This window comes from Delphinapterus leucas, chromosome 17, assembly GCF_059928025.1.
Source record: "Delphinapterus leucas isolate spDelLeu-1000000601 "Yukka" chromosome 17, BTC_Dleu_Yukka2, whole genome shotgun sequence".
In the NCBI taxonomy this organism is placed as follows: domain Eukaryota; kingdom Metazoa; phylum Chordata; class Mammalia; order Artiodactyla; family Monodontidae; genus Delphinapterus; species Delphinapterus leucas.
In genome coordinates this window covers 80,135,339-80,279,517 of record NC_143145.1, presented here as the reverse complement: position 1 = coordinate 80,279,517, position 144,179 = coordinate 80,135,339, and the positions used below count along the sequence as shown (strand labels likewise).

At 40.4% G+C, this 144,179-nt stretch overlaps 1 protein-coding gene and 1 non-coding gene across 4 annotated transcripts; both read left to right on the top strand.

Annotated features, from left to right (window-relative positions):
* Nucleotides 1-142: 142 nt before the first annotated feature.
* Nucleotides 143-249, top strand: LOC115803727 (U6 spliceosomal RNA). Its single transcript, XR_004024508.1, has one exon. It is a non-coding gene; the product is annotated as a U6 spliceosomal RNA (small nuclear RNA).
* A 99,084-nt stretch (nt 250-99,333) lies between these two features.
* On the top strand, nt 99,334-139,819 carry UBXN2B (UBX domain protein 2B). 3 transcript variants are annotated; one of them, XM_022556792.2, is made up of 8 exons: nt 99,334-99,464; nt 105,000-105,103; nt 110,387-110,537; nt 113,627-113,710; nt 115,314-115,423; nt 118,559-118,696; nt 120,901-121,094; nt 124,521-124,658. In XM_022556792.2, exons 1-8 carry the CDS (start codon nt 99,375-99,377, stop codon nt 124,535-124,537), a joined length of 888 nt encoding a protein of 295 aa, XP_022412500.1. In that variant the 5' UTR covers nt 99,334-99,374; the 3' UTR covers nt 124,538-124,658. The 3 variants fall into 3 exon arrangements, with proteins under 3 accessions (XP_022412500.1, XP_022412501.1, XP_022412499.1); XM_022556793.2 differs by having other exon boundaries at nt 120,954-121,094; nt 124,521-124,635; XM_022556791.2 differs by lacking the exon at nt 120,901-121,094 and adding an exon at nt 125,652-139,819 and having other exon boundaries at nt 99,335-99,464; nt 124,521-124,682.
* The last annotated feature ends 4,360 nt before the right edge of the window (nt 139,820-144,179 follow it).

Below are 144,179 nucleotides of genomic sequence, written 5' to 3'. Positions count from 1 at the left end.
CTGGCCTCTTCTCTCCCTCCAACTATGCATTACGTATCTGCATTATACATCAACCAAAGCTCCTCCATCGGCAGAAATAACCTGCTCAACTGCAACATTCTCCCAGCATCAACAAGACAACTCCTTAAAACATAACATTCCTGTGCTAGCTTCGGCAGCACATATACTAAAATTGGAATGACACAGAGGAGATTGGCATGGCTCCTGTGCAAGGATGACACACAAATTCACGAAGAGTTCCATATTTTTAGCAGCACTATTCACAATAGCCAAGATATGGAAACAACCTAAGTGTCAATCAACAGATGAATGGATAAAGAAGACGGGGTACATATATACAATGGAATATTAGCCACAAAAAATAACGAAATAATGCCATTTGCAGCCACATGGATGCAACTAAAGATTATCATACTAAATGAAGTCAGAAAGAAAAAGACAAATACCATAAGATATCACTTATATGTGGAATCTAAAATATGACGGGGACTTCCCTGGTGGCACAGTGGTTAAGAATCTGCCTGCTGGGCTACCCTGGTGGCGCAGGTTGAGAGTCTGCCTGACGATGCAGGGGATGCGGGCTCGTGCCCCGGGCCGGGAAGATCCCACATGCCGTGGAGTGGCTGGGCCCGTGAGCCATGGCCGCTGAGCCTGCGCGTCCGGAGCCTGTGCTCCACAACGGGAGAGGCCACAACAGTGAGAGGCCCGCGTACCACAAAAAAAAAAAAAAAAGAATCTGCCTGCCAATGCAGGGGACACGGATTCGAGCCCTGATCTGGGACGATCCCACATGTCACGGAGCAACTAAGCCCGTGCGCCACAACTACCGAGCCTGCGCTCTAAAGCCCGCGAGCCACAACTACTGAGGTCACGTGCCACAACTACTGAAGCCCACGCGCCTAGAGCCCGTGATCCCAACAAGAGAAGCCACTGCAATGAGAAGCCCGCACACCGCAACGAGAGTAGCGGCCAAAAATAAATAAGTAAATAAATAAATTTTCAAAAATAAATAAATAAAATATGGCACAAATGAACCTACCTACAAAACAGAAACAGACTCACAGATATAGAGAACAGACTTGTGGTTGCCAAGGGGGAGGGAGATGGGGGAGGGAAGGACTGGGAGTGTGTGGTTAGCAGATGTAAACTATTATACATAGAATGGATCAACAACAAGGTCCTACTGTATAGTACAGGGAACTATATTCAATGTCCTGTGAAAAACCATAATGGAAAAGAATATACAAAAAACAATGTCTATATGTGTATAACTGAGTCCCTCTGCTGCACAGCAGAGATTGGCACGATATTGTAAATCAACTATACTTCAATTGCAAAAAAATAAAAGAAAATAAAGAAAAGCAAATTTGAGAAAAACATTAGTGATATTTAAGTCAAGGGAAAAGAATGACTTTCCTTCTTGATCTTGTAAGGGGCCACAAGGATGCTTCGATCTGGATTGCGTAAACTGTCAATAATACGTCATTTACTGTACAGCCCTCCGTCTCAAACAACTGTGCCTTGACTTCTAATGGGCAGAACTGTTCTTACAGCTTTCTCAGATGCTTTTCCCGGGTTATAATCCTCATATTTGGCTCAAATAAAATTTTCCTTTTCTTTCTTAGATTGACTGATTAATTTTTCGTCGACAATGGTGTGGAAAGAGACAGACCGATCTATTGTCACAGGTTAACTTAGAATAGCTGGGGGATAACACTGGCATTTTCTTTACACATTCCAAGGTTGTTTTACTTTCAAAAGTTATGCTTTCTGATTTTTTAAACACTACTAAGATGGAGAAGCCCTTCAGCATGGTGGCTAAGAGCACGGTGTCTGAGGCCCCACTGCCTGGACCCTCCAGTTATCGCCTGTGGAACTTTGGACAAGGCAGTCCCCCACATTTGATCCCAAATTCCTCAATGAAGGGATAATAAAGCAGAGCTCCTGGAGCTGTGCTGGGCTCTACATCATGGGATGCACAAGTAAAGCAGTAAGAGAAGAGTTTGGCACTTAGTCAAATGTCTGTGAGTGGTGATTCATAGAATGGGAAACTCTCAAGGGCCCATCTGCAATGTTTCCCTCAGTGATAAGCGCTGTGGTAAAGGAAAACTGGGCCTCCCGCTGTAGGTGACCAGGTAACTCATTGTTTAGCTTTTTGTCAAGCCAGTTTGGTTGCCCTGCTTTTTCTACCAAGGGAAGACAATGGATGTGTGAAGTGAGAAGACATCAGCCCACCAGGCAGTGACAGGTAAACCTCTGGAGGCAGCTTCGCATCTGAGTCTTACTTCTGGTCTGAGTACCGCTGAGAAGCAGGAACCTGAAACACTTGAGTTTATCAAAAACCAAATCTTAAGCACTACAGGTGTCTCTGTTTTCATCTCTGACTCTGACTCTCTCAATCTCACACACATGCACACGCACACACGCACTCACTCGGGTCTCTACGTTTGTGGGTCATGTTCTGCATGTGTCTTTCCCCTCGTCGAGTTCTCTATAGACGAAGCCTGAGTATGGGCACCATTACCTCCCACTCAGGCCCCTCTGACCAGGGCTATGCCTTCCTGATGGAGAAAGAGTTGCCTTTGGTAACCTTGAAAACACTAAGTCCCGACTCCTGGAATAAAGCTGATCTTGGGGCTCCTCGACGCCGTTGGTTCCCAGAATAGCCCCAGTGACGAGTGAAACAGACTGGAGCTTCCGGTTTCTCCTCTAACAGGATACAACAGGTCCAGGACGTGCCTGCCCAGGTGGCAAGTGGCACTGTCCCCTTACTCATGGAGGGCAATGGAATTCCATCAGGTCGAATCTTGCTGCTGCTCCATCGGCCTCCCTAAGGCGGGCCAGCCCCGGCCTGGACACAGGCCTCCCCTCTCTGGCCGTTTCCCCCATACCCTCCCTCCCTCCCTCCCTCCAAGTCTCCATCCTCACTCTCACCGTTCTCAAAGGGAATCACACTCATTCTTCACTGAAGACACACCTTTATTATTTGTTTTTCGCTCTGAGAGACAAGCCTGCATTGGGTACACTTTGTGCCCTTTAGGAGCTGAAGATCTACCTCTTACCAGCTTGCTTTCTTTGTAACAGGTCATAATGTCCCAGAACATTAAATCATTTACATTCAATCCAGGTCTATTTATTCTAATATCTAATAACCAAAGGTACATTGGAAAAGAAAGAGTTGCTTGTAAACCCTCAAAATTTGCAAATGTGCAAAAGCAGACAATCCAGTTTGCATTCTTTTGTGTCCGTGGCTTGGAATGAACCCTTTAGTCCCACAAACCCAACAAATGCGGAAGAAAATGTGTATCGAGTTGGGGAAAAAATAGTGTCTTCTGATAGAACACAGTGACGTCAAATGATTTGAGTGTTACTCTAGTTGCCAGGGCCTCATGTGGGTATTTTAGAAAACAGGCCCCAGAAAAGATGCTCGGAGAGCAAAGCTGTTTAGCAGCATTAAAGATGAAGTAGTTCCCTCTGTTCTAGAGACTCCGCAGCTGCCCCGTCATCTGCCTGGTATCCCCACGCTGCTTCAGTCCCTCTCTGACCACGTGCACTTAGCACGGTCACCAAAGGAAGTGTCCACTAACAGTGTCATCTGCACCTTTGTTTTAGTGTTATTTTCTTCCTTCTACCTTCAGGAGACCCAGACAAGACTCTGTTTCTCTCATAATATTCATTCAGATGCCTCTGTACTGTTTCGCTCTGACTTTGGCCTTTGTAAAACTGAAACGGAAGCTTGTTTCTGTCGACAAAGAGACTTTCACTAACTTTATATCTGGCGGAGAGGATCAGCCTGATTTCAGAGGATGCAGTGATATGATGTGGAAAGCCCCCAGCAGAGGAAAACCATCCTTGAACCCTGAGACAGGAATGCAAGTTTCTGATCAAGAGGTTGTAAAGATCACCTGGGTCCCTGGTGAGGCCACTTTTCACTTTACTAAGAACCAACTGGCCTGTGTCCGCAACAGAAACAAAGGGAAAAATCGAGGCCACAATCTGGATGACTCTATTAGCATTTTAAGGAACTCTGACAATTAAATAAAGGAAATAAGAAAAAAGCTCCTGGTCCACCGCCCAGAGACATTCTGAAGACACGTGAAATACTGAAAGTGAAGGCTTTATATCAAGTGGGAGGCACAAAGATCTTTCTTAAAGTGAAAGCCCAATTTGTAATCTTATTATAATCATCATGTTGTACACGTGATAATCGTACCTTAGTTCTGTTGACCTTTTCAATGACAGTTCTTTTTTTGTGTGTGTGGTACGCAGGCCTCTCACTGTGTGGCCTCTCCCGTTGCGGAGCACAGGCTCCAGACGCGCAGGCTCAGCGGCCATGGCTCACGGGCCCAGCCGCTCCGCGGCACGTGGGATCTTCCCGGACCGGGGCACGAACCCGCGTCCCCTGCATCGGCAGGCGGACTCTCAACCACTGCGCCACCAGGGAAGCCCTCAATGACAGTTCTTAATTTATCTGTTCACTGTGCATTTATTTTGCTCGTGCTTTCATGCTACTTGTAATATTCCATACACCGTGTTCATATACTAATTTACTGAACAGATATTGGATTGGTGCTATTAGACCCCAGGCATCCCACTAGTGAAACCCAATTCCCTGCCCTCAGAAAGCTTACATCCTACTGCAGTGCTAGACAATGAATAAGGAAAATGCAAGCGAACTGGATACGGGTGAGTGCCAAGGAGAAACGGAGAGCAAGGCAAGTGCCTCGGCCGCGTTGGGAGGGCAGCTGGGGTTTTAGACAGAACAGTTAGGAATGTGACATTTGAGTGGAGACCTCAAAGAAGGAACAAGCCCTGAAGCTCGCAGGGGAGGAAGCTTCCAGAAGGAGGAACAGCTAATACAGGAGGAGCACGCATGGACCAACAGGGAAGAGGGTGGGGATGCGGTGGGCAGGCGCAGAGAGAGATGGGCAGAGTGACAGGAGAAGTCGGGGACAGTACCTGGGGCCTGGAGCCCTCTGAGCGGGGGCACAACCTGACTTAGCATACAGTAGCCACAGGCAGAACAAGAGTCCACTAGGTAACGACCAGGCCCTGAGAAACATCAATAGGAAAAGCATTACCTATGGTAATACGTGTGGGTATTTTTCTATGTGTTTCATTATTTACTTCTGATTGTCAGGTAAGTCAGTATTGCTGTTCCAATTTGGAGACTAGGCATCAATAAATAGTCTTTGGGATTTCAGGACCGGTAAATTTTTTCTTTGTAATGTTTAGAGATTTTGTTTGTTTCCTAAAACCAAGTAAGTAGGAAAAGGACATAAGTGCAACTCAGAGGTCAGTTTTTCAAGTGGAATGAGTTTGGCTTTATGAAAACTCTTTTCTTTCAAGGTCTTGAGGAAACTACCTTAGACCAGGGCTGCTTGCAAACCAGTGATTAGGAAATACAGGGCTATGACAGATTTAACTGTGAGAGCCAAAATATGGACTGACAAGCAGACCCGTGGGGTGCATTTCACTTCTCCAGCTGTAAAAAGGGGGTAGAACCTCCCGTGTCCCCCTCGCAGAAACACTGGGAAGACGCACGTGGTAATGGCTGGAAGGCCTTAAATGACTGGAAGAGAGAAAGGTCCTATTTCAATCGTGAGGCTAGTCACTCATATTTAATGCCACCACATTTACCTTTTATATAGAGAGACACAGTCATCTTTGAAAAGTTCTTTATGAATAATCCTAGCATATCATTGGTCACTTTTCTGTACCCCTCTCCCTTTTCCATTGCTTTTAAAACTTGTTAACATATTTAACCTTTTCGTAATGAGTTCCCCTAACCTGACCGTACTCTAAAGCCTCCGATGCAGAGTTTAGCACTGGAAAATACGGAGTTGAGGTGCACTCCAGGAACTTCCCATTTTTAATGTGCTTTTGGAAGCTTCAGAGGGCTGATGGGGACTGAATTATATTTAAAGCGATGTGAGGGGAAAATCCCTTTTCCTCACAGAGCTGAGCTGTCTAAAGAATTTCTAATGCTAAGCACTTCGGCATCAACATTCTTAGCAATACGTACATACAATTAATTTTATTACAGCTTTTTCCTTTTCTCATTTTTGCTGTAGGAAAACGCAAATTCCGCCATAAGCACTTTTCTTTCAGCTCATTTTGAACATGATGAGCCAGATTCTCTCACACGGTGTCAGCGGGCCGGACCAGGCTGAACAAAGAGACGAAAAGTTGAAAGATGGGATATTGTTTATCTGAGATATGAAATGGGCTGAAGCATTAAGTGACACTACATCACACAAGGGAAAACGGTGTCATAAAAAATAGGGGCTTTTGTGAAAAAGTAGAAACTTCATCTCACAAAGAAAATCTCCTTATGAAGGTGAAGATTAGAGGTCTTTACTCAAAGCTGCACACAGGGTCTTTAACAAGTTTGCTTTAACAAGTTCGCTGTCTAAAATTTCCATCCAAATTTAAGAGGAAAATGTACAGGCAGTGATAAAGGTCAAGGTGCTCTGAAGGCGAACTGACAGAGGGCCGTTGAAAATTGCCTTCTCTGAACTCCTGGCAGAGTCTGCAATGGGCCAGCTATAGCAAAAGAGGACTTTTCTTGAGAAAGAATCATAGAGACTGATAGAGACTCCTTTGGTAATCTGTGAACACGACAATAAAATCTAGTAAAATGTCAGTTTTCTAAATTCAAATTCCAGTGAACCAGAGACCAAAGGCACGAGATGGAAAAGAGGCAAAGAAAAAGGGGGAAATGCGTAAGAACAACTTTTCAATTTATACGGTAGGCTGTTTCCCTAAAGAAAAGAGGAGAATGTGATTGTGAGCTGGCCTGTGTCCCCACCAAACAATACTGAAAATAGCGGCTTATAATTGACTGTGTAGCATCTTTTTCTCTTTTTAATTTTATTCAGTAGGTGCAACCTTGAACTAAAGATTAGGTTTAACCAAATAAATAGGAAGCCACTTTGGTTTCAGCTCTGACATGAAATGAGCTTAGAAGTTTGTCACTCCTGCTCTTAATATAAAGACAAACAGAAGAGGAATGACTTTGCTTGGACTCATCCAAGAACTGAGATTTCAGAGCAAGCCCCACCCTGAAATCTGGAGAAACAGAGAATCCAGAGAGTCAGGCTTGCCTGGAGCAGAAGCTTCAGGGGTCACGAGCTGGTGAGGGACAGATAAATGGCAACTCTGACAAGTTACTGGAGGTAGAGTATGGGTGAGTGCGAGACGGAACCACTTTGCGGGCTTAACTCCGGAATCTCACCAGGATTTCCTGGTGCAGACCCAGCAACAATGCAGAGGGAGGAGAGGAGTCACCACTGTGAAATGTCAAAAGGCTCCTTGAGGGCTTCCCTGGTGGCGCAGTTGTTGAGAGTCCACCTGCCAATGCAGGGGATGTGGGTTCGTGCCCCGGTCTGGGAAGATCCCACATGCCGCGGAGCGGCTGGGCCCGTGAGCCATGGCCGCTGAGCCTGCACGTCCGGAGCCTGTGCTCCGCAATGGGAGAGGCCACAATAGTGAGAGGTCCACGTACCACAAGAAAAAAAAAAAAAAAAAAGGTTCCTTGATAACAAAGCCTCCTCTCCAGGGAAAGGACATCACCAGGGCCTTGTCTTATTGGAAGCTGAAAGGGAATCTCCCAACCCCGGCCCCCTTCTGGTCTTCCTGTCTCACCTGAGGGGAAATCTTTTTCTTTTTGTAATTTTAGAAACACTTGTGAAGGTATCAGCCCACAGACACAAGCTCACTGAAAACCTAAAATTTAATCATACGATTATAGAGCTTTGCCCCTCCTCCATGTTACCACCACACTATAGAGCTCCTGTGTGATACAGCGCATTACTGGAAGGTGCACACGTCTGAGGAAGAGGACTGAGGGAAGCCCAAAGACAACAGGGAGACAAAGACAAGAACCATAGAGTAATTTAAAGCCCCTGGACCCCTACAGCTACAACAAACATTAAACATAGCCCGAATCCTGGCTAGATTAACATAAAAACTCACGTTAAAGTGCTATTTACCTCAGCTCCTATGACCTGATACAGCACATCTAGTTTTCAACAACAAAAAATTACAAGACATGCTAAAGTTCCAGAAGGAACACAGTCTGAAGGCAAAAAGCAAACATAAAAACCAGACTCAGATATGACATCAGGTTTGGAATTATCATATAAGGAATTTAAAATAACCATGATCAAGATGATGAGGGCTCTAATGAAAGAAGTAGGCAACGAGACAAGATAGTTATGTAAGAAGAAAAAAATGGAACTTTAAGAATCAAAAGGAAATACTACAGGTCAAAGCACTGTAATTAATGAAAATTGCCTTAGATGGGCTCATTGGTGACTGGACACCAGCAAAGAAAGAATCAGTGAGCCTAAAGATAGGTCAATAGAAATTTCCTGAACCGAAATGAAAATAGAAACAAAGAATGACAAAAACAGGACATCTAATTACTGTAGGACAGTTTTTAAAAAGTACAACTTACATGCAATGGAAATATCAGAACTAGTAGAAAGAGGAAATGGAGCAAAGGAAATATTTTAACTAATAAATGGCCAAGAATTTTACAAAATTAATGATAGACAACAAATCAAAACTTCAGCAAGCTCAGAGAACACCCAGAAAGATAAACACCAAAAAGCTACGCCTAAGCATATCATAGTCACACTGCAGAAAACCAAAGACAAAGAAAAAAACCTGAAAGAAGCTAGGGTAAATGGAACACTTTACCTATAGAGAAACAAGGATGCGGATGACAGCGGTCTTCTCATCAGAATCAATAATCACTTTAAATACGAATGGTCTAAATACACCAATTAAAAGACAGAGGATGTCAGAGTGGATTAAAAAGCAAGACCCCAGGGGACACTCATGTGGGAACTATATATCTACATAACTATACATTTTTAAGTAACTCTTAAGTACCTATATATAATATCTTGTAAGCAATTTTTATCCTCTTTATTTTAAACAGCGCAGAAATCTTATTACTAGTGTGTCTCCATTTAAACTGTCTCTGACATCCTTTTGGGGCCATCTTAAGATTAGGTACAGATCTAAATTTCATCTTTTATATTTATTAGCTGTCATCTTTTGAAAGAGAAATTAGATCAATTTATTCTACCCTGTTATCTTTCATAACAACATAGCCCAAGAATTTCACTGAGCTCAAAAAAAAAAAAAAAAGTAATGTGAAAGTAAAATTCTTATTGAAGTGGGTAAACATAGATACTAATACATGTATTTATGCACTTGTAATTCTCCACTTTCCTTAGAGGGATTTTGAAAATCTCTTTTATGTTTGCTCTTCTATTACTTCATCATTTTGTGTCTTTTTTTTTTTGCCTGCCTGTCACTCTGACCAAGATAATTTCAAATTTAATCATTCTCATGATAATGTATTTCAAAATGACTTCCATGCAAAAAGTAAAAGCAACTGCACTGATGTGCAAATGTTAAATCCCTTAGGTTCCGAGACTTGGACTATGTCTCAAGAAATAGCCTTTGCTAATCTGCGAAGTGTTTGCATAAAAGGGTCACTGTGTCATTCTATAATGCTTCTCCTCTCTTCTCAAATTGCTATCCACCAACCTGAAATTGTCTGGCTGTGATCAAGCAGACAAGAGCCAACTTCATGTTTTTTAAGCAAAAGTACTTTAATGACCTCAAAACATAGTACATGAAACAGTCCCTCGGTGCTCAGAGTTCCTCGCTAAGCATTTCTTTTATTTTCTCTAGTTCCAGGAAGTTACTCTGTCTCTCTAGGGCTCCAGTTCCTTGGCTGTATAAAGCAGTCTATGATTCAAGGGACCATGAACAGAATTTAATATCCTGTATTGATCAGAGTCCTTCAAAACTGCAAGTCCATTTCATTTTTCCATATTTCTTAATTGAAAGACAATTCAGAGAAAAAAAATGTTGGAAAGGGCTTGGCTTGCTGCTGGGTGAGCTGCACCTTTGCTTTCATGGCATTGCAAGAGAATCCCAAGGACCTGCCAATTTGCTATAGAAAAATAAATCCCATTCCTATTCAATTTGTACAAAAATCAAAGCCATTAATTTTCTTAATTTTTTTTTTTATTTTCATGGGAAGAAGTTATCCAGATTTTCTTTCACTGAAGTTAATATTGCAAGGTTTTCCTTTCTTCTTCCCCAGTGTTTTCCATGGACCCACCCCCCTCTGCACTGGTATCTTTGGGAGTTAAGCACAAAGCAACAGAGACATACTGGACATATTGATCACTAAGTGAAATGGTTTCTCCAGCAACCATAACTCAATGAAAGCCCAGAGAACTGCCTTTCTTTTGCACATGAATTCTTTTCTAATTACTTCAGACATCACAGATGGCAGAAACAGATACAAAAGTACCTGCCCAAATACTGCTGCAAAAATAAAGCTGATTCAGCGAGAGATACTCTGCCGTGTTCTGTGGTTAGCTAATATATTCCTAATTTTAGTATACAATTTCTCAATAATTATGAAATGAATTCATTCCTTTGTGCATTACAGTATGTGAATGTATTAGTTTTATTACTGCCATAATAAATCATCAAAACCTAGTGGCTTAAAATAATAAACATTTATTATCTTTTTTTGTGTGTGTGGTATGAGGGCCTCTCACTGCTGTGGCCTCTCCTGCTGCGGAGCACAGGCTCAGCAGCCACGGCCCATGGGCCCAGCCGCTCCGCAGCGCGCAGGATCCTCCCGGACTGGGGCACAAACCCGCGTCCCCCGCATTGGCAAGCGGACTCTCAACCACTGGGCCACCAGGGAAGCCCCATTTATTATCTTATAGTTCTGCAGGTTAGAAGTCTGACACATGTCTTACTGGACTAAAATAAGGTGTCAGCAGGACTGCATACTGTCCTGGAAGCTCTAAGGGAAAATCCATTGTCTTTCCTTTGTCGGTTTCTAGAAGACACCTGCATTCCTTGGCTCAGTACCCCCTCATCCCTTTTTAAAGCAACATCACATCTCCCCAGTCCTTCCTCCACCATCACTTCACAGCCAGTAGGGATTCTTGCTTTTAAAGACTCTTCTGATTATATTGGAGCTGCCTGGATAATCCATAATAATCTCCCCATCTCAAGGCCATACTCTTAACCACATCTGCAAAGTCCCTTTGGCCATGTAAGGTAACATATTCATTCACCTGCTTCAGCGATTAGGCCACGTAGGTCTTTAAAGGGCCACTATACTGCCTGCTGCAATGAGGCTATTGTCTGGCACATTGAGAAAAAAAGAAGATGCTTCTCAAAATATTGATATGCAATAGAGCATGCACTTTGAACTGCTTCTTTTACATATTGGTGATTATTTCACATTGATTTAAAGCAGAGGTCAGCAAACCTTTTCGGTAAGGAGCAAACCCTATATATATTTGGCTTTGCCAACCATTCAGTCTCTGTTACAGCTACTCGATTCTGCTATCGTAGTGTGAAAGCAACCACTGACAATACATAAACGAATGAGCTTGGCTGCATTCCAATAAAAATCCCTAAACAAAAACAGGCAGTGGGCCAGATTTGGCCTGTGGGCTACAGTTTGCTGATTTGTAAACTAGAGCTATGAGATCTCTAATCCTATAAGTAAAATCTGACACACATTTTCAAAACTGAGATCTTTTTTTCTGGATATAGAATATAATAAAACTAAAACTCTTCACCTGGCCTCTTTAGCAATATAACAAAGAATATAAACATTCTTCATTATCATAAAACCTTGGTTGAGTACCAGTGATAGGAAATAAGACCACAAAAAGCTAGAAGACCAAGAGTCAACCCTCAGTGGGCTTATAATTGGATGGGTGACACATATTCATTAAAAGGTAATAGCATCATTTTTGATCTATATGTTCAGTTGAATACATTATCTAACCTCCAAAAATACCATCTTTAAAAGTTATATAATGGGAGTTCCACTTCTGGTGAGTTCCACTTCTGGTGATGGCAAAGTATTTTTTATTGGAACTAACCCTCCTGCAGACAACAATGATAAACTCTGGACAAAGTATTTTAAGAAATAAACTATATGTAGGCAGTGGGGACTGACCAAAAGCACACAGGACCTGGAGGGGAGTCTGTCCTTGAAAGAAAATAATTTTTCTGGATAAAAATTTGTGCTCGTATGACTTTTTGCTGAAGGGCACACCCCCATCTGTGTGTCAAGAGGCAGAAGAACTAAAACAGAAACCTGGTCTCACTGGCTTAAGAAGTCAAGGTATGGAGTTGGGAGATGCTAGAGAGCATAGGGAATAAGTAAGAAATTCCAGAAATTAGGGAGCCTCAGAACTGCATATGATCTCTGTCCAAACCTTGGCTGAACCCTGAAGTTTGTAAGCAATGGAGCCACACCAAGGTTCCCTGGGAAAAGCAACAGCTGGAAGTTGGAAGAGCTGAGCATTTTCAGCTGCTATCAGTTCCAGGGGAGATAGAGATTAGGGTTTGAGTCCAATAATACTGATAAAGTTAAGTTACTGCTAGAACAAAAACCTACAGTTATAAGAGAAGGACCAAACTATCCAGAATCTCTATCTTTACAAATGAATGTTTCATTGAAAATGTGCAGTGCACTATAAACACGGAAAGAAATAGGAAAATGTGAACAATTGCTAAAAGAAAGGTAGCATATAGTAACAGACTTCAAGATAACAGAGATGTTGTCATTAGTAGGCAACGGTTTTAGAGTTGGTATAATAAATGTATCAATGACTTAAAGGAGTACATGATCATTATAAATGAACACAAGGAGAAAATCTTCAGAGTAATGGAAACTATAAAAAGGGAACCAGGGCTTCCTGGTGGCGCAGTGGTTGAGAGTCCGCCTGCTGATGCAGGGGACACGGGTTCGTGCCCCGGTCCGGGAAGATCCCACATGCCGCGGAGCGGCTGGGCCCGTGAGCCACGGCCGCTGAGCCTGCGCGTCCGGAGCCTGTGCTCCGCAACGGGAGAGGCCACAACAGTGAGAGGCCTGTGTACCACAAAAAAAAAAGAGAACCAAATGGAAACTTCAGGAGAGAAAAAGTTAAGACATATAGAATTAAAAATATTTATTGTATACACTTATCAGCTTATCAGAGATAGCCAAAGAAAATGTTAGTGAACTTGAAGATAAATCAAAAGTGAAAAAAGGAGAAAAAGAGTGTGAAAGGAGTGTGAACGAGCCTAGCTGCACAACAGCAAATGATTAGCATATGTAGGATTGGAGTACCAGGGGAGAGGACAGAGAAAGTGGGGCAAAACAAATTAGAAGAAATAATGACCAACAGATCTTCAATTGTACTGAAAACAGCAAGGCATAGATCTCAAGAAGCTCTGAAAACCCCAAGCATTTTTAAAAAAGAGAAAGAAAGAAGGAAGGAAAGAGAATAAGGGAGGAAGTAAATATGAAACACATCGGTTAAACTGCTGAACACTGAAGAGTAAATAGAAAATCTAGAAAGCGGTCAGAGAAAAATGTCCTGTTATATATAAGTAAGTAATAACATAACTAATGGTTGGCTTCTCATCAGAAACAATAATGGCCAGGATACTGTTGAAGCAGAGCAAGACCCTGTGGTCCTTCCCCGTCATGTCCTCCGCCTGCCTTTTGTCTGTGGAAAAACTTTAGCCAAAGAATAAGTTTAATCAGAGAAGTGAGAAAATTCAGAAACAAAGGAAAACAGTCCAACAAGACTAAATAATCATAGTTTAGGCAGTAAGCAAAGTCAAGGACCTTTGGTTCCTTCTCAAGGGCTATAGATAATATTCTGAGCCGTATCCTGTGAGCTGTCTTATAGGTACTGAAACCCTCACCAGGTGTAAAAAGTTAACTACATGATGAGCAGACTGTAGCCATGACATAAGCTGCCACAGTTCTAAGAACTGGCCTTAAGGAAATGGGAGCAAACCGGCCCTAGAACTGAAGACTAACCGTACCTAAAATAAATCAAGATGATGCTGGTCAGACGACCGAGGATCAATTTCAAGATGATGGTCAGAGTTGACTGTGCTGTTTCTGCATGGAGCCCCCTCCCTCCGTCTATAAAATCTCTTGCCCACGGATTGTCAGTGGAGGGAGTCGGCCTTTGGACAGAAATCTGCCTTCTCCCCCACCCCCATTGCCGGCATCCAAAACAAAGCAAACTTTCCTTTCCACCAACCTGGCTTCTTTATTGGCTTTTGAATGGTGAGCAGCCGGACCCTACTTCCAGTTACACTGTGTCAGGCAAAAATACAAAAAGTGACGTTGGAAGAAAATCATTTTTAGATAAAAGGAAGCTAAGAGAAATTTCCACCCGCAAACCTGCACTACAAGAAATCCTAACTGAAATTCTTTTCTTGGAAGGTAAATGACACCAGATGAAAACTAGGGTCTACAGGAAGAGATAGAGTGTCTGACACGGGTACATGTATAAAACTCTCGCTCCTTTCGTGCATGTATGTGTGTATCTCTCCAGGTATTTTTTGCTTTTCTAAACATATTCGAAAGTCATGTGAATGTTTAAAGCAAAAATAAAAGTACTAATACTGTACTGTGGAATTTATAACATACTTGAGGTAAGACACACAACAACAATAGCACTTAGGATGGGGCAATAAATTGTGCTAAACTGCTGCATGGTTCTTACATTTTACATGAAGGGCTACACTATTAGCACTAAGTACATTGTGATAAATTAAGTATCTGTACTGTAATCCCTAGGGCAAACACACACACACACACACACACACACACACACACACACACACACACACACACACACTGCAAAGGAGCATAGCTACAAAGTCAATAGAGGACTTATACTGAAACACTAAAAAGTATTCGGTAAATCCAAGAAGGCAGAAAAGGTAAAATAAGTGAACATAAAGCTGATGGGACAAAGAGAAATGAATAACAAAATTTATGGACCTAAATCAAAGCATATCAATAATCATTAAATATAAATGAATTAAGCACTCCTAATAAGAAGCAGAAAGTATCAGCCTGAATTTAAAAAGCCATCTATGAGGGCTTCCCTGGTGGAGCAGTGGTTGAGAGTCCGCCTGCCAATGCAGGGGATGCGGGTTCAAGCCCCAGTCCGGGAGGATCCCACATGCCGCAGAGCGGCTGGGCCCGTGAGCCATGGCCGCTGAGCCTGTGCTCCGCAACGGGAGAGGCCACAACAGTGAGAGGCCCGCGTACAGCAAAAAAAAAAAAAACAAAAAACAAAGCTGTCTATGAGAGCGACACCTGAAATATAAAGGCCTGAGTAGGCTGGAAGTAAAAGGATGGAAAGTGATATACCATGCAGAGTGACCTGAGTGGCTGTATTAATAGCTGGAGAAAAGTGACGTCATCACAAGGATTATTACCACAGATTAAGAGAGACAGCTCATCGTGATAAAAGCTGAATTCACCAGAAAGACATAATGATTATCAAGTCTATGCAATAGTTGAAGTGCTTAAAAATATACAAAGCAACCTTGACAGAATTCAATGGAACAACTAACAAATCCACACCCACAGATTAGATGAGTCAATACTGTTAAAATACCACTTCTCTCAAAATTGATCTACAGAGTCAATGCAGTTAAAGTCCCAGCAGGATATGTTTTGTAAATAATCACAAGTTAACTCCAAAATTTATATGGAAATGCTCAGGACCTAAAATGGCCAAATAATCTTAAAAAAAAAAAAACATTCGGAAGACTTTCACAACCAGATTTCAAGAGTTACTACAAAAGCTATGTTAATCAGGGTAGTATGGCAGTGACATACGATTGATAAATAGCCTAATAGAATAGACCCATTCTTAGATGATCAATTGATTTTTTTAGCCAAGGGACCAAATTAATATAGTGGGAAAAGGAAAGACTTTTTCAACAAATTATGATGGAAAAACTGGCTGAAAGTAATTTAATTTGGGTCATAGAGCCAAAAGTAAACCTAAAACTCCAAAGGAACATCTAGAAGAAAACACAGAGAAATATCTCCAAACACTTGGGGTAGGAGAAAATTCCTTAGGATTCAGAAAGCGTTCTCCATGTAAGGAAATATTGGTAAAATGTATTTCATCAAAATTAAAAATTCTGCTCATCAAAAGACAGTATCAGAATATGACTAGACAGAAAAAAACATTACATTATGCATTATAATATTTATAATATATCCAGAATATTTAAAGAATTCTTACCACTCTACAATGAAAAGACAAACAACTCCAAAAAAATAAGGAGGGAAAATAAACTTGAAACAGCAACAAACGTACGGACACCCAGGGGGGAAAGCAGGCTGGGGGGTTATGAATTGGGAGATTGGGTTGACATATATACATTAATATGTATAAAATAGGTAACTAACAAGAACCTGCCGTATAGCACAGGGAACCCCACTTCACTGTACAGTAGAAACTAACACAACATTGTAAAACAACTCTACCCCAATAAAAAAACAAATAATTAATTAATTAATTAATTTTAAAGAAAGACATTTTAAAATGGGATGTATTTAAAAAAAGGCCAATAAGCACATGAAAAAAGTGTTCCACACTGTTAGCCAAAGGAGAAATGCAAATTATTACCACTAACACCCACTATGATGGCTAAAATTTTAAAAACAAAAACAAAACCCTTGAGTTCAACTCCAAATGTAGGTAAGATGTGGAGTGACTGGAAAGCAAATACCTTGCTGGTGGCATAGTCCAGACAGACCTCCTCCTACTGTGCTTCTCTTTATTGCGCGTCACAGGTACCGTATTTTTTTACCAATTGAATGTTTGTGGCAGCCCTGCATCAAGCGTTTGCTCACTTCGTGTCTCTGTGTCACATTTTGGTAATGCGCACAATATTTCAAATTTTTTCATTGTTAACATATTTGTTATGGTGACCTGTGATCTTTGAGGTTACTATCGTAATTGTTTTGGGGCATCACAAACCGCACCCGTATTAGACAGCAAGCTTAATTGATAAATGTGGTGTGTGTTCTGACTCCCCTACAGACCAGCTGTTCCCTGTCTCTCTCCCTCTCCCCAGGCCTCCCTGTTCCCTGCGACACAACAGTATTGAAATTAGGCCAATCAATAAACCTACAGTGGCCTCTAGGCATTTAAGTGAAAGGAAGAGTCACACATCTCTCACTTTAAAGTCAAAGCTAGAAATGATTAAACAGTGTGGAAGGCTGGAAAGTCAAGACAGGCCAAAAGCTAGGCCTCTTGTGCAGTTAGCCAAGTTGTGGATGCAAAGTTCCTGAAGGAAATTAAAAGTGCTCCTCCAGGAAACACAAATGATAAGAAAGCAAAACAGCCTTATTCCTGATATGGAGAAAGTCTCAGGGGTCTGGACAGAAGATCAAACCAGCCACAACGTTTCCTTAAGCCAAAGCCTAATCCAGAGCAAGGCCCTAACTCTCTTCAATACTATGAAGGCCGAGAGAGGTAAGGAAGCTGCAGAAGAAAAGTCTGGAGCCAGCAGAGGTTGGTCCATGAGGTTGAAGGGAAGAAGCCATCTTCATAACATCAAAGTGCAAAGTGAAGCAGCAAGTGCTGATGTAGAAGCTGCAGCAAGTTACCCAGACCTAGCTCAGATACTCATGAAGGTGGCTGCACCAAACGACAGATTTTCAATGTAGAAGAGACAGCCCTATATTGGAAGAAGGTGCCATCTAGGCCTTTCATAGCTAGAGAGGAGAAGTCAATGCCTGGCTTCAAAGCTTCGAAGGACAGCCTCTCTTGTTAGAGGCCAGTGCAGCTGGTGACTTTAAGCAGAAGCCAAGTCTCATTTACTATCCTGAAAATCCTAGGGTCCTTAAGAATTATGCTAAATCTATTCTGTCTGAGCTCTATAAATGGAACAACAAAGCCTGGATGACAGCATATCTGTTTATAATATGGTTTACTAAATATTTTAAGCCCACTGTTGAGAACTACCACTCAGAAAAAAAGATTCCTTTCAAAAATATTACTGCTCATGGACAGTGCACCTGGTCACCCAAGAGCTCTGCTGGAGATGGACACTGAGATTAAAGTGGCTTTCATGCTGCTAACACAACATCTATTCTGCTGTCCATGGATCAAGGAGTCATTTTGACTTTCACATCTTATGATTTAAGAAACACATTTTGTAAGGCTGTAGCTGCCATACAGAGTGATTCCTCTGGTGGATCTGGGCAAAGTCAATTGAAAACATTCTGGAAGGGATTCACCATTCTAGATGCCACTAAGACATTCATGATTTGTGGGAAGAGATCAAAATATCGATATCAACAGAAGTTTGGAAGAAGTTGATTCCAACCCTCATGGATGACTTTGAGGGGTTCAAGACTTCAGCGGAGGAAGGACTGCAGAGGTGGTGGAAATAGCAAGAGAACTAGAATTAGAAGTGGAGCCTGAATTACTATAATCTCAGAATAAAAGTTTAACAAATGAGGAGTTCATTTAATGAATGATGAGCAAAGAAAGTGGTTTCTTGAAATGGAATCTACTCCTGGTGAAGATGCTGTGAAGATTGCTGAAATACAACCAGGGATTTAGAACATTACATACACTTAGTTGATAAAGCAGCACAGGGTTTGAGGGGGTTGGGTCCAATTTTGAAAGAAGGTCTACTGTGGGTAAAATGCTATCAAACAGCATGGCAGGCTACAGAGAAATCATTCGTGAAAAGAAGAGTCAATCAATGCAGCAAACTTCACTGTTGTCTTATTTTAAGAAACTGCCATGGCCACCCCAACTTCAGCACCCACCATCCTGATCCGTCAGCAGCCACCAACATCGAGGCAAGACCCTCCACCAGCAAAAAGATTAGGACTTGCTGAAGGCTCAGATGATGGTTAGCATTTTTTAGCAACCAAGTATTTTTAAATTAAGGTATGTACATTTTTTAGACATAATGCTATTGCACACTCAGTAGACTACAGTATCGTATAAACCTAACTTTTATATGTGCTAGGAAACCAAAAAAGTCATGTGACTCGCTTTACTTTGATATTCGCTTTATTGTAGTTGTCTGGGATGAAACCCACAACATCTCTGAAAAATTCCTGTGACCCCTTTTAGAGAAAGGTTTGGCAGCCTACTATGAAGTTCAACGTTTACCTACCCTATCAACTAGAAATTTCACTCCCAGATGTGGCTCAGTTTACAGAATGTTCTAGAACAGACAAAACTCATTTGTGTCTAAAAAATATCAGAAAAACTGTTGCCTCTGCGGGGGTGCAGGGGGAGGAATTCACCTGGAGGCGACATGACAGAACTTTCTAGGGTGATGGAAATGTTCCATTTCTGGATAAAGTATTAGGCAGGTGTATGTATTAATTAAATGCATCAAATTGTGCACTTAAGACTTGTGTATATCATTATCTATAAACTTTATGTTAAAGAAAACTCTGTAAGCAAACATTAAACTCTAGTTAGTAAGTTTGCTTTCCACACTAGTATTGTTAGCAATTTGGAAACCACTTTGTGTTTATTATAGGAATGAGCAAACGAGCGGCTACATATGATGGTGGGAGTCAAGTTCCCCCTGCTGAAGAAGAGAGTTACAAGTGCAGGAAGGTAAGGACTAGAATTTATCCTCTGGTGTTTTATTGTTCTCATGGAATTGGATGTATCAGTATTAACTTGTACTCCTAACTTCTTGTACGGGACTTCCCTGGTGGTCCAGTGGGTAGGACTCTGCCCCCCCGATGCAGGGGGCCCAGGTTCAATCCCTGGATGGGGAACTAGATCCAACATGCCACAACTAGGAGTTTGAATGCCGCAGCTAACAGTCCACATGCTGCAACTAAGGGTCCCACATGCCGCAACGAGGATACCGCATGCCACAGCTAAGACCCAGCATGGCCAAAATAAATAAAAATATAGAAAAAGAACTTTGCCTCTTTCTTTTTCCTCTTGCTTCATCTCTGTCTCTGCCTTCTCCTCCTCCTCCTTTTTCTTTCCTCTCTCTCTCTCTCTCTCTCTCTCCCTCTCTCTCTCTCTCTCTGAATATGTAGACACACACACACCCCCACACACGCATATTTCCTAGCTCTATTTGCTCAGGAAATCTATAAACAATTGTAATATGAAGGCAATGAGCACATCTGACACCTAGATCTTGGTTTCTAAGTACCCTTGCCCACTTCAAGAAGCCAGCCTTCTTCAAGAAAAAATCTGATTCCAGGATTGGCAATGAAAAAACAAGCTGAAATTGGAAGATCTTTTGTCAGAAAATAAGTGTGATGGTCAGTTTTATGTATCGACTTGGCTAGACTCTAGCCCCAGTTACTCATCAAATGATAGTCTAAGTGTCATGGAAAGGGCATTTTGTAGACGTGATTAACTTTAAGTAAAGGAGATTATCCAGGATAACTTGCATGGACATGATCCAATCAGTTAAAAGGATTTAAGAGCCAAACTGAGGTTTCCCTGAAAAGAAAGAAATTTTCCTATGGACTACTGTTTTAGCTCCTGTACAAGAGTTTCTATTTTTCCAGAGTGTCTTACAGATTTCAGATTTGCCTAGGCAGCCCTACAGCAGTGTTAAGTCAATTCTTAGCAATACATTATCTATCTATCTATCTATCATCTACCTGTCTTCTACTGAGTCTGTTTCTCTGGTGGAACCCTAATTGATACGGTAACAGAGTACAAAATGATGGCAACATATCAAAAAGACATAGCAGCTGGCTTGAAGAGGCTTCTACTTACCCAGATGGGAATTCAGGGCATCAAAACAAATAATGGGTTAAAACTCACTGAAGAAAGTAAAAGTCTGTGTGTCTATACTAACATAATAAATAAATAAATAGGTAAATAAATAAATACAAGAAAGTGTGAAGTTAAGAATGATTGTCCTTAAATTCTATATATATGTGTTAGCATACGGTATTTGTCTTTCTCTTTCTGACTTACTTCACTCTGTATGGCAGACTCTAGGTCTATCCACCTCATTACAAATAGCTCAATTTCGTTTCTTTTTATGGCTGAGTAATATTCCATTGTATATATGTGCCACATCTTCTTTATCCATTCATCCGATGATGGACACTTAGGTTGTTTCCATCTCCGGGCTATTGTAAATAGAGCTGCAACGAACATTTTGGTACATGACTCTTTTTGAATTATGGTTTTCTCAGGGTATATGCCCATGCAGTAGAATGCCAACTAACAAATGTAAAAGAAATAGTGTAGGTAGAAAATCCTCGATGGATGCTAAAACTGCTGACTACAACATCAACGGATATAAAAGTTGGTGAGGAGCAGGATATTTACAGTCTAGTCTCCAAGTATCTCCCCAGGGCTTATTAATTATAGAGAAATATAGTAACTTCACAGTGGACCGCATCATCTAAATTAAAGGATCAAAGTCAACACCATCAATACTGGGACAAACCAAGTGCCTCTTGATATAACGCACTCAGAGGGACATAGCATCACTTCTGTGGTATACCTGACAATACACATAACTAGAATCTAATCAAGGAGAAATAGCCAAACGCCAAATGAAGGAGATTCTGTAAAGTAATGCCTGTTTTCCTTTAAAATGGCAATGTCCAAAAAGATTTTTAAAAGGCTGATGGATTGTTTGGGGATAAAAGAGTAAATTAGCATGACAACAAAGTATTTGTAATCCTGGATTACATCCTACAAGAGAAAATAAAATTAGCTCTAAAGGACATTATTGGGATAACTGACAGTTTTGTCTGTGGATCAGATAATAGTAGTGTATCAACGTTAAATTTCCCAATTTTTTAAAATTGGACTGTGGTTCTATAGGATAATATCCTTGCTCTTGGGAAATATAATCAATACTTTGAAATATTTAGAAGCAAAAAGACTCAATGTCTTCACATTAGCAAAGGCTCAGAAAAATATGCAGATGTAAATAAATACACAGTGAGAGAATGATAAATCAAATGGGACAAAATGTAAACAATTAGTGAGTTTGGGTAACGGGACGAGGGAGTTCCTAACACTATTCTTGCAACCTGTCTGAAAGTTTGAAATTATCATAAAATCTAAAAGTTACAAAAAGAAAACAAAACATATGTAAAGGAAAGCTGTAGTTCCAAGACTGCATTTGTAGTAATAAACACATGGGTATAAAGAAAATAAAAAGGCTTTAGGTATTATTTCCACTGAAAAGCAATCAACAAATTAGACTAAAGATAAACAGCTAAGACAAAGCTGCTTTTTACATTCTGCCTTGTCATTCCAGGTTAACTAGAACGTGAAACTGGAATTTTGTTTCCTGATCTTGTAAAAATTCGTTACTTATCTTTTTTCCATGTTTCTGCTTTGCTTTCCAGCCTCTCATGTCTGTAATTCTCCAAATCACAGGTTCCAACTGGATCATTCTCCACAAATGATTTCAGAGTTAAAGAATTATCTCTTTGTATAAACCCCAACAGAAAGAAATCAAATATTTATCCTAGCTAAATAGCAGAATATTCCTCATGGGAAAATGCTTTCTCAACTGGGTCCCCTGTTTTCCTGGGTGTCTTTAGATATTGTAGCCTAAATAATACTAGAAGGAATTCTCATCTCAGATTAGTAAATAAATGATAGCAGGATTATTTTATTTGCAAGGAGCCACTAAAACTGGACTTGAAAAAGCGGGGGTGGGGGGGGGAAGACATGATTATATTGCAATGTTGCTGAATTGGAGAGAAAGGGGATGGACTTAAATTTATAATGTGGGTTGAACTTTCCCCATTTGTAGAGACCTTTATTGTGGAAATAAATGGGTTGTATGTGGTTTTTGTTTCCTTCTCCCCCCAACCTTGGGTTCTCCAATCTCCAATATTTTTTTTTTCCAAAGCTGCAATTACTGAGATTACAAATAATGTGAAGCATCACAGCTGGTCCTGGCATGTCTCCAACACATAATCACCTGTCATGTGTACTAATTCCTGCTATGATTAAGCCCCTTTATTCGCAGGAGGGTCTGACAGCTCTATTGTTTAAAATGTCACCGATTAATAGAACAGGCATGAGCTTGTCTGTACTCTGACTAGTTTCCTTGCATATTTTCTATGTCAGCTTCAGCTAAGCTGTTGTTCTGTTTATTTGATAAGTGATCACTTTTCCTGGAGCCTCGTACTGTCAATAAAAGACTAAAGATATGTGAGACCACAGCTTAGTTCGATATAAATGTGGATTCAAACAAAGTCTTCTAGAAAACATTAGAAAGCGAGACTCATGGGCTCCAGACTGAAGGAGTAGACACAGAATGGTCTTGGTTTCTTTTAAGATAAAATGCCAGGGCTTAAATATAACAATAATAACATTTTCCTTTGTTTTGAGAAAATAAGCTTATGGCCAAATCTGTGGAAAATTTTCCATTTAAAATAGATGTTCAATATATTTCTCAATATATACGTTCAATGTGTTTTCAACATATTACTGACAATGAAGAGAATGTTTTCAAAATCTTTTTATTCCTTCTCTAAAACCCAACTCTAAGTAGTAATTAGATGTGGCAAATCTTATGAAACTGATAACAGAGATACAAAGCTCTCTTCAACTAAAAGAAAAATCCAAATACATTCTATAGGTGACCGTGAAAAATGGAAAATTACAAGTGCTTATTCGGTTGTTTGAACTGAAAATTGTGTGAGATCCTGAAAAGCTCCATTGAGAAAAATTGGCACAGTCCTAAAGTGGCCTAAATAGTGATGCCAGGAAGAATAAGGAGGCTTTGTGTTAACGCTTAAGTTCCATCTCCCGACTATATCTTATTCAAATTCATGCATGCTTTGCTAATATCTTTCACCTGCTACCATTTGCATTTGTGGTTGCAACTAGATTCCTCCAGTCCTTAATCAAATATTAGCCTCATCCTGTTTCTGCAGCCCAGCAATCACGTCTGCACTAGTTTCCATTGTCTGATGTTTGCCTAAAATTGGATCAAAGACCACAGCAAGTAACTCTGATTGCGCAGAGACCCATCTGAGAAGAATGCCTTTCCCAGATCCATCTGATCCACCAGCTGCAAAGATAGGTGATAGATAGGTAGGTAGGTAGGTAGGTAGATAGATAGATAGAGGATAGATAGACAGCAGATAGATAAATGATAGATATATAGATAGATTGATAGATAGATAGATAGAAGATAGATAATAGATAGATAGATGACAGATAGATAATAGAATCAGAACTCCCAGCTCCAACATTTCTAGCCTCCAACCCATCTGCAGAGCCTTTCTGATCCTTGCCTCAAGACCTTCACTTTGTTGTGTTTTATCACCAAGTCTTAACCTTTCCCTTACATGTAGTGAAGACTTTATCCCTAATGGCTCAAAGAACTTGAAAGGCAGTCAAAAGTTATCAACTCAGTCAACAGCGAGTAAAAAAATGCACATTAAAAAAATACTGATTTGGTGTCCTTGAGTCAACATCCTACTGACCTAGAGGAAGAAAAAGTTTGAGTACAGAGCCTCTGGCAATCTTCCAAGATACTCTGAAAAGAACTAACATTCTAGGGACAAGATTTTAAGAGTGGAGGATTCTAAACCCAGTTTCAGAATCCCACCCTTCCATCAGCACACTATAAGGCTGTTTGACATGCTGCATTTTCACCCCAAAAAGTGCATAGATGAATGGATACGTAGAGAGCTAGGCTTTGCCCTGGACAAATTTTTCCCTTCCTCTCCTCCTCCTGAATGAAATCCCAGCATGTGCCAAAGGACAACTCCTGTGAAGACAGATACGTTTCATCACTTGTAGAAATTAGGCAAATATGTAGACAGCAGAACAAATTGGTACTTAGACTCTGCCATGTTTCTAAAAATAACAACAGTAACAATTACCCCGGAAACTGCTTGTTAAAATGTCTAAAACTCTTTCAAAAATAATAGTTGGGAATGCTAGTGAGTCATCAATTCTTTTTTTAAAGCCACCTGTTAACTGCCATAAAACCTTCTCTGTTGACATAACTTGTTGCCGTTATTCAGTCTGTTACAGGTATAACATAATTTTTACATAAGTTTTGGGGAAAAGCATATTAATTTTATTTTGTAAACTGCATAATATTTTAAATGGGCTTGCAGAGCTATCGGGAAAAAAAGCCCATGCTGAGTCCATTTGAAAGGAGGAGCAAGAAAGGAATATTCCACATAAAAATTTCCCATTTTATTTTCTCAGTATTTTACTCTTTAGAATTTCTTAAAGCTAGTTACACCTGTATAAAATAGCGTGACCTTGTAAGGATGCATGTATGTATTGCATATAGTCACTTATTAGAATCTCGTAATTAAGCACACTCATTTAGATATATTCCAAGTCACATAGATATATTCCCCACACATAGAAACTAAATATACTGTGTATACAGATCGGGAAAATGTGATACAGATTGAAGCAGTATAAAAATCTTTAAGAGCACGGGCTCTGGAGTTAGCTATATTTAATTCCTACCTCTTTCAGGAGTCTTGGGAAAATTGCTTATACATTCTAGGACTCAGTTTCCCCAACTGCAAAATGGGAGATAGTAACAGTCCTATCCTGAAAGATTTAAGGCATATAATAAAAGCACTTTGCACCAGGCAAATTGATCAAGATTGGAAAGGCCCCATATCAGTCAGTTCTTGCTGCAACAATGCCATGTAACAACTTTAAAATCTGAGAGATTTACAAAAAACAAAGGTTTATTTGTCACTCAGGTTACACTTCCGGAGCTGGCTGACTGCCGCTCTGTGAGCCTGAGGCTATGTTGCAGGCAACAGGTGGATGATGGGTCAGCTCTACACGTCTGCTTACGCTGGGAGCCAGGTTTGAGAAGTGGCCCCTATTTGACGCCTGACGTTCACACGGTGGAGGGCAAAGACTCAAGAGTATTGGCGAGGGCTTCCCTGGTGGCGCAGTGGTTGGGGGTCTGCCTGCCGATCCAGGGGACGCGGGTTCGTGCTCCGCTCCGGTTAGATCCCACGTGCCGCGGTGCGGCTGGGCCCGTGAGCCATGGCCGCTGAGCCTGCGCGTCCGGAGCCTGTGCTCCACAAAGGGAGAGGCCGCAACAGTGAGAGGCCCGCGTACCGCAAAAAAAAAAAAAAAAAGAGTAGTGGTGAAATACGACCCCTGTCACTTCTCACATTATATCTGGCCCATGTGGTTCACATGGCCGAGCACAAAGTCAGTGGGGCAGGGATAGATATCCCCACCAGGAGCTAGACAAGTCACATGGCAAAGGATATATACAGTTAATTATGCTATTCAAGGGGAGCCGTGAAGATTTGTGACTACAATACAATTTACTATGTATACCCAGTGACAGAAACAGCTTAATGCAGTTTAGCAAAAAAGAGGAATTTGCTAAAAGAGACTATATGGGGGCATGCCATATAATCAAAGAAAGGGATGAACAACTCAGTTACGGACGGGGTAGACACACATCTGGTCTTCAAGAAGAGTGGGAAACAGAGTCTTGATGACAGCTAGACCTCTGTATCTCTCTGACACCAATGGGCGTTGGCTTCACTTTTTTCCCCCAAAGAACATTAAATTCCAACACATGGCAGAAAACATGGCTGTCCCTGGCTCACAAGTCCCACATTCCTTCCCTAACTGGGAGAGACCCCGTCGCTTTACCACTTATGATTACAGAAGTCCTGGAGAAGAATATGGAGTGAATCAGATTTTGTTTTGGCCCAACCTGAATCAGATGTCCCATCCATTTAGCCCAAGCTGGGGTCCTTTTCCACAGAAACGCATGATGGAGGAGGATGGTTTGGTGAAAAAACAAGTGTTTGCCATACCAGGACATAGTACATGGACGTATTCAAGAGTTAAAAATTATTTGTAGAACAGGTATTATTTTGCTTTATACATTTAAATTTATATTTTATGCAGAGCAATTTTCAGTGAGACAAGTTTAAACTCCCATATACAATCCTGAATGGCGTTTGGAGCCCAGTGTACCTAGTTGAGAAGCAGCCTGTTTCGGCTGTAAAACGGGTGTGAACGCAGTACCACGTCATATGGCTTTTGTGAGGGTGAAATGAGTTAATAGATACAAAGTGCTACATCCACAGCAAATGTTCAGTCAGCATTAACTGGCCTAGACTGCTAGATAGTGAAATCTGTGTGCATAGAACTATATATAAAAAATACATACATACTAATTATATGTATGTAAACATACAGACACACACAGATACACGGACATATATACATACACACATACATACCTATATACAAATATTACATACAGGGAAAGAATTGTTCTCGTGCAAAGGAGAAGGCCATTATGAGATTATTTTGTGCTTGTATTACTGCAGTATTTCCTGGGCCACATTTCGTCTTAATGGCCTAGCAGCAAAGAGGACTTGGAAGGTGCATACAGATGGTTTTTCTGCTGTGGGTCCAGATGGCTTCTCTGCAGTCTTAAGCATGGCCAGCTTCTGGGTTCACCTTAAGGCGTGTACAGCAACATATTTCTCTTGGTGGTACAACGACCTGAGAGTATGATTCTGCAAAACCACTCTCTGATTTCACCAGGTGCATGGCAGGGGGTGGGGTGGGCACCACAAGAAGGGCACTGGAGTACAGTCATAGTTGTTATCTGTGTTACAGCTGCATATGTTATAACCCTACAAGACAAAATTACGATTTCTTTACACAGTTCAATTGTTTGCAAAGAAATTGGAAGGAAAGGGGGCAAAAAATAGTTTTTTGCATCACCTAGATATTCATCATTTCCAATGCTCTTCCTTTTTTCCTCTGAGGATCCAAGTTTTCGTCACTTTCCTTCAGCTTGAAGAACATCCTTTAGCATTTATTGTAATGCAGGTCTTCTGGTGACAAATTATTTTAATTTTCTTTTATCTGAAAATGTATTTTTTGCTCTCATTTTTGAAAAATACCATGTGTGAGGAATACAGAATAAGGTGACACCTGAAGCCTTCACTTTAAGGACTTTCTAAACTTCTTAATGAGGTAGAGTGCTTAATTAAAATGATATTGTGCTTTGCATATGTTTTTTTTCCTATATGATAAGTGTTTTCTCCTCTCTCCTCCCCTCCTTTGAGTGGAAATGTTATCCTCATACTTTTTTTTTTTTTTGCCGTACGCAGGCCTCTCACTGCTGTGGCCTCTCCCGTTGCGGAGCACGGGCTCAGGACGCGCAGGCTCAGCGGCCACGGCTCACGGGCCCAGCGCTCCGCAGCATGTGGGATCTTCCCAGACCTGGGCACGAACCCGTGTCCCCTGCATCGGCAGGCAGACTCTCAACCACTGTGCCACCAGGGAAGCCCTATCCTCATACTTTGATAGACAATATCAGATATCTCTACTGTGAAGTCTTCCTTTATTATCTGAAGAAGAGCTCGCTGTTCTGCTCACGGTGCTAGCCAGCGTAGTGCTATTTTCCTAGTCTTCATACTTATATAATATATATTAAATCTCAAGAAGAAAAAGAACAAACCACAAGTTCAGGTGGTAAGGATGTCCTAAGTGACAGCAAGTCTTATCTGAACATTTCTTTTTACTTTCGATTCCATTTACCCTCCACTTAGAATTTCAACATGCAACTACATTTTTGTTTATTGATCCAATTATGTGACCTCCTTAACTAATGAATTTTTCATGTGATTTCCCATTGCTGTCACCATGAGGTCTTTGCAGATCTATCTTTCCTATATTTACATATATGGTCTTATCTCTTCCCTTCTCTTAGAGAGTTGGTACTGAATTTGCATTTGGTCCTTCACCCATGACAATCTGAATAAACAGAATCTCCAACAGAATTGGAAACTCTTCGAGACAGCTCCAGAGCACTTTCCCATCATCCTTGAAACAACGTCTGGCTCTGATCCCAGGTGCAAGGCTATGCAGAGGTTTGAGTGAATATACCGTTGTTCTGGGAAGTTGCCTTCATTCTTAAATGACACTTTCAAAGGATATAGAATTCTGGGTTGACAGTGGTTTTTCTTTCAGCATTTTCAAAAGGTTATTGCATTCTTCTCTGTCCTTCATGGTTTCTGATGAGAAGGTGGCTATTAATCATCATTGTTCCTCTATATACAATGTGTCAGTGTTCAAGATTTACTCTTTATCCTTGGCTTTTAACAATTTACCATGATGTAACTTAGCCTTGGATTTGCTGTGTTCACTGTGGTTTTGTTTGTATGGCATCTTGTATCTAAACATTTCTAACTTTCATCAAATTTGGAAAATATTCAGCTATTATTTCTTCAAATATTTTTTTCTGCTCTGTTCTCTCTTTCTCCTCTCCTTCTGATATTCCTATTATATGTTTGATTATTTTATCCAATCTAACAAGACATCATCCATTTTCCAAAATCTCTCTTCTGTTTTTCACCTTGGACAATTTCTATTGCTTTATCTTTGAGTCCACTCACTCTTTCCTGTCATGTCTATTTGACTATTAAGTTTTTCCAGTGAATATTTTTATCATAATTCTAATTTTCAGTTCTATGACTTCCATTTGTTCTCATTTTGTTGTTTTTATTTCTCTGATGAGATTTCCCATTTCTCTCCTGAGGTTCTCGTTCCGTGAAAACATGTTCTGTTTTACTTCATTGGCTATTGCTATAATAGCTGCTTTAATATCCTTATCTGTTAGTTCCAACATCTGGTTCATCTCCTAGTCAGATACAATTCATTTTCTTTTCTCTTGAGAATGTGTTCCATTTTCTTGGATCTTTGTATCCAAGAAAGATACAAAGTTGTAACTATACAAAGTTGGATAATTTTGACTATAACTTAGACATTATGAATGTTAACAGATCCTGGATACTGTTATTTCCTCTGATAGTGCTGTTTTCTTTGTTTTAGCAGATAATTTTCTTGGCTGGTCTTGAAGTGCAAATTGTTTCCTGGGCGGAAGTTCAGTCTCAGCTTGGATCTCTTGTCTTTAGCTGAGGTGCTTTGAGTCTGTTCCCACGCACACATATTTCTGGGGTCCATCAGAGATGTTGTGGACAGAGATTGGGGATCCGTTCTCTGCCTCTTTTCCTTCCAGGACTACCCCTACTCTCTCCAGCATTCAGTTTCCTGGCTTCACTATAGTTTCTCAGGCCAGAAAAACTGAGTTTTCTATACGTGCCCCTGCCACCACTATGCGAGCCAGGCAGACTACACTTAAGCCCCAGACCAAAAGCCATGGAGATGGAAACTTACTTCTATAGATCCGCGTCTCTTCTCCTGCAAGCACACATGCACTAGCCGGCAGGGTCTGTCTGCTTCTGTTCACTATCTAGAACCTCAGGCTGTTATTTCCAGCTTTCACGGTTGTTTTCTGCCAAGACAGGGAATCCTGCAGGGAGGGTCTTAGTCTGTCAGACCCATAAGGGGAAGTTTCTGCCTAAGTTTATTTTTAAAATAATTTTGCATCCAGATGAAAAGCTTCAATTCTAAGTATTTTTTTAAAAGGAAGGAGTTAAGGAAGCTATCTTGTTCACTTGCTGAAAGAAATCACTAAAGATGCCCAGTCAATCAATAAATGTCTGGGAGGTGAAGCTTCTCTAATCCTCAAGGTGGAAGCAGAGTGGAACAATTTTCAAACAGTAAACATTTAGGGAGCGCTTACATTTACTCTTCAGAATGGCATGATGATTTAGGTACTATGTCCACACCTGTTGTACAGCTGAGGAAACAGAGGCACAGGAAGTTAAGTCAGTTGACAAGCTCACGGAATGAAGGAGCCTTGACATAAAAGGAATCCAGGAACAGCCCAGGCCTCCTCTGGGCTGAACTCGGAGAGGCTGTCAAGGCCCCAGCGTAGGCCGTGCCCAACAAGCAAAGCCAAAGGAAGGTGAGCTTGTAGAGACACCTGGGGGTGGGTAGAGGGTGTCACCCACTCTTGCAGGGAGAACAGAAACCTACCCCCTCCCCAAGAGAGGAGGAACAGATGCCGCTGGCAGAGGCCTGGGGTGAGTGGGAAGGCTGCGGAGTGCAGGACCCTCACCGCCTGAGGTGCTGTGGGCACATGGTCGGCAGGGGCGGCAGAGCAGGGCTCCTCAGTGGACACCGGTGCAGGACGCCCAGAAAAAGCAGCGCTCTGTGCAGAGACCCTCCTGCTGCCGCCGTAAACCCCTCCTCCACTCAGATGCCATCAGGGAGAGAAGACTCTGGGGGAAGAACCTTGAGAGAAGGCTCTGAAGGGTGTTTCAGCTTCAGATTGAACAAGGGGCTAATTTCTTTAATATGTCAAGAGAATGACCAACGGTGTAATAGAAAATGGGCAAATACAGCGTCGGTTCACTAAAAAAGTAAACACGAATCCTCTTAAAACAAAAGCATGAGAATGTGTTCAGTTGCACTTTTAATAAGAGAAATGCAGCTTAGCACTACCAGACCTACCCCATTCTCACTCTGCAGGTGGACAAAAGTCACAGGCTGGAGTCCCCTGGGAAATGCTCGCCCTTCTGCGGGGAGCCCGGCCCTGGAGGGTCTGGAAGGAGTTGGTGGCAGGAACCTTCTAAACTAGGGGCTCTTGAGGCAGGGATTTTACTGTGTTTATTTTTTACTCTCCTAGGATGGTGCATAGCACATGGGAAATGCTCAATAACTTTTATTGTAAAACGGAACCAAAATTTCCATATTCATTATACACTCTATTTACTGGCGTGAAAGCCAAGCGGGGAGGAAAGTAGGAAGGGGCTACTGCAATAAAATAATTCTTATTTTACCCTGAAATGACTGCTATTAACATGCAATGCATGTGTATTGTATTCTTCTCTGACATTGTAGGGACTAACATACACCAAAAAATACAGTGATACATGAAGAACAGAAATTAATGTTTCCAAATAAACATTTCTAGGAAAGAGGACTTCTCTTTCAGAAAGACTTTGTTTATTGCTGATGCATTCCAGAGAAACAAATTTGTAATCTGGTCAGGATGTGCTTATGAATTAATACATTCATTTTTCTCTCACCAAAAAAATAAATAAATAAAAATTAAAATGCCTATCATCGAGTATGCAATTCAGAGAATGGAAATTGGCCGAGGAACTAATTACAGCTCACAAAGAAAAAAAAGATCTGCTATTTTGATGAAAATGTGTTTTCCTAGCATTTTTGTTATTTCCGTTGATAATTGCAGAAAATAGTTTTAGTGGGGACAATTGTTATTGTTCTCTATGTATTTCTATCCTAAGTTATGAATAAGGCAGTGTTCCTGGCAAGTATTTTGGGATCCATCTGGAGAGAGGGAATGATGAAAACTCCAGAAGACAAGCTTTTCTTGCTTCAACATCCTATTTGAAGTGTTTGTTAAATAAAAAGTATATACAGGGCTTCCCTGGTGGCGCAGCGGTTGAGAGTCCGCCTGCCGATGCAGGGGACGCGGGTTCGTGCCCCGGTTCCGGGTGATCCCACATACCGCAGAGCGGCTGGGCCCGTGAGCCATGGAGACTCAGAAGCTTAGACTTTCAGTGTTGAATGGACAAAAGTCCATAGAGTACTTAGATATCTATTCGAGCACAAAAAAAAGCCAGAAAATTGTGCACTCTGGGTTTGTTGGATCCAGGTTAGAATCAAGCAGCTGTTTCTTTCCGGAGGACATTGGGGACATTCTTTGGCAGACTGCATTTTGAAATTTTTTAAACTTCCTATCCCAGGGTATCGTGTAGTCCCGGAACCACTGTTTCCCCAGCTGTTAGGATGAGGGGTCTGCTGGGGCCCAAGGAATGTGAAAACAGGAGAATTAATACATAAAAGAGAGATCTGCTTTAGAACAGCCTGAAAGTGCCAGTATTTTATAGATTTATAACCATGAATTCGCAAATAAATTTCACAATTTAGTCTACAATGAGTTTAAAATCCTGCTTCCTACTGACATGCATTTCAAATTTAAAACACATTGTTCCACTCAACTAATGTAATAGATGATGCCTGGGACCTCAGGGGAGCCCTAAAACCCTTGACCAATCATTGAGTTGCCACAATACTGTATATTTTAAATGAAACAAAAATAGGACGAAACAAAAATTAAATTTGTATTTGAGATAGATTATCTTAAAGGCTGGTTCTTGAGATAGAAACAAATTAATCAGAAGTAGTAAAACAGATCAGTACGAAAATGATGGAGATCTATTCAGTCAATTACAGGGACTTTAATTTTATATGGTTTTCCTGTCCCCTGACACAGATGGATCATCACCGATAGCCTTATATTTATCAGCTATAGTTAAGGTTGTGCGAAAAAAGACATCTTCCTCAGGTAAGGGCACGAATTGGAAAAGAGGGGTAGGATTAAAAAGTATGTATATAAATATGTAAGAGAGGTAAAGCGTTCCATGAAATAACTTGAGTTGATGACAGAACCCCAAATGGAAGCACGAATGGGACGATCCCTCCAGAGAAGACAGAAGCCCACTGTCTGCCCACTGGTGAAGATTCACAAAGAGTATCTGTGGAGCTTCCTGAGCCTGGGACCGGGGCTCACCATCCAGCCTGGCATGTAGCAGGAGTTCACAAATATCTGTGCCTAAACAAGTGAACAAATGAATGGACAGATGAGTCCTGACCCCTGGGAAAGTCTGCGTCTTCACACGCTTGCAGGCCTCCCTGCCCACAGAACGGCAGAGGTGCAGCAGGGGAAGCCAGTTGTGGCAACACAGGAAGACCCTCCTGCCCAGGGCCCCCTGACCCCTCTCCACTGGTCCTTGGGAATACGGCTCAGGCATGGGTTGTACACCCTCCCTCCATCCTGCTTCTCTACCCCACCAGGCTCTGAGCACACGTTCAAGGTCTATCCTTGCGCTTGAAGGTGAGCTACAGAGGCACCCAAGGGTCAAGGCAGTTTTTCCAAGAGGACTAGGCAAGAACTCATCTCTGAGCCATTTGCGGCTTCGAGAGAATGATTGAGTGCATCATGATTAATATCGTAAAATATTTTCTTATAATGTAATTTTCCCTTTTAATTTTTACAGTCTTGAAAACAGGTATAAGCTATCATTTCATTTGGTAAGAAGCACTTTACTGGAACCATTTTTCTGAGGAGCAACTTGAGACCGGGCATGGCTAGCTGACCCACTTGTGGTCAGTAACTGATGGAGCCAGGACTGGGAGACAAAGAATCTGATGATGAGGTCATCACTCTCGCTACCAGTTGAGAATTAGCACGGCCACATCTATGTCGGTACAGGTTTTCATTACAGGCAGAGCATCAGGCTGAGCCTGCATCTCAGCTCCTACAGCCCTTGTTCTCTCACAGCTGGGCCTCCTTAAACTCCACTTAGAAACTTGACCTTGCCCTGGATCATCACATTGCCATCAGCCCAGGGCTGGCCGTTGCCTTGGTCTCCGATCCCCGTGAGCCCCAGGCGGAGTCCTCCTGGCCATGCTGTGGGCAGCTCCCTCTCAGCGACTGACGCAGAGGCTCCTGTTTCCCCACGTCCCTAGCCTGGGACACAGGACCTGCCTCTACTCTGACCTTCCACATTCAGCCCCATGGATCGCTGCCTACTAGGTCTCTGCACCTGTATTAATGGCACTTATTCAGCATGGATTGAGCACTTAGAGAGGCAGGCATGTGTCGGTTATGAGCATTCGGCAACAAGCAAATCAGAGCCCTGCCATCGTGAGGCTCACAGCCTGTCCTGTGCCACCAGCACTGGACAGGGATGACAAATTTGACGACTGCCCTAAAATGAGGGCCACAGGGCACGAAGGGCTGATCCAGACCAGGGAGCAGAGGTCAGCCAAGGCCAACTGACAAACTTTTGGGTGACACTGCCATTTGCACATCAGACTGGAATTTGCAACACTTGAAGCTACATCGTGTGCTGTTCTGGCCTGTCCTCTCCCGCTCTCTGCAGTAATAAATCACAGGCCACTCTCATGTCAGGACATGACAAAAATAATCTCTCTTATAAACACATTCCCTATCTGTAGTGTATTATTCATTTAAATTGAATATTTTTTTCCTCTAATATACACCTTTCTAAGCACACATGCCCTTTATCAAAGACAGTCTACTAGATACGGGCTCACTGGCAAAGGATCACACTAGCAGCAGATGGGCACACAAGGCTTACCGGAGCATAAAAGCAAGCATAAGAGGATATATTCAGGAATATATTGCTGATTGACTGTTAATTCAATTTTTAAAGTAGGCTTTCAAGAGGCATTTAAGTAACCCTGAGTCCATCCTCCAACCACTGGGTGAGGTGAGTTTACATTTCCAGGGCGCCCAGCTCCCTTCGTAACTTGGAAACATCTGGAGATCTATGCTGGTCATGTAAAGGCACAATGAGGGGAACACCCCTGCAAATCCCAGCATGCTCCTGCCGGGGAAAGAGGGAGTCTCTGTGGGTTAGGCTCAGGCCGGGGTAGGAAGGGAGCAGAGGCAGAAAAGAGAATCCAGAATGACAGTATAAAATGGAGCTTTGGCTTTCAGCCAAAGACAAGAGTGAGCCTGATTATATTGCATATTTTAGAATTCTCTTTCTATTCCATTGAAAATGAGACGGCAAAAGCTTCTCTTTGTCATAAGAAATCAATTTCTTAGCTGCCATCTCTTCTCAGCACAAACGTTCTCCTGTTAGAGCCTTTAAAATGCCATTTGTTAGAGCGATTACAGAATGAATTCCGGTCCATGTTTAATTCTTTAAAACTCATCTTTCACTTTTAAAGGGTGTAAAAAAGCATATGGGTGAGCATATTAATCACAGCTACTATTTCCAGGGCCTGAGTGAAAAGAAGCATTTATGTTAATGGTGTATGTGGCTGAGCATGTAAGTCTGGAAATATCCCCAATTACCAAAATTATCTCTTCTCCTGCAACAAGAATATGACCGAACCAATAAACTACCATAATAGCACACCCCATCCAGGTTACCTTGCTGAGGTTAAATTGTTGCTCTCTGAACACTGCCAGTCAGAACACTCAGGCCGTGATGGAATCGGCCAAAATGTTTAGCCACCTTCTCTGGCTCTGGCTCTGAATTAATTTAGAAAGTCCCACATGCATCCAGTGGGGCTCCCTGGAGAATCAAACCTTGTGAAATTATTCCTTATTCACTTACAGCAAAATCTCTTGCAATCAGCTCCTTAGTGGAAAATGGGTACCAGTTATTCATAGGACACCATACATCACACACACGGGCCACCGAGGCACTGGATGCCGAATATTGCACACATGGAAATATAACAAATCATGTCAGAATGGGGCCGGGAAAGCTACTGCACATCCCTCAGTAGCCTGGGTCCTTGAAGAATATTTTAGAGCCAAAGGAGGGGAAGTCTTGGGAATAATAAACTAGTCAGCATCATGTATCAAAGTCACATTAAACAGGATCAGACCAACTGTCTCCAATTTCTTGTCTATTTTTCCTTCCATGAGGTAGGACAAACTCTTTCCATCATGTGCTCAGATCTGCATACTATTTCCAGAGATGAAGAAAGTCCCATTGTTAACTCTGAATTACAACCACGAAAGCAAATGATTTTATAGTTAATTTTAAGAACACTGTGAACAACTTACATGTTTTTTCTACCAATAAAAAAAGGTAAACTAATACGTAATCATCTAGGGATGCCAGATCAGGACCATGGGAGCCTAAGAGTGGACAGAACCTAGATATCGGTTTCTGCTAGGTGTTAGTCTGAGGAACAAGAATTAGAAACGGCTTCTGAGATGAGCAGAGTGGGGTGTAACATGTGAAACTGAGGTCTCACCACGTTACTGCATATTTCTTCAACTTATCAGAACAAGATGGTAGTAAGCAGAGACCGAAATACAGCATTCCAGTTTGCTAAACGGAGCTCTTGCTGGCACTGTGTTTATTGGTCAGATGTAAAGAAAGAAGATGAATGAAAAGTTTTAGAAATACAACCAATCAGGGCTGTCACCACCCAACACCTCTGTGTCCCTAAATGATGGTAATTAGAAGAACAATAATTCAACAACAATAAGAACTTCTTCACCAGGAAACAAAACCAAGCTGTTCCTTAGCTCTGGTACCTCGACAGGTATCTGAGCACAGCAGCTGGGTCACCTGTAGGACCCCCTCCTACAGTCAGGGGTCTGAGGGGGACGGTTTCATGTTAGATCAGCCTGGGTCCAATTAGGAGAGAGAAACCACACTGTGAGTTAAACGGGGGACGTTTAATATAAAGGAGAATCAAACACTAATCAAAGTGTTACTAGGAGATACAAAGACACTCTGTATTTTGCCCTTGGGGAGAGATGGTTCAGAGAGAAACCAAGGAAGGACAGACTGGAAGGCCCCCTCCCCAAGGCTGGGGCCTCAGACGTCTCTGCAGAGGGAATAGCTCAGCTCCTCAGATAACAGGCAGTTTGCTGTTCGCTGTTGCGGGGAGCAGAGGGCAGCCATCTGGAGCAGGCAGGGTGCCTGCGATCAGCGACCAGTGCCATGGGGGTGCACACGGCGTGTGGCTCAGAAGGAACTTTCCAGGCATAGGCAAGACCCACGGGGCCAGCAGGAGGAGTCGGGGCGCCAGTGTGGGCAGGAGACCTGAGGACGCTGGTGTCCGCTGGAGAGAGCGGTGGGAGGGTGATCACCGGGCAGGCGGAGGGTCTGGGCACGAGACCGGGGCAGAGCTCACTCGGCTCCTATAGCCCTCACCCCAGGGAGTGCTTCCCCACCTTCCTCTGGGCCCCCCTGCGGAGCGCACTGTGAAGGAGAGATGCTTGCAGGAAGCACCCTGGAGCAGTGTCCTGGTAACTGGAACATATGGTCACCTCCAGATCCTGGGGGCATCTAGGTGTGCTGTCCCGTTGTAGAGAGCAGACAGCTGAGCTGGACAAGTTCAATGACTGCTACAGGTCACACACACAGCAACTGTGCCTGTGTGATTCCAGAACTGTCATCTTAACCACCACACTGTTATTATGATCCATCACAAAAGATACCAGAATCCTCTGTAAAGGCCCTGATTATGATAGGAGACTCTTTCCTAAAAGTACTGGGATTTGGTAGTACACCATCAAAATAAGTTGTATTTTTTTGCAGCCTTGAGGAGACATCCTTGCCTTCTATTCTGTAGTCGTTTGACTCTGCCGAGTACAGACACACGTTTAACCAGATGTGAAGAAAATGAACCCACCTCACATGAAAGGTGGAAGATGACAAAGCGATGGGGACCCGTGTCCATGAGGACCCATTCCCAGCCCTGCGCTCTTTCAGACTCGGGGAGAAATAGAAAAATAGCGATGATTCCATATGTGAAGATTTTCTCAACTGAGAGACTCAACAGATTTCTCCCTTTCCCCCAGGGTCTGAATGTGAGGAAATGAGCTTGCTTTAAAACCAGACAGATTTCTGCTGAATATAAGGAAGAACTTCTTACTCATTATGATGATGAAACACTAGGATGAATTTTGCTGTGAAGTGTTGAAGTTAAATCTCTTTCCCAGAGATATTAAAGAAGAAAATCAAAACTATCTATCGTGAATGAGTTAGACATCCCTCTAGATGAAAATAGCATTTTCTCAGGCTCCTTCCACGTCCCAAGTCTCCTATATGCCTTAGTCATCTTTACCTCTTCCTTGCCACAGAGGTAGATACCTTCCAAGGACAATGGGGCAGCAAGGGGCATTATTAACAAGAGTTCACATTTTTTGAGTGCCTACTGTCTCTCGTCTTTGCGACACTGCAAGGTAAGCATCATTATTTCCAGTTTACAGATTCTGAGGCTCAGAGAAGTCAAGAAGCTTATCAAAGCTCACACAGCAAATAAATGTCACTCAGCATTCTAACCCAGGACTGTCTATGAACAAGTCTGTGTGACCCCATGGATAAACCATGCCTTTTCACTCTTCCAGCAGGCTAGCTAGTAGTAACTGTTGGAGGCTTACCCCTCCACTCCTGAAAACTCTCCAGGACATCCCCCAAACCTGCCAAGTCTAATTTGTACAAACAACGTAACATGGCATGCCTGGAAAATCAGCAAAGAAGTAGGCCACGAATGAAAAGAGAAAGATAACTGATAAAGACAGATAAAAAAATGGAAGTGAAAGATCAATGAACACACACTATATCATATCATATCTCCACTACCCAGGACCTCATAAAATTGCACAGAATTGACTGGGTTCACAAGTAATCTGAAGGGAGAAATAAACGGTACAGCCCTAGCGAAGCCTGAGAAAACCGCCCCCATTATTCTTGCACTGGGAATGTGTGAAAACTGAACAACTGTGCTACAGCATTGTTTTATTCCCTGCGCTTGCAGAAACGGAGCCCTCCGAAAGACACAGTCCCGTTTGCTTCTCCAAGGCATTGGATCACCGTGTTCTGATGACTAAAGATTCTTCCTTACTCTCTTGTCTTTAACCATTTGCATTTGAGGTCACAGAAGGAGGGAGCAAGTCCCTTTAACACGGATGTCTCACGGAGATAACTCCACCTGTTGTGAGCGTTAATTGTGTGGTTGGTACCTTTCCCAAGAAACACGGCTCCCCAAGACCTCCCCAGACACACCAGCTGACCAGCTCGGGATCCCTGTTGCTCTCCCTGTCCAGGTGGCCTCAAGGTGGAAGTTACTTGTGAGAACTCTGCATGAAATGTATTCCCCCCAAACACTCTTTATTTGCCTTGGAAGATGTTTACAGAACATTCCTAAATGCTCAAACAGCAAAACATCATCTCTGTTCTGTACCTCTTTCAACATTAAAACGAAAGATTATGTGCTGAGGATTTTGATGCAGAGATGAACAAAAGACTTGTACTCTGCCTTCACGGAATTCACAAAGTAGGACAGAAGATCAAAATGACAATAACCACAGAATGATGTGAGGCTCGGATGACAGAGTCTAGGGGCTGCATGGAAGCAGAGGAAAGACACCTAGCCTAGATACTGGAGCACACTCTCCAGGGACGAAGTTTGAGCAGAGCCTTTTTTCTCAGTCAGCTCAGGCTGCCACAAAAAATTACCGTAGACCACATGGCTTACACAACAGACATTTATTTTTTCACAGTTCTTGAGGCTGAAAGTCAGAGATCAGGGTGCCAATAAAGCTGGTCTCTGGCGAGAGCTCTCTTCCTGTTTTCAGATGGCTGCCTTCTGACTTCGTCCCTGTCACGAGGCAGGGAGAGAGGTGGTGTCTCCTCTCATAAGGACACTAATCCTATGGGATCAGGGCCCCACTCTTATGACCTCATTACTTCCTAAAGGCCGATTAAATATGCCAGTGAGCACAGGTTGAAAGTCTCCGGCAGCAACAGCCTGTTGGGGATGTACACCAGTCCAACACGGCTGACACGGGGGATGATATGGTGAGAGACGGCACAAGGGAATGTTCTCTAAGCAGTGTGTACTTTATCGTGTGGGCAGTCAGGTTTTTGCAGGACTCAATTAAAAAGTTGAACAGATTGGCATTTTAGGAGAAAAACAGTTGGTCCACTTTTGAAGAATAAATAGTAGGACAAAGGGACTCGGAATTCTGGACCCAAGCCATGGATACTGAAATAATCCCAGGAAAGATAATAAGGGGTTTTGCCAAGATAGTAGCAACAGATGTGAGGGTAAAGCACACATTTGAGAGTTACTTAGGAGGCAGAATGGTGGGAATGGTTGGCTGGGGGGGAAAGTGGGGAAGGGAAAACGTAGACGAGAATCCTGGAATGGATGGAGTTCTCTGGAATGGATGCCTGAGTGGTATTTATGCCTTTATGTTATCACTATAGTCGAGGTAGAACCACATCTCAATACTTTGTTTTTCTGTTGTCGCTGTTGTTCCATTCGTGGACGATCCCTCAGCCCTCCCCGTAAATTTCACTTAACACACCTGTGGGTCTAGCGTGCGGATCAAGGAGTAAAGAGGATAAAAATCACAATCAGTATAAAATTTGGGGCTCAATACTTAATAGTGGTGGGAAATATGATGAAATGAATGACAGGGTCACAAGCTGAAGCCCAGCGTGTGCAGACATTTTGTACCTTACCCTAAACAATTGGAAATTATAGGAGTTTATACTTACTTAATTAACTCAATATACCCCAAGTATTGTATTATCATCTCACACAGAATTAAAACAAAAATTATTAATAAAATATTTTACGTTTTGTATACTTTGTCATTGAAATCCAATTCATATTTTTTACTTACAGCCCGATTCAATCTGGACGAGTTACATTTCAAGCACTCAGTAGACATGTGTCACTAGTGGGTTCCATACTGGACACAGCACAAGACTAAGAAGAGTGCTTGATGCAAAAGCATTAAACATTAGCATTAAACTACCAGTTACCGAGCAAAAGGTCAAAGTGATCTTCTATTAGAAAAACATGAAACGCTGAGTGTTGTTTTAAAGAACATATGATTATTTTAAATTCTAGCTTCCCAAATCTGTATAAGTCAAAGATTAATGTATCTGTTTTGTAAGTAAAATTTCAGACACATCGCTTAACAAGCCATCTGGCAACATGTGAGTGCCCTGGTACTTGATTAGATTATTTACCTTGATGAAGAAGTAAACGAGACATCCTCTGTGTCCAGAGGCTAGCCAGAGGACTTTGGGGGATAAGCAGAAGTCTTCTCTCAATACATGCATAACCCTGTTAATGAAAAGAGCAAAGGAGATTGTAAAGCTCCATGGATATCTGATGCCATGAGGCAGTAAGTGCAAATTAGCTCGTTTTAGCAATATTTATTCGTCACAAGTATAGTAATCTGGCTAAAAACAAATTTGGTAGTAATCCTGGGATTATTACCAACACCACTATAAGTCTTTTTCAACTGAAATCATTTTAGGTAAAACAGAGTTTTGAGTTGTGTTGACTCCATGATGAAACAATTAAATAAGTGTTCAAATTTTTCTATTGGTATAAAGAAAGCAAAGTGAGTTGCAATCTTCCAGTCTTTTTTCTGGCCATTTGCCACTACTCTGGAGTTCCTTATCTGTATCATAACCTACACCTATAACCTGTATAAAGAGAAGGCAGCTTCTCATTGCACACAAAGCAGAAAAACTTTGCTGGATGCTCATCCCAGGAGGATGTGTTCTCGCCACGGCCTTTCAATGACATTCCTGAGTGCAGGTCAATACAACCATCGTCCATTTTTACCTAATACCCACATCATGACCCAAGCCAACCATGAACCAAGCTTGGGCTTCTTCCTTCTCCATCAGCTGCTCATAAGGGATCCCTCACTGGGCAACAAATATAAGCTGAGGGAGAGGTGACGGTGTAGCCATCATTGATAACATGGCATCTGCGTTACTTGTTCAGCTTCTGGGAACATAGCCCATTGCCATTCAAGGTCAAGTACTCTGTCTCAGACAGAGTCCAGTAGCATGCCTGGAGCTGTTTATCAAAACGTCTATAATTCTCCTGTAATGTCTTTCTCTAGAAATCAAGGCATCATGTGATAATTTTTGCATTGAGGATTGTCATAAATGCCACACAACATCTTTTGCTACCTCTGACAATTTTACTATAATAGGCGAAGTCGACTAGGTCATATGGCCCACGTGTCAAGGCTGTGTGTCCTACAGTCTGGACCTGCTGCTGAGCCCTTTGCTGAATGGCCCCACTCATTGCTGGCCGGCCCTGCGTCCCCTCATGTATGAGTTGGAACAGATTTCCCAGGTGTGCTGTATACTGTCTCCAGAACCTGATGAGGCCTGCCAGGCACTGTGCTTCCTTCCTAGAGGTGGAAGGTGCAAGGGGCACTGCTGTCCCACTCATAACCAAATGTCCGTATTATGTATGAGTGACCTCTGGGCTCTGTATTCTGTTCCACTGATCTATCAATCTATCTCTGATCCAACTTCACACAGTTCTAACTACTGTGGCTTTGTGGCAGCTCCTTTTTTAAAACTAAAAACAAAACAAAAGCAGTTCACCCGTTTCTCCCACCCCCTCCAACATATAATTTGTCTTTCTCTGTCTAACCGACTTCACTTAGCATAGTACCCTCAACGTCCATTTGTGTTGTCACAAACGGCAAGATCTCATTTTTTAAATGGCTAAATAATGTTCCATTGTATACATATACCACAATTTCTTTATCCATTCATCCAAAGATGGACATTTAGGTCGCTTCCATACCTAGGCTATTGTAAATTATGCTGCAATGAACATGGAGTTTCAGGTATCTTTTTGAAGTAGTGTTTTCATTTTTTCCAGATAAATACCCAGAAACAGAGTTGCTGGATCATATGGCAGTTTTATTTTTAATTTTTGGAGGCACCTTCATACTGTTTTCCACCATGACTGCACCAATTTACATTCCCATCAACAGTGCACAAGGGTTCCCTTTTCTCCACACCCTCACCAGCATTTGTTATCTGTCTTTTTGATGATGGCCATTCTGACAGGTGTGAGGTGAGATCTCACTGTGGTTTTAAATTGCATTTGCCTGATTATTAATGATGTAGAGCATTTTTTCATGTACCTGTTGGTCATCTATATGTCTTCTTTGGAAAGATGTTTATTCAGATCTTCTGCCCATTCTGTAAATAAAGTATTTGGGTTTTTCTATTGAGTTGTATGAATTCTTTATATATTTTGTATATTAGTCGCTTACTAGATATATGATTTGAAAATATTTTCTCCCACGAAATGCCTTTTCATGTTGTTGATGGTTTCTTTTGCTGTGCAGAGTTTTTTAGTTTGATATGGTCCCACATGTTTATCTTTGCTTTAGTTGTGTTTGCTTTTGGAGTCAAAAAACTCATCACTGAGACCTATGTTAAGGATATTATCATCTATACTTTCTTCTAGGAGTTTTATGGTTTCAGATCTTACATATAAATCTTTAATCCATTTTGGGTTAAATTTTGTGTATGATGTAAGACAGTGGTCCAGTTTCATTCTTTTTCATGTAGCTGTCCAGTTCTCCCAGCACAATTTATTGAAGAGACTGTTCTTTCCCCATTGTATATTATTGGCTCCTTTGTCGTAAATTAATTGACCATATATGTGTGAATTTATTTCTGGGCTCTTTACTCCGTTCCATTGATCTATGTGTCTGTTTTTTTGCCAATACCATACTAATTTAATTGCTGTAACTTTGTAATATAGTTTGACATCGGGGAACATGATGTCTCCATCTTTTTTCTTCTTAAATTTATAGTATAGTATAGTATAGTTTTGCTATACAGGATCTTTTATGGTTCCATACAAATTTTAAGATTTAAGAAGAATGACATGTTAGGGTAGGATGGGGACTGTCCTACCAGATATAAAGGATTATTAAACAGCTGTAATAACTAAGAGAGCATAATATTGGTAGTAGAATAAAGAACACACAGGGGAGCAGAACAGCAAGTTTCCCCAAGCTGACACCCAATAATAAAATTTAAATGTATTTAAATTGAAAAAAGATGGAATCCACAACAAAGATCTGATGATTTTGAGTACCTATTTGCCAGATAACAGTTTTAACATTAATAAAACAGAGAAAAGGCATGGAAAACAGACAAAAACCCATTAGTATTGGGAAACATTATTCAAGAGAAGAACTGAACAAATGGAAAGGCCTACTGTGATCTTGGAAGGGAGAACTCAACTAAAGACATAAATTGTCTCTAAGGTAATGCAAACATTTAATGTGACATCAACAAATTACTAAAAGATTTCTTTTCATTATGTAAACTCATTCAAAAGTCCACATGAAGACATAAAGGAGAAAAAACTTCCATAGCCAGGAAAATTAGAAAAAGAAAAGTACTGAGGGGAAACTAGCCTTACTTTTAGGGGCTACATACATTGCACATGAATAGTTAGATTAAGGTAACAGAATAGCAAGTCCAGTAATACAACAAAATTCATGTGGCTATTTAATATATGATCGAGGTTGTATTTCACATAGATGGTGAAAAGATAACTTAATCAATAAAGGATAATAGAACAATTAGATTGGCCCCTGAAAACTTTTATTTGAATCTATAACTCACACTTTATACCCCCAAAAAATCCAGGTTAAAAAAACTTTGTTAAAAAAATTTACATATATTAAAATATTAGAAAAAATATTATGAAAGAAGGTTTTTGTTTGCTTGTTTATGTACCTCTTTTGTTTTTGGTAACTTTAGAGTTGGGAAAGCCTGTTTAGATGACACAAAAGCTGGATGCTACAAAATCCAAAATTAAGTCAACTCCATAAAAATAAAAAGATGTCTTCAAAGGAAAACCATTGCAAAGTCAAAAGATAACAAACTGAGGAAAACATATTTACTGTAAGAATTCAATTTTATATCAAGAAGAAAAGCCTAAAATTCCAAAGGAAAAATGAAATCATAGTAACATTTTTCTCTTAACAGACTGGTAATAATCAAAATGTTTGCTCACATAGCATGTTGGCAATGGTATGGGAACATTCTCATCCTCTGCCAGTGGGAGTGGAAATTGGTACAACTTCTGTACATAGAAACTTGGTAATAGTCACTGAATTTTAAAATGTCAATGACCTTTGACCCAGAAATTTTATCTCTGGAAATTTGTTCCTCAGATACATAGGACATGTATAAACTTGTTCAATGATGAATGATTTGTGATAGTAAGAAGTTGAAAATAATTTAAATATCCAATAATGGGACTTATTGAAATAACATTTGCTAGCTATAAAATAGACTAACTGCTTAAAAGAATGAAATCACTCTATATATTTTGTAACGAAACAAGCCCCAAGATATACTGTTAAGTGAAAAAAACAAGTGCAGACCATTTCTGTAAGGTTAAGAGAATATATGTGTAAATGCTTGTATAAGCATTAAATATTTCTGAATGATATAAAAGAAGTTGATACCCATGAATATATCTAGAGAGGGATCCTGGTGGCTGGGGGGTATGAGGAAGACTTTCTTTTCACATCATGAATTTTTAATGTTTGTACCGTGAACATGTTGATAAATGTGTTGGTGTAAGAAAAGACCACTTACCTCAGTGGTAATAACCACAGTTGTTATGGTAACTAGTCTTGGTTCATCCGACTGGAAAACAGCTGAAAAAAAAAAAATCACTTAAACTGTGGGAGATAAAATTAAACTTTCTATGGAACAAATTTTATGCAAATTTATACACATTTTTACTTTTTGAATATAGTTTTTGGATTCTCCTGCCAAATATACAAAACAAAAATATATCAAGAAAATAAAAGTCTTTCTAATATCCAAAATTATTACTAATGTGATGGTGTTACCAATTAATTAAATTAAAAAACTTTTTTAAGTGACTATTCAATATTCCATAAAATTCAGTGCTGTTAATGGGTACTAACCCACAGCCTAAGGGACATTGTTTACCGATTATACAGAAAATGTAGCACATCTCTCGCAAGTAAGAAACACAATCATGAAGAGACCACACAACCAAAGACTTGGGGCCTTGATATATTCAAGTAAATATTCTCGCATGTCTCATTGATTGGTTTGGAATGCATAATCTCTGTTTCTATGGCCAAATAAAGCTAATGAGACTCTAGCATTACAACTTAGGCTTTTGCTAAGATTTCATGTACCACCATTTTCTGCCTGGTTTATGAAACTCACAATGTCATGTGCTAGTTAAATGCTAATCCCCAAAACCTGTAACCTCAGAGTTGGAAAAGTGAGACAGAAAGAAAACTAAATAACCGAACATGTTAATTATCTTGTTTGGGGAATGAGAGACGGATCACATATAACAACATTCAGTTGCAAAACTCAAACCTTGTGTAACCTACTTCTTCCCCGAGTCCCTCCTCAGCGGTGGCCTGTGTAACAGCACCCCACTCACGGCTAGACCTTGCTGTTCTTCCTTTGAGCATAAACAATTTCACAGAACATCGACATCAGACAAGGTCACTCTGTGAGCATGATAAAGCAGTCAAAAAAAAAAGGCCCATTCATCCTTTTATCTAAGGACAGGCAACAACAAAGTCACAGTGAAAACCACAAAATTATCCAACACCCCCCTCTTCTGACTAATGTGAGTGACTGATACAGCTCTGCTAACTACACCTTTGACCTCACTCTAGTCTTTCTGTTAAGATTTATTAAGATAGCCCAGCACAGAATTACCCCTGCTTCCAGACAGCCGCCACTCCAGAACAAAGATCTGGTTCCTCATACCTGCCCCCAAACTACCCAACACCTTGCTGAGAGGCCCACTGCTCCCGTAGTGTATGGTCTCCCTCACCGTAATGAGCAATAAATCCAACTTGCTCAACTGTGGTGTAACCCTGGTGGTCTTTGGCTGGAAAGGCAAAAAGAGTCATCTACACCCAATGATGTACATTCTCCTCCTCCAATTCTCTCTTAAATGCATTCCAATCAGGCTTTTGTCCATACTGAGCCCCTGAAACTCTCTTGTCAATGTCACCAGCAATTTCTACATGACAATGGAAGGTCAATTCCCAGTCCTCCGTTACTTGACCAATCTACTGATCTCCATTTACTGCCAATCACATCCTCCTTCTGACACTAGCTCTTCACTTGGCTTCCACACACGTAATTTTCCCCCTTTCCCGCCAGCCACTCGTCACTTCTTTTATGGATTCTGCCTCATCTCCCTAACTTCTAAACATCGTGTACCCAAGGGCTTAGGTCTCTGACTTCTAGGTATACTTACTCCCTCTGTGATTTCTAATCTCATGCTTGTAAACATTATTTATTCTGATGATGTGTGTGTGTGTTCGTTCATTCTATCCCTAAACATGTGTATATGTATATCCTGAAATAGGGAAGTCTGACTAAACTGGACTGAATATACATTCAGTGCATACTTACTTCATTAAACTAATACGTATATTCATCCCAGTTTAGTTGTACTTCTATCCTGAAATTTGAACTCATATATCCAATTACTTCCTCAACATTTCCATTGTTGTGATGCCAAGGAGACCTCTCACATTTGACTTCCAAAACAGAGGTCCTAATATTCCTCTCCCTTTAAAAACGGAGGACACTTGAACATCTATCCATCAGTAAATGGCAGCCCTATGTCTGAAGGTGCTCAGGTCCAAAGCCTTGGAGTCATGCTCGACTTCTCTCTGCATTCATATACTACATCACTCCACAAAATCCACCAGCAAACCCTACCTTCAAAAAATGTCCAGAATGCATCCATTTTTATCATCTCCACTACTACATCCTCATCCAGGCTGTTATCATTTTTCACCTGGCTTATTGCAATAACCTCCTTCCTTTCCTACCTGCATCTGACCTTGACTCCATTTTTCTCTGGTCCCCACATAATGGCTATATTTACCACTTTAAAACTTAAGTCAGATATGTTACTCCTCTGCTCAGGCCCCTGCAGTAGCTTCTCATCTCACTCGAAGGGAAATCCAAAGTCTATATAGGGATCTAGATAATCTGCTGCCCTCACACACATATACAAACTTACCTCTAGGACACTGTTCAAGGATCACACTCAGAAAAAAAATCCAACTATTCAAGTGCATTCAGAAGATTCAAACTCAAACACAAAATTTTCAGACAAAAATAATTTTGAAAACTCAGATCAATGAGCATGACATGTGAGATTTTTTATCTATTGCAATACACGTTCTTAAAGGAGGCTAAGTTTGATGAATGACTTTCAGATATACCAGCAACCCTAGAATTTGTCAGGGCCTTTGGGATAGTCAGGTCCTTCTCTACCGAGGTGTCTGATGAGTCATCATCTTCCAGGACCCTGAAAGCCCCACCTTTGTTCTTCTTCTGCTTGACTTCTCAGAGTTCATCCCATATGCCGCACCCCTGCCATAGCTTCCCAGAAACAGATCAGCAAAACCTCACCAGGTCCCAGGGCTGCATATCTAACAGCTGCTTTGCACCAAAGCTGAATCTAGCAACCTTGAAATAAAATTTACTAAGCACAGGTTTTTCTTTTTCTTCCCCCTGCCCCTCACTTGTCTCTCCCCTCATCCCTCTCTCACCACTGGTAACCACTACTTTGTTCTGAATATATGTAAATCTGTTGCTGCTTTGTTATATTCTTTCATTTGTTTTATTTTTTAGATTCCAACATAGCTCTTAGATACCATATAATCCAGTATTTCTCTGTAAAGGGACAGATAGTAAATATTTTAGGTCTTATGAGCCAGGCAGTCTCGGTTGTACCGACTCTGCACTGCTGGTGGAGGAAGAAAAAAGCTCCAGAAAACATGCAAACAATTGGGTGTGGCTGTGTTCCAATAAAACCTTATTTACAAAAAGATACATCAGGTTGAATTTGGCATGCAGGCTATAGTTTGCAGACCTGATCTAAACCAACTCAGTCATTCCATAAATGTAGACAAAGTTATTTGACCCAAAGAATAAACAGGGTGACCCATGCCCCTCTTGACTAGGACAGTCTCAGTAAGACAGGCTGGGACCCGGGACCCTTTGCTGCAATGCTGGCACCTGGACAAACATTTCAGCAAGCAACAAAATACGAAGAAACTATATGGGATTAAAAATAACTGTGTGCATGTGCAGTTGAGGCAAATCATGGACAAAAAGATACAAAAAGATCAAAAAACCCAACTGCCACTTCTGAAGAGCCAGGAGCAAAAACAGGGTGCCAGGAGCAAAAGCAGTACTGGGCATGCCCCCTGCACTCCACACCAGCAAAGGGGTGAGCAAAACACCTCAGCCACCCCTCTGAGCCGATCCCTGGACACACCCGTACCCTCACCCCATATAAGGAACCAGCTCCCTCCCAACTTGGGGCATGAGCAAGGGAAGCTGTTACTTTCTTGGTCCTCCCTGCTGCAGCAGGAGCCCCCAGTAAAGCCTTGCCTGAACTTCTTGTCTTGCCTCTAGTCGATTTTTATTGATTGGGGAAGGCCAAGAACCCTGGTTGGTATCATCAGTATGTGTCTGTGGTCCCAATATATCAATAATTAATAATATGCCCCTTTCACTCTCAAAAGCATCCTGGTTTGGGTAATAAATTACATGGTTACCCTCTAACTCATGTAGATTTTCATATTTCTGATATATTAACAGTGCCCATGAAAAATTCAAAATTGAGTAAACATATAGCACCAATAACACTAACATTTACAAATGACTAAAGTTAGTTGAAGCCCCAATAGCTTCAAGATGGCAGAGGACTAAGACTTGGAGATCACCTTCCTCCCCACAAATACATCAAAACTACCTCTACACGTGGAACAACTCCTACAGAACACATACTGAACGCTGGCAGAAGACCTCAGACCTCCCAAAAGGCAAGAAACTCCCAGACATACATGGGTAGGGCAAAAGAAAAACGAAAATAAAAAGAGACAAAACAATAGGGACAGGACCTACACCTGTGAGAGGGAGCTGTGAAGGAGGGAAAGTTTCCACACACTAGGAAGCCCCTTCAATGGCAGAGATGGCAGTTGGGCAGGGGGGAAGCTTCAGAGCCACAGAGGAGAGCACAGCAACAGGGGTGCAGAGGGCAAAGCGGAGAGATTCCTGCACAGAGGATCGATGCCGACCGGCACTCAGCAGGCTGAGAGGCTTGTCTGCTCACCCGCTGGAGCGGTTTGGGGCTGGGAGCTAAGGCTGGGCTTCAGAGTTCAGATCCCAGGTAGAGGACTGAGGTTGGCTGCATGAACACAGCCTAAAGGGGGCTAGTGCACCATAGCTAGCTGACAGGGAGTCCAGGAAAAAGTCTGGAACTGCCTAAGAGGCAAGAGACCATTGTTTTGGGGTGCACAAGGAGAGGGGATTCAGAGCACCGCCTAAACGACCTCCAGAGACAGGCGCAAGCCACGACTATCAGTGCAGACACCAGAGACAGGCACGAAGCTCTAAGGTTGCTGCGGCAGCCACCAAGAAGCCTGTGTGCAAGAACAGGTCACTATCCACACCACCCCACCCAGGAGCCTGTGCAGCCTGTCACTGCCAGTGTCCTGTGATCCAGGGACAACTTCCCGGGGAGAACACACGTCGTGCCTCAGGCAGTTGCAACGTCACGTCGGACTCTGCCGCCGCAGGCCCGCCCCGCACTCCGGGCCCCCCCCTCCCCCTCCCCCCGGCCCCCCTCCCCCCCCCCCCCCTCCCCCCTCCCCCCCGCCCCCTCCCCCCCCCCCCCCCCGCCCCCCCCCGCCCCGCCTGAGTGAGCCAGAGGCCCTGAATCAGCTGCTCCTTTAACCCCATCCTGTCTGGGCAGGGAACAAACGCACTCAGGCGACCTACAAGCAGAGGCAAGGGCAAATCCAAAGTTGAACCCCAGGAGCTGAGTGAGCAAAGAAGAGAAACGGAAATTTCTCCCAGCAGCCTCAGGAGCAGTGGATTAAATCTCCACAATCAACGTGATGTACCTGCATCTGTGTAATACCTGAATAGACAATGAATCATCCCAAATTGAGGCGGTGGACTTTGGGAGCAACTGTAGACCTGGGGTTTGCTTTCTGCATCTAATTTGTTTCTCGTTTTCAGTTTATCTTAGTTTAGTATTTAAAACTTACTATCATTGGTAGATTTGATTAATAATTTGGTTGCTCTCTTCCTCTTTAATTTTTTTTTAATACATATATACTTTTCCTTTTTCTCCTTTGTGAGTGTATATCTCTATGCTTCTTTTTACTGGTTGTTATCATTGGTGGATTTGTTTTGCGGTCTGGTTGCTCTCTTCTTTTTTCTTTCTTTTGCTTATTACTTTTTCATTTTTTGATTTTTTTTTAATGTTGAGCCTTCTTTTTTAATTTATTTTTTTAAATTTTTGGCTGTGTTGGGTCTTCGCTTCTGTGCAAGGGCTTTCTCTAGTTGTGTCAAGTGGGGGCCACTCTTCATCACGGTGCGTGGGCCTCTCACTGTCATGGCCTCTCTTGTTGCGGAGCACAGGATCCAGCCGCGCAGGCTCAGTAGTTGTGGCTCACGGGCCTAGTTGCTCCGCGGCATATGGGATCTTCCCAGACCAGGGTTCGAACCTGTGTCCCCTGCATTAGCAGGCAGATTCTCAACCACTGTGCCACCAGGGAAGCCCTCATTTTTTGATTTTTAATAATATTTTATTCTTTTTTATTTTAATACCTTTATTTTATTTTTATAATTTATGTATTCTTCTCCCTTTTCTTCTGAGCCGTGTGGCTGACAGGGTCTTGGTGCTCCGGCCAGGTGTCAGGCCTGACGCTCTGAGGTGGGAGAGCCGAGTTTGGGACATTGGTCCACCAGAGACCTCCCGGCCCTACGTAATATCAAACGGCAAAAATCTCCCAGAGATCGCTATCAGAATGCTAAGACCCAGCTCCACTCAACGACCAGCAAGCTCCAGTGCTGGACACCCCATGCCAAACAACTAGCAAGACAGGAACACAACCCCACCCATCAGCAGAGAGGCTGCCTAAAATCATAATACGTTCACAGACACCCCAAAACACACCACTGGACGTGGCCCTGCCCACCAGAAAAAAAGATCCAGCCTCATCCACCAAAACACAGGCACCAGTCCCCTCCACCAGGAAACCTACAAAACCCACGGAACCACCGTTACCTACAGGTGGCACACACCAAAAACAATGGGAACTATGAACCTACAACCTGCAAAAAGGAGACCTCAAAAACAGTAGCTTAAGCAAAATGAGAAGATAGATAAACACATAGCAGATGAAGGAGCAAGGTAAAAACTCACCAGAACAAACAAATGAAGAGGAAATAGGCAGTCTACCTGAAAAAGAATTCAGAGTAATGATAGTAAAGATGATCCAAAATCTTGGAAATAGAATGGAGTATATACAAAAAACGTTTAACAAGGACCTAGAAGAACTAAGAGCAAACAAACAATGATGAACAACACAATAAATGAAATTAAAAGTTCTCTAGAAGGAATCAATAGAAGAATAACTGAGGCAAAAGAACGAATAAGTGACTTGGAAGACAAAACAGTGGAAATAACTACCACAGAGCAGAATAAAGAAAAAAGAATGAAAAGAATTGAGGACAGTCTCAGAGCCCTCTGGGACAATATTAAATGCACCAACATTTGAATTATAGGGGTCCCAGAAGAAGAAGAAAAAAAACGGACTGAGAAAATATTTGAAGAGATTATAGTTGAAAACTTCCCTAATATGGGAAAGGAAATAGTCAATCAAATCCAGGAAGTGCAGAGAGTCCCATACAGGACAAATCCAAGAAGAAACATGCCGAGACACATATTAATCAAACTGTCAAAAATTAAATACAAAGAAAAAATATTAAAAGCAGCAAGGGAAAAGCAACAAATAACATACAAGTGAATCCCCATAAGGTTAACAGCTCATCTTTCAGCAGAAGCTCTGCAAGTCAGAAGGGAGTGGCAGGACATACTTAAAGTGATGAAAGAGAAAAACCTACAACCAAGATTACTTTACCCGGCAAGGATCTCATTCAGATTCGACAGAGAAGTTAAAACCTTTACAGACAAGCAAAAGCTAAGAGAATTCAGCACCACCAAGCCAGCTTTATAAGAAATCCTAAAGGAACTTATCTAGGCAGGAAACACAAGAGAAGGAAAAGACCTGCAGTAACAAACCCAAAACAATTAAAAGAATGGTAAATAGGAACACACATATCAATAGCTACCTTAAATGTAAATGGCTTAAATGCTCCAACCAAAAGACATAGACTGGCTGAATGTACACAAAAACAAGACCCGAACATATGCTGTCTACAAGAGACCCATTCCAGACCTAGGGACACATACAGACTGAAAGTGAGGGGATGGAAAATGACATTCCATGAAAAGGGAAATCAAAAGAAATCTGGAGTAGCAATTCTCATATCAGACAAAATAGACTTTAAAATAAAGACTATTACAAGAGACAAAGAAGGACACTACATAATGATCAAAGGATCAATCCAAGAAGTGGATATAAAAATTGTAAATATTCATGCACCCAACATAAGAGAACCTAAATACATAAGGCAAATGCTAACAGCCATAAAAGGGGAAATCAACAGTAACACATTCATAGTAGGGGACTTTAACACCCCACTTTCACCAATGCAGAGTTCATCCAAAATGAAAATAAATAAGGAAACAGAAGCTATGAATGACACATTAAATAAGATGGACTTAATTGATATTTATAGGACATTCCATCCAAAAACAACATAATACACTTTCTTCTCAAGTGCTCATGGAACATTCTCCAGGATAGATCACATCTAGGGTCACAAATCAAGCCTTGATAAATTTAAGAAAATTGAAATCGCATCAAGTATCTTTTCCGACCACAATGCTATGAGACTAGATATCAATTAAGGGAAAAACATCTGTAAAAAATACAAACATATGGAGGCTAAACAATACACTAGTAAATAAACAAGAGATCACTGAAGAAATGAAAGAGGAAACCAAAAAATTCCTAGAAAAAAATGACAACAAAAACACAACGACCCAAAACCTATGGGATGCAGCAAAAGCAGATCTGAAAGGGAAGTTTATAGCAATACTATTCTACCTCAAGAAACAAGAAACATCTCAAATAAACAACCTAACCTTACACCTAAAGCAATTAGAGAAAAAAGAACAAAAAAACTCCAAAGTCAGCAGAAAGAAAGAAATCATAAAAATCAGATCAGAAATAAATGAAAAAGAAATGAAGGAAACAACAGCTAAGATCAATAAAACTAAAAGCTGGTTCTTTCAGAGAATAAACAAAATTGATAAACCACTAGCCAGACTCATCAAGAAAAAAAGGGAGAAGATTCAAATCAATAGAATTAGGAATGAAAAAGAAGAAGTAACACTGACACTGCAGAAATACAAAGGATCATGAGAGATTACTACAAGCAACTCTGTACCGATAAAATGGACAACCTGGAAAAAATGATCAAATTCTTACAAAGGTATAACCTTCCAAGACTGAACCAGGAAGAAATAGAAAATATGAACAGACCCATCATGAGCACTGAAATTGAAACTGTGATTAAAAATCTTCCAACAAACAAAAGTCCAGGATAAAATCGCTTCACAGGTGCATTCTATCAAACATTTAGAGAAGAGCTAACACCTATCCTTCTCAAACTCTTCCAAAAAATTGCAGAGGAAGGAACATTCCCAAACTCGTTCTACAAGGCCAACATCACCCTGATACTAAAACCTGAACGAGATACTCCAAAAAAAGAAAATTACAGACCAGTATCACTGATGAATATAGATGCAAAAATCCTCAACAAAATACTAGCAAATAGAATCCAACGACACATTATAAGGATCATACACCATGATCAAGTTGGATTTATCCCAGGGATGCAAGGTTTCTTCAATATACACAAATCAATCAGTGTGATACACCATATTGACAAATTGAAGAATACAAACCATATGATCATCTCAATAGATGCAGAAAGAGCTTCTGACAAAATTCAACACCGATTTATGATAAAAACTCTCCAGAAAGTGGGCATACAGGAAACCGACCTCAACATATTAAAGGCCATATATGACAAACCCACAGCAAGCATCATACTCAATGGTGAAAAACTGAAAGCATTTCCCCTAAGATCACGAACAAGACAAGGATGTTCACTCTCGCCACTCTTACTCAACATAGTTTTGGAAGTTTTAGCCACTGCAATCAGAGAAGAAAAATAAATAAAAGGAATCCAAATTGGAACGGAAGAGGTAAAACTGTCACTGTTTGCAGATGACATGAAACTATACATAGAGATTCCTAAAGATGCTACCAGAAAACTACTAGAGCTAATCAATGAATTTGGTGAAGTAGCAGGATACAAAATTAATGGACAGAAATCTCTTGCATTCCTATACACTAACAATGAAATATCAGACAGAGGAATTAAGGAAACAATCCCATTCAGCATTGCAACAAAAAGAATAAAATACCTAGGGATAAACCTACCTAAGGAGGTAAAAGACCTGTACTCGGAAAACTATAAGACACTGATGAAAGAAATCAAAGGTGACACAAACAGATGGAGAGATATATCATGTTCTAGGATTGGAAGAATCAATATTGTGAAAATGACTATACTACCTAAAGCAATCTACAGACTCAATGCAACCCCTATCAAATTACCAATTGCATTTTTTACAGAACTAGAACAAAAAATTTTTATAATTTGTATGGAGACAAAAAAGACCCCGAATAGCCAAAGCAATCTTTTTTTTTTTTTTTTTTTTTTTTTTTTTGCAGTACGCGGGCCTCTCACTGCTGTGGCCTCTCGCGTTGCGGAGCACAGGCTCCGGACATGCAGGCTCAGTGGCCATGGCTCACGGGCCCAGCTGCTCCATGGCATGTGGGATCCTCCCGGACTGGGGCACGAACCCGCATCCCCCGCATCGGCAGGTGGACTCCCAACCACTGCGCCACCAGGGAAGCCCCCAAAGCAATCTTAAGGGGATAAAAAGGAGCTGGAGGAATTCCAGTCTGGGAATCAGGTTTCCAGACTTCAGACTATACTACAAAGCTACAGTCATCGAGACAATATGGTACTGGCACAAAAACAGATATAAGATCAATGGAACAGGATAGAAAGCCCAGAAATAAACCCATGCATCTAAGGTCAACTAATCTATGACAAAGGAGGCAAGGATATACAATGGAGAAAAGACAGTCTCTTCAATAAGTGTTGCTGGGAAAACTGGACAACTACATGTAAAAGAATGAAATTAGAACACTCCCTAACACCATACACAAAAATAAATTCAAAATGGATTAGAGACCTAAATGTAAGACCAGACACTATAAAACTCTTAGAGGAAAACATAGGAAGAACACTCTGACATAAATCACAGCAAAATTTTTTTTGATCCACCTCCTAGAGTAATGGAAATAAAAATAAACAAATGGGACCTAATGAAACGTAAAAGCTTTAGCACAGCAAAGGAAACTATAAACAAGATGAAAACACAACCCTCAGAATGGAAGAAAATATTTGCAAATGAATCAATGGACAAAGGATTAATCTCCAAAATGTATAAACAGCTCATGCAACTCAATGTTAAAAACACAAACAACCCAATCAAAAAATGGGCAGAAGAACTAAATAGACATTTCTCCAAAGAAGACATACAAATGGCCAAGAGGAACATGAAAAGTTGCTCAACATTACTAATTATTAGAGAAATGCAAATCAAAATTACAATGACGTATCACCTCACACCTGTCAGAATGGCCATCATCAGAAAATCTACAAAGAACAAATGCTGGAGAGGGTGTGGAGAAATTGGAACCCTCTTGCACTGTTGGTGGGAATGTAAATTGATACAGCCACTATGGAGAACAGTATGGAGGTTCCTTAGAAAACTAAAAATAGAATTACCATATGACCCAGCAATCCCACTACTGGGCATATACCCAGAGAAAACCATAATTCAAAAAGACACATGCACCCCTATGTTCACTGCAGCACTATTTACAAAGCAACCTAAATGCCCATCAACAGACAAATGGATAAAGAAGATGTGGTACATATATACAATGGAATATTACTCAGCCATAAAAAGGAAAGAAATTGGGTCATTTGTAGAGACATGGACCTAGAGACTGTCATACAGAGTGAAGTAAGTCAGAAAGAGAAAAACAAATATCGTATATTAACGCATATATGTGGAATCTAGAAAAATGGTATAGATGAACTGGTTTACAAGGCAGAAATTGAGACACAGGTGTAGAGAACAAACCTATGGACACCAAGGGTGGAAAGCAGGGGCAGGGGGGTGGTGGGGGTGGTGTGATGAATTAGGAGATTGGGATTGACATATATACACTAATATGTATAAAATAGATAAATAATAAGAACTTGCTGTATAAAAGAATAAAATAAAATGAAAAAAAAAGTGTTTCTGAAAGTTTTCTGTGCATGGGAACCACCTTGGATGCTTGCTGAAGCAAGTTCCAGGCTTCAGCCTCAAAGACTTAATACAGGTCTGGGTGCAGCTCAAGTGCCCAGGATGATTCAGAGGGAGGTGACCGACGGACAATCTTTGAGAAACGCCATCTCAGGAAACAGTCACCAAAAAGCAGAAGGCAATTTGCATTCTAATGTGGTGACCGGTTATCTTGGCAAGTAGAGCCATGACATGCAACTGTGAATGGATCTGTAGTCGCTGTCACCATAAATAGCCTCTGTCCAAAACAGCTGTATGTCATCCTTCAACATGCCTGGTTTAAAATATCCCTCAGGCACAAAGTCCAGTAAACCCAAGATCATAATGTTAGTGCCAGAAAAATAACTCAGCTGAAAGTGGTTAGCTGAAGGAAGTGCCACAGATGAAATCACAGGAAGACAGGTAATCACTTGTACTTATCGCCACATCTGCTATATTGCATAAGAAAGTTTTGGGTTCACACTCAAAGTGAAAGAAAAACTTTAAATCCCATAAATAATACATTGAAGAGAGAAAAGTTGCTCTAATGCAGTATCTGGAGAGGCCCTGCTAGGATAAAAGGCTCTGTTCAGTGTTTATCTTGCTGGCAGAGAACAAGGCAGGCAGTGAGGCAGATTTGTAATTGACCCAAAAGCATATATGAGAAATGAACCAAGGAGACTGTGGATTTAAAAACCTCATAACAGAGTTAGGTAGCAGTAGGGTAAAAGTCCAGCAAATCTGCAATTCAAGTAATATGAAAACATGTTTGATTCAATATACTGATGTGCTGAATTTTTATGAAATTCAACCTTTTGTCCTAGTTTATTTGGCAAGGTAAATAAATCTGAAGTTAAAGCTTTAGCATCTCGTCTCTCTTAGACACACAAAAGGATACAGTTAACCAGAACAGCTGGTTAAAAGCTTTATTGGAACATCTAGGAAGCCAATACATTCCAAGACTAGAAGCTGAACTCTACAATACTGAATTTGTAATCCAAGATTCTTATTAATTCTGATCAACATAAAGTCTCGTCTTCTTATAGGACTATACAATTAGTGTTAGAAACTCTGTTTGATGGTTATGTGAGCAGACATTTAAAACTGTCTTCTGACCAAAGTTCTATTATCAAACATAAAAAGAAGAGAGAAAAAGACTGTCATTAGACAAAAGGCTCATCTAGAAAATTATATTTAGTACAAAATAGTCAATTCTTAATCATCTACAAGAATCAAGAAATAAAGCACAGAAAAATAGTTAATATTTGACTTTGATATTTACAATACCTTACAGATTTATCTTATGAACTGTTTTCTCTTGAAAAAAAATACATTTAAGCTATTTTTGACTCATTTATCCTAAGCACAATCATAATAAATAGGGACTGGCCCAGAGAAGAAGGTGTCAGGATAAATCATGTTGGGATTTAAAGCTCGCCCTTGATAAACTGGATCAGAATATGAAAGCTGAATACAGAACTTCCACTTCCATCCTTGATAGATCAATTAGGAGATTTGCCTTCCTGCCAAAAACAGCTATAAAACTAGACAAAAATGTATGAGGCAATTGCTTTCAGGCACTGAAAAAAAGGAAGCAGAGAAGTATGATCCTTGAGAGAAGGAAAACACACAAAATAAGCTCCACGATAACACCAATTTTCTTCCTGGGGGCAAATTCCTTCTGTGGCAGGGAGGGGAAGCCCAGGCAAAACAGCAGTCTCAATGAACTGAGATGAACAGAATCGAGTTCTAGACTGCTGAGACAGCTGGAATTTTCAGAGCAGGATGTCAGAGAAGTAGGGAAAGCACAGAGGGTCTCCCTATAAATCTGCATAAACCTTGAGTCCTCGGCCAAGGGCTGTGCTATGCATCTGTAGGGTGTATCTGCAAGGCAAGACTCTTAGAAAGACTAGCAAAGATTGTGTGCCATATAGCTGAGCTCTTCATGATAATACCAGAGGTTACAGAGTAATGAGAGACATTGGAGGTCCAGTATAATCAGAGTAGTTTGCTCACTGAGTAGCCACACCCTGGAGTAAGAGCCATGCCCTAGGACTAAGTTCAAAACAAAATAGCTTCTCCTAATAAGAATATAAAGAAGATTAATAGGACAAAAAGGATTCACCATTAATTTAACCGGCTATCAAAACAAAACTCAATACCCTTTAAAGGAAGATAATATAATTCAGACTCCATACAACACATTCCATAGTATACGATAAAAAATACTAGACATATAAGTAGGCAGGAACACATGACTCATAATCAAGGAAAAAATAAAGTAATGGAAATAGATCCAGTCATGATCCAGATGTAATTATAACTATAATCAAGGACCTAAAGGAAAAGATGGTCATAATGAATGCACAGATGGTGGAAATCAGCAGAGAAACAGAAACTATAAAAAACAGAAATTATAAAATTGAAAAATACAATATATGATATTAAAAACTCACTGTATGGGTTTAACAGCAAATTGTAAACGCAAAAATAAGTGTTTACATTTATATAGATCAGTAGAACTTTTATAATATGAAGATCAGAGATAAAGAGAATTGGACAAAGTAAATATAAACTCTTGACCTGTGGGGTGACATCAAGCAGTCTAAATGTAATTGGGGCTCCAGAAAGAAAAAGGAGGAAAAAATGGGGCAGAAAAATATTTGAAGAAATAGGAGTCAAAACTTACCTGTGTTCGATAAAAGCATAAACATAGATCTAAAAAGCTAGGGGACCCTAAGCAGGATAAAGATAAGAAACAATACACCTAGGTACATCACAGTCAAAGTACTGAACACAAAAAACAAAGAGAACATCTTAAAAGTATCCAGAGGGAAAAAAGGTAGCTTTCATAAGAAAAAGAAAAATAAGAATGCACAGACTCATCATCGGAAATGATGATGGTCAGAAGACAATAAAAGTATACCTTGAGGGGCTTCCCTGGTGGCGCAGTGGTTGAGAGTCCGCCTGCCGATGCAGGGGACGCGGGTTCGTGCCCCGGTCCGGGAGGATCCCACATGCCGCGGAGCGGCTGGGCCCGTGAGCCATGGCCGCTGAGCCTGCGCGTCCGGAGCCTGTGCTCCGCAACGGGAGAGGCCGCAGTGGTGAGAGGCCCGCGTACTGCAAAAAAAAAAAAAAAAAAAAAAAATGCTTAAAAAAAAAAGTATACCTTTAAAGTGCTTTGAAAAAAAATCCTTCTAACCTAGAACTCAATGTCAGTAAAAAAAATCATCCCTTTAAAATGAAAACAAAATAAAAATATTTTCAGAAAGAAATTAGCTGAAAAAAATTAATTACTAGCAGGCCTGCACTGCATGAATGAAATTGCTACCAAAAAAAATTATGATCTTTGCAAAGAATGACTAACACTGTAAATGGTAAATATATTGGTAAATAAAAACTAATTTTCTTTTCTTTCAATTTCTCTAAAACACATTTGACTGACTAAATCATAATAATAATATAGTGGGATATATAACATACGTAGAAGCATAACATATGGCAAAATATCGAAAAGGATACAATAGGTAACATAAAAGTATAATGTACTCACCTTATATATAACATGATGTAATACACAAAGTTAAACGGTAAAAAATTAATGATGCTTATTTTAAGGCTTAGAGCAACCACTTAAAAAAAAACAAAACAGAGAAATATAGCTAATATGCCAATAGAGGAAATAAAAAACATTACTACAACACTTAACTAATCCAAAAGAAAATGGGAATAAAGAGAAAAACTCAAAGAACAGATGAGACAAATAGAAAACAAACTGGCAAGATGATAGACATTAATCTATCCACATTAATAATTAAATTAAAAGGGCTTAACATGACAGAAACAAGGCAGAGATTGTCAGATTGTCTTCAAACCTTAAAGAAGGAAATTTATCCAAGCAGAAAAATGTTATTATATATATACTGATATATATATATATGTTTTGCTATGGAAGGTGTTGCCACTTGCATTTACATTTGATCCTGACCTTCTCTTCAGGCTGTTACTCTTTTTGATCATCTCCAGGTGTGCCATGAGGTGGGTTTAGTCTTCTGACATTATCATTAGTGCTCTTGTTGATGTAATCGTAAGACACGCATTACCAATCCAACATTACTGATGAAGAAACTGGAACTTAAGAAGAATTTACTTTGTGCATTCACAGTGCCAGTTCTTAAAGTCACTATACCAATTTTTAAATACATACAGGCAGCATATTAATCAAAATCCCCAAGTTGGAGGTTTAACGTCATGTAGGCAAATCTTAAATAATCTACCAAGTTAAGTAGACTGTCCTGCTCAGTGCTCTACTGTAGCAAAACACATTCCTTTATCACTGTTCTTATGATTTTAAAGTTTGGTGAAGGAGATCATTTGGCCTGAAAACACTTTGTCATCGTGGATTCAAAAGATGAAAAAAAATACTAATATTATTAGTATATTATTAGCTGATATTTACTGAGCATTTACTGAGTGCTAGGCCCTATGATCAGTGCTCTACCTATAATATCTTATTTGTACTAAAAGGGAAAAATAAAGCAATCCATTCCCACTGTAAAGATGAGCTTTAGGGTGATTAAATGACTTGCCCATGATCACCTGAGCTGATCACCTGAGCTGATCACCGAAGGGGGAGGCTGAGTAATTTTAAATGCAGAACATCTGACATCAGAGCCTATGCAGTTTATAGCTTCATCATCAGTTTAGCTTTTCCTCACGTACCTCTTTCCTCTTTGGAAAGGGTTCCTGTGAATGTGACCTGACAAAATAAGCAGGTTATGAGACTAATCAGTTAGTTTTCAGCAAAAAGGGAAAAGACTGTCACTTGGAGATTGAAATCAAGCTAAAAAGTCAACCATGGAAGTACCATGTGTCCTTCTAACGAGGCCTCTTCTGCCAAACTCAGCCACAGGTGACCACCCAACAGGATACAGAAATAGAATTTGAGATGCTACAGAATATCAGTTTTGGCTGCTTGACCTCTAATGTGAGCTCTGTGTATCAAAGGAGTGAATTCACGTGACAAAAGTGTTTTCTGTCACTTGTGTGCTGACCGAGAGTCCATCAACCCCAACTGCCAACGGAAAGCCTCCAACGAGTTCATCAAGAAAGTCGCCGGTAAGTGATTGGTCTCAGACGACCATTACATGAGCACTCGTGGCTGGCTCTGAAGTGCTGAAGGCTGGTGGACACTAAAAGTCTTAGAGACGGAAATTTCATGCTTATAAATAGAAAATAATACCACATTTGTCCTGTTGAACAATCATTTGATTGCCAACAGAAAACAGCTTATCACCAGCAGAATACAGAATCTGCTTGCAGAAGACAAGGATTGCATTATAATTTCTTGCTACTGACTAGGCTTTGATGTTTCTGTCTTAGCGACTCAAATGATCACACAACTGTGCTCTGAATTAATACAGGTACAAAATAATCACATTTCCTTCAGAGTTACACGTGATCACTGTGCAGACCAGTGAAGCAAAGATACGCTATGTAATTAATTTGTAAACATGTGTGATTCAAGTCTAAGAATATTACTTGCTCATCATAAGACAATTTAAGCTCTCTGAGCAAAAAAAGTCACTTGAATTACATCACTGCACACATCACAAGTTGGGGAGGTACGATGACATGGAGATTCCCTATTATTTCAGCAGAGTAGACTGTGAGCAACTTTTAGGCAAAACTTAGCCAAATGACAAATACCAGCTTCAAAAGTTCACTTTAGGGAAGAGAAAGGGTCTTTTGGTATCTATCAGGTGCCATTCTCCCAGTTTACTGACTTCTATACTCAAGAGAATCCAGTGTCTACTAATTACTGGAGAGATTTAAGGAGAGTCTAAGACTAAATAACTTAAGTTTTTCTTCTTCCTATTATTCTCCAAATCTGGCTTTCCTAAAAGCAGTGTGAAACATTGGTGATTACTTATTAAACTGGTGCTATAAGAAAATATTTCGAAAAAAGAATTAGTATGGAAGATGGCAATGTGGGAACATGCCGAGTTAGCATCTTCCCACAACTAGGGCGCCTGCCAGCTGCTGGTGGGGAGCCCTGATGCTCAAGGAGACAGGAGGAACCCCCAAGTGAACCAGTAGGATGTGGGGGGACTGAGGGGGTGAGGAGAAGTGGAGGCCAGAAAGGATCAGAGCCCCTGAAGGTGGGGAGATCAGGGGAGGCAGGTGGGAGGGGCCCTCTGGGACCCGAGGAGCAGGAGAGGAGAGGAGGGCATTTGCCCCACCCACACAAGCCCAGGAAGCCTGCTGGGCTCCCAGGTGAGGTCCCCGCCCTCTGAGACCAGGGGTGGGGGGCACGCCTGAGCCCCTTCTGTTCCTTGAGCCTAAGCCCCACCCCCCACCGCCCCGAGGGAATTTTCCAGCCCTGTGGGTCCTGAGCATAGGCCCCGCCCACCCCCGAAACCTTGCCCTTGCTTAGGCCCTGCCTCCACAGACAAGGCTTTTTCCCCGCTTTTTTTTTTCTTTCCCCTCCTCCTCGTTTTTACTATTGTGTTACTGTTGTACCTTCCAGTTCTTCATTCATCATCATTTTTATTTTTATATTCTTTCTAACATATCTGTTAGTTTCCTAGTCTAATTTTATTTTTTACTTTGTTATTGCCTCTCTCTCTCTCTTTTTTTTTTTTTTTTGCCACCCCACATGGCTTGCAGGATCTTGGTTCATGAGCCAGGGGTCAGGCCAAAGCTCCTTGTGGTAGGAGCCATTTGTTGGAGTCTGGCTCCATGTATAACTCTGAATCACTCTTTCCAAGAATCCCTTTTCTTTTCATCAAGAAAACAAGAGTTTGAGTGGCATAAGAACCTTCTCCATCAGGGAATGAAGAGGAAGACGCCGATGGTTCCTCCTCCCTCCCATCTTTCATCAGGGGAGCAAGGGCGTTTGTCTTGCAAGCCTCTTTGTTTCACCAATTAGCCCAGTGTCACCGTTGATGGGCAGGGGAGGTAGGTCCCTAACATAATGTTGCCAGATTTAGCCAATAACAGCACAAGATGCTTGGATATATTTGCATTTTAGATAACTGTCCTTAAATCTATGTCCCAACTGTTCTATTTGGGAGTCCTATATTTTTTTCTGGCAATTCTACCCCCATAGCAGGGTCATTTCAATCCATACTTTCCAAGAAGGAAAATTTCAAATTGATTGTAACCTTCCTAGAGTTCCTTTGCTTTCTTTTTATGCTACTCCTGTCACATTTTACCTGTCCCAGGACTGAATGACTGACTACATTGGGAATTTTTTTTTAATTTGATTATGTCATGATGACTTCCCAGATTTTCCAGAAAGAAAAGGGTCCACTCACTGGTCAGCATCGTCTTCCCGTGGGCTCAGGATAGTAACTGCAGTTTCCCAAATATTGGCGTAAAGACAAACCCTGTTGACACTGTTTCTCACACTAGATCAAATAGACTTCCTGCCCCAAAAGAAGTCTTGTGTCTTTTGACATAAAACTGTAGGAAGAATAAGAGGCTGCTAGTCTTCAGGAAACCTGGACTTCACTCATGGCTCTCACAATGACTCTCTGTAGAGACATCAAGCAAGACATTTCAAGATTTTTGTGGCCCCAGGCATTTCAACATCTGGGGACTGGTAGTTCCAGATAGATCGCCTAACTAAAAAGAGTATTACAAGACTAAGATGAAAATTCTTTGAAAAAAAGTAAAAGCTTGAAAAACGGTAACATCACTTGTTTAGAAAATGCCTGCTTCTCAGAAGGACTTAGCATGGCATAGAAAATGTATAAATATAAACTCTTTTAAAATAAATCAATGTCTCATTTCCCTGGTGTTTTCAGAGGGTGCTCCACGTGAAGCCAAGCCTTTAGAAAACTATGTCTGAATCTCACATCTCTGAGCATACTCAGAGAAAAAACATGTCTTGCATTTTCCTGATGATTCTAGGGCAACGTTAACAATATCGGTTATTGTGCTCTGTCCCACCAAACAAGCAAACAAGAAACAGATGCACTAAAAATGTTTACACTTTTGAGAGCTCCCAGGGCCATTGCAACAAGGAGGATGGTTTGCCTTGTCCTAAGTGGCCCCAGCTGCCCGCCGGGCTGCTGACATTTCTCATCCAGACCAGGCCATGCTGTTTCACACCTTCTCCCTTACTTCACAAGCAATTTTACCACAAAAGGCACATATCTTCTGACACAGCGTGAGGGATTTGCCACCCAGAGGCATTTTTCCTTACTTCTGTATTGCTGCCTATATTCCAAGGGATTGAGATTGTCTGTTTCTGTAGGGCTCTGTTATATACCTTCATGTCATTCACAAGTCCTGTGTACATACAGTATACTTAACAATTGTAGATATTTATTTCAAGTGTTGAATGCCTGCTATACCTCCCGATACATTAAGAACTATTGTATTATTTTTTTAAGATTTTTTTTGATGTGGACCATTTTTAAAGTCTTTATTGAATTTGTTACAATATTGCTTCTGTTTTATGTTTTGGTTTTTTGGCCGCAAGGCAGGTGGGATCTTAACTCCCCGACTAGGGATCGAACCCACACCCCCTGCATTGGAAGACGATGTCTTAACCACTGGATTGCCAGGGAAATCCCTAGAACTATTGTATTATTTTTTTTAAATCAGATATCTATTATCAAAAAGTAATGACATTTTGTGCCTAACAGCCGCTAAACCATCCCAGTCAGCTGAATTATCATAGTCCTTCATTTTGAGCACACCTGATAAACATTTTAATGTTTCTGAACATTAGGAGTTAAGTCTTACAATTGATATTCATGTTTAATGTGATAATGTTCCTTTGACTCCAGAAAAGCTGCTGTTAAGAATGATGCATCTTTAACTGAATTTGTAGAGTTAAAAAAAAAAAAACTTTTTAGAGTTTTTCTAATAAAATTCGAAGAGGCTAAGAGGTGATACTGTCAGAAAAGAAGTAATATTACCGGTATTAATTTAGCCTTTAATCATCTCACACACACACACGTGCACACACACACACACTTATACCATTATCTCCTCAATCCAAAGGCAAGTATAACTTTGATATTTAACCTTCTATTCCATTTTTCCATTTCTGTATATATATATATGAAATTTAAAATATCTGTTATTATATTGTTTTTTATAGAATGATATAATAATACTGCTGTGTAATTTGTCTGTATCACTCCACACTATGTTTTGAGAAGTATCCAGTATGTGTAGATACAGGTCTGTAGTCATATATGTAGAAAGAGTTCACTGCTTTTAACTTCAGTATGACCTTATCACAACTTATCAGAGTTTATATATTCATTCCCCTACTGATGGAGATTTACTCTGCTTTACATTTTTACTGCTACCAACCATCTTCCGTGAACATATTCGTGTCTCTTGAGCTCGTGTACCAAGTGTGCTGGACCCGCCTCCGATGACCATGAGAGCCAATGGTGCACATCTTTCCTACTCTGCCTTCAGTGATGTAATGTCAGTAGCTTAAATATGAGCATTTACATTATGGGAAATGGCAAACCTACAAATCAAACTCACAACTCCCTCCCCAACCGGAAAGACAGTCTGCCAGCACAGCACTGGATGTATACTTCCTGAGGTGGAATTGCCAAATATTCTAGAGTGCTTGTTTCCGTTTCTTCTGGATGCAACCAAAGATTCTGTGCCACCATCTACTTCCACCAGACAGTATATGAAAGTATTGCTTCTAAAATATCTTTACCAAGGCTTGATATTGCCAAGTATGTTATTTGTGCCTACATGATAAATAAAAATTGGCCTCCCATTACTGACTTCATCTGCATTTTCCCACTAGCCAGTGAAGTTGAGTGTATTTTCATATACATAGTGAACATTTGAATTTCCTTGCCTTTTAATTGCTTTGCCCACTTATAAATTGGCCAGCCTTTTTCTTATTGACTTATAGGAGTTCTTTACATTAGTCTGCAAAATTAATGTTTGTCCGTTACACAATTTGCAAATATCTTTTGTCAATCTATTGCTTGTCTTTTAACCTTGCTTGTGGTGTTTGCCATGTACTAGCTATGTGACCTTGAGAAAGTTACATAACACTTATGTATCTTATATTTTTTATCTGTAAAACTTAAACTATAATTGGTTAAACCACCTTATTGGTTGAGTCGATACACGTACATCGGTCAGTACATAGCAATTATTATTATTATTGTTGTTCTTATTCTTGCTGTTATTATTACTATTATCATCATTATATTACTCTATGGAAGTTCTTGGTTTTCATACAGTTTTTTTTCCTTTACGGTTGTTTGTTGAAGAAATCTTTCCCAAATCCGAGAAGCGGGGAGATAGACTACTCTATTTTCTTCTTGTACTTTTAGAATTTTTTGTTTAGGTCACCTATACATTTGACTCTGCTTTTTTTCTTCCCTTTATTCTGAGCACCTAGCCAAAATTCCTGGAGCCAGTAGGTACTCAACAAATGTTTACAGAAAGAAGACAAGGGGCGAGGGAGAGAGGAATTAGTATTCATTTTTATAAGTGATCCCGCTAAGAAACTCAAGGGGCAGAGAGATGAAGGAAGAGCTAGAGGGATAAATTACTATTAATTATATAAATTAATTAAGTAATTAAATAAATTACTATACTTACAACCTATTAAAATGGAAATTCCTTATTGCCTTGTCATATTTATGTCAAATCTTACAGAAGCTTTAAAAATTGATAACTTCCGGGCTTCCCTGGTGGCGCAGTGGTTGAGAGTCCACCTGCCGATGCAGGGGACGTGGGTTCGTGCCCCGGTCCGGGAAGATCCCACATGCCGCGGAGCGGCTGGGCCCATGAGCCGTGGCCGCTGAGCCTGCGCATCCGGAGCCTGTGCTCCACAACAGGAGAGGCCACAACAGTGAGAGGCCCGCGTATCGCAAAAAAAAAAAAAAATTGATAACTTCCAAGACAAGCAAGGGCACTTGATATCCAGGCCTTGAGATGTTTTATCTTATACATAATAATGAGCACTGCCTTTATTCCAGTGCCAGATAATGTCTGTGTGGTCTTAGAAGAATTCTAAGAATTGTGTTCTAAGAATTGTTGTTCTAGGCATTGTTGTGCCTAGAACACTTTTTTGGGGGGCACCAGTTTGGGTTTGCGTACCCCAGCTTCTTAACACACAGTTCAAGCCACCGTGCAGGACAGAATCTCTCTGAAAACATTTGCACTTTTGCAAGATTACTACCTTGATCAGTCAGCAGGCTGAGATGCAATTTCCGGAATATTGCTTTGAAGTGTGTAAGAATGGATGGAAATGAACAAAATAAAAGTAATGAAACTAAGGAAAAGATAATTGTGACAAGCGTGAAATTACTATCATGCTGAAATTAAAAGACAGAAAACCTAAATTGGACGCTCATGTGTCTTAAACTGGCCATTTACGTATTCAGTTTTAAATAGAAAAATAAATGTAAATATGTAGAAAATGTCAGAAATATATATAGGGAATTGTGTTCCCGATACACATAAAAGGTGTGACGTAATCATGGATTTGAAGCAAGTATTATATATACATCTGGAAGATAGCATTCTGACTGCATTTGTCCCCTGCTCCTTATGAGGGGAGGTCTGCTTCATGGATCTTTATACCCCAGAGCCAAGTACAGTGCTGTCTCCAATAGACACTCAAGAGACGTGTGTTGGACCAACTGACTCACTGTGTACGATGTACTTCTATTTAGTCCTAGGCCACTCTCATTATATAAAAACTCTAAGTCCTTCTTAGTGGTTAGAGTTTTCCTTTGTTTCTGTCCATCCCCAAGAACGCTTTCCCCCCCACTAAACTCCATGGATGATCCCCACCAAGATAAGCCACTTGTACGGTCCAGACAGATACTGATTCATAGGTAAGCGCCGACGTTCAGCCTTACACTATTCCCACTTCTAGCTCAACTGTTTCACCAACCAGCCATCTCAGTGACAAAATTAATGGATGCAATTTTTACATATGTACAAAGTGACTCCATTTCAATGAAGTCCAGTCCTTCTGCCTCTTTTGTGCAAGATTTTCACTGGTGCCAGTGAGAGCTTAGCAAGAGAAAGCCTGAAGGGGTTGATCCATTGTTGGAGGATGGAGAGGAAGGAGCATTTTATGAAAGTGGGATCATTATAATGCTTCCCATTTGGAACATTTTTAGTGCTCGCATTTCAAGCTTAAACAGCCGACCCCCTGATTTGGCGATATCCCAGACCCGAGGCCCAATAAGGTCCTCGGTGCTTCCTGAGGCTTCTTAAGCAATGAGGCAGGCAGCGCCTTCTCTTTTCTGATCACCATCAAAAGAATAAATTATGAAACAATAGACAATCCTGCTTCATTTAAAACATATGAACCACTTCACAGTAGCATTGCCATTTTTTGGGTCAAATGGAACAGCTGTTTGAAGGCATAGCATTAGACCTTAAAATTTATCAATCTAACTTTTAATGATTTAACCTAATAAAATACACACTTCACACTAAGTGCAGGCTGTCGATCTCAACGAAGTTATAACGTCGCCTTACAAATATGGTCTTAGAAGAATCTATTTCTTTGTGGTATTGTGATAAGTTCTTTCAGATTGTCAAAAACCTTGCTAAACAAATATATTTTTTAAAGCAAACAGATCTTCATCTTTAAATAACAGTGGACAGAGACTCGCTGTAAACATAACCCTACTCTGAATGCTTCTGGGGCTGTATTCTCATCCTGTAAAGTTTTTCTCCATTGTGAAGTTACCTGTTCAATCATAGCCTTGGTTTATCATCTTTACTGTGTATGTTTGCCGCTATCGCTGGGCTGAGCAATTTACGTCAGTCAGTGCAACAAAGGCCACATTTATCTTTGTTCCTGAAGTTTCACTTATTCTGCAACCTCAAAAAACAAATGACAAATTTCGCTTTACCCTTGTTGTTAAGCTAGTGGTTAGCAATTTCCAACAACTTAAAAAGGGTGAAACCCATGGTTTCAAATTCAGATTAATAGATGGTTATTTAAGCCACAAAGGAAATAATGCCATCAGGATATTCTTGCAGTTAGGAGAAAGCATGCTTCTAATCAGTAATCCTGCACACCTAAACATTTTCTGAGAAGTACATTTATAGATGTATTTTTGAACTTCCTGTGTGTCTTGCTAGGAGAAGAAAAACATCCCTAAAAGTACAATTGTGCAAAAAAGAAAAGGACAAGACAGCTGGTGATACACATGGTGTACATGACCCTCCAAGACTCCCTTTTAGGTATAAGTTAGCAATATTGTGTCACACTTGATCTGGAAAAATTGGAAGTCACAAAATCTAATGTGTCAGCAAAGATACCTGACAAGAACACAAAAAAGATGTGTGCCTATTGGTAAAATTTTACACTAGGGGATTCGATGACCAAAAGTTACCAAGTTTCAATCAGTTAATATTTTTTGAGCACCTACTTTACATGAAAAATTGATCTAGATACCATAAGACATACAAGAGAAGGAATTTACTGAGACCTACCTTCAAGGAGCTTATCACTCAGTTGGGCCAAAAAGACCAACACATAGGAAGATGACAGCTCTAAGAGGCAGAATATAAATGACCAAGAAGTGGCAGAGGCAATAAATGCTGTGCATCAGAGGATCACTTTGGGCCACGGAGGTCAGTAAATATTCCAAGAGGAGGGAGTGACAAGTGACCCTGGGCCTTGTCAGTCAGAAGCTAATCCTTTGCATTCTAGTATGTACCCTTGGGTAAAGTCCTTGCTCATGAATATGATTTTGTTTTTAAATCAATTAACAGGCTACTCATTTCACATGTCTTCAATGTCTCCCTCTTCCTTTTGCAGGGGCCAAGTGAAAATCTCATTCAATAAATCACAGTATTGATACTTCTGAACAGATGTTGAAATAATAATCATAGTGCCTATTCTGAGTTAATCCAACAACAAATATAAGAAAAGCAACAAAGTTTGACTGTTTTAACAACCATGACTATTTTTTCAAAAAAATTAACCAACCAAGATTCCATTCAAATTTTTTCCTTCTGAGGTAAAGAGCAAAAGATCAGGAAATAAGTGAAGATACTCTCATTAGTAGAATACAGTTGTCACCACTCATCCGCGAGGGATACATTCCAAGACCCCCAGTGGATGCCTGAAACCACAGATAGTACCAAACTGTATATATACTATGTTTTTTCCTATACATACATAACTAGGATAAAGTTTAATTTATAATTAGGCACAGTAAGAAATTAATAATAGTAACTAATAATGAAATAGAACTATAACAATATACTATTAAAAAGTTATGTGAATGTGATCGCTCTCCCTCTCTCTCTTTCTCTCAAAAATCTCTTATCACACTAATTTAATGCTTTTTCCATCTTAACTAAGCACTTGTCCCACACTGTGGTCGTACCTTTTGCAGTTTGAGGCATAACAGCAAAACTAGCACAAATTTCTCTTTCCTTCTTCACAATTTCATGGATAGCAGATTCATTCTTATTATAGATCTTAACCACCTCAGCATACAATTTTTTTCCTTTTGTTATTAATTCAAGAGCTTTCACCTTTTCACTTAAAGGAAGCCCTTTATGGCTTCTCTTTGCCATATTTGAATGGCCAGCGTCACTGCTCTTGCACTTTGGGGCCATTATTAAGTAAAATCAGGGTCACTTGAACACAAGCACTGAGATATCACGACTGCTGATCTGATAACCCAGACAGCCTCTAAGTGACTTGCGGGTGGGATACACCCGACAAAGGGATGACACACATCCCCAGCAGCACGAAATTTCATCTGGCTACTCAGAATGGCATGTAATTTCAAACTTATGAATTGTTTATATCTGGAGTTTCCCAGTTAATATTTTTGGATCACGGTTGATCATGTGCAACTAAAACTACAGAAAACAAAACTGCAGATAAGGGGGAACAACTGTAGTGCTTAAGATACACCTGAGCAGGACTTCCCTGGTGGCCCAGTGGTTAAGAATCCGCCTTCCAATGCAGGGGACTCTGGTTTGATCACTGATCGGGGAAGTAAGATCCCACATGCTGTGGAGCAACTAAGTCCGTGTGCCGCAACTACTGAGCCCAAGCACTCTAGAGCCCTCGAGCCACAGCTAGAGAGAAGCCCACACGCCGCAATGAAGAGCCCGTGCACCACAACGAAGGATCCCACATGCCACTATGAGGATCCCCCATGCTGCAACTAAGACCTGATGCAGCCAAATAAATAAATATTTTTTAAAAATATGACAACCAAGTGAACTGCCAGCTAAGGACACAAGCAGGTGATGGGGGGAGGGGAATGGGGTCATCTAACCACCAAATAATAGAGATACTAGGGGAAACAGAGTCAGCTGCACTAAAACCATACTCAAGGAAATGAAGTTCAACTGCGTAGAAAGAAAATCCCAGTATAGACATTATTAACAAACCATCAATTCCATGAGAATAGTGCAGGTTTTGAGAGAACAAATGACATGAACAATGAGCTAGACGTAATTCTAAAAACAAACAAATAAAGCAAGGCCAATGAGGGAAAAATCACTGGCAATGAAATGTCTGGAGTACTGGATGTCGGTACAAAGAAGGAATAAATTAGATCCAAACGTCACATCATACACCATAATACATTCTAAATGACTTAAAGTGTAAAACACACACTAAAACTATATATGTCAGAAAAAAATAGAAGGATGTGTAAAATGACACGGATAAATGTTTTAAAAAGAAAGCAACGAAATTCCCAAACTGACAACATAACTAATAAAAGTTTCACATTCCGAATATATACAGAACTGATACAAATAATGCCAGTGCTCACATTTCACTGGAGGCAGGAAAGAAATATAAATCAAAAAAATTTCAGTTACCACCACACGGCTGTGAGACCAACCATAATAAATACAAATAATAAGAGTCAATGTTAAAGACAAAAACTCTGCAGGAAAGGAAAGATATTCACAGTAAAACACTTGACTTAATGTCAAGCAATATTTACAAAGTCATGATAACACACAACGTCTACTGACACGAGCACGGGGGAACATGGGGGTGAGGGGTGTACAAAACTTAAGTCTGTGCAGTAGTTAATTTTTAAAATTACTTCTAAAGAAATAGCAATTTAAGCATTTTTTTTTAATAAAATGGACCTGATTACCCAAAGAAACAGACAAACAGTGTGGAAAGTCACAGCTCTGTTGGCCGAACTTCTGGAGTAGAAATAGTAGAACAGCAGACTGCTGTTTTCTATAAGCCTTCCTTTTTTTTTTTTTAATAAATGTATTCATTTATTTACTTATTTCTGGCTGCATTGGGTATTCGTTGCTGCACATGGGCTTTCTCTAGTTGCAGCAAGCGGGGGCTACTCTTCCTTGCGGTGCGCGGGCTTCTCATTGTGGTGGCTTCTCTTGTTGCGGAGCACGGGCTCTAGGCGTGCGGGCTTCAGAAGTTGTGGCTCGTGGGCTCAGTAGTTATGGCACATGGGCTTAGTTGCTCCGTGGCATGTGGGATCTTCCCAGACCAGGGTTCGAACCCATGTCCCCTGCATTGGCAGGCGGATTCTTAACCGCTGCACTACCAGGGAAGTCCCTCTATAAGCCTTCTAATACTACACTCCCTTTTGTTACAATGCTTGCTTTGAAAATCAAATTTTTTCTAGCACAATTAATTAGTTATTTAATTTGAGAACAATTTGAGTATAATGCAAATTTCCCATTTCCTTATGTGTGATTTTTGTCTGTAAGAAGCACTAGGAATACTGCACCCAGCTAAACTGGGTAGGAAAACATGAAACACATATACTCCCATCAATTATGTACCAGCTAATTCCATGTACCAGGTAAACAAGACACACACATCCACATCCCTACTTATGTACACACATTACTCATGAAGATGAGTGGCAATAAATGCATCCAACTGTTTCTTCTTTGTCACACCAACATTGACAATTTTAGTGTTTTTTAAAGCTGTGCTTAATGTTTTAAAAATATTATTTCTAAATTATTCTGTCAAATTCATGCATATCATTCATGAAGTATTTGAGTGTCATGTCCCTAATCCCATTTTTGCCCTGTGGTGTTTATTTGTTGCCTTGTTTGCTTGTTTTTTAATTAATAGACTTTATTTTTTAGAGCAATTTTACGTGTACAGAAAAACTGAGCAAAAAGCACAGAGTCCCAAACACACAACTGCCCTATTATTAGCATCTAATATAAGTGTGGTATACTTGTCACATTTGATGAGCCAGCATTGGTACATTAACTGAAGTCCATAGTTCACTCTTTGTGTTGCATATTCTATGGGTTTTGACAGATATATAATGACATGTATCCCCCATTACAGTGTCATACAGAATAGTTTCATTGCTCTAAAAATCCCCTGAGCTCCACCTATTCATTCCTGCCTCCCCCCGAGCCCCTAGCAACCACTAATCTCTTTACTGTCTCCAGAGTTTTGCCATTTACAGAATGCCATATAGTTGGATTCATACAGTGTGTAGCTTTTTCGGATTATACTTTCACTTAGCATTTAAGCTTCTGCCATGTATTTCTGTGACTTGATAGCTCATTTCATTTTACTGCTGACTGACACTCCATGGCATGAATGTACCACAGTTTGTTTACCCATTCACCTACTGAAGGACATTTTGGTGGCTTGCAAATTTGGGTAATCATGAATAAAGCTGCTATAAGTATTTGTGTGCAGGTTTTCTTTGTGGGTGGACATAAATTTTCAGTTCATTTGAGTGCAATTAAGCTTTCAACTCAAGGAGCACTATTGCTGTATCACATGGTAAGAGCACGTTTAATTTTGGAAGAAACGGCCAGACTGTCTTCCAAAGTGGCTATACCACTTTGCATTCCCCTCAGGAGTAAATGAGAGTTCCTGTTGCTCCACACCCTGGCCAGCATTGGGTGCTGTCAGTGTTTTGGATTTTAGGCATTCTCATTGGTATGTAGTAGTATCTTGTTGTTTTAATTCCAATTCCCTAATAACATACGATGTTGAGCATCTTTTCATATGCTTATTTGCCATCTGTATATCTTCTTTGGGGAGGTGTCTGTTCAGATCTTTTGCCCATCTTTAACTGGGTTGCTTCTTTTCTTATTGTTGAGTTTTAAGAATTCTTTGTATATTTTTGTGAAATCTGGCTTATCTTTTCATTCTCTCAACAGTGTCTTTCACAGAGCAGAAGTTTATAATTTTAATAAAGTCCAACTTACCGTTTTTTTCTTTAGTGGGTCATGTTTTTTATCACACAGTTTTGTACAACGCAGTGATTTTTAGGAATTCACAGAGTGCGTGACAGCCATTGACCACATTTATCCTTTTCAACCGTTCATTTATTTGACCACATAATTCATTTTAAATAAAGCCCCCAAAATAATTGGTACAGAGGTACTAAGAAACATAACTTATGGTGAAAAATTGGAAACTTAATGCCAAAGAGTCGAGATTTGATAAGTAAATACAAGAGAATATTACCACTATGAAATATGAATATGGTGTTAAAGACGGTTAGCATGTCAACATTCTTTACATACGAAAATAAGTTCATGGAAATGTTAAGCAAAAAAAGTAGCATGTAAAATATCAATCATACATTAATTTAAACTAAGAAAAAATGTAATTTAACAAATAGAAATAAAAATCCAGTAACATGTATTAGTTAGAAAAAGTAGCACCTGTTGCCGTAAAACAAATCCCCGAATCTCATTTTGACTGTGAGATTTTTCATTCATGCAAAGTTGAATATAAATATTCCAGGGAAGCATCAGCTAAGGGACCAGCCTCCTTCCATGCGTGGTTCTACACATCCCCTAGGCCACGGAGCCCTTGGCCAATTCCTTCCTCTGCACTTGGCGGGGAGGCAGGGGAAAAGTGTGAGGGGCCACACAGGAGGTTTTGACCAGTTGGCTTGAAAGACTGAACAGACTCCCACCCACATGGCCACACCCACCTGAGGGCAGGCTGGGAGAAGTGGTCCAGCTGTGTGGCCAGGACACAGAGGAACGCTTTTGTGTCTGCACAGACCTCTCTGCACTTAACAAAATTAGACTATGGTTTTCTTAGGCTCCTTTCTCCTTTCAGTTTTGCTCAAATCTGTGATAATATGTAAGTATCCCTTATTATCTTTATCTATTTAGCTCCTGAGTCCAGGTTATGAGAGTTCAGATACACTTACCCAAGTCTATTGGGTTCCGGTGTTCAGATAGGAAGGGTTTTGAGAGTTTGGATTTATTCATTCTGTAAGAAAAGAAAATTGAAATTTACAGTCTCTATCTCATCCCCTATCCTTCATTTCAGGTAATACCTCCTAAATCAACTCAGTATTGCCACCCTACTTTAAAATTTTACAGTAAGATTACACGTCTTGCTAAAAAAACAGTGTGTAACAATTCTTTCTGTGATTCCTAATTCTTAACCTAAATCTTTTTTTTTTAAAGATAAAGCAAAATTTCAAAGATTTTCTTCTAAGTAGCACACAATGATTCTAGGTCTTCTAACCTACATATTAAGGACCAGTGTTGGTTATTTATCAGTGGCATTCAGCAGCGTCAATTCTTGTATAAGTGTTTTGTATTAACATAGATATTTTTATATGATATAAGGATCTGTAAGCATGCCACATTTGGGGAATAAGACAGCTTTATCGTAATCATTTCTAAATCTTTTTTTATTTCCAAGATCACTTTTAACATTATTCTCCAGTTACTATTTAATTTTGACAAAAGTTTCATAAAGTGTTTTAAAATTTTACAGAGCAAGTCTATTATTATGATCTTAAAAAATATATTTTATGTACTTGCTTGCTGATTTTTCCAAAAGATTTTCACTGTTAACTTATCAAGTTGTATAAAATGTTCCATACAGGCTCTTAACAAATATTTATGTTTAATCTATGTTTAACGTAGAATAGTATTTTCATGTTTACTATATTTAATCTCTGTAATTGTGTGTCTTCCTTTATTTTTCCCAATAAGGTTTTATTGTATTTCTTTAATATATATTTTATGTTAAAAGATAAATCACTATCCATTTATGCAAAGCTATTGTTGCTGTTATTACATAACATGTTGACATTTTATTTTCTGTCTAACTCTATGTCATTAATGTATGTATGAAATTGATTTTTTTTAATTATGCTAAAATCTTGCAACTCTGGTGAAATTTCAGTTTTTGGTTTGATGTCCTTGATTTTCTGTATAATTATACAATTAGTAAATGCTGACCTTCTAAAAAGATATCCAGAGACCTTATTTGAGGCTCTCCTTCAAATAACTTCTTATACAGTATTTTTACAGTTTCAGTAAAATAAACAAAGTTCAATCTATTTCCACTCTTAGTCTTCTAATTAAATGGATTAATTAAAACTGAAACTATTTATAAAGTTAACTGAATTAAAGAAACTATAACAGATTGGAAGTCATGTCTGAGGTAATTAGATTTGGAGTCCGATTTTATAGACATTAAAAGAACAAATTAACAGTAGATTGATACCCTAAGTAAGTATATTAAATGTAACATAATACATTTCATAAATGTACTCTTTGTATATAACACTAAAATTTTACTACAATGGCAAAGAATATTTCTAAAATGAATCCTAAAGGGAGAATTGCAGTTAGTTACTAGATCAGTAACTATTTTGAATGTTATAATATCACCACCTACTGGAGAAATAGGATAGGAAAACTTCTCATTTTGGAAATCCTCATCAATAGCAATATTTATTCAATTTAGACATTCCTAAATTCACATTTTTTTAGGTCTCAAGGTCCTAACCTTATTCTTTACACACACGAGGAAATAGACACAGAAGGGCTAAATGGTTCAATGATTTGCCCCAATCACACTACTAATTATACAAAAGATGATGACATGAGACCAATTACATATATATAACTATTCTCCGGGTCTCCTAGCTCTCAGTCCCGTGATCTGAGTTCTATAACTTGCTCTTCCAGCATGACAGGCGCCACGTTCACTGTCAGTGTCCATCACAATAATGGCTAAAACACTCTTGAGGTGAAAGCAAAGTTGGTTTTCCTATCAAACGTATTTATCATAATTTCCTTTTTTTTTACTGACTCATGGAACAATTAAGAGCTAAGTCTCTCTGAAGTTCTTATGTTATCTCCTACAGGTGACAGTTGACTGAATTATTTAGTATGAGCAATCTCATTTCTCCCTTTTATTTTCTCACCTATAATTAAAGAAAGAAAGGAAACAGCACTTCCCATCTCTCAGATCAACAGTTTAAAAAGACTGTTGGAAACCGGGTGGGAAAACAGGCTCCCCCTTAAACTGTGAGAGTGTAAACTGGTGCCAAGGTTTGCTGGTAATTTCAAAGCTCACCCATCCCCCCTCGCGCGTGCCTTCACTTTCCGGGTCAGCTGCAGTCCAAAGGTACCAAATAAACTATCATCAGTTTTAAAGTGAAAGCCGTTATGAAATCTCACGCTGCTCCGTCTTATGCGGGAGCCCCAACAATCAACATCGTCTACACCTGACGTCCAACCACCAACAGCACCACAGCTCAATGATTCTCCTTCTGATGCACTGGCGGAAGGCTGGTAGGAGCCCAATGCTACGTCACTGTGCCTACGGTCACTCACTTCACTTCATCTCATCATGTCGGCATTTTATCGCCTCACATCATCACAAGAAGAAGGGTGAATACAGGACGATAAGGTATTTTGAGAGAGAAAGACCATATTCGCATAACTTGTATTACATACAGGGCATTGTTATAATTGTTCTATTTTATTAGTAGTTATAAAATAATTTTGTATTGTTATTGTTAATTCTTTACTCTGCCTAATTTATAAACTAAACTTTATCATCAATACGTATGTATAAGATAAAGCATAGTGTATACGGGGTTTGGTACTATCTGTGGTTTCAGACATCCTCTGAGGGTCCTGGAATGTATCCCCTGTGGGTAAGGGGGGACGATTGCACCCATCAAAAATTTAAATCACATAGCTTTTGATGCCATAATTCCACTCCTAGGGATTTATAATGATATTTCTACACAAATAATCACTGCAGCATTATTGGTGATAGCAAAAATGAAATAAATCTGGAAACAATCTAAATGTTATTAATAGGAGACTGACAAAGTTAATTATAGGGCATTGATACAGCTATAACATATGGAACATTGTGCAGCCATTTTTTAAAATAACATAGTTCTATGCATACTTATAAGAAAAGATAACTAGAGATTGGTTCAAGATGGAGGAGTAGAAGGACATGCTCTCACTCCCTCTTTCGAGAACACCAGAATCACAACTAACTGCTGAACGATCATCGACTGGAAGACACAGGAACTCAACAAAAAAGATACCCACATGCAAAGACAAAGGAGAAGCCGCAATGAGACGGTAGGAGGGGCACAATCACAATACAATCAAATACCATAACTGCTGGGTGGGTGACTCACAAACTGGAGAACATTTATACCACAGAAGTCCACCCACTGGAGTGCCGGTTCTGAGCCCCACATCAGGCTTCCGAACCTGGGGGTCGGCAACGGCAGGAGGAATTCCTAGATAATCAGACTTTGAAGGCTAGCGGGATTTGATTGCAGGACTTCGACAGGACTGGGGGAAACAGAGACTCCACTCTTGGAGGGCACACACAAAGTAGTGAAAGGAGCAGTGACCCCAAGGGAGACTGAACCAGACCTACCTGCTAGTGTTGGAGGGTCTCCTGCAAAGGCATGGGGTGGCTGTGCCTCACCATGAGGACAAGGACACTGGCAGCAGAAGTTCTGGGAAGTACTCCTTGGCGTGAGCCCTCCCACAGTCTGCCATTAGCCCCACCAAAGAGCCCGGGTAGGGTCCAATGTTGGGTCACCTCAGGCCAAACAACCAACAGGGAGGGAACCCAGCCCCACCCAACAGCGGACAAGCGGACTAAAGTTTTACTGAGCTCTGCCCACTAGAGCAACAGCCAGCTCTACCCACCACCAGTCCCTCCCATTAATCCTCTTAGATAGCCTCATCCACCAGAAGGCAGACAGCAGAAGCAAGAAGAACTACAATCCTGCAGCCTGTGGAACAAAAACCACATTCACAGAAAGATAGACAAGATGAAAAGGCAGAGGGCTATGCACCAGATGAAAGAACAAGATAAAATCCCAGAAAAACAACCAAATGAAGTGGAGATAGGCAACCTTCCAGAAAAAGAATTCAGAATAATGATAGTGAAGATGATCCAGGACCTCAGAAAAAGAATGGAGGCAACGATCAAGAAGATGCAAGAAATGTTTAACAAAGACCTAGAAGAATTAAAGAACAAACAAACAGAGATGAACAATACAATAACTGAAATGAAAAATACACTAGAAAGAAACAATAGCAGAATAACTGAGGCAGAAGAATGGATAAGTGACCTGGAAGACAGAATGGTGGAATTCACTGCTGTGGAACAGAAAAAAGAAAAAAGAATGAAAAGAAATGAAGACAGCCTAAGAGACCTCTGGGACAACATTAAATGCAACAACATTTACATTATAGGGGTCCCAGAAGGAGAGGAGAGAGAGAAAGGACCCAAGAAAATATTTGAAGAGATTATAGTTGAAAACTTCCCTAACATGGGAAAGGAAATAGCCACCCAAGTCCAGGAAGCGCAGAGAGTCCCATACAGGATAAACCCAAGGAGAAACACGCCAAGACACATAGCAATCAAACTGGCAAAAATAAAAGATAAAGAAAAATTATTGAAAGCAGCAACGGAAAAAAGACAAATAACATACAAGGGAACTCCCATAAGGTTAACAGCTGATTTCTCAGCAGAAACTCTACAAGTCAGAAGGGAGTGGCATGATATACTTAAAGTGATGAAAGGGAAAAATCTACAACAAAGATTACTCTACCCATCAAGGACCTCATTCAGATTCAATGGAGAAATCAAAAGCTTTACAGACAAACAAAAGCTAAGAGAATTCAGCACCACCAAACTAGCTCTACAACAAATGCTAAAGGAACTTCTCTAACTGGGAAACACAAGAGAAGAACAGGACCTACAAAAACAAACCCAAAACAATTACGAAAATGGTCATAGGAACATACATATCGATAATTACCTTAAATGTGAATGGATTAAATGCTCCAACCAAAAGACACAGGCTTGCTGAATGGATACAGAAACAAGACCCATGTATATGCTGTATACAAGAGACTCACTTCAGACCTAGGGACACAACCAGACTGAAAGTGAGGGGATGGAAAAAGATATTTCATGCAAATGGAAATCAAAAGAAAGCTGGAGTAGCAATACTCATATCAGATAAAATAGACTTTAAAATAAAGAATGTTAAAAGAGACAAGGAAGGACCCTACATAATGATCAAGGGATCAATCCAAGAAGAAGATATAACAATTATAAATATATATGCACCCAACATACGAGCACCTCAATACATAAGGCAACTGCTAACAGCTATAAAAGAGGAAACTGACAGTAACACAATAATAGTAGGGGGCTTTAACACCTCACTTACACCAATGGACAGATCATCCAAACAGAAAATTAATAAGGAAACACAAGCTTTAAATGACACAATAGACCAGATAGATTTAACTGATATTTATAGGACATTCTATCCAAAACCACAGATTACACTTTCTTCTCAAGTGTGCATAGAACATTCACCAGGATAGATCACATCTTGGGTCACAAATCAAGGCTTAGTAAATTTAAGAAAACTGAAATCATATCAAGCATCATTTCTGACCACACGCTATGAGATTAGAAATCAATTACAGGGAAAAAAATGTAAAAAGCACAAACACATGGAGGCTAAACAATACGTTACTAAATAACCAAGAGATCACTGAAGAAATCAAAGAGGAAATAAAAAATATCTAGAGACAAATGACAATGAAAGCACAACAATCCAAAACCTATGGGATGCAGCAAAAGCAGTTCTAAGAGGGAAGTTTATAGCTATACAAGCCTACCTCAAGAAACAAAAAAAACCTCAAATAAACAATCTAACGTTACACCTAAAGGAACTAGAGAAAGAAGAACAAACAAAACCCAAAGTTAGCAGAAGGAAAGAAATCATAAAGATCAGATCAGAAAAAAATGAAAAAGAAATGAAGGAAACTATAGCAAAGATCAATAAAACTAAAATCTGGTTCTTTGAGAAGATAAACAAAATTGATAAACCATTAGCCAGACTCATCAAGAAAAAAACAGAAGAGACTCAAATCAATAGAATTAGAAATGAAAAAGAAGTAACAACTGATGCTGCAGAAATACAAAAGATCATGAGAGATTACCACAAGCAACTATATGCCAATAAAATGGACAACCTGGAAGAAATGGACCAATTCTTAGAAAGGTATAACCTTCCAAGCCTGAACCAGGAAGAAATAGAAAATATGAACAGACCAATCACAAGTAATGAAATTGAAACTGTGATTAAAAATCTTCCAACAAACAAAAGTCCAGGACGAGATGGCCTCACAGGTGAATTCTATCAAACATTTAGAGAAGAGCTAATACCCATCCTTCTCAAACTCTTCCAAAAAACTGCAGAGGAGGGAAAACTCCCAAACTCATTCTATGAGGTCACCATCACCCTGATACCAAAACCAGCCAAAGATACTACAAAAAAAGAAAATTACAGACCAATATCACTGATGAATATAGATGCAAAAATCCTCAACAAAGTATTAGCAAACAGAATCCAACAACACATTAAAAGGATCATACACCATGATCAAGTGGGATTTATCCCAGAGATGCAAGGATTCTTCAATATACGCAAATCAATCAACGTGATACACCATATTAACAAATTGAAGAATAAAAACCATATGATCATCTCAATAGATGCAGAAAAAGCTTTTGACAAAATTCAACACGCATTTATGATAAAAACTCTCCAGGAAGTGGGCATAGAGGGAACTTACCTCAACATAATAAAGGCCATATACAACAAACCCACAGCAAACATCATTCTCAATGGTGAAAAACTGAAAGCATTTCCTCTAAGATCAGGAACAAGACAAGGATGTCCACTCCCACCACTATTATTCAACATAGTTTTGGAAGTCCTAGCCACGGCAATCAGAGAAGAAAAAGAAATAAAAGGAATACAAATTGGAAAAGAAGAAGTAAAACTGTCACTGTTTGCAGATGACATGATACTATACATAGAAAATCCTAAAGATGCCACCAGAAAACTACTAGAGCTAATCAATGAATTTGGTAAAGTAGCAGGATACAAAATTAATGGACAGAAATCTCTTGCATTCCTATACTAATGATGAAAAATCTGAAACAGAAATTAAGGAAACACTCCCATTTACCATTGCAACAAAAAGAATAAAATACCTAGGAATAAACCTACCTAGGGAGACAAAAGACCTGTATGCAGAAAACTATGACACTGATGAAAGAAATTAAAGATGATACCAACAGGTGGAGAGATATACCACGTTCTTGCATTGGAAGAATCAATATTGTGAAAATGACTATACTACCCAAAGCAATCTACAGATTCAATGCAGTCCCTATCAAATTACCAATGGCATTTTTTACATAACTAGAACAAAAAATCTTAAAATTTAAAAATCTTAAAAAAAACAAAAAAGACCCTGAATAGCCAAAGCATTTTTGAGGGAAAAAAATGGAGCTGGAGGAATCAGACTCCCTGACTTCATTCTATACTCCAAAGCTACGGTCATCAAGACAATATGGTACTGGCACAAAAACAGAAATATAGATTAATGGAACAAGATAGAAAGCCCAGAGATAAACCCATGCACCTATGGTCAACTAATCTATGACAAAGGAGGCAAGGATATACAATGGAGAAAAGACAGTCTCTTCAATAAGTGGTGCTGGGAAAACTGGACAGCTACATTTAAAAGAATGAAATTAGAACACTCCCTAACACCATACACAAAAATAAACTCAAAATGGATTAGAGACCTAAATGTAAGACCGGGCACTATAAAACTCTTAGAGGAAAACATAGGAAGAACACTCTTTGACATAAATCACAGCAAGATATTTTTTGATCCACCTCCTAGAGTAATGGAAATAAAAACAAAAATAAACAAATGGGCCCTAATGAAATTTCAAAGCTTTTGCACAGCAAAGGAAGCCATAAACAAGACGAAAGACAACCCTCAGAATGGGAGAAAAGATTTGCAAATGAAGCAATGGACAAAAGATTAATCTCCAAAATATATAAACAGCTCATGCAGCTCAATATTAAAAAAACAAATAACTCAATCCAAAAATGGGCAGAAGACCTAAATAGACATTTCTCCAAAGAAGACAGAGAGATGGCCAAGAAGCACATGAAAAGCTAGTCAACATCACTAATTATTAGAGAAATGCAAATCAAAACTACAGTGAGGTATCACCTCACACCAGTTAGAATGGGCATCATCAGGAAATCTACAAACAACAAATGCTGGAGAGGGTGTGGAGAAAAGGGAACCCTCTTGCACTGTTGGTGGGAATGTAAATTGATACAGCCAGTATGGAGAACAGTATGGAGGTTCCTTAAAAAACTAAACATAGAATTACCATATGATCCAGCAATCCCACTACTAGGCATATACCCAGAGAAAACCATAATTCAAAAAGAGACATGCACCCCAATGTTCATTGCAGCACTATTTACAATAGCCAGGTCATGGAAGCAACCTAAATGCCCATTGACAGACGAATGGATAAAGAAGTTGTGGTACATATATACAATGGAATATTACTCAGCCATAAAAAGGAACGCAGTCGGGTCACTTGTAGAGACGTGGATGCATCTAGAGACTGTCATACAGAGTGAAGTAAGTCAGAAAGAGAAAAACAAATACCGTATATTAACGCATGTATGTGGAACATAGAAAATGGTACAGATGAACCGGTTTGCAGGGCAGAAATTGAGACACAGATGTAGAGAACAAACGTATGGACACCAAGGGGTGAAGTGGCGGGGGTGGTAGTGGGATAAATTGGGAGATTGGGATTGACATGTATACGCTGACATGTATAAAATGGATGACTAATAAGAACCTGCTGTATAAAAACTAAATTTTAAAAAAAGATAACTAAATTTTCTGTTTAAAGAAAAAGGGCCAGTTTTTGCATTATATGTGTACTATCATTCCACTTGTGTAAACATGTAGACTTTTATAAATGTTTACAATACAAAATATATTAACGTATGGTTTTACATAAATATAATTTTATAAATATATATGCTAAATGTATGTTATATATGTATACACATGAACAAATACATGCATTTGCTTATGCATAGAAAGTTCTCAAACCGATGTGTTACATCTTTTTCAAGTTATGACTCACATAGCAAAAAAATTGTCCTATACGCGGAGACAAACTAGAGAAGATTTAGAAGCATCTATGTGGAAGTTGGTAAAAAAAAAAATCATGATGTCTTCTTTATAGTACAAAATTATTATAAAATCTATACAGTATTTGGAATGACATTAAATGCTAAATTTAAGCTTCCAAAAGCATTTTCAAATATTTAATGTACTTCTAAGTTTTTTCCTGCTAATACAATTTTTTAATACAGGACTTCATACTTGAAATGTCTATATGCAATCCCTGATCAAGACCTTTAAAACTGGTTGAAGCTAATTCCTGATGACCACCATTGATAAAAAACATATTTGCACTAATATACAGAATTTTTATTGCTTTACAACTATGCACAAATTTTAACATAAATGAAAGTCTGTTTTCAATTTTAATGTCTTTTTCTTTTCTTTCACTGATAAGTGTAATGATAAAATTTCTTTGGTGACATGAATGGATTTCCAACTTAAACATTTCCATAACAAGTATTTCACAATCTAAATAATCACAAATTTGCAAAAAAGTGTGGGCCTGTTAGAGCAATCATCCTCAAAGTGGTTTGGATGCCTCTAAGAGGGCATGTCAGCCCCAGGTAGGCAGAATTATATATGTGGTTTACTGGGTTGAATAATGTCCCCCCAAAATTCATGTCTACCCTGAACCTCAGAATGTGACTTTATTTGGAATAAGGTCTTTGCAGATGTAATTAATGTGAGGTTCAAGATAAGATCATCCTGGATTAGGTGGTCCCACAATCCAGTAAGAGTATCCTTAGAAGAGACAGAAAAGGAGAGGACACAGGGACACAGAGAAGAAGGTGATGTGAGTACAAAGGCAGGGACTGGAGTGATGCATCTGCAAGGCAAGGGACAGAGAGGACAGAGGGCCACTGCCGGAGGCTGGGAGAGAGGCGGGGAGTGGATTCTCCCTCAGGGCCGCCAGAAGGAACAACCCTGGGGACACCTTGATTTCTGGGCTCCAGAACCATAAGAATACATTTCTGTGACCGTAAGCCACTCAATTTGCAGTAATTTGTCATGGCAGCCCTGCAACACTGATGTACACGGGTGCCCCCCACTGGGATGCCCCCCACTGGGATGGGACGGCGTCTAGCCAGGCTGCTCCCCAGCTCTCTGTGCTCCGGGGAAGATGGGATGCTGAGAAAAACAGCCTGGATGACTTAGAGCTGGACTCCGCCCCCCCAGGAGCTGGGGCTGTGGAGAAGAAATCTCCCTTCCCTCGAGGTGAACCAAGTTTGCAGTTTCAAGATGGAAAGTCCATGGGACTCAGCACCGCCCAGGCCTTAGCCGATTGATCTACACCCCCAGCAGCAGTTCAGAAAGTGCCCTGTCACAGCACTGTAAATCAGCTCTACTCCAATTTTTTAAATAAATAAATAAGAAAAAAAGGAAAAAAAAGAAAGAAAGAAAACACCCTGCGAGTGAACCCTTGGAGGACCACCGAGGAAAACAAGGTCCTCCCTTCATACTCCTGTTACAGTGCAGTAAAACATCTTACACTCAAGAATGAAGAAAGCAATCAGACCTTTTCAGAGACACCAGCATCTTCAACAGAGAAAAGTGCGTGAATTTCAAGAAAATGTTAAACACACAGTGAATGTGAAGAAAGGATATATTTGAAAAATACCTTCAAGAGTATCAGTGCATGGCAATCTCAGTCACTTGAAACTGGTCAGACCGTGGGCTCCAAAATGACTTTGTGTGAGAATCTTCCCAAACAAGGAGTAATTAATGAAGAAGTAGAGCAGCTGGTACCTCAGGTGTTGCAGTCAGGTATTCTGAGGAAACAAGAGACTCAGCCTTACTCACTTGATAGACCCCTGTGGGTTAGATGATAAATGCTACATTATAACTGATAGGAAGATGAAGTTATAGGTGTTTAATTCATAATTGTTTCTCCAGAAGATCTTTGAGAATGACAGTTTAATTAAAAGATAACTTACACATTTTAAAGGGAAGATATAAACCCGGGGCTTAGAGAAGGGTATCAATTTAGGGCACTCTGTAATATAAGTATAAACTAAGTTCTAAAATGAAATTTTGGTATCTGGGGTAAATTTGCCCTCTCCCCAAATTGACAGTTAAAGAAATGTGGGGGAAATTATGTGTTTAAAAAATAATTTGCACAATTCTGGAAGTCAGTTTTAATTCACTGCTTTGTTCTTGTGGTAAAATGTTTTATGTTAAATGTTAAAAAATAGTCCAATCTGGTGAATGTCTAAACCTAAACTGGTCCACAAGTGTCTGCCTTGCTTCTAAGTTTACGACCCTTGTTTCCATTCCTTCACCGCGTTTTTCCATCTGGACGGTCTAGCAGGTAATTAAACTCCTCTGCCCAAAACTGTAGTAGTAGTAGTAGCAGTAATAATAATATACATGGAGACAAAATTGGGGCCACAGCATGAGCCAATAGCCTTCGCCTGCCCACGCACCCCTGCTCTGCGCATCCTGCATCAGGCCCTTTGGAAACAACTGCTGCAAATTTCACATCAGCAATTCTTTCTCTTTCTTTTACTAAACTCAACTTTATATTCTACATAAAAAATAACCACAGTAATGTATTTAACCCTCTCTTAATGTATACCTTATGTAACACTTGTATCCCTGAGAATTCCACCTTCTTTTGTTCGACAAAGATTGAGAGGAAGCTGGAGCCGGAATCTCAAGTTACAGCTCAAGTCTGTGGGCTGGTGCGCCCTCTGATGGACATTATTCACATTACACGTGCTTTTTTGTTTTGGGGTGTTTTTTGTGCTGTTGTGTTTTTTTAAGGCAGGAGCACTTCATTTGCAGGCCAAGAAACATCTCGTAAAGCCAAGAACAATCAGGAAGTCAACTCAAATGATCCCTGAATGATCCAAAACACACGAATCTCATTTAGCTGTGTTCACCAGAGTTCTTGTCAGGGAACTTAACAGAGGTGGCTTGATAATAACTTGGAGTGGCAGATAAACTGCAAGGGACTGATCAGCAAGAATTGTTTTTTAAAATGTTTGTTCTGATTGATAAAGGATGGGGAGTTTGCATTTGGGAATTGGAGAGGGAGAAACTGCACCCTCACCCTGGGGACAGGGGAGCATGGTAGAACAGAGGCCACAGAAAATACATGCGAAATAAGGAGAGTTCGCTTTGAGAGATCTAAGATGCTGAGCCCCGACCCGGACCCTCCAAATCTTCAGCAAAGAAGATTGGTCGGCCTCTTGCAGAAAACAGTAAAGAAGCTGAATTCTATGTCCTGGGTGATTTGGGGGGCTGAGGGGGGCAGGAGCCTGCGAGACACAGACCCAGAGTCTGAAGGCACAGCTGAATGTAGAAACCCAGTGTTCCAGGAGAAGCACCGCGGTCCTTCACTGGAGGGCTGCGTAAATTCATAAAGCTCAAACATCTCTGAGTCAACACTACAGCAGTGGTTGAAAAGAGACAAAAGCAGAGCTATAGGTCAGTGTTTCCCAGCAAGGTAAGCACAGCAAGTAGTAACATGTGCGTAGCTGGCTGACAGAGGTGCAGGGCCTCTGGCCACCCCAGAGCTTGTGTTGTTTCCCAAGAGTTCAGAGGTGTCAGTATCTCAACACCTGTGTGGCCTCCCGAGGGCCCACGGAGGAGGTTCTGCTGTAGGTAGGCTGCATATGGGCTGACGCAGTGCCCAAGACTGGTCAACAGGAGTGACGACCACCCCTAGACAAGGAAGGCCAAGGTCTCAGGCCTGCACCTCGTCCCCCTGGACGTGTCGTCAGGTCATACTGGAATCTAGTCCTTTACTGAACGCTCCCTGGCTAGCCTCCGCAGAGCTGCTAAATTCTGTGCATTTACTCAACTGCTCTATTTTTAGGCACAGGTGAACAGCACTTCACTGCTGCAATTTTGGTGGCTGTTACTCTTTAGTTTTACCCTTGCTCTACCTGGTGATGTTTCCCTGTCTAAATACTTCACTAACAAACAAAGACAGTAACGTATCGCAGAGCTGAGAACCGGGAAGGAAGCATGAAGGGGGAGATGCCTGTGAAGAGCAGAGCCCGTGCATGAGAGTGATGCTCTGTTCACATAATTCTGAAGCCACTATCTGAGAACAGGTCTAAGTCCTCTTACTGCGATGACAGCGGGAAGACCTCGGTGGCTTTAGACATAAAAAGAACAGCTTTCGGGGAATTGTGTAGTTATTGCCACACCACTGCATTTTCTTAGTTACACTTACTAGTCCACTGTACTGTATCTCTGTTACAATTTCAGAATGAGATGAAAGGGACTGTTTACTCCCAGGACCAGTGCTTTAGAACCAGTGCAGGAAAGCCTTGGGTGCTCCCCTGCTCTTAACTTGTGAATCACACTGAAATAGTCATTCGTGTGATCACAGCTCCAGCTCTCCTGCATCCCCCAAGTCCTGGACAGTCAGGCAGGGCCTCCGGATTCGCTCTGGCCAAGGACACATGAATGGGAGCATCACGTGCCAGGTCCAGTCAAAAGCTTTAAGGCCTGAGCATGATTTTCCAAATGTCCTTCCGCCTGTGTGACAGCAGAGACTGTCCCAGAGGGTGGAGGTGGCATCAGGCTGGGTCTCTGAGCAAAGCTATCATGAGACAGAGACCGTCCCCATTGACTCATTGTCACCCCGTGGTCTGCAAGCATCACTGAGACGTGTGGACACTTTGTCACCAGAGCAGTGCCTTTCCTGACCGATGCGTAACATATGGTAATTGTACATATAGAAGAACCCCCATATCGATGGGTATTTTATCTTACATACAGTCATAAGAACTTAGATTATCTAATACTCAAGATTATAGTAAAATAAAAGGTTGTTACTTCTATAGGTAGATTTAATATTTGTCTTTAAAAGGAACAGCTGGGGGAAAAATAAAAGAAACAGCTGGTAGATAAAGAGAATACAGCTGACCGTTGAACAACACAGCTTGAACTGCCCAGGACTGAACTTGGACGTGCATTTTTTTCCGTAAATATGTACTACAGTACTATACAATCTACGGTTGGTGCTCAGATTCAGAACCACAGATACAGAGAGCTGACTGCAAACTTCTGGCAGGTTTTCGACTATGCGGAGGGTCGGCGCCCCTAGCCCCCACGTTGTTCAAGCATCAATTATACATATAAACATAAAAAGCAGAGGAGAAGCAATGATATGATCGGGAGTTATTATCAGCGGGCCACCAGCCCCATCTACCACAGTCGTCTCCAAGGTGATCAGTGATGTCATCACGCTGCTCCTGGACCATCTGAACCCAAAATCTCCCATCAGCAAAACCCGTAGAGGTGACTTTACTTCTGTATTCTCTTAGGTCAACCACAAACATTTAGATTCCAGAACATATAAATGTCCAGTCATGCTTTTTGGAGATACTTTTTAGAAGATGCTCAACTTTGGGAACAGAAAAGAGACGCAAATCGAACGACAGAAAAATAGAGGCCTTTACAATAAACCGAAGGAAACAGAACAGACATACACTTAGAGCTTCGATGTGCACCTTCCTGACATTCTTGAGGCGAGTGGAGGGTGAGGTTAAGTCAAGGAGGCTGGCAGCACCTGCTTTGCGTAAAGTCACTGTGGCGTTTAGAAAAACTCTTTTTATGTTTCTACAGAGCTGAAGGCTTCCTGAATACATTTAGTTGAAAAGATTGGATCCTGGGCTAAGAGTAAGTCCGGGAAGTGAATTCACAACTCTGTAGATGGTGAGAGATCCAGAGAGACAAGTCCGGAGGATCTCATGGTACCTGTCTACACAGGAAGGGAAACTGAGGCCCAGGACTGGGGAGACAGCTCTGTGATCTGTAATTTGAAAACTCCCATAAAGAAAAGTCTAACCCCAAATGCCTTAACTAATAAGTTCTACTCAGATTTAAAGAAGAAAAAACCACCAATGTAGGAGAAACTCCTCCATGGAATTAAAAAAAGTGGGAATGCTTCTCCATACACTCAGTGAGGTCAGAATAAATTTGATCCTCAAACTTAACAAGGACATTACAAGAAAGAAAAATTATAGGCTAATATCATTCATGAACATAAATGCAAACTTCCCAACAATATTAGCAAACTGAGGTTCCATTTCCAGCAGTGACAGAATAGGTTGTATCAGACTGATCTCCTCCTAATAATAGTTAGAATTTCTGGACACAAGCATGACCAAACACAGGCAGATGTCACAGGCCTTAAAAGAGGGGAAGCAGGCTGGGTTGATCTAAATTTACTGACTACTCATCTAACGGCTCCACTAACTGTGCTGCACACAGGAAATGGAGCTCAAGTAGAAAGGGACAGGTTCATCCGGCCAAGGATTCAGAGGTCAGAGTTCGGGGCTGGGAATTAAGAGGAGGAATCCTAGCAAAGCGGTAGACAAAGGAAGGGGTCCCCAAATCTGTGCAAAACTCCTCTCAAATCCTTGACTGGCTTCTTAACTGTGCAGACCTAAGGTGAGAGTCCAAGAAACAGAGCAGAAAGAAGCAGGAGGTAGAGCCTAAATGACCTGGGCAGAGATTTCAGCATCTTTCTCTTCTTGAGAGAAAGCGTTTGGGGTTCAAGTCATGCCAAATGAGAGGGCACTGATAAATACTTTGGGTTTTCCATTGAGTACCAGAAGAGTCACCATACAATAAAGGGCCACATTTAAAACTAATGGCTATGTCTTAGGACTTACTGCCTACAACAAAAAAACAACACTTTTCAGAGAAAGATGAAAGAATTCAGAGCTCCTATAATGTATCCTTTACAATATTCAATATACAAATAAAAAATATTAGCTATGCAAAGAAGCAAGAAAATGTGACCCGCAATTTCTAAAAAGTTAAAAAGCAGTTATTATAAACAGGCCCTGCAATGACCAGATGTTAGAATCAGCAGTCAGGGATTCTTAAATAAGTAAAAGAAATATGCTAAAGAATCTATAGGAAAAGAGAGATCTGATGGGTGAAGAGGTGAGGAATTTCAGAGAGAAAGGGAAATTCTACAAGTAAACCGACGGAGAGTTCCAGTCCAAGACGGCAACATAGGAGGTTCCTGAATTCACCTCCTCCCACGGACACCTCAAATCTGCAGCTCCACACAGAACAATCCCCTCTGAAAGAAATGCAAAAACTAGCTGGACAACTCCTCCACATCAGGCAAATGAGAAAAAAATCCACATCAAAATGGGTAGGAAAGGTTGAAACTTTCATCAGAAACCCCACCTCCGGTGCAGTGACATACAGTCAGGAGGGAACTCACAACTCCCAGCTTCTCCCTGGGGAGCAAGGGGTTTCGACCCAACATCTAGTGCCCTAGCTTTTAAAACTTCCACCTAAGGGATGGGCCCCCGAAACACCTAGCTCTGAAAGCCAGCAGCGCTTATGGTACAAAGCTAAAGCAAAGAAAGAAAGAGTTGTTAATGGGCTTGTGAGGACACCTCAGGGCTGCCCCCCAGTGCTAAGTGCGGAAGCAGCAGACAGAAATGCCCACCTCCTCGTTTTTACCTAAAAGAGGTCTCTTTGCATTCCTTAAAATCTGCAGCCTGAGGATCAGGCCCCTAATTTAGCACATGCCTAGGGGCCACCTGCTGCCCCCCATGGAGACTGGGGAGTCTGGTAGGGGCATCTCCAACTCCCTAGGTCTGCCTCCAAGTCACAGTTTCCTCCCTGGAAGGAGCCTGTACGCACATCTGACGCCTGGCTTTTGCAGATGCAACCCAGGAGATGCACCCCTTGATTGTCTGGCTCTGGGGGCCAGTGGGGCTTGCATTTGTAGGACCTATCAGACCGTAGCAAACAAAGAAACAGCTCCTAACTGGCTGTCACCCCAGGGCTCAGTGCAGAGGGAGCAGACAGAAATGCCCATCTCCCAGTCTTTTCCCGGAAAGAGGTCTACTTGCAGACTTTCAATTATAAGATAAGGTCTGAGGAGCTAATGTAAAATATGATGACTGTAGTTGACTGTGTTGCATAACTGAAATTTGAGACTTGAAGTTCTACTCTAAGAGAGTAGAAGTTAACTGTTCTCACCAGAATAAAAGGAAATATGTGAGGTGATGGGTATGTTAAGTAACCAGATGGGGGGAATCCTTTCACAAGATTTACATGTATCAAATCATCACACTGTACACTTTAAATCTATTACAATTTTATTTCAATTAAAAGAAAAAGAATTTGTACCATGTCAGTGCAATGAGGGTGAAGAAGAGATATTTTGGAGAAGAAATCAAAAGATTTGGTAAACAATAAACTGTGAGGTTAAAGGAAAAAGAGGAATTAAAAATGACTCTGGGGACTTCCCTGGCGGCACAGCGGTTAAGAATCCACCTGCCAATGCAGGGGACACGGGTTCGAGCCCTGGTCCGGGAAGATCCCACAAGCCACGGAGCAACTAAGCCCGTGTGCCACAACTACTGAGCCTGCGCTCTAGAGCCCGTGAGTCACAACTACTGAGCCTGCGAGCCACAACTACTGAAGCCTGTACTTCTAGAGCCCGTGCTCCACAGCAAGAGAAGCCACCGCAATGAGAAGCCTACGCACCACAACGAAGAGTAGCCCCCGCTTGCTGCAACTAGAGAAAGCCCGCGCACAGCAACAAAGACCCAACGCAGCCAAAAATAAATAAATCAATAAATAAAAAATACTGGTTTGTAGCTTATGGTAAATGGTAAGAAACTTTAGAATGAATAAGTTCCATGATTCTCGAACCCCCTCAGTCACTCTGAGAATATAAAATAGGAAGAAATGGAGGGGAAGTGAGGTACTTGTGATCATTTCTTTGGAGAAGAATGGGAAGAGGTACTATTGCTTCCATCACAAGCTAAAAAGAGAGGTACTGTCTGTCATGAATGTCACCAATGTCGGTTGATACTTTCATTCAAGTTAAGATGTGAGTGAAACAACACAATATACATAGTAACTCAATGACATGACACGAGCAGCTACTTCCTCCCTGTATCAGTCAGTCATTTTCAAATACTGAAAGAATGCCCCCTTTTTTTCCCTTTTGCTATTCCCAGTATAGCAGCTACAGACACAGCACACTTTTAAGTCTTAACTGCCTTGTAAACATTTTCTCCACCACATTCTTAAATTCAGAGTAGACAATGAACAGAATAATAAATCAAGGTCTTAAGTGTGGCGTTTGCCAATTTCTGAGTTGTGAATACTCCCACCATGGTGAATTCCAAGCTACCAACATGTTGTCACTGAAAGTGGAGTTGGGAAGAGGTGTACCATAGCGTGCCATTACATGGTATTTCCACCATGTAGATACAATAGCTGTATAGATAATAATAAAATATATTTAGAATAGGTAATAGATAATAAAATGTATGGCATAAATAATTATAAAATGTATTTAAATAATTTGGAATTGATTTTTAGTATTTATTACATTGGTTTTTAATATGATTTCATTGTAAGTTTATGTAACTTAATTTTTTCTTTTTTTTTTTACTTTTTTATTGAAGTATAGTGGATTTACAATATTGTGTTAGTTTCAGGTGTACAGCAAAGTGATTCGGTCATACATATACATATGTATATAGCTATATCCTTTTTTTTTTTAGATTCTTTTCCATTGTAGGTTATTACAAGATATTGAGTATAGTTTCCTGTGCTCTACAGTAAATTCCTGTTATCTATGTATATGGTGGTGTGTATCTGTTAACCCCATACTCCTAATTTATCCTTCCCCCCTTCCCCTCCATTTTTAATAATCACTGTGTTTAACATCTACCTGTAAAATTCCTGAAAATTTAACCACAGGCTCTCCCGAGCCAGGATAAGCCACGTCCTGCACACCTCTGACTTTAAGTACATTGAAAACACAGCTTTACTGTCCTAGCTGTCATTCTCAAACTGCTAAAATGTGGATTTTCCTCTCTATGAAATTCATAGTAAACTTGGTACAGCAATCTCTTCTCTTAATCCAGTGGACACATTCCAGTCCTAATTTTTTTTTTTTTTTTTTTTTTTTTGCCCATACGCAAGGCTTGTGGGGTCTTAGTTCCCCGGCCAGGGATTGAACCCAGGCCCACGGCAGTGAAAACGCTGAGTCCTAACCACTAGCCCACCAGGGAATCCTAATCTTGATTATCCATAGGAAACGACAGCATTGGTCTCCTGCTTGAAACCGCCATGTCGCTGGTTTGTCCAGTCTCTTGCCTTCACCCTCCCTCTCTGACTACTCCCTAGGTCTCGTCTGAATGTTCTCCTTTCCCCACTGAGCCCTTCAGTGCTGGTTTTTCTAAGTATTCTCGGTGCTCACATCTTATCACATCTCACACTGCCCCAGGAAGCCTCATCTACCCTATCGCTCATGGGCAGTCATCACCAAACCTATATCTCCAAAGCAAGATTCTCTTACCTCCTAATATCTAGACCCACGTTTGCAATTGCTCTGTGATGTATTTTCCCTCTAGTGTCCCACATAAATTTTGAATTCAAAATGTCATAACACTCTCTTCCATTGTGATTTGATGACTATGTTTAGTGTTATGTTTGGAGTTCTTTCTCTTTGTGTGTGTGTGTGTTTATCTATTGCAGAGTGTTGGTTCCCATGAGGTTTATATACAGCAACCTATAAATATACAGGATTATTTTAAGTTGATGATCTCCTAAATGATCTCTTTTATTATATTTTGTATCTATACCATTTGATGGATGTTCACTAAACCTACTGGGGTAAACATTTCATGATGTATGTAAGTCAAATCATTATGCTGTACCCCTTAAACTTATATAGTGCTGTATGTCAGTTATAGCTCAATAAAACTGGAAGGAAATAAAGCAAAACGAAACCACAAAATGTCCACAACAAACTCGTTTCTGTCTTCTCAGGTCTGCTTCTCCCTTTCAACTGAATAATTCATAGGAGGCGCCATTTGCCAAATCACCTAACCAAAACCCTCAACGTCATCCTGTATTCCTCCTCCTTTCACATATTCCCCATGTAAGACTTCAGCACCAGTTGGCTCTGGTCCTAATATCTCTACCAATTACTGCTTCTCTCTTTACCCACTGTCACTGATAAAATTTTATTCCTGGGAATTCCCTGGCGGTCCACTGGTTAGGGCCTGGTGCTTTCACTGCCACGGGCCTAGGTTCAATCCCTGGCTGGGGAACTAAGATTCCGCAAGCTGCACAGCGAAGGCAGAAAAAAAAAAAAAAAACCTTAATCCTAATCACCCCACATTGTTGTAATAACCTTCTAATTTTGTAACTCTGATTCATCTTACACACTGATGCCTCTGTTATCTTTCTAAATCACAAACCACTTAATGGCTCCCAATTGCCTTAGACCAGTGGTTCTCAACCTTGGCTGCACAACAGAATTACCTGGGGAGGTTTTTTTCAACTAATTTTATAAATGTGTGATTTACATATAATAAAGTACACCCATTTTAAGTATATAGCTCAATGTGTTTTTAACACATACATACACACACAAGTGTGTAATTATCACCATCAATAACAATATAAAACATTTTCATCACTTCAAAAAGTTCCCACATATCCTTTTTCAAATTCCCCAAGCTTATCCTTCCCCCAAAGAGTTGACCCTAAGCAACCCCTGTCAGGAAAGATAAGTTTTGCCTGCTCTAGAATCTCGTATAAATTGAATCGGACAATATTTACTCTTTGACATCCGGCTTCTTTTACCCAAGATAATGTCTTTGAGATTCAGCCATGGTATGTGAATCAGTAATTTCTTCCTTTTTACTGTTGAGTAGTATTCTGTGGTATGAATTTCTCGAAATGTTATCCATTCATTTGTTGATGGACATTTGGATCGTTTCCAGTTTGGGGCTATTATGAATAAAGCTTCTATGAACATTTGGGTACAAATATTTTTGTAAACATATGTTTTCGTTCCTCTTGGGTCAGTATTTAGGAGTGTTATTGCTGGATCTTATGATAACTGAATATTTAACTTTAGAAGAAACTGTCTATTTTCCAAAGTAGCTGTACCATTCTCCATTCCCACCAGCATTGTAGGAGAGTTCCAGGCAGAAAGCCAGGACAAACATAGCTCATTTTGCTTGTTTCCCTTCTCTGGCATAGCACAGATCTGTACTGCCTGTAGTTCAATGTCTGAAAATAATCGTTTCATATATTTTGTCTAGTTTTTTCATTGTTGGGAGTGGAAGGGCAAATCCAGTACCAGGTACACTGTCATAGCCAGAAGCAAAGTCCACTTGGGGAGCGGCTTATAAAAACATGATGCTTGAGTGCAACCCCATACTAATTAAATCTGAGTTCCTGCAGTGAAAGGATGGCAGGGGAGTTCTAACGTGCATCAGCCTTAAGAATCACTGGCCCGGAGCGTAATATTCAATCTCTTCACTAAGGCAAGACGGTTCAGCATCTGCCCTAAGCCCACATCTCCAGTCTAGATCCAAACCCACACTCTCCAACCCCCAACCATCTTTTGTCATTTCTCCTAAGGTTCTGCCATGCAGTACTTTATCAGGATAAACATGGCATTTCAAACCCATGCCTCTCCCGGTGGTCCCTTTTGGTCCAAAGTTTACCAGGGGTACTTATCCTTCAAGATTCGGCCAAATGCCTTTGGCTTTATGGGTTATAAAGAAAAGCCCGGGATTTCTAGGGCAGAACGTTGTACTCAAAAGAATATCTGGACAACCAACAAATGCGAGGCTTAGGATCTGGTACCGCCATTTACAACAGGGTGAGTTTAGTCGTTATTTGTCGTCTGCTCTCCTCAGGTATAACACGGTAATAACAATACTTACCTGGCAGAGGAACAGACGAGATTACACATACAATCGAACGCACCTAGCATGGTGCACATAGCAGGTGCCAACAGAATACTCCCCTTCACACCCCACATGCCACTCATAACGTTTCCTGCAAAGCTCTACTGCAAATGGCACTTTATTATCTGTTTATACCTCTCCCTCTCCCAATAGATTGTGAGTTTTATAATGACCAGGACTACTTCTTTTTACCTTTGCATCCGGGGGTATAAAAGTGCTTGGGATAAGACAGGAGTTTGAATAAATCTCAGATGAATTTAGAAGTCTCTAGTTCTGATCGCAAAGAAAGTTTACAGGGTTCTTCCTCCTCAACGTCAATTCACGCTTTGGGGGCGACGTACCACCCAGTCCTTGGCAAGGAAATGAGAGAATGTGACCGAGACTGGAAAAGGACGGTGGCACGTTTCATCAGATGAAACATCCAGGGGACGTTTTCACTGTGGGGTTAAAAGAACACGAAAGTCCGTGCTGCCCTCCAGGCCAGCGCCCAGCAGCCTCCGGGTTTACGCAAAGGCTCCTTGGCGGGGAAATTCTGAGCCAACTTCCTTTACGGAAACAAGCGGGACCGCACAGGTGGGCGGGCGCCGGAAGAAGCGCGCACGGGCGCCGGGGGAGGCGGGGACGCGCAGGGACCGCCCCGCCCCGCGGTTGCCAGGCAACCGGCCCCGGAAGTCGCGGGAGACGCTTCGGCAGCGGCGGTGCCGGGAGCGAGTGAAAGATGGCGGAGGGCGGCGGCGCCGGCGGCGAGGAGGGCGAGGAGGGGCCGAGGGCGGTGGGGCCGCGGCCCCCGAGCGCGCGGGACTTGCAGGTGCGGCGAGCGGCGGGGCGGGGGCGCGGCGTCGGGGACGGCGCGGCCGGGGGCGTGTGGAACCGCCCTGGCCGCGGCCGAGCTTCCCCAGACCGGCTCGGGGACCGAACTGTGATTCCGGCGCCGCGGGTCCGCCCCAGGCGGCGCGCCGGGCAGCGGCGTCGGTGGAAACAAGTGTCCGATCCCGGCTGTCAGTGGTGCCCCTGCCTCGTTTCCCCCCTCCACCCCACTTGCAGTTTAAGAAGCAGCTGCTCATGTCGAATGGCGTTTGGGGGGTTAGGGGTCAGTTGAGTGCTTCACCGGTTGATGCTCCGGTCAGACTCACTGCAGAAGAAAGCTCTGCGGTGGCCGTGGGGAAATCGAGTCACAGCGTGGGCTGGTTTGATCTTGTTTGTCTTGGATGCTGTTTGTGGCTCGATTACTTACGTGTAAAAGGGTTCCTTTTTATCAGATAGCTTTTCCCTTTTAAAGGGGTGAACTAAAAAGTATTTCATCCTACGGCTGCGCAGCCTAGTTGTAGCAGCTTACAGTCTAGAAAACATTGCACATAAGAAACAGAGAAATAAAACTTCGTAATGTTACAGGACATTGACATTAGTTAGCTAAATACCAGCGCACCGAATCTTGCTCCGCCAGATGCATCGCACTACTCATTTTAGAGGTTGTTTTTTTTAACTCTTTGTAAGATCATTGATAAAATTCAAAAAGTGAACATCTGTAGGGAGCTATAATTAAAAATAAATGACATTCAACCTACAAGCCTTGGTAGAAAAGTTCTATTACTTCATTGTTACACCTTCATTCTATTTCTTTCAACAAACATATAATGACCACCTGCCATGTAACATACTGCTAAGCTCGGGAATGCAGAGATAAATAGGACCTCAAATCCACAGTTGGTGCTGGGACACTGTTGAAGGGCATAGAAGTATAAAAGACATTTCTACCTATTTTTTGCAGAAGTAAGATACACATATATTTAACAGAACATTTTGAGATGGAGTATGAATTAGTGCCAAAATAAGTAGGGCATAAAATGACAAATTTGGAGAATGGAGAGATTGGTGTCAGGTTAGGAGATGAACTCAATGTAGAATAGTTCCAGTGTTCATAGTCAGTTCAGATGCAGTAAACAGAATCAAGGGGCAGGAAGGTCTCATCCACCTCGTATTTTCTGCTGAAGACCGGTATCACTAAGAGGCAGCATGGACTGTCAGGGAAAAAGTGGAGTTTCTGGTCAGAACAACTTCGGTTTGCATCTCGACCCTGACACTTAGTAGTTACGTGAATATCGGAAAAATGTCTTAACCTCTCTGATCCTCATTGTCTTTATCTGTAAACTAGAGGTGATGGTGGTGTCAAGGATGAAATAAAGAAATGTCTATAAATTGTTCAATCCCATGTTATCCTGGATCAGACTTGCTTAGTAAATATTTGGTTCTTTTTCCCTTAAAGGAGAAAAATACTATAATTTTCACTGGTTAGTCCATGCTAATGCTATTAAACTTAAAACTGTGTGACTTAATATCCTTTCTCTAATATAAATCTATTTTGTCTTTTTATGTGAAAAATGAGAACAGCTTGGTTAATGATCACCTGATACTTGACAAATTTATACTTCATCCACTGGATTAAGATATGATAAATTGTTGGAGATATTGTGGTAGATGTCACCAATTGTGAGAATTCCTTCCTTTCCACCATCAATTAGAAAATAGGGTTTTTTGGGGTTTTTTTTTTCCATCCCCTGTCTACTTCCTGGTAGGTAGTTTCAAGTAGATAACTGATTTTTTTATGAATGTGATTTGGAATATCAAATACACTAAGTATTCATAGTGTTTCCCTTAGAATTTAATAAGAATGTGAAGAATTTGCAAAGAAACCTGAAAACAACCAAGTGATGGCATATGAAGAAATAGAGTATCAAAGATTTAAAAGAATTGGATGATGTTGTCTCCCCAGCTGGTTTCTTGGATATTGATTATTTGGGGATTATTTTATTGTTTAATCTAGCCATGTTTATTTTAAGACTTACCCATTTGGTTCAGTTTTCAGTAGATACTCCTTAACTTTCCTGACAACTCGCTCTAAGAGTCTTTCACAGTATAATTGGAAATAGCAAAAGTACTACTAAGTACCTATTTCTTAGCTGCCATGCAGCGTAGGGTTTGTCGGCATCTACATTAGGAGAGATTTCCTCATTCACCACAAGAGGAAAGATGGATCGATCGTCATCTCCCAAAAAGCCTCCCAGCGCCGTGAGCCTCTGACTCAAATTCAGAAATCTCCCATGGATCGCAAACTGAGAGTAGATCTTAGGTCCTTTCCTCCTCCAAAATTGGGAACATTCAGTGGGAAAGTTTGGTATAGGATTGTTAGTGACAGTACTCACCCCCAAAACCTCAGTGTTCGTTAGTGTTTGTGAACATTTTCAGAGCCCTTTGTCTCTTCTCATGCCCCTCAGTCCATCCACACAACGGGGTTAATAGTTAAGGTATTTGATCGTATGCTTCTGTCCCAGGTTTCCTCCAGAATGATATCAAAAGAAAAAGATTTCTGTTTTTATTTCTTTGTTTCCATATAGGTTGGAGTTGAGGAGAATTGGGGCTAATAACTTCAGTACTTCCTAGGGTTCAGAGTGAGCTTTGGATGGGGCAAAGAGGGGAGTTCTATCAGTAAGAAAAGTGTACAGATGTCTGGCACTGTGTTGCACTTGTCACAAGTACCCTCGTCCTGTTGATGTCAGTGTCCCATATCGTTGGTTCTCAATTTTAACATATATCAGAGTCACCTGGAAGGCTTGTTTAAGCACGGACACCAGACCCCACCCCTGATTTTCTAAATCACTTGGTCTAGGTTGGGGTTTGAGCATCTGCAGTTTTCAAGGGTCCCCAGGTGATGCTGATGTTGCTTTTCTAGATTGAAACATCTGTGTTATACCTTCTGGCAGTTGTCCCTCTAAGACTGGGAATTCCAGTACTTTTAATCTTTTGCTATGTATTTCATGTTCTCACCCACAATTTCAGGTTCTTTTCTCACATTCTTCACATTTCAAATTCTAGAGAAAAGATTATCAGGGCTTACATACTTCATTCTCTCTGTGTAATTGAAATATCTTCATAATCTAGTTGTTTAGCTCATGGAAGTCTGTCCTGATAATTCACAGTGCATCTTTACTTCACAGTGCACACATTTTTATCTCTTTATTTGACTGAGATTTTGTTGTTGTTTTCTACTGGTTTTAACCAGTGCATCAGTTAATTTCCTCTTCTGATGTGGTGTCATTTGCTATGTCAAATAATATAGATTAACTTTATTTAAAATATTTGCTTATGAACTTATGCCATATGATGCTTCAGGTACATCATGGATCCTGGCATTAATTCCCTCTAAATATCATTCATTTTCCTCTAAGTTAATGATGTACTGGTGATAACTTGGCCCTTTCAGCTAGGTGGACTCCCTGCTATAATGTAATTTTCTCCATATTCCTATTTTGTTAATATATATTCCGCATTCCATGGAGTCAAAAGGCATTGTTTGCATTATTCATTTATTTTATAGAAGAAGATTATTTGTTTTACAGGGTTTATTCAAATCATCTTAAAGCAAAAAACAAGGTCCAAAACTATAGCAAATATAATCTCAGTTTTTAAATCTATAACATTATCTGTGTCTCTTTATGATTCATGCTGAGTTGTAGTCTACATAATTCAACAAGAATTTGTTGGGTGCCTGTCATGTGCTATGTTAAAAACAATTTGAGAAAGCTAAATTGTAGTAGGGGGGATGAAATAGTAAGAAAAGTACACAAGTGATGACAATGTAATGTTTAATATAAATGTGCTATGAGGATTTGGAAAAGAAATACCACTTTAGTTAAGAAAATTAGAAAAGGCTTCTTGAAGGATGACTGAAATGGCCCTTTGACATACAGATAACATTTTCATTGATGGGAATAGGAATAGCATAAAAGTAATTCATAGAGCAATATTATCAGCTCATGAGGAAATCCATAAAGGATACAGTTTTGAAGAAATTTCAGGGAGGTAAAAATTTCTGAAAACTTTGGGCCGAAGTAGTCAGAGTGTCTGTCTGTCTCTGCTTCTGTCTCTTCTCATTTGTTTTGTGGTGGGTTTTTTGTTTTGCTTTGTTTTCTCTTTTTGGAGAGGATAAGTAGGAAAAGACCATAGGAGACATATAGATAACACTGCAGGAAGAAAAGAAACCTTGGGGAAAATGAAACACTGACACAATCATTGCTGAGCATTTTTTAATAATATCTTCTCAGAGCACTTGCCTTGTGCTTCACCTACATTATGTAATACCTCTAAGGTATTGTTTTAATAGGCATTAAAAGATGAGGGAACTAAGGCTCAGAGAAGTTAAATAATTTGCCCAACACAGTTAGAGCCTAAGTTAGGATTTTAATAAGTCCTTTTAGGCTACATAGCACTTTTATAATTAGGATTTCCTGCAAAATTGCCATGTTAGAAATATGAAAGTTGACATATGTGTATGGGGTGGAGGTAAAAAATTAGGTGGGAAAAATAAAGACTCATTTTTGTTTTCTTGTGTGCATATTTTAAAGGTTGATTAATGGAATCTTCAGAGAATTAACTTTGCCCCAGTTCCCTATTTTTCTTTTCCTACTGAGGAAAGAATCCCTGGAGATAGTTTTTATATTTCTCATGTTTCTAGAAGGAGCACTTCATCTGGGTTTTGGGGGGATTTGGGGATTTTTTTTGTCTTTTTTTTTTTTTTAATTTCCCAAAGATTATGGTCATGCCAATTATAATTAAATAGCCACAAGGGGCATAAAGGAAAGTTTTTGAGTTGTCCAAGAAAGTCAGAAGTGGGAACAAAATAACTTATATGATAATGAAATATTTTGAAAATTTCTTAAAATTCCAGTTTCAGAAACCATGCTTTGTTTATTTCATTTTGAAGATATCCAGCCATATATCTTTAAAGCATAATTTGGTAATATTGCTTTCTAAAAGTTATATAAACTGTATATATCATTCATTGAAATGAAGCTCATTTTCCTAAACTTGATGAAATTTATATGTCTGGTAAACTTTTAAGTAGAATAATTTTGGAATTGTTTCATGTACTCAGATTTTGAAAACTTGAACAGCTAAGTGAAATATTTTTATGGGATCTGATGAGAGCAAACTGACATTAGTGTGAAACATCTTCAAGTATTTTTAAAAGAATTGTAGGTCCAACTTTGAAAATGATCTGTTACCAAATAGTTTTTGAAACTGTTGAATAGTTCATTGAAAGTAATTAAACAATTATTGTAACTTTAATTTATTCTACTATATGTGGCATTTTTGGTTCATTTTATAAATGAGAGATGCAGTGGTTTTATTTTGGAAGGGAGTCATCTTCTGAAGTGGCAGCCTTCATTTTTCATTAGACATCTTTACTACTCAGTAACAAGTTAATTTTCTGCTCATAACTTGTCATTGTGTAGAAGGGTTTATTTCTAGTGTTTTTATACTTTATAACAAATCTGTTATTCTATAGTTGGCCTTGGCAGAATTATATGAAGATGAAGTGAAATGCAAAGCTTCCAAATCTGATAGACCTCACGCTACAGCCTTTAAAAGCCCACGAACACCACCTCAAAGGTAAGTTTTGTTTTGGTTTTTAAACTTGTATCTCTTTTTAGTTCACTAATCCCACATTATTTTAAATGGCCCTGGGAATTTATTTTTAACTATAACTTCTTAAAATAAATGTTTTTTAGATACTATTTCTGAAACTTTAATAGAAAGCCAGAAGAAACTTATGGGAAAATTATCTTAAATACTTAATATTTTGATAGACATCACATAGCATAATATACTGAATAGTATTTTTCTTGGGCACCGTGGTTCTTTTTTGAGTCATTGGACTCATTGAGGATCTGATGAAAGTTATACCCCCTCTCCCCCAGAGCAAGACTTATGTACAATTTTGTCAGTCGTTTTTAAGGGTTTGTGTGTTTCTTAAAGCGCATCCATGGAGTCCTTCATTTAAGAATCTATAACTTCAGGAATCTGTCTTTCCTTCTGTTGGGTGATGACCCATCTAATAGTGATCTTCTAGATAGTATTTACTATTGTTAAAATCCCTGAACTATAAAAACAACCAACAGTGAAGTTTTAAGAGATGAGAACCAGGTATATTTTATTGTCATGAGTTTTCTTGTTTCCAGGAATGTTTTCCTCGATGTCCCTTTAGCACTGCAAATCTCATTACTGGAGAGAAACTTGAATTTTCCCATTATATCTCATTTTCAGAAAGTCTGTTCTTTTATCAAAAGTTGAAAAATTCACTGGAAGTTATTCTTTCTTTTTTGTTTGTCACTAGTCTACCTTCTTTCTTTCTGTAGGGGAGGTAAAATGACATCCCTTTCTGGACCTGGATGGAATTAAAGAATAATATTTATAATTTTCACCCCACTTTTTATTTTACAAATTTTAAAATCCATAGATAATCAAAGATAAAGACAATGAATATATGCTGTGTCTGCTCCGATATTCACCAGTTGTTAACATGTTACATACAGCAGTACATTGGTGCACACGCTGTCTTTTACTCAACCATCTGGAAGTAAATTACAGCCATCATAGCACTTCATCCCTAGAGGCTTCAGCCTGCACCCCCTAAGAAGAAGCCCACACTCCTTTATAACCTTGATAACATATCACACCTTAGAAAATGAGCACTAGTTGCGTAAGTCATTTAATCCGTAGTCTATAGTCAGGTACTCTTAGAGCCTTTCGGGTTTAGGGTCCAGCCAAGGGCCATGCATTCCACTCATGATGCCTGTTTGGTATCTGAATCCAGAGCATTTTTCCCAACCTTTCTGTTGTCTGCATTTAGCTCATCTATATAATCTAAAGTTTATTACATGGAGTTTGAAGAGCCGGGGCCAGATGTCTTTTAAAATGTGCCACATTCAGGGTCATTGTTTCCTCACGATTAGATTCTTGTTAAACGTATTTGTTAAGAACACTAGTTAGTGATGTTTTCTGCTATGTATTATATCACATCAGGAGCCATATGGTTTCAGGTTTTCCCACTATTGGTGCTATGTTCACTTGGTTAAGGTGCTGACCACCACCCCACTCCATCGGAAGGTACAGTTTTTCCTTTATAATCTGCAGGTTGGTATCTTGGCACTGTTTGAATATCCTTCCCTTTCATTTAATTCTTATTTAATATGTATGTGTATGTGTGTATGCCTATACACACATACATAGACATATATATATATAATATTTTGTATTTTAACTGCTTCCTTAATCTATACAGTCTCTGAAATTTTGAAAGAGCTCAAAATATTAATGTACCAAAGTTTTACTCATTAACTATTTGGCCACTGTTCCCCAGTTTGAACAGATTTTGAATGACTTAATTTGTTGGTATAACAAATCAAAATATTTGACTTCTTAAAATAAGATTAGTGTATTAATATTAATATTTTCCTTGCTCTTCGAATATAATCCTTAAGGTATTTCAATGAGTGGTTTTTTCTCTTTTATTTTATGCTATCTGAAACAGTGTTGCCGTTAACAGTTATAATTTGATAATGCAATTTTTAAGGACTTTATGCCTCAGATTTGATTTCTAGAATTATTTACATATCCAAAAAGAGGAGCTGCCTTAAATATATTGGTTGATGCTTATACTAATGTTTAATCTGCTTAAAATACAATGTGAAGCAGATTATTGGCAATGTTTTCTTTTGCGAAGTGTGATATTTTCGAATGCTAAGTATGCAGTTCCCTTGACTTCACATTCAGCATTGACATCTGCCGGGTTTCACTGCTTGTCTACCGCTCTGTCTGGTACAGAAAACAGTCTTAATTAATGGTCCACCTTCTTGGACAACATTAGATATCAAAACATTCATCTGTTCATTGTCATTTTAAGTCACTGTGTACATAATGTGAAACTTAAGTACCCTAGACGTAGTGTGACCTATTTTTAATTTACAAGAGGAGGGGCAGGATCTACAGAAAAACTCACAGAAGTTAGCCTGACAGCTGCTTTTACATATTCATCCACAGAAGCTTCTCTGTCACAAATAGAACTTTAAAAATGTGAGTCTTCTTGTCCAAAAATGTAAGAACTTAAAAAAAAATGTCCCCTACAAGTCATGAGACACTAGTATGGTTTTGAGGATTCAGTAAGTCTATCAGATGTCTAGCACAGTGTCGGTACCTAGCTGGGCCTTAAAAGGTTATTAGGATGTGGGTAAGCACAGAAGACAAGGAACAAAATAGGCCCAGAAGAAAAAATAATAAAAATGCCAAGAGCGAGCCAGAAAGGAGCAGCAGAACTTGAGTAGCCTCGCGGCAGGTGAGGCTGGGTGGGCGGGGTGCTGCCATGTGTGCTTCGTGCACGTGGAGCCTCAGCCTTCCCCCAGAGCCCCTCTCCAGGAAGGGCCGCGAGCTTGGTTTAACGCTTTGTATTACTGTCTTGAAATTCTCAATACACTTTGAGCAAGGAGACTCCTACTTTCATTTTGCAGCCGGCCCACACATTATGCATCCAATCCTGGATGCAGCCACATCACAGCCAGCCTTGACAGCCAAGGAGAGCTGCTCTTGTGCGCAAGGCAGGGGAAAGCCAGTATATGTTTTTCACTGTAGCTTTTACCATAAAAACTATAGTAGAGCGGTAAAGCTTTGATTCTAGACATAGACACACCTCAGTTTTCTATCTTTTTTTCTCTCTGTTCTGATAAGGTTTTGCCTGTGGACAAGTGTTTTTAATTCCCTAAGCTTCAGTTTTCTTATTTGGAAAGTGGGGATAATGCCATTGTTATGAGGATTAAATGAGCAGTTGATAAATGTTGGTTATTATTATTATACTTCTGGTAAAGTAGGTCTGGCAGTACCGTATAAGATAAATAGCAATGGGAAGAACAAACTAAGGAGACAAATCAAGAAGAAGACAGCTGCAGTAATCCAGAGAATGTGGGCATGAAATTTGAGGTTAGGATGGTGTCAGTGGAATGGAGCAGAAAGGGGTGAAACTGGTGTGGGATACTTTCAAAGAATTGATTGTAGAAACGTGATGACGTGGAATATAGAGAGTAAGTGAACGGGAAAGAGGAAAGACTGAAAGCTTCTTAATCTGGTATCCAGGGAAAATGTGATCATTAATGGGAAGAGATGAACTGGATTCAAGTAGGTGCTTTTCAGTTCAGTACCGGGCTATAAGTAAGAAGGTCTAAAGACATACATTTGAGAGTCCTCTGTATAGAGGAGGTTGCTATCTATGGGAGTGGACAAATGTTGATGATCAGATGAATTTAAATAGAGAAGGAGAGTTAAGTATATAGGCATACTTATGAAAGAGGAGAAGGATGGATTGTGGAAAACAATAAAACTTCTAGAAGAAAATAGACCCTGAGGTAGGCAAAGATTTCTTATACCGGTAATAAAAAATCAGTGACCATAAAGAAGTTAGTAAATCTTTTCCTACGTCAGGTTTTTCCTGTAAGGTCTTTCTCACCAAGGCTGAGAAAAAGGAACTCTATCGTTGTACTTTGCCAGATTAGGGACAGGAGACAGGAGGGAAGGGGCTCCAACAGGAGTAGCTGCAGCAGGAAGCTTTGCTTCCCCTCCCCTCCCCTCCCCTCCCCTCCCCTCCCCTCCCCTCCCCTCCCCTCCCCTCCCCTCCCCTCCCCCCCCCTCCCCTCCCTCCCCTCCCTACCCCTCCCCTCTCCTCTCCTCTCCTTTCCTTTCTCAGTGCTGCCATTTAAGGCATCTGCTATCAAGCGCCTTCTAACGCTGACCCCTGTCGTAAGAGCCAGCCATGGCAGTGTTCAGCCTTGCTTGTCTGTACTGGGCCCTCTGAGTATCTGCTGGGCAGGAAGGCTTCCGGAGGCTCCTGCTCTGGGTGAACTTAGTCCTCAGTGTACTTGACCAGAGCGCTAGCAGCTGGATCCATCCCACCCCACCCCACCCTCAGTAGTTGTGAGCTGGCCTTGTTAGTGGGGTTCTGCTGGTGTCCATTGTTCTCCGTGTAGATCTTTCTTCCACTTACAGTGAATTGAGAGCTGAGCTGCCCTTCCATTTCCTGTTTAGTTTTGCATATACTAATTTTGGGAAAGTCTTGAAGGTGACTTCTGTTCCTAGTCTCCCGTGCTGATATAATTTTCCCCCTTTGTTTTGTGAGTCAGTTCAGTGCAAATTAGGAACTGAATTGGAGGGTATAGGTAGTCAAGGATATGAGCTTTGATTGTCACCTTATTCTGGAAGTCTCCATGTTGATATTTCATTGGTTATATTTTCTGATATTCTTGATTGTAAAAAATCTTGAAAGATAAAATAGGTTACTAATTTATGTGAAGGAAATGTTTATATTCCCTAGGACCATTATGAAATAGAAAAGAAATTATTCACTACATAGTTAACACTGAAAAAATTGTTTGTGGTCTAAGTTATTTACCTTTAACACAGGGAGGTTATAATTTTTCAATCAGAACTCTCTGAGGAGTAAACTCTATGTGTAGCCCTGTGGTCTAGATTTAGATATTTACAGTATCTAAATATAGAAGTCTCTTCACTGACCAGGTCCTACTGAATGTGGATTCCTCTGGGGGAGAGGCTTAGCTTCTGGTTGTCAGCTGTCAAAGAGATTCGTGTGATAGATAAGCAGTTACAGAGGGTAAGTGAGGAAGAAACAAACTAGTTAGTTCTCAGGTGGGATGCTGAATTTGCTACCAAATCTCTGCAAGCTGTTGATACTACTTAATTCCTTAATCCCGTTTTTAAAATTAAATATTTCCACAAAGGCCTTAGAAATGGCTCTCTTTAAATAAAAGTCATTTCCTAAGACTGTATAGCTTTTTGCCTTAAAGTAGTTTATGTTTGTATTCTGTCTTTATTCATGAACTGTAATGTTTAAAGGTTCTATTCAAGTGAACATGAATGCAGTGGATTACATATAGTTCGACCTTCAACTGGGAAAATTGTGAATGAACTTTTCAAAGAGGCAAGGGAACATGGGGCTGTCCCTCTGAATGAAGCCACAAGAGCTTCGAGTGATGACAAATCTAAGGTAAGGGCTGAATTTTTTAAACTAAATATGCTATTGGGACTTCCCTGGTGGTGCAGTGGTTGACTCCAAGCTTCCACTGCAGGGGGCATGGTCAGGGAACTAAGTTCCCACATGCCGCCCAGCGTGGCCAAGGAATAAAATAAATAAATAAAATATAAAAGCAATATAACATTAAAGTTTAAAAAAAAACTAAATTTGCTGTTTATATATTTGATCTCCTAAAGATTTTTATATTAGTTGCAAACATTGTTTTTCTAACTGTATATTTGTTTCAAATATTTGTTTTATTTTTCTAAGTCTATATAATCTTTCTACTAACGGTCGAAAGTTGAGGCAGTTTCTTAACATTTCTATAAAACTTCTCTGTTTACCTTTTTATCTTGAAATAATTATAGAGTCACAGTAATTTGCCAAAGAATGAAGAGAGGTCTTATGCACCTTTCACCCAGTTTCCCCCAGCGGTTGTTACATAATTATAGTTCAGTCCCAAAGGTAGGAATTTAACCTTGGTGCAGGGTTTGTGTGTAGGTCTGTGTCATTTTATCACAGGTGTAGGTTTGTGTAGTGACCTCCTCGATCTGGATGCTGTCTATCATCACGACAGTCTCCTCTTAGTGGCCCCCTTTAGAGTCACTGCCACCGACCCCGCCCTCAATAGACCTCCGGCCACCACTAATCTGTTCTCCATCTCTGTAATTTTGTAATATCGAGAATGTTATACAAATAGAATCGTACAGTATGTGACCTTTTAGGAGTAGCTTTTTTTCCACTCTGCTTAAGCCCTTGAGATCCATCAGTTATTGAGTGTATCAGTAGATCCTTCTTTCTTATTCCTGAGTAGCACTCATGGCGTGGATGTACCACCGTTTGTTAACTCTTCACTTATTGAGGGAAATTTTAGGTGTTTCTAGTTTTTGGCCATTAGAAATATAGCTACTGGGACTTCCCTGGAGGCGCATTGGTTAGGACTCCGTGCTCCCAATGCAAGGGGCCCAGGTTCAATCCCTGGCTAGGAACTAGATCCCACATGCATGCCACAACTAAGAGATCGCATGCCTCAACTAAGGAGCTGGCACGCCGCAACTAAGGAGCCCACCTGCCATAACTAAGACCCAGCACAACTAACTAACGAAATGGATAGAAAGAGAGAGAGAGAGAAAAGGAAGGAAGGAAGGAAGGAAGGAAGGAAGGAAGGAAGGAAGGAAGGAAGGAAGGCAGACATATAGCTGCTGTGAGCAGTCGTGTTTTGTATGTAAATTAGTTTTTATTTCTTTGGGATAAATGCCTAGAAGTGCAGCTGCCTGGTCGAAGGGTATGTATATGTTTATACATATACATACTGCCAAACCGTTTTCCACCGTGTATGAGGGATCTGGTTTCTCCACATCCTTGCCAGCATTTGGTAATATCACTGTTTATAATTTTAGCCATTTTGATAGGTGTGTAGTGATAACTCACTGTGGTTTTGATTTGCATTTTCTTAATGGCTAATCATGTTCATTTGCATTTTCCTAATGGCTAGGGATATTGAACACCTTTTCATGTGTTTATTTGCCATTATCTTTATTATCCTCTTCAGTAAACGGACTTTTGCCCATTTTCTAGTTGGATTGTTTGTTTTGTTACTGTGGACTTCTGAGAGTTCTGTATGTATTTTAATAGGTATGAGTCCTTGGTCAGGTATATGGTCTGCAGACAGTTTCTCCTGGACTGTAGTTTGTCTTTTCATCCTCTTACCAGGATTTGTTACGGAGCAAAAGTTTTCAATTTGATAAAGTCCAGTTTATCCTTTTTTTTTTCTTTTATGTATTTGGTATCTTGTCCAAGAACTCTTCATCTAACTATAGGTCCGGAAGATTTTCTTTCATGTAATCTAGAACATTTTTTATCGTTTTTCTTTTTACATTTAAACTTACGATTCATTTTGAGTTAACTTTCTTTAAGGTTTACATCGAGGTTCATTATTCTCCTTATGGAGGTCCAGTTGCTTCACCATTGTGTGTTGAAAGGCTCTCCTTTCTCGATTGAGTTGTTTTTGTGCCTTAAATTCCTATAAAACTTTTATACAGCTTTTATAACTATGTCAGCTGGCAGAGTACTGGTATATCAAAGAAGACTTCAAGTATCTTTTTGTGTATAATTGTCATATATTCTTATAATCATCATTTCCCAACCTGAGTTCCCTCATCAGAATCATTTGGGAGGTTTTCTAAACCACCATGTGGCCTCAGGGATTATGGCTCAGTAGGTGTCCACTGTGCCTAGGGGGCCTGTCTGGTAATTGTGAGGGTCATCCACTGCTCAGAACCGCTTTTGTTAAATGAAACTTAAATTTTAGTTTTCATTTCGTTCTTTACCCACAGTTTGAAATGCTCTTTCAGTTAAGTCTCAGGTAATTTTGGTTCTTGCAAGTTCTCCAATTCTGTAAGAAAAATATAGGATTGATATAATTTAGTCTATAGAAGGGAAAGCATGTGATAATTAATAGCTCATTTATGATATGAATGGTGATGAAAAGAAACAGCAGTTTTACCTCATAAGCTATATTGCCTGAAAAATAGAAGACGTTGTAATTAGTATAACAAAACAAAAAGTACAGTCTAGTTGATTTGTTACAGTTGAATCAAAGCAGCTTATAAGTATGGAGCTTTTCTTCAGGGTAATTTATACTCATTTATAAAATTCTTCCTTTCTCTATGAAACTCTTATTTACTTTGTGAAATATGATTCAAGAATTATAATTATTATAGGACTTGTCATAAAATATTAAAGGTGGGTTTTTAAAGCCTGTTTCTACTTGAAAATATTATTTCAGTGTATAAATGCATTTCTTAGTTTAAGATTGGCCTAAGTTATTTCAGCTTCTGAGTCATTACTGTTTTTGTGGGAAGAAACATAATTTCTTACTAGAGTATACCTCTCTGTAATATAAGACCTTTATTTTAATATAAAAATTTCCTGCAAAGTATAAACCAGTTTGGCTAATTATAATTGATATAGTTTTAAAATATATTATCACACATTATCATACCATTTTGCTTGATAAGCCTCAGTGAATTTTTAGCTCATTTGCTATGTGTGTGTTTTAGTCTTTTACAGGTGGAGGATACAGATTGGGTAATTCCTTTTGTAAGCGGTCTGAATACATCTATGGAGAAAATCAGTTGCAAGATGTACGTATAGAAAGAAAATGAAAAATTGCAGATTTTTGCCTCTAGTTACTACTGTTTGTTATAAAATTAAAAATTAATAATATAATCTCTTTTTGTTCTGTTATTTTTTGAAGCATGGATTAAAAGGACTTACAATTATGTGTAAGTTTTCATACTTAAATTTTGTATTTTATATCTCAGTTGTGCCTTGCACTCAGAGATACATAACTATTTGTTGAAAGAATGTGTGACTCACTGTCAAAATGAGCTTACATATATGTTATAATAATTATTATAAATGACATACCATCATGATATAGAATTAGCTGAGTTATAAACATAGAAATGCCTAAAATCATTCTTTGTTTTTGCCTTTTGAAATTTCGGAGTTGTGTTCCATTTTAAACATGTATAGTTTAGCCTTGGAGGGTCTCTGGATGTTCTGTCTGGCCCCCTGGCATAAATAGTTAAGCTCTGCAGCAGAGAAGAAGACGGGTAGACCAGCAATCCCACTACTGGGCATATACCCTGAGAAAACCATAATTCAAAAAGAGTCGTGTACCACAATGTTCATTGCAGCTCTATTAACAATAGCCAGGACATGGAAGCAACCTAAGTGTCCATCGACAGATGAATGGATAAAGAAGATGTGGCACATATATACAATGGAATATTACTCAGCCATAAAAAGGAACAAAATTGAGTTATTTGTAGTGAGGTGGATGGACCTAGAGTCTGTCATACAGAGTGAAGTAAGTCAGAAAGAGAAAAACAAATACCATATGCTAACACATATACATGGAATCTAAAACAAAACCCAAAAAAAAGGTTCTGAAGAACCTAGGGTCATCAGGACAGGAATAAAGACGCAGGTGTAGAAAATGGACTTGAGGACATGGGGAGGGGAAAGGGTAAGCTGGGACGAAGTGAGAGAGTGGCATGGACATATATACACTACCAAGTGTAAAATAGATAGCTAGTGGGAAGCAGCCACATATGTATATGTATAGCTGATTCACTTTGTTACAAAGCAGAAACTAATACACCATTGTAAAGCAATTATACTCCAATAAAGACGTTAAAAAAGAAAGAAGACAGAGATGATGGAGAAGGGTGGGTGTGGAGTGGCAGCTGGATGCTCTCAGGAATTTGGTCTTCTCAGTGAATGGGAAATAATTGTACTTCAAGGCCAGGGTCCAGCGATGGGACCTTTGCTATTTCAGCCATTGTCAGTTCATTAAGCTAAATATAGATCTCACACGTGGCTTCGTTTATACCTTTATTTCAGCTGAATAAAGAATGGTACAGGGCTTCCCTGGTGGCGCAGTGGTTGAGAGTCCGCCTGCCGATGCAGGGGACACGGGTTCATGCCCCGGTCCGGGAAGATCCCACATGCCGCGGAGCGGCTGGGCCCGTGAGCCGTGGCCGCTGAGCCTGCGTGTCTGGAGCCTGTGCTCCGCAACGGGAGAGGCCACAACAGTGAGAGGCCCGCGTACAGCAAAAAAAAAGAATAGTACAAATAACTCTATATTTTAAATAAAGTAAATCATAAATATCACATTTGAAAATTAAAATTGTTTAATGCAGACGCGTTCTTGTATTTCTTTTTTCCTACACTCAAAAGGTTCAGATTTTGCTTAAACTGTGGAGCAATGGTTTCAGCTTAGACGATGGAGAATTGAGACCTTACAGTGACCCAACAAATGCTCAGTTTCTGGAGTCCGTTAAGAGAGGGTAAGATGTGTTGCTTGGGTTCTATTTGTTACTGAGGGTGGAACTTCTTTTTCTTGTAAACAGAACGCCGTTCAGTAGTGCTCTACTGGTTTTTAAGAGTGAGATACTGGAATATATTGTGTAAGTGGTTGCTGGAGAGAAGGATATTTTTAAGTATATAAAGGACATGTTGCTATCTGTATGTCAGTGGTTCTTAACTTGCTGGGGGGGAGCAGTGGTCATTGGTCCCTTTTAAAATCCAGTGAAGCTATGGTCCCAGTTCTGAGCAGAGGTATTGTAATGTAATAAATTAGTGAATTGATTAGCAGGTAGCTGCTCATCCACTAAGCCACTGTCCTGCTCACTACTGACAGGGGTGATTCATTGCATGTATGCCTGAATTTCAGCAACTTATATTAGAAAGCTTTTAAAGTGGCATTACTGCTGGCAGAAGATTTCAAAAGGTTAGTTTGAAGTTATACTTTGTGAAAGTAAACCAGATTTACAGGGCTCCGAGCCATCTAAAGAACATCATAACTCACCAGGCCTTCTGGCTAAAGGACGAGGAATCAAGTGATTTTGCTATGATTATAAAAGCTTTTCTGCATTGTGCTTTCACTAGCTGACAGTGTGATCATCCCTAAGTAGAAATACAACTGAAGAAAGGTGTCAGGCTGGCCATGAACTGGGAGATGTAAGTAGCAGTGAAGGGGCTGGAGCAGGAGGTTACACTCCATCCAGGAATTGAAGGTGGGGCTTTTCCAAGTGAGGAAATCTGTCCAGGGAGAGTGGCTGAAGTGGAGTGGAGATGGGAACTCATCGGAGTTGAGGTGGGCAAGGAACTCGAAAGGAAAGGCATTTTAGAACTAATTAGCATGGATTTTGTATTTGAATTCTACAAAAGTAATGTCAGAATACCAAAGAAAAGCAAGAAATGCTGTAAGCGGGAGGGAGGTCATTGAGAAAGGTGGGAAGCAGTGTATGCTGGTGGCAAATAGAAGGGTAAGAGTTGAAGTCAGTGCTGTGGACTTGGAAACCTGCAGAGTCACTGGGCAGAGCTTGGGAGCCACTGGGTGGGGGAAGTGCTCATCTGCTGAGTAAAGGTCAACATGACTGCTGAAATGACGCTTACTTCCAGATGGAAGAAGAAAAGAACATGATGATGAATGTGCTATAATATAGATCAAAACTAATTTATTATTAAATGAAAATACTCGACAGACGTTGTAGGCTAGTGGTCAGTCATGGTATACTAAGAGAATTTTTTCATTTGAGCTACACCATATGCTCAAGTACAAATTATGATCAAGAACGATTTTAGAAACGACTCCTTGAAAAGAATGATCGTCAGATAGTGGTTGTCAGCTGTATAATCATTGTTCCTTTTTTATAACAAATATTTTGTAACACTATCTTCACTATCCTCAGAGAAGAATTTATAGATAACATAATCAATCTGTGCATATTATTTCTAAAACCATTCATATAACTTACCTTAAATATGGTGAAGAAGTAAAGGAAGGTAATTTATCGTAAAACTAAACATATTTCAACGTCTAATGCCTAGGTATGATTACACCAGAAGACATAACAAAGTAGACGGATAGACTGACCTAGACTGCACCTGTGTGCAGTCTAGCACTTTTCATGTAGATGCGACACGCAAAAAACAGAATAATGAGGTGTGTGACTTTGGCAACTTAATTACTATAAGTGCAATGTTCCTTCTGTTTATATGGCAGATGAGTTCCTGAAAAGTTCAAAGCATATTTATACAATACCAAAAAAAAAAAAAATTTTTTTTTTTTTGCTTATATGTAAGATAGAGCCTAAGCCTTAGGTTTTAGGCTCAGGCATTATAAACAGCCTTGTCATCCATGTGACCCCCTGGTGGGACCCTCAGTGGTTCTGTGGAACCCCCAACAAGTCTTCATTGTGTAAGTTGAGACCCCCGAGACAGAGCATCTCCTGCCCTGATCCTGACCCTAAGGGAGGGCAGCATGCATGAATCACATGACAATCAAAATCACCCCTGTCAAATTTCCAAACTTCCTCCAGGGTGTTTAGAGATAAATATTCACATTAACTGTTATGTCCGGGATTTTCTAATGCCGACTTAGGTATAAATGGCTTCCCTACAGTTTGGCCTTCTGTCAGAAGCACTCCAGCCTCCCTGTGACGACAAAATCCCTATGTTGAGAATCACTAAGGAATAATATGATGTACCTTTAAGGAAGAAAGATCTACGAGAAGTAGTCAATCATCACGGAAATTTTTAAATTATAAATTAAGCAAAAATTGCTGTTTTCAAGTTCACAGCTTAACTATCACAATCTCAACAGTGTAGACTCATTTTTCAAAAAGTTTACTAAAACCTTTTTCCTTTTTTTAAATTTTTATTTTATTTTTATACAATTTTTAGAGGTTACCTTCCATTCACAGTTACTCCAAAATATTGGCTATATTCCCTGGGTTGTACAATACATCCCTGTAGCCTGTCTTACATCTAATAGTTTGTACCTCCCACTCCCCTAGCTCAATATTCCCCCCAACCCCACTGGTAACTACTAGTTTGTTCTCTTTATCTGTGAGTCTGCTTCTTTTTTTGTTGTTATATTCACTAGATTGTTGTATTTTTTTAGATTACACATGAAAGTGACATCATACAGTATTTGTCTTTCTCTGACTTATTTGATTTAGCACAATGCCCTCTAAGTCCATGCGTATTGCTGCAAATGGCAAAATTTTATTCTTTTTTATGGCTGAGTAGTATTCCATTGTATGTATGTACCACATCTTCTTTATTCATTCATCTGTTGATGGACACTTAGGTTGCTTCCATATCTTGGCAATTGTAAATAATGCTGCTATGAACCTTGGGGTGGATGCATCTTTTGGAATTAGTGCTTTTGTGTTTTTTTGGATATATACTCAAGAGCGGAATTGCTGGGTCATTTGGTAGTTCTATTTTTAGTTTTTTGAGAAACCTCCATACTGTTTTCCGCAGTGGCAGCACCAATTTACATTCCCACCAACAGTGCACAAGGGTTCTCTTCTTCACATCCTCGCCAACATTGGTTAATTTGTGTTCTTTTTGATTAATGCCATTCTGACAGGTGTGAGGTGGTATCTCACTGTGGTTTTTCTTTTTTTAAGAGAGATTCCCCTGGAGCTTCAGCGGCTGGTTCACAGAGGCCACGTGAATCTGGATATGGAGGATCATCACGATGAAGAATACATAAAACCTAGACTGAGGTTCAAGGCTTTCAGTGGAGAAGGACAAAAACTTGGGAGGTAAAGCCCTAAAATGAGGAAAATGCTTGTCTTTGTTCAACATGAATTTGCTTTGAGATCAAGAAAAGCACAGTAACCTGGGAAGTAAAAACTAAAATATAAACCGTGAAGACCTTGCTGATGGAATTAGATGTGCCAATCTGGTGATAATATTAATAGGTGATACTTAGATAGCAGTTACCACATTCCTGGCCCTCAGAGCACGTGTTTCCCCCTTTTTTTTTTTTTGTTTTTGCGGTACGCGGGCCTCTCACCGTTGCGGCCTCTCCCGTTGCGGAGCACTGGCTCCAGACGCGCAGGCTCAGCGGCCATGGCTCACGGGCCCTGCCGCACCGCGGCACGTGGGATCTTCCCGGACCGGGGCACGAACCCGTGTCCCCTGCATCGGCAGGCGGACTCTCAACCATTGCGCCACCAGGAAAGCCCCCCTCAGAGCACTTTTACAGTCATTACCTCATTTCATCTTTACAACAGCTCCTTGGCGTAGATCCTGTTATCACTCCATTTGCAGATGCAGCAGTTTGCCTAGGGTGACTGAGCGAGGAAGCGGTTAGTGTGTGAGCTTCAAACTGGGCACTCTGGCCCCCCAAGTCTGTGCTTTTTACCACTGTGCCATCCTGCTTCTTTCTGATTACGATTACGTGGGTTCACCGGGGGAATTGTTGATTAGATAAAACAGTAGGTATCTTAGATCACAGCTGTAAGCATCCCTGTCTGCCGTAGGTAATTGTTAAGCTCTTGAAGCCAAAGCAGTGGGCTTAAGTTGGTTATTTTCGATATATCTTAAGGAGCCAAACTCTTTCTTCAAGTTATGGGAACACATAGAGAACTCCTCTTATTGCAGGAAGAGGGAATTGCCTCAGACATTTCCAAAGAACCCTAGGACTTTGCCGAGCACAACTTAGAAACCAGTGTGCGTGGTGTAATGTACGAGTGGACACCTTTATAATAGCCACGGCTTGCCTCTTCATAAAGCTTGTTACATGTGCTGGTAAACATGACCCTCCATTTGTCCACAGGTTACTGCAGATGGCATGCTGAATTGCAGCCTTGGCCATGTTTCCAACATACCCTTTTGTGCACCCTTTGTTCCTTTTCATGTGATTCCTTCCCTTCCGAGTTCTTTTCAGTTGCCTTGTGCACACCAGTTCTCTTCCCCTCTCATTTCTCAACATAGGAAAGAATTCAGTATCAGCTCTCTGCACCTGTCTTTCATTTCTCAAGTCTCCCTTTCTGCATCCTTTTCTCCCATTAGAGGCTTATTTCTGAGACATGTAGAGAATACAGGAACATGTGTTGACCTTGCTTTTTTAAGGACAGGTCTACTTGGAAATTCTCCCTCATCTCTCTTTACTTTCAACACAGTCAGGCTTCTTCTGAATTGTCCTATTTCTTCCTGCCTTTTTTTTTATAACTACAACCCCCAGATAGTTTTTTAATATTTTCTAGCACTTCTCATTTTTTACTTAATATTTATTGAGATTATGATTTTTAATTAAAACACAGGTTAAATGCCCAGTCATCTCTTTGTTTCATATGCTTTCTTTTTCTATTATTTAAGTGTATGACCAAGAATTAAAGTTAGAATGCATATCTTTGTTAGTAGAAGTACAGTTGACCCTTGAACAACACGGGGGTTTGGGGTGCCGACCCTCCAAGTGGTCGAAACTCCTCTTATAATTGGCTCTCTGTATCCACGACTCCCCATCCTCAGATCGTGTAGTACTCTATATTATAGATCCTGTAATAGCGTTTGCTGTTGAAAATCCATGCGTAAGTGGACCTGCCCAGTTCAAACCCGTGTTTTTCAAGGGTCAGTTGTATAGTAAACCTAGAACTGAAATTGAAGAAGGTTGCCTAAAGGGAAGACAGCTAAGAAGACCCAGTGATTATAATTGGCAGTTTGAACTCATGAAAATAATGATTTATTATCTGATTGATTATAGTATCTTACAAAGGCCAGCCTTTTTACTTATAAGGGAAATAACTAGAGAAAATGACAATAAAAAAAGGAGAAAATGATGAAGGAAGAATGGCAAAGATAAGTGGTGATAATGCTGTGTTAATCATTAGCCATACTGGTCAGGGTTTTTGATTATGGAAAACAGAATCCATTTGCTAGATTAAATAGTAAGGGTTTTCTTACAGAGCCTTGAATAATTTATAGAATCTCTGGAAGAGATAGCAAACCAAGCTTTCCTTAGACAGGAGAAGCAAACAGAACTTTCTAGAGAAAACACCTCCTGTGCCCCATCAGTTGCTCAGAGCCTGTGGAGCTGGGGCCCAGAGCTAGAACACCCCATCATGACTGCACTGGGAGAGTCAGATGCCTCCAGGACCTTGGGGACCAGAAGAGCTGCATCATCTCCACGCCACGGTCTTAACTTTCACCGTACAAGTATGTATTTATTTGCTTGATGGAAGGGTGGAATCCTACAAAATCCTAGCTGCAAGGGAGTCTGAGAAATGTAGTCTTTAGAATTTCCAGCTTCTGATGCACGGAATATTTACACAGGAGATGAGCGTGGTGGTGTGAGCCTGTGTGATGTACATGGGTCCAGATTCGGAATAGCTGGCTATGTATATTCTAAGAAGGTGAAGGATTGCATAGAGCATTTTAGAGGGCTTCACGTTAAGAAACATATTAAAACATAAAAGTTCTAACAGTCAGCCTTCTTCTATTCAGAAAGTAACTTTCTAAAATGGCTTATTTCCCAAGAGTTCCAGACAACTATTTACTGAACAGAGAAGTAATTAAAAAGAAGCAAACAAAACAGAATGAGAAATGATTCCATTGTCTTCCATAGTTGGCAGTCTAATTGCAAACAGAACTTTACATAGGTGGAAATTGACTTATTTGTAGACCATAATAAAATGGGGTAAACCTAAATGCTATAGAAATATTACCCAGTACCTTCATGTAATATTATAGGAGCAAGCAAACGGTAGGTGTAAAACTACAAATTTTTGATAGTAGAGCAATACAGTTATTTACTAAAAATGAGCTTGGTGAGCCAGGTAGAGCTAGAAAACCTCAGCAGCATTTCTGACGGGCAGGGCTGGCACTTCTGACAGATGTTCACGGTAGGCTTTTGAGCTGGCGTGTGTGATGATACGGATCATGAAATGAAGTAAATCTCTCTCTGCTTCAGCACAGTCACTGCCTGTCTGGTACACTGTGCGTCCACAAGCTGCCGTTTGCCGTTTGCCCCGAGTCCGGCCACTACGCCTGAGGTGTGCCTGCGCCTTGGTCCCTGGGCCCTGGAGGGCCCTCTTCTCTAACGTCTCACAGCCCCTTCCTTCCTGCCTCTGCTTCATTCTCTGACCAGCGGTTCTGCAGCCCCTTGCCTGACTGCACAGCCACTGGATCTGTCTGCCCTGTGCAGTCGGTGCTTCTGGGGACGCCCGCGTGCCCATGCTGGGCAGGCGGGCTGCCCCTCTCCTGCCCCCGGACGGCTGAGCACGGACGTGCCCGGCTTTCCCACAGCTCCCGTTCTACCCCTGCCCTTCACTCGCAGCAGCTCTGCTGGCAAAACAGCCTGACAAGAATTAGCTTTCTTAATACATTCCTCTTAGCCTCTGAGTTTATTACATCCATCCCCACCACCCTCTTTTAAGTCTGAAGAAGATGGGTCTGAGGGAATCACTCCCCTTACAAGCTACATCCTTTCCTCCAGTTTGCCTAGAAAGCTCGTTTTATCAATTAACTTTCTTCTTTTCCTTTTTAAAAAATTTTTCTTTTTAATGTTAATTCTTGAAACATACATACAGTATATTAAAAATGTCACTGTGGCTTGATAAATTGAATGATGAGGAGAAAGTTTGAAATAACACGCAGCCGTGACTTTGAGAGCTAAATGTTAAAGTTCATATGACTTCTTGTTTTCATTATTCCAAATTTTTTTTATTTCAAATTCATTGAAAGAAATAAAATTATATTTTAAAAAATGGAGTGATCTCACAAACTGAGGAGAGCCGGGGACAAAAAGAACAGGTTGAGTACTTTTTCCTGAGAGGCAGATCTAACAGCTATAGAATGGTCTTTCTTCCTTCCTAGCTTTTGTCAACACACTAACCAGCTTGTTCACTGCCTGTCTCTCTGACTCTGAGGGTATCTTTCAATCTCTGTGACTCAGTTTTCCTTTCCTATAAAATGATGTGGTTGGCCTTAATTATCTCGAAAGGCCATTCCAGCCCTTGAGCACAAAGAGGTTAAGTGACTTGCCCAGAGTCACACGTCTAATAAGTGGCAGAGTCAGTCCCAGAGTCGGGCCCCTGCATCCATGCTGTTGCCCACTAAGCAACAGTGCCTCCCTCACTCCAGGATCTAAATGAAATAGCAAATACTGCAGAGGCTGTGCTGGTGGTGGTGATGACAGTGTGTAGACCTGGTTATAAGGATGCAAAAGGAGAGGGAAGAGGCCCTTTATGCTCACTGACTCCCGTCCCCTCTTTGGGTTTCGTCCCCCCTCCCTGTGTAAGGGACACTGGACTGTTGCAGTAACCCACCTTGGCGGTGCAGCTGTTTCAGTCCTCAATTCCAAACTTGAAAGAAAATTCCTTAATACTACCTGAACAGTGACTGCAGATCATCATTTTCTCCTCTTCCATTTCTTTATCATATACATTCTGAAATTAGTTCTAAAATATGTGTCAGGAAGTAGCTAAGGAAAGGCGAAATGTTAGCAGTAAGTACCAGTTAATTTTACCACTTTGCCAGATATGCTGAGAAAGTTTTTGGGTGGGAGTTGGAGTCATGATGAGCTAGGTTTACACTAGACTAAAGCACAGATGCTCATAGGACTTTTATACTGATAAATATATATTTATTTTATTTTTTTCAAAAGACAGTCATTTATAGGGAGCCATCAAAGTCCCAGTATTTGAGAGAATCAACATCAAGGCTATCAGAGAATCCCACAGGATGACTGAAAGAGGATTAAGATTTGATGTCTATGAAGAATTTCTAAATTTCTTTTAATTTGTTTTAATTGCTTAATCAAAAGAGCACTCTATTTTTGAGATTCGCTTTCGGCTTACAATGATGGGCCATCCTGCTAGCGTTAGAAGGCACTGTGGTCACTAGTAACCAAGGTCCAGTGGTAAGAGATTGTATCACACAAGGTTCATTATAAATTCATCACCATATATTAAATTTCATTTCTCACTCACACTTAGGAACTACTGTCTTGTAAAGCAGTAACTACTTAAAGCAGATTTTTAAAGTAATATCGACTACGTTTAAGTTGATAGCTTAGTGCTGATGATACGTACAAATATAGCTGATACCTCTTGAAACACTTCCAAGCACTATATGAAGGACTTACTATAACAGACCTACACGACATGTTATTATTCCCCCCCCATTTTATCAGTGATAGAACTGGGATTCAGAGAGATTAATTTAGGTACTTGAGGTCACACAGTTGACAAAGCTGGGATCTGAAACCAAGTCTGTCTGTGCTCATGGTCAGTCTTGGACGTTAACTCCAAGTTGCTCCTCAGGTTTCTGACTGAAGACCATTGTGCTGAACAGTCTCAGGAAATTTCAAAGGGATTGGGGAGGAAGGAATACAGAGTTAGGCTTTCAAAAGAGGCTGGATAAACTAAATCAGAATCATAGGACCCAAGGTAATTTTCATATAATGAAAGAAGGTGGAAGAATAGGAGACCCCAAGGAAGCCGTGTCCCCACTGGGGCAGAAGCCACGGCGGGATGACTGGAGGTCAGGTGAAAGTCTAAGTGTTCGTTCTACTGTCTTCAGGTTGCTGTGCATCTTGTGTGTTCAGATTTACATCCTGATTCTTTAGTTCTTCTTTCTTAGCCTCACACCTGAAATAGTCAGTACGCCTTCCTCCCCAGAAGAAGAGGAGAAGTCACTACTTAATGCAGTTGTTCTTATTGATGATTCCGTGCCAACGACCAAAATTCAGATCAGGTTAGCAGACGGGAGCCGTTTGATACAAAGATTCAATAGCACACACAGGTAAGCTTGGGGTGACTTATCTTTGTAAAACTGGATGCAGCTTGAGTAATGAAGAATACGAAATTCTTTACATTTACTTTTGAAGTAAGTTTTTGACAGAAAACAAAAATTTTAAGAGAATAATAGCTGTGTGTAAGAAGTGAAGCACTTAGGACTTAAACATCCTCTGTAAACTGTCCAAATACTGGTGCAAATGCAGATACCACTCAAAAATAAAGAAAATTGTTAAAAGCTATAGTTTTGCACCATTGCTAAAACCATGAGAAGTTGAATCAGATTTGCTTTGCTTTAGTAAAACCTGATTTGGACTTTACTCCTTTAAAAATTTATGATAACCCTGATTAGGATTAACTTTCTACATAGCAGATTCTTTATAACATAAATTTATAGTGTAAATAAAGTTTAATTGTGCTCTTGCCAAGTACTTCAAATAAACAGTTTTAAATGCCGTTTTAACATTCATTGTGCATTTGTTGTGCTAATAACACATTTGTTCATTGTATCCCACTAAGATACATTTATGATCTTAGTTGAGCTACTGTATATATGTGAGAGTACTTTTTAAAATTATTTTTATAACTTACACTTTTCATAGTTATAGACTCACACTGACACAGGCTCATCTGAGGTAACTTTTTCTGGGTCATGTGCTGCTAAGATATTTTATACTCTGAAAAAATAGGCCCTGTAGTGTAATAACATTGTTGACATTTCTCTGATGCATAACTCACCTAAAGACTGTGTCTGTTTACAGTGAGAGTAGATGTCAGGTGCGCTCCAAAGTTAATCCTCACATTTTACCGTAAAGCCAAGGTAAATCCATCCATTGAAATTAACTTAAAGAAGGTTACAACACATTTAAGTAAGGATAAGAATTGTGTGATTTTTTTTTATTATCTAGTTTTAGCTAAAAGCTTAACTGACAATAAAACTTTTGTATCACAAATTATTTTTATCTTATTTCTTCAGGATCCTGGATGTTCGGGACTTTATTGTACGGTCCCGTCCTGAATTTGCAGCTCTTGACTTTATTCTCGTGACTTCATTTCCAAACAAAGAGCTAACAGATGAAAGCCTGACACTACAAGAAGCAGATATTCTTAACACTGTGATACTCCAGCAACTAAAATGATATTGCTCCTACCCCTGCAGTAGCATGTAGGAACGGTAACGTGCCATATTAGTGAGGAAAACACTTAGAGCGTAAAAAGTTACTTTTATTATTTATACAGATAAATTTTGGTTTTATTCTTATTCTGTCTTCCAGCTTTAGTCTAGACAAATTTGGACTAGGAATAGATCTTGAGAAATATGTTTGAGGTTTTAGCTGCAAGGGCTGGCTTCTGTTGATAGCTTTTAAATATTCAGGCAAACCAATTTGATACATGATCAGAGTTAATGCAACAACATTTGTTTGCAGAGAAAATGAACAAAACCCCATTTTGATAAATGCATTTGGTAAAATCTGCACTAAAGTTTCTTGATGCTGCATTGATCAACAGCCATTAAGAAATCTTCTGACCAAATACTTTGAAAAATTTTCTGTAATGTGTACCGAAAAGTATCTGTATCTGATTTTGAAATACTTTGATCATACGATAATTATTTCTCCTATTAAGATTTTACACATCCTTTTTCCTTGCTGATTTAGCTGTTTACTCATGTCAGAAAATACAGTTTAGCCTTGTATTTTACAGGACTCTGACCATCCTAAACTAGAAACAAAGACAAAGGTCAGCAGTTCCTGAGGAGATGTGTCCACCAGCACTTTAGAGTAACTCCAGTCCCTCGCAGAGCCTATCGTGACCACATTCACTTATTCATTCAGCACGTTGTTCTAGAGGACCCATTACATATACTAAACACTGTTCTAAGTGTTCGACCCAGAATGTAGTCTATTGCAAGACCAAATGAGTGTAGAAATACAGGAATGTAAATTCTGTCAGCCAGACTGGATCTGAAGAGTTACCAGCGTAAATGTCTGCGTTTCTGCTGACGCCACATATTTCCTGAGTGAGGGAGGCTACAGCAGGATGAGAGAAAAGCTTTTCCTTCTTCCCAGACACCATTTCATCTTTGGTCACCCCTCCTGGTTAGTCTTTTTTTGTAGTCTTTTATTGCTGCTGTAACAAATTACTACAAATTTAGTGGCTTAAAATAGCCTAGGTTTCTTCTATAGGTGAGATGTCTCACGTGGGTCTCACTGGGCTAAAGTCGGGTGTCAACAGGGCAGCATTCCTCTGGGGAGGCTCTAGGGGAGAAATGTTTCCTTGCCTTTCCAACTTGGAGAGGCCACCTGCATTCCTGGGCCTGTGGCCCTTTTCCATCTTCACGACCAGCAATACTGTATGTATCTGGCTCCAGCGTCATCACATCTCTTTGAGGACAGTCGGGAAAGAGTCTCTGCTTCTGAGGACTCATGTGATTAGATGGGTCTGCCAGATACTCCAGGATGACCTCCCATCACAAGGTCCACAGTAACCTTAACCGAATCCTTGAAATCCCTTTTGTCGTGTAAGGTGACCTGTCACAGGTCCCTTCTGCAGGCACCAGGAGTGGTCTCTTCTTCGCCTCATCCAACTTGTAGAGGCGGGTGGCATCCCTTCCCTTGCAGCCGTATCCCTCCACGTCTCCGCTTCTGTCCTGACATCATTTACTTCCGACTTTGATCCTCCTGCTGTCTTCTTACAAGCACCCTAGTGCTTACATTAGGTTCACACAGATAATCCAGGATAATCTCCTCATCTAAAGTATGAGTGAGCATCTTGGTGTGCATCCTGGGACACAGTTTCTCTCCATCTGTGAACCTAGAGACCCAGGTATCTGCTCCCAAATATAAGGGTTAGACAGGCATAGAATAATCGTTACAAACCTTCCTGTTCAAGAAAATAGAAACTGGAAGGGAAGAAGGAGGCAGCAGTGCCAAGCGATTTAGAAGTTCAGCCAGGCACAGTCCGTTAGGTTTCGGGGCCTGCGAATATCTTCTGTGGCTCCCAGCAGCATCCCACAGACGTGTGGCTTTCCCTCAGGGTCTTCCTTATACATGAAAGGTAGCAGGTGTCTGCAGCTGAGTACTTTTGTCAGCTTGTTTCTTGCCTGTGGAATCGTGGGAGGTCCAGCCATCTTTTTTCGTTTCATTCTGTCTCTGTCCCTTTTAGTTTAAGACGGCAGTGTCCGTGGGTCTTCTGTGCCTGTTACAGAAGTTGCTGCATTAGACCGGAGGCTCCTCCCCAGAGCTTTCCTAGATAATCCAGCTCTCTTTCTGGCCTTTTCTGAGATGGCTGAGGGGCTCTGTGAGTCACACTCTTAATCTCTTTAAAGAGCCTTTAATGTGACTTTTTTTTTTTTATATTTCTCAGGTATTAGCAAAAAGTTATAGGCCACAATCTCATCTCTTTCCTTAGAGCCGTCTTTGCTGACAGTGAATCTCTTAATGTCTTTGCCGTTCGAGTAAACTAACAATTTCCAAGTCATCAAGTCATGTTTCCTTCTTTTTTAACAGTCCTTTCCTCAATTGATCTGCTTCCTCTCACGTTTTACCATAATCAGTAGGGAGAAAGCAGGCTGCGCCTTCTCTGCCTTGCTTGGAAGTCTTTTCAGCTCGGTGTCCCGAGTCTCTCCCTCACGCCTCTGGCTGTCCCCGCGGCTGCACTGCAGCCAAGCCTCCTGCCGCTGTGTCGCCGGCATCTCTTTACCTTCCGCTTCCCGCAGCACGTTCCGCATTCCCCCCTGAGCCCTCACTGGCCGCGCCTTTCAGGTCCTTGTCGCTAGTAGGCGTGTCCCCCCAGCAGCCGCGAGCACCCCTTGCCTTCTCGGAGCCCGGGCTGGCTGCTGTCCTCAGGGCTCAAGGCGGCCTCGGCTCTCTCCTCCCGCTGCCCGGGCGCAAGGCCACCTCTGAACTTGTAGGCCTTTGTTACAGCAGCGCTCGCTGCAGGGTGTCTGGCAAAGCCCACTGTGCCTCCTCGCTGCCGCCTGACTGGAATGTGCCAGGAGGAGCTTTGGACGTGACCTTTCTCCGGGGCTCCCCTCGCTTCCAGGAGCTGAACTTACCCGTGTGAGGGGCGGATACCGCGGAAGTGTTGATCTCAGCGCCGCAGAGAAAACTTGTTCTCGGTGTCGTAATCCAGAGTAAGAGGCGTAGTCCTGAGTCTTCTCCGAATGGGAAGCTCTGTTCCTTTCCGCTAGTTGAAAATAACCTGGAGAATATAGAAATGACCGTTCAAAAAGTCAGCCTCTGTCCAGAAAGGTTACCAGGGATAAACTGCATTTTCAAGGGGCAAAGCCGTATTCCTGCAGAAATAATCTATTGAAACAAGTTAGCATCTTAAATAGAAGGGCATTGCCCTGTTTGGGATTAACAAAATGGAGAAAACAATTAACCAAACCCTGTAAAATTATTGGAAACGTTATTCTTGTAGTTCCTTTTTAGTCCGTTAGATGGAGTGCCTGTAGACGCACATACAAAAACGACTGCCATTTCTGTACATAATGGTTCCAAAATAGATTCCCATCGGGAGGGAGGATCAAACATCCAGAGGGATGAACAGTACTTTCGTGTGTTCTACAAAGTGTTCTGCTTCGTTTAGAGTTTTCCTGAATTCTTTGTACTGTTGCAGTCGCTGTAACTTTTAAAATTTATAATCCTCTCAGAAGAGATTGTGTGACGTCAATTGTTTTGCATGACGTGTGTAAGGACGTTTTCACTCACCAATAAAGAATGTTTTCACTGAAAGTGATTGAAAATCCTTTTCAAAATTCCCTTTGATTGGCAGCTTTTTTTGAGTGGCCTAGTGGAGCATTGTATGGGTAACATTTCCCGTGGTACGTCTTTTTGATGGGCAGAAGGATCTGAGCTGTAGCGATGTTATCTGTTTCCCATTACTGATTCTGTTTTTATTCCACCAAAATAAAGGTGCAGATTTTTCTTCACTCTGGCCACACTGGATCTCTTGAAAACCTTGTCACGACATGTGTTGTTGATACAGTGCCTCCTGTTCTCCACTTAAGAGTTTTTGTCCCTAATCAGTGATGCACATAAATACATATGTGTCCAGTGTTGTCATAAAGGCTAAGAAACACCTTCTGTGATCCTCTATCTAATTTTAAAGTATCTTTTAATTCCGAGTAAATGTTGTGTAAAAGGAGCCCCATTGCATATGTATAACAGTGTGCGTGGTGTTTGTACGGCACATATAAATCACTCATGTGGCCCAGAACTAACACCTAGCTGTAGCCTACTTAGCTTAATACTTAACAATTTGGCCTCTTTAGAATTTGGAGCTATGACCTAAGTCTCTGAAAAAATAGGAGGGCGGGGAGCTTTTTTTTAGAAAGTTTGAACTTGATGATTTATTTTCTTTTAGATAAATGTTTCTGTATTGTTAAAAACAAGACTGTAGCCCAAAACGGGGCCCCTAAATGCCAAGGCCCACGTCACCAAACCCTGACTTAGACTTAATTACAGCGTGGGCTCTCCCGGAAATGGAATCTTAAACCAGTCAATCGACAATCTGATCAGCACTAATTAGGTCATCTGTCTGATAAACCCTTGCCACCCCCTAAAGGAAAGTGACCTTTGCCATAACCACCCTGCTTTTCTGCCAGTGTATCTTCCTGTTCCCACCCTCTTCTGCCTAAAAAAGTCTCAGCTTGACCAGCTACTGGGAGCTCGTTTCTATTTGCTAGATTGGCTGCTGCCCATTCGTGAATTGTTCAATAAATTCAGCGAGATGTTTAAAATTTATTCATTTGAATTTTTTTTTTTCACACTATGAAGCAAGAGACTTTCAGAATCATTCTGGGGAGCTGCAACCTTACAACTTCCCGAGTCCTGACTAGGTGATCTCAGATGGCTTCTTGGGCTGCTCCGAGGAAAGCTACAGTAGGAAAGGTGGAAATAAGTCCATTCTGTTGAGTACATCACAACATTTCTTGCTTTCTTTGGAGATAATTACCAACTTATTAGCATGGACTTAGAGACGTCATACAATCAGCAATACAATAGTTTTTCAATTGGCTCCTGTCGACTAAAAAAAAAAAAAAAAAACACAACATGAGAGTTATGAGTTAAGTTTTATTTGGGGCAAAATGAGAACTATAGTCCTGGAGACGGCGTCTCAGATAGCTCTGAGGACCTGCTCCAAGGTGATGGGGGAAGGTCAGTGCTATATAGGATCTTAGTGAAGGGCGGACGTGCAGTCAGGCACACACGTGGAGCAGATGCCACCGTTTGTGATTTTAGTGCTCTTCTAGATACGAGGAGATGCAAGAATTGGAGCTCATAAAATCTTCTCTTGAAAATATCTAACTATCTGAAGACCTGTTCTGCAAGTTTTTCCCAGAGCACAGATGCCCCGCTCCTGATCTCCACCCCGAGCTCCTTTCAGGGGACGTTGAAGGTCAACGGCTGCGCTGGCTACCGACTTCATCCTTGTAGAGCCAGGTGGCGAGCGACAAGTTTAGTTGGCACTTCTCTTGAATGAAGTTATGTGTGTTAATTAGGCACCAATAAAAGAGGTCCATGAGAGTAAAGGCAGCTGCCTTTTTTCCTCCGAAAATTCTCTCCTGCCCTTTACTCTCTTGAGTGTAAACTCTCTTAGCGCTGCTGTTTATTCGTGTAGATGTCAACACAGACGTATGTACAGCAGTGTCTTTCCTTGCTTTCACCCTGGGGATAGAAGAGTACTTAAAAGGAGTGCATGTCCTTTGATTTTATGCCTCTGTGTCTGCTTTTTGGTTTATATTTTCCTCGTCTGCATAGGGCACCTTTCAGTGTCCTTTTTAGAACATTGTTAATTATAAAAGGTCCGACATGGTAGTTTCTGTAGTTAACATTTTTCCCGCTTTGTTTTTCATTTTTGTCCCTGTGGGAAAGGCTTGTTTCTTCTGTTGTCAACAGATTTTATCATTTTTAATCGTAGGATCAAGAATGGTAGAAAGTATAAGTTTTAGTTTTCTATCAGAATCTATGTTGACTAGGAAGTAGCAACAATAAATACTACAAATACTCAGAACATCAGTAGGCTTGGAAGTGAAAACACGAGCACAGCTGATGCAAGTGGGCGGTCCTGCCCCCAGCCTGGGATTTTTAACTGGGTCTGGGCTTTTGAGCACAGGAGGGCATAGGACGAAGTAACATTTTCGAGAAAGAAATGTTCATCCTTCCTACAAATCAATGTCAGATTTAATGTTCCCTGAGCTGAAGAGGTCACTCTTATTAATGTAGTGAACTTATATGCAAATAAAAGTTTCATATACGCATGTTATAAATACATGATAATAACACCAAGGCTGAGAGGTGGGTGTTTTTTTTTCCTTGAAAACCTATTATAAATGTTTGTAATGGGAGTAAATGTTACTGTTTTTTTTGGGGGGGGTGGTTATTTATTGATTGATTGATTGATTTTTGGCTGTGTTGGGTCTTTGCCACGTGTGGGCTTTCTCTAGTTGCAGCAAGCGGGGACTACTCTTTGTTGCAGAGCGTGGGCTTCTCATCGTGGTTACTTCTCTTGTTGCGGAGCACGGGCTCTAAGCGCGCGGGCTTCAGTAGTTGTGGCACGTGGGCTCAGTAGCTGTGGCTCGCGGGCTCTAGAGCGCAGGCTCAGTAGTTGTGGCGCACAGGCTTAGTTGCTCCGCGGCATGTGGGATCTTCCCGGACCAGGGCTCGAACCCGTGTCCCCTGCATTGGCAGGCGGAGTCTTAACCACTGCGCCACCAGGGAGGTCCCAAATGTTACTGTTTGAAACAGTGTGTACAAAGGTGTTCTACGGCTATTCAAACTAATCTGACTTTCCATTCTTTAACACGAAGCATGTGTGTGATTCATTTGCGATAAATATACATATGTTGGAGATCGGTGCTTGGGTTCAGCGTTTATTGAGGGCTCACTCAGAGCAGAATCCTGTATTTGGCGGGCAGCATGTCACTTGCGGTCAGTGTCACCCTGACCCCAGCCTGGATGTGATTTATCCGGAGAGCCCCCCACTCCCCATCCCCACTCATGCTTTGGTCTAAAATCCTCCCTTGTCCACAACTCTCAGTCCCACTACCCTGTTTACTGTAGCATTCGCAATACCAACATTTCCTTGTCCGTTTATTTGATTTTATCCCTACCTCCTAACATTCGGGCACTCTTTCCTGTTCCCCCTGACAATTATAAAACTAAAACAATTTGGTGATGAGTTTGATGTCCTTTATCCAAGAGAAAACAATCCACAGATTGGGGAGTACAGAGCCCCACAAGCAGTGAGGGAGGTTTGGGGTCAAGAGTGAGTTCACAGAGCTCAGAAGAGGCAACCTGGAAACAGGGCCTGACTGACTAGGAGGCGGGGGGTTTCCTTACGAGCCTGGCAGGGCCCATTTTCTAGGGTGAGTTGAGCTCACTAAAGGCGAATTGGAGGATTGTGATTGGTGGGTGTTAGGATTCCTTGTCAGGTGTTTCCCAGAAATCAGGCTGGTTGAGGTTTAGATCTGTGGCATGGGCAAGCCCCTAGGACGGCCTCCATTATTACATGGGTCTCCCTAAACGAATTAACTTTATCACCCCAGATTCTCAGAATGTGAGTCTGTGAGAGCAGGGGTTGTTTTTAACGTACTGCTGTGTCCTTAGAGCCTAAAACAATAACCTGGACATAGGAGTCACTCAGTAAGTGGTCCATAAGTAACAAATCAGTGAATTAAGATTGGGACCCTCTGAACGTTGGAAGAATATATGCATTCATGTTTTGAAAAGGAGATTCCGAATAGCGCCAATAGAGTCGATACTGGTGACAGAAGACATCTGTATATTTTGTTTGGGTTTAAAGGAAGGAAAAGGAGAAAAGTGATCTAGAAGTGGTGGCCTCGACTCATCCCAAGGGTGGGAGCATCTGTATCTGTGAGCGGGTGGTCCGGCCGTTTCCCCAGGTAGAATTGGGGCGAAGAGGGCTGAAGAATGTGCTCCTGAGAAGCCTGCTGGAGGTGAGATGCCTGGGATTGTCTGAAAGCCAGTAGCAGGGGCTGTGATTCTAGTTTAGAGATAAGGAAGAACAATGCTCTATAAAGACCTGGTAGAAACCCCTCAGAGGGCTCAGTTCTTTTTTTTTTTTTTTTTTTGATGGTTACTTCTTTAATATGATAAAATGTGTTTCAACCCAAAAGCCAGCATTTTTTAATGACATATACTAGAAAGATGTTGACTATCACCACTATATTTTTAATCAATTCATATTTATATTTTAATAGTTAGCAATGAAAGGACTTACACTTTGGCATTCCGAGTTAACAAAGGAATGGAGAAAATAACCCCCCTTAAAATGAAATTGACTAAGGTTAAAGACATTTTGCAACTTTTTCAGGAAGGAGAATATAAATATAAACAATCCTCTTAAATGTTCTTGAAGGTGAGTTTTTCCCAGAAAAAAATAACATGGGACCATGGAAGGCCCGCTGTTACTCGGGGCAAGTCAAAGGAACAAAGATGGCCTTGTGGCCACATCACCAATTTTTTTTTTTTGAATTTTATTCTATTTATTTTTTTATATAGCAGGTTCTTATTAGTTATCCATTTCATATATATTTGTGTATATATGTCAATCCAATCTCAGTGGGCTCTGTTCTATTTGCTTACTCTAAATACAGCTGTTCTTATAGATTTGATCTTCATGTCAGAGTTAAAATATTGCTAGTCTTATGATAGCTATTTAATTTATTAATATCACATAATTTATTTAAAATGTTTAGCCCTTGATATTTTATTTTTGAATGTAATACCCCATCCTCATTTGTTACTTTAATACTGATACCCCAAAATGTGAAATTTAATCACAGTAGGTTGGGAGTGTGCTAAAATATATGGCAACACTCTTGTTAACTGAAAAGCTGCAGAAACTCAGATGACACTAAAGGCCGTAACCACACATCGCTCGTGCGTTTGAAATCAAACTAGTTTGTAGAGCTGTTGACTTTGGCTACGCTCTCAATTTGGCTGAACTTATAAAGAAAACTCACGAGTCATTATATATTGTTCTTGTTCTCCAAATTAACCCCATTACTCAATCTTCCACGCAAGCAAAGAAGGCAGAAATGACCTGGAGTTACAGATTTCCAAATAACCTTTATAAACAGAAAAGGATTATCTCTGCAAACATGTATGAGTTTCAATGTTCTTCTTGAAATTATTTCTCAGGAAGAATGATGTTACAAAATTCTCTTAATTTTGATATTCCTGAATAGCACACTTTTATGTAGGTTAAAATACTCAACCAGTACTTATTTAATTTGCATGTTTCTCTTTTTTAACATAAGTACAAAATCTTAAGTATTTATATTTGACATGAGAAACGGCACTAAAGCTTATAATGGTAAGTGAAGTAGGTTCTCTACGTGCAGTCCTGGAAATAAGAAATGACTTTTAACAAGGAATGGTATCCATAGGCATCTTAAACCTTTGGTTTTAGATGTAATGAAAAGAACAAAAAGGCTAGATTTGATTCCAAGTCACACCCGTGCCTCAGTGAGTGTGTGGCACACAATTCATCTGATCTCATCTCCCCAGGTGCAAAGGACCACAGGGCGATTCACAAACTGTATTTTTTCTTCCTCTAAATTATTTTTTAAGATAAGAGTATCTCCCTTAATCTATTAATGAAAATAAAATTGTAAGAGATGTTTGCATTTCTAGAGGTTTTTATATTTTATGACAAGCTTTTGTTTTATACCTACAAATACGTCCCCTAACTCCACTTTGAAATGGATGGTTGTCCAATCGAGGCTAAGATTTTACCTAAATAATTGCATTTAAGTGTATGCAAAAGTGTAAGTATTCAGCACTTTAAATAATTTTCAGCATATGAAGTAATATTCTAGAGGAGATTCAGCTAATATGGTAGCTCTTAGTTTCACCACCAGAAACATCCTCAGGTGAGATGTTAATTTATGATGATTTGGTAATTTTGGTTCCATTTAACTCTTGTGTGGAGTACTCTAATGCACTTCAATGTTTTGTTATATTTTTCCTCAGTGTTTGCCGTCTTCCTAGCAATTTTATTACATCAAGACTGATGTAACAGAAAAAGCAAACTATTTGAAAGGGTCTGACACTTTCTAAAAGAATATTATGTCTTTATTTTAAAGTGGAGATATAAATATCAAATTCTTTTTTGCATTGATCTAGTACAAGAATCTAGTATTCTTATACAACTATAAGCCAGAATATCTTGAAAGAAAGCCAAAAAGATTAATAAACTTAGAACTCTGAAAAGTTCTTAATGCAGCCCTTCAAAAATTTAATGTATTAAAACATGGGGGAGCGGGAGCAGAGAGACAACGTTTGCTACAGCAGGTATCATTGCCTGGCAGCATTTAACGATACCAAAAATGCTGTTGTTGATTACAATTTAACTCCTTTCACGAGGTGACTCCAATCTTAAAATTAACAGCCCAGGATGTCAGAGGAGAAAGAACTGCATTTCTTCCCACCAATACATACGTATGGAGAGGACCCACATGGGGTCGAGTGAAGAAAAAAAATTTTTCATTATGTCATCATCTGGCAATAAATGTCTAAGGCCACAGGCCCTGTTAACCTTTACAAAGATCAAGGTGTTGCTGATAGTAAAACAAAACCTTTTAGTTGCCTTTGAGAAGGTAACATTAGGACATCCGTGTGCAAGATGTTGGCTACTTATTCCTCCACCAGACGGCGTGCGGGCCCTATAAAAGAATCTCCTCATCTTTCCCTCAGCTGGTTGGGCTGTTGGTTTATTTACTGACGTATAGTTGCCTTAAAATATTATATTAGTTTCAGGTGTACAACATAGTGATTTGATATTTTAATAAAATAAAGAGAGGATTAAAGTTCGTTGTTAAAAACTAGGAATTACGCCAACATCAATATCATTTAGCACTGCTTTTTTCTGACCTTTTGCAGTATAGATAAGGAATACTTGGCTAAATATAATTAGCATCTTTAGAAATGTAACAAGGTTGAATCATAAAAATATTGCTAGTGTCAATGTATTGGGCCTTGGGTTTTTCAGTGCAATATTGCCCGTTACACATGGCCCAGATGTCCATCACTGGCGTCTCACCCACTGACTGTTCTCCCTGGAAAGCATTTAAAATGCCCCACTAAGGTCTCATCTCTTGATAAGACATTCTCTGTTTTAATGCACTGCCATAAACTGACTTCTTAACTCTTTTCCTGTGTTGGTTTTTCTTTTTGGTTTTGGGGGGGTTTTTTTGTTTGTTTTTTTGTGTTTTTTTTTACCCACACCATATCCCCACCTGTTTTCTGTAGCTAAATTCTGATTACTCTGATTTCAATTCTTCATTCTTTTTTATCTGCAGTCACCAGCTCGCACCACGGTAAATTCTATTTTGATCTTTGCCTTTCCCTCTTACAAAACTGTGCGTGCACGTTCACAGTCCGCAAGGCCACTAGCAGAGACGTGAGTAGCAGAATTGTAAATGAAAATGGAGAGAATTGGCATAGAGGTGGACGTCCTAAATTCCTCATCACGCCTCCACCACCAACTCTGTGAGTCCCAATTTTCTCATCTCCAGAACCAGGAGATCAGAACACCGTCCTTCAGTTCTTAATTCTGATTCTTTTCCACAAAATTAAGCACTGACCAACATAACATGCCTACAGATGTTACCACGGAAGTAAAGATGGACAAATGATGCCCAAAACGGAAACCAACAAGTAAATCCAGAGAAAATATAACGTGTTGTTTATTCTCTTCCTTTTGGATTGCTTTTCTGGGACTGTCTACTGGTAAGAGAATTTGAGAATTCTTATTAAAAACATTTTAGGGCTTCCCTGGTGGCGCACTGGTTGAGAGTCCGCCTGCCGATGCAGGGGACGCGGGTTCGTGCCCCGGTCCAGGAGGATCCCACATGCCGCGGAGCGGCCGGGCCCGTGAGCCATGGCCGCTGAGCCTGCGCATCCGGAGCCTGTGCTTCGCAATGGGAGAGGCCACAGCAGTGAGAGGCCCGCGTACCGCAAAACAAACAAACAAACAAACAAAAAAAAACATTTTAGTCTAATAATATCTGTGGAATAGCTTGGTAAAGGATAGCATTAAGCAACAGGTTAAAGACAGTGAAAATTTTGCAGGCCAATACAATTTTCCTGGGCCTAATGCTTAATAGCCTTTAAAAAAAAATTATGTTAGAATCTAACGGCACAGACCTATTCAACAAAAATTATGGTTCCTTCATAGGACACTATTCAGTCTTTTGAAAAATGTCTAGTAAAATAATGATGTGAAAAAATTTACAATAAGTATAAAGCTGTTAGAAAAGATTTGCCACGGGATTACAGTGTAGCTGAGGGGTGGAGGGGGGCACTGCTTACCATTTCTAGCCCAAATCTTGGTCTCTCATATTATTCCCGACTAAAAATAGCCAGAGCCCTTTGAAGAAACGGTTGACTCCAGGTTAGGGAAAGGGAAACACAAGGTGAGCCCAGGTTATCTGGGGACTAAAAGTAAAGAAGCTTTCAAAGACCAATGGGGTCATGTCAAAAGGGCACAAAAGCCAGGTTGATGTAGTTCTCACCGGCCTAATTTGACACCATTTGAGCCCAATTATCAAGATCGTAGTTAACTGAAATTCACTGGGCCCATGAAAATCCATAAGTCATTCGTGATTATCAAATGAGTCACTAAAACCAGTTTGTCACCAATGGAGATAGCCATTAAACCAACCCCTTACTTTGAAAACTTTATGCCTTTATTCTGCCTTTCCAGGAAGACCTTTATTTCTCGAAACCAGTAGCCCTCATTGATAAGGGAAAGCTGACTTAAAGAAGAATACCAGCTAGTAGAGGTAGATGGTGACAAACAGAAATGTAAAATCATCATTTTGCAGTCCCCAGTGAAATCACTGACTCAGACAAGGATTATCAGTTGGTATTAAAATTATTAGATGAGGGATGGATGGGGAAGTGAATTTTGTACTTGCTTTGCCCAACTAACATCAAAAAAGATCACACTCATGACAAGGACAAGATCTTAACTGTACGACGGAGGAGGAGGGAAGCTAAAATTGTACAATATGAAGAATAACGCCGTCTTCACACTAATTCAGCCACCAAACTTGGCAGCTCTAATGGTGGAACAACCAGGTACTGTGCGTCCCCAAGTGGACTGCCTACGTGTCTACACATCACCAGGGATGTATTCTCAACTAAAGCATTTAAACTGAATCTGTCAAGCCTTCAGGTGTAACTTTCAGTTTACAAGAAAGTACGTAGAAGAATAAGTTAAAAGCTGCCACAGAGAAGTAATCAGACAAACCCAGATGATGAAACATCTGACAGGACAGATCAGTGTCATGAAAAAAAAGACTCTTCTAGATTAAAGGAGAGGTAAGGAATACAACTAGGCTGCTGTAACTGGGACTGGATCCTGATTTGGACAGACCAGACCATCATATTTTGAGGACAACTTGTGAAATGTGCACTACGTATATTGAAAATTGTAATTAATTTTGTGAAATGGGATAACGTTTTTAGCCATGTAGAAGGAAATATTTAATGTGTGCTAAAGTAAAATCTTCCAAAACTGTTCATGCTCGTTAATACAAAAAAAAAAAATCAGTCGTGGTGAAGTGTTGGCTTAGAGACAGGCCTGGCTTTGACCCCGACTTCATTTACCAGCTGGTCAAGGCATTTAAACTGTGTGCCTTATTTACGTCTTATGCTATAACTACCTTTGATAGGTAACGGGAACTATATGAGATATGCACAGTTTAACAACTAACTACTGTACTTTTCCCATTAACCTCCTGCTGCTTGACCTGTTTGTCTTCTCTTCTACATTTTTAAAACTCTCTTCTTTGTTCCTCGCTGTTTTAAGCTTTCGTTTGATTTCATTATTTCCACTGATGATTCTTTCGATCTCTCTGTGTACTAGGAGCATTCAGTGTGGAATTATCCCTTGTTATCTCTGTGCTGTCGAGTACTTTGATTACATAATTATCCACTTCTCTTAGGTCTTTTGTCACTAAAAAATTCAAGAATCTGTGCCACGCTGTCACTTTGTGAACCAGTCTTCACTTAGCACAGTATCTGTTTTTCTTATTGACGCTTCATAATCTGCCTCCGTGTTTATTTCCTAAAAAATAACACTCCCTCCCTCCCTCCCTCCCTCCCTCTTCCTTCCTCCCTCCCTCCCTCCCTCTTCCTTCCTTCCTCCCTCCCTCCCTCTTCCTTCCTTCCTCCCTTCCCTCCTACTCTCTCCCGCTTTGCCTCTCCCTGCCTCTCTCTCTCTCATTCGAGATAAAAGGGAGATCACCTTTTCTCCCTGCATGTTCCCACACTTTGCATGTCCCCACGTCTCCTGTATCTCACTCTTCGGTGGAGTCCGAGCCAAGTTTGCCCCTGACGTGCTCTGCTGACCCCTGAGCTGCTTCCGTGTCCACCCTCCAATTCTCCAATTCCCGCTCTGACCTCTGCCACCCTCACTTGTCAGAAACAGCTGTGCTGAGGTCTCCCTTAACCTCCTCTTTCTAAACTGAATCCAGAATCCTCACTGTGATTGTTAACACCCACATTTTTCAGCTGCTTGTAATTAGCATCTGATCTCGCCTGTAACCATTTACATTTAACTGGCTTTCTTACTTTTCCAGTAATTTATTGAACTCTCACGTTTAATTGCAGCCTACTTGCCCCTTATTTGCACATAATGAATTCTTCCCCACGTTTTCATCATATGTACTTTCCAATTCCTACAATTTCTGTAAAAAGGAACAGAAGCATTCTATTTTCTGGAGCAAATTCACCCAAGAAGACTGACTCTGTTGAAGAACCAATGTTGAAAGATAAAATGAAAGTGACAATAGGTCAATGGTCATTTGTTCCTTTTAAATCTCCTACCTATCTCCTTAGGGATCTGAATAAACAGATAATTAAAGAGAGTCACTAATATACAGACAAGAGCTTTTTAGAGCAGAAGTCAGCAGAGGTCCTCCCCACCCACAGGGTAAGTATGCTTCCCAGCAGGGGTCCTTGTCACCTTCGTGTAGCCTGGGGGAATCAACATGGCCCTGGAGCCAGATCTCAGTTTAATCCCTGAGTGGCCCTGGAAAAGTGACTCAGAGCTCTCATGTCTTCATCTATAAAATTAAATGCACGGTTTCATCTTAACATCTCCCAAAGGTGAGAAAATTAAAAGTTGTGTCAAGATATGTATTTGTTAACTACCCGCTTCCCAAAGAGAGAGAGAAATACAGGCAAAAAAGTACTTCTCCCAGTAGTATCTATGGTTTCCCTTCCTTCTGGGTTCTGGAGGAAATCGGCTCTAACTTCCATTCCATGTCCATGAAGTCAGAATCCCTTGCCCCAAGCTCCTTGCTTCCATTTAACTAGCTGGATGTATGAACAGTCACCCCACTGCCCCTCACGTGAGGTTCCTGTCCTGTACTACGTTGACACCGATGTCAAATTAGACAGTGGTTTCCTCACCCACCCAAACCTCCCAAAAAGCAAAGCCCAGCAAAAACAAAACTCCCCACACAAGGCCTGCTTTCTTCGGCAGCTGACGCTAATAAAAGGAGATTGCAGGGAAAGGAGAATGAACTATTACAGCAACAAACAGCTTCAGTCGAACGGTCAACAATTCTGTCTTCGAAACTCCTTTCCCCGTCATCCCTAGGGGTTTTTTCTTTGGCCACCTTGTTCCATGCTGCACCCCCAGGCTTAGGCCATCAGGCCAGCTACATGCTCCCTGTTTGGAGGTCAGTGCTCCCTGGAATTCTAAATTCTCTCTCTAGTTAGTGGAGCCAGTTACCTCTTCTCTGTCTCTCATCCTGAGCTTAGCCCCTCAGCTGAACCTGTGGAGGTCCTCTGCAGAAAACGGTGGGCAAGTCATTCAGTGGGATTTGACTTCCTTAGAAGTTGTGAAGAGCATGCTCCCTATCATTACATAATGGTTTGGGTTCTCATGAAAGTGCGGCTATAGTATCTCAGCCTATTTATTTATTTTTTAATGCCATTTACCTAGAGTTCATAGAGCTAAGAATAGAGAGCTACCTCAGCGTAGACGTAAGAAGTAGAGCGCACAAATGGTCAAGGCTACGTGCAAGTGCAGTTTGGGTTCGGTGTTCTCAAAGAGCTGTAGTGCTTTAAAAAAAAAGGCCTTAGTAAATACTGTTCAAGGTCTCCTGTTATCAGTAAATGGCCTTGATCTTGGCTATTGGGTTCAGAGTTGAGCAGTCTCCATCTATAACCTCCCGACTCCTGTTGATTTTGGAGGTTTTACAGTTCAGGGCCAATGTTTGCCATCTCTGAGCTTTCTAACCTACACACAAATGCACGCTCCACCTCTACTGTGATTTCTCTGTCCTTCATAGATATATTATGAGTTTACCTCTTTGTGTCAACCTATTATTTATAAGCTTTGAAAAGTGTGCCATGTCAAGGTGAACCAAAACAAAGAGAAGAAAATAATCCTAAATTAATGAACACATCTCAATAGAACCAACTTTGCATCCTCCTGCTTTATTTGAGATAGGTATTTTTAAACACTTGTCGCACCTAGTGTGTGGCCCATATAAGATGAACCCGATGTGAACCGGAGGCTGGCGCATGGAGAAAGTTCTTTCTTTCTTTGCGCTTCGGTTAAGCAGCCAACAAAAACAGCATCTCCCCTGATTTCATTCAGCTGCTTGAACCAGCTTTCCAATTAAGTTTTCATAGATTAACATCATGGCAATGGACTCACCGGATTACGTGTTTGAATTTGTGTATTTCTCAAATGCCTGTGTCTCCTACGTGTTTCCACAGGAGCTGGGTGGTGTACAGAGGCAGCATGGCTCAGAGGAGAGAAAGTGACTATAACCTGAACCCTAGCCTTTACTCCCCACTTACCATCAGTGAGACCTTAGACGAATCACTTCCCTCCTGAAAAATGTTATACAACATAATAAATTTATGTTGCATCTACCATCTTTTGATTTAAGACTTCCTTGCTTTGCTCATTACTACCTGTAAAGTAGGGATTATACCTTTTAGTTGTTCTAACATTTGTTTATGTCATAAGGGCTCTGTGCTTTTTAAATAATCTGGAATTTGATGAAAAATAAAGTCACTCTCTCGGTAGCTGTTATGATCTTATTGTCATCCCCCAAAGTCCTCTCAACATATGATCATAATAATCACAAGATGGCTCAGAAGCCTGCGTATTTCTCCCAAAACAGGAAATCAGTGTTGATCAGTTCTTGGAAGATTCTTTCAACTTTCAAATGCTTTCAAGATTTCTTGAGGATTGTGGCCATAATGGAAAGAGATAAAATATAGAAGTAACGTATTAGTCATTTATGCCCTTAGTTAAGTATTATTTGAACTTTCTTTGGATGAATTAACTTACATTTAGCTTAGGTTAACTCCATCCATGCTTTTCTCCCCATTTTGCTAGCTTTGTCAGAAAAGTCTGAATGTTTTTTTTCCCTGTTTTAGTTTTGAACTCTAGACACAATTCTCCAGAGGTCGGTTTGGTTTATGCATATCCAAGCTCACAGATGGACTTAACCGGTTGTACGCAGAAAGCAGGATTTCTATGAGAGCAAAACTTCTTCTAACCCAGCATTTTTTAATGAGCATCGCTTCTAATCGGACAAATCCCAGAGCCCACCCCGAGCAAACGGAGGGAAAATCAACGCTACTTCGCAAAGACTGGAATATCACTTTTAGTCTGCCATATTTCATTTTCCAGAAACATCCATCTCAAACATTTTTACCTAAAGTGTCATTTCAAAAGGCCAAGATGGATTCTAAGAGTGACAGAGGCAATATTTGGCCTAAGATACAGAGAACTTTTTCTTTGTTTGTTTTGGAAATAAGTACACCCACATGTAATGTAATATGTAATGATATAGCACAATTCCAATGACCTATTTGGGGGATTTATTGATAGTCTCCTTGTTATATGGCTTCAGAAAATACCCACTCCGGGCTAGGATAAGTTACTTCAATAGAATTTGTGGCTGGTTGGATAGGGAGAAGATATCATTCTTCCAAAAGCAGTTAATATTCATATTCGTATTCAAAAGTAATACTGAACCCTAAAAATGATGTCTCAGTGTCTGGCACTTGTTCTTATTTTCAATCCAGTATCTCTCAATTAACATCTGAGGACCAGCTAATAGCAGCTAATGAGCTGCCAGTGACCACACAAGGCTTTGCAGATAAAATCAGCTACAAAACAACAACCTGAGCGAAACCATGCCACCTTTTCAGACTACAGGTTACGCCACTTGCTTTGTCAGCTTTGGAATCAAGCCACTGACTGAGGTCACGATATCACATGAACAGACCCAGTGGATGGGAGCTTCCCAGCAGGTGTGCATGAACAGATGACAGGAGGGCAGAGAGGGCCAGCGCCTGGTGAGTTGGTTGTGTCCTGGGACCCTTGGAATCCCTAGACCAATGACCCCCAGCTTCAAGCAGGCCCTCCAGTTACCCCCGTGTGCCAAAATAGAATGATTTTCCATGTGTCCATGATGGGAGAAAAA

Excerpts from the sequence above, each read along its gene's own strand:
- UBXN2B (XM_022556791.2), top strand. The coding sequence starts at position 99,375 with ATGGCGGAGGGCGGCGGCGCCGGCGGCGAGGAGGGCGAGGAGGGGCCG. Across the intron at positions 99,465-104,999 it reads CGAGCGCGCGGGACTTGCAG|TTGGCCTTGGCAGAATTATA; the intron begins GTGCGGCGAGCG and ends GTTATTCTATAG. Across the intron at positions 110,538-113,626 it reads CGAGTGATGACAAATCTAAG|TCTTTTACAGGTGGAGGATA; the intron begins GTAAGGGCTGAA and ends TGTGTGTTTTAG.